This window comes from Polyodon spathula, chromosome 11, assembly GCF_017654505.1.
Source record: "Polyodon spathula isolate WHYD16114869_AA chromosome 11, ASM1765450v1, whole genome shotgun sequence".
Taxonomy (NCBI): domain Eukaryota; kingdom Metazoa; phylum Chordata; class Actinopteri; order Acipenseriformes; family Polyodontidae; genus Polyodon; species Polyodon spathula.
In genome coordinates this window covers 27,227,241-27,349,136 of record NC_054544.1, presented here as the reverse complement: position 1 = coordinate 27,349,136, position 121,896 = coordinate 27,227,241, and the positions used below count along the sequence as shown (strand labels likewise).

General features: G+C 44.5%; 5 protein-coding genes across 25 annotated transcripts in view; 3 read left to right on the top strand and 2 right to left on the bottom strand.

Moving 5' to 3' along the window:
• Positions 1-4,651: 4,651 nt before the first annotated feature.
• LOC121323423 (eukaryotic translation initiation factor 4 gamma 1-like) lies at positions 4,652-48,065 on the bottom strand. Of its 16 annotated transcripts, XM_041264496.1 has the most exons (36): positions 47,963-48,047; positions 40,145-40,222; positions 37,559-37,639; positions 36,578-36,695; positions 35,947-36,033; positions 35,406-35,438; positions 34,153-34,173; positions 32,530-32,706; positions 30,810-30,909; positions 25,843-25,970; positions 22,470-22,562; positions 22,104-22,182; positions 21,062-21,994; positions 20,122-20,213; positions 19,406-19,592; positions 19,156-19,289; positions 18,686-18,805; positions 17,922-18,107; positions 17,604-17,801; positions 16,903-17,049; positions 15,531-15,767; positions 14,859-14,963; positions 13,380-13,554; positions 12,135-12,235; positions 11,786-11,891; positions 11,157-11,280; positions 10,818-11,074; positions 10,329-10,450; positions 10,034-10,206; positions 9,581-9,706; positions 9,057-9,138; positions 7,204-7,302; positions 6,916-7,050; positions 6,536-6,617; positions 6,189-6,329; positions 4,652-5,845 (listed from the first exon to the last, which is right to left on the bottom strand). In XM_041264496.1, the coding sequence occupies exons 4-36, from the start codon at positions 36,650-36,652 to the stop codon at positions 5,667-5,669; spliced, it is 5,034 nt and encodes a 1,677-aa protein (XP_041120430.1). In that variant the 5' UTR covers positions 36,653-36,695; positions 37,559-37,639; positions 40,145-40,222; positions 47,963-48,047; the 3' UTR covers positions 4,652-5,666. The 16 variants fall into 16 exon arrangements, with proteins under 16 accessions (XP_041120430.1, XP_041120429.1, XP_041120418.1 ...); XM_041264495.1 differs by lacking the exon at positions 40,145-40,222 and having other exon boundaries at positions 47,963-48,065; XM_041264484.1 differs by lacking the exons at positions 40,145-40,222; positions 47,963-48,047 and adding an exon at positions 47,826-47,956.
• Positions 48,066-51,196: 3,131 nt separating this feature from the next.
• On the bottom strand, positions 51,197-63,555 carry LOC121323237 (26S proteasome non-ATPase regulatory subunit 2). Its single transcript, XM_041264171.1, has 21 exons — positions 63,384-63,555; positions 62,215-62,271; positions 61,639-61,803; positions 61,304-61,425; positions 60,833-61,057; positions 60,319-60,477; positions 60,040-60,184; positions 59,760-59,820; positions 59,342-59,488; positions 58,686-58,792; positions 57,611-57,738; positions 57,225-57,312; positions 56,710-56,872; positions 56,207-56,308; positions 55,758-55,903; positions 55,493-55,576; positions 54,830-54,998; positions 52,887-52,981; positions 52,422-52,548; positions 52,106-52,224; positions 51,197-51,631 (listed from the first exon to the last, which is right to left on the bottom strand). The coding sequence occupies exons 1-21, from the start codon at positions 63,504-63,506 to the stop codon at positions 51,449-51,451; spliced, it is 2,715 nt and encodes a 904-aa protein (XP_041120105.1). The 5' UTR covers positions 63,507-63,555; the 3' UTR covers positions 51,197-51,448.
• Positions 63,556-68,090: 4,535 nt separating this feature from the next.
• Positions 68,091-105,223, top strand: LOC121323334 (endothelin-converting enzyme 2-like). Of its 5 annotated transcripts, XM_041264339.1 has the most exons (20): positions 68,091-68,632; positions 71,323-71,389; positions 85,045-85,131; positions 91,108-91,252; positions 91,670-91,885; positions 94,716-94,840; positions 95,430-95,576; positions 95,696-95,761; positions 96,884-97,072; positions 99,112-99,254; positions 99,573-99,687; positions 100,289-100,399; positions 101,227-101,325; positions 101,480-101,557; positions 101,674-101,777; positions 102,125-102,235; positions 102,606-102,673; positions 102,940-103,130; positions 103,480-103,575; positions 103,931-105,223. In XM_041264339.1, exons 3-20 carry the CDS (start codon positions 85,045-85,047, stop codon positions 104,105-104,107), a joined length of 2,268 nt encoding a protein of 755 aa, XP_041120273.1. In that variant the 5' UTR covers positions 68,091-68,632; positions 71,323-71,389; the 3' UTR covers positions 104,108-105,223. The 5 variants fall into 5 exon arrangements, with proteins under 5 accessions (XP_041120273.1, XP_041120271.1, XP_041120272.1 ...); XM_041264337.1 differs by lacking the exon at positions 71,323-71,389 and having other exon boundaries at positions 68,092-68,632; positions 103,931-105,222; XM_041264338.1 differs by lacking the exons at positions 68,091-68,632; positions 71,323-71,389 and adding an exon at positions 73,240-73,388 and having other exon boundaries at positions 103,931-105,222.
• Positions 105,224-108,447: 3,224 nt separating this feature from the next.
• Positions 108,448-112,964, top strand: mul1a (mitochondrial E3 ubiquitin protein ligase 1a). Of its 2 annotated transcripts, none has more exons than XM_041264931.1 (5): positions 108,448-108,525; positions 110,182-110,329; positions 110,564-110,651; positions 111,026-111,146; positions 111,475-112,964. In XM_041264931.1, exons 2-5 carry the CDS (start codon positions 110,213-110,215, stop codon positions 112,232-112,234), a joined length of 1,086 nt encoding a protein of 361 aa, XP_041120865.1. In that variant the 5' UTR covers positions 108,448-108,525; positions 110,182-110,212; the 3' UTR covers positions 112,235-112,964. The 2 variants fall into 2 exon arrangements, with proteins under 2 accessions (XP_041120865.1, XP_041120863.1); XM_041264929.1 differs by having other exon boundaries at positions 108,476-108,822.
• Positions 112,965-119,241: 6,277 nt separating this feature from the next.
• LOC121322756 (calcium/calmodulin-dependent protein kinase II inhibitor 2-like) overlaps positions 119,242-121,896 on the top strand; it is a 3,735-nt gene continuing 1,080 nt past the window's right edge. Inside the window, exons 1-2 of the mRNA XM_041263032.1 lie at positions 119,242-119,775; positions 121,024-121,896. The exon at positions 121,024-121,896 is cut by the window's right edge and continues 1,080 nt beyond it. Coding sequence (XP_041118966.1) covers positions 119,610-119,775; positions 121,024-121,094 — 237 coding nt within the window. The 5' untranslated portion in view covers positions 119,242-119,609 and the 3' untranslated portion in view covers positions 121,095-121,896. The remainder of the gene's footprint in view (positions 119,776-121,023) is intronic.

Genomic DNA, 121,896 nt, shown 5'->3' with positions numbered 1-121,896 from the left:
CATCAGCTGTGACCAAAGGTTTTAATTTTGTTTGACATGATTTACTCAACCGAGTTTTGCATCTTTTGTAGAGAGTTGTGTTTACTGTTTTGCAAAAATGTGCTTAGCATTTGCACTGTGTGTGAAAGCAAAGAGAAATGACTTACTGTTCTGCAAAAAAGAATACTCATTAGGCTCATTAGGTTATGATGGAGATCAGGTGGACCCCAGTTTCATTAAAAGTGTCTCAGCAATCGAGAAAAACTGTAAAGAAGAATAAAATGAAGGTTCTGGAATGGTCCAGTCAAAGTCCTGATCTAAATCTGATTGAGAATCTTTGGTACGAGTTGAAGAAGACTGTGCACAAGAGAAGTCCTCGGAAATTGAATGAACTGGAACAATTTTGTGATGAGCAATGGTCAAAAATCACTAAAGAATCATGCCAAAAGCTCATTGACAAATATCCTAATTGTTGAAAAGAAGCTGTTATTGCTAAAGGTGCCTCAACTAGCTATTAATTTAATTGTCCTTGTCAGGATATGAATACTTTTGAATGAGCATTTTTGGAGTTCTGCAAAAAAAAATAAAAAATTGCTGAAATAAATAATTGTAGACATTATTTCTTGTAACTTTTTTCCTTATAAACAAAAGCAAAATTTTTGCTACAAAAGATTTTTCCTATAAATTACTTGTTTTTGAAAAATTTCTAAAAATTACACATTTCCATTGGGGTATGTAAACTTAACTACAGCTGTGTGGATGGATGGATGGATTAGATAGATAGATAGATAGAGATAGATAACAACTTGTCCTGCAAGTAGCTCTCTGAAATTCCTGTGTAAAAAGAACTGTGGCTATATTTCCTAAGTCTACAAAATTAAGATGCTTTAGTTATCTACATACACACAGTATAAGCAGTTGAATTTATCAATACAACACATATGAATATATTGATAAGAGCTTTAGGATGTCTACTTTCTGTCAGTCTGCTGCCTCTGCAATGTGCTTTTGCTCGATTCCCTGAATAAAGAAGTGGTCTGGCATGGTTCTTTATTCTGCTGCAGGATCTCTGATAGCTGCTGTGGGTACTTTGTAACACTCAGCCTTCCCTGTCACATACCCACTCGTGTTAGCAGGTGCTATCATGCTGTAGTACACGAGCAAAGGGCTAGAGGTTGTTTTTTAAATCAGCTTTCCTTGTAAAATGTAACTGTAATTAGTATTACGCTGCATTGCAAAGCGAAGGGCATTTGGGTTTAGGGTTTACAGTTCGGGGTTCTCGAGGCAGTTACTTTGTAGTTCTGTGAATTAATAAGAGTGTATCCCTCATCAAGTATGCACAGCACAGTACCAAACAAGCCTTCTCACACGAATGATCTGCTGCTGAATGCAAAGGCAGATGAAGAGATTCTAGTCATTACTATATTATCATTTCATGAGCACCGTCTCCCTTCCATCTCTCAGGATGAGGATACTGGAAGAGCCCCTTCTTGATGAGCCTCTGTACATTCTCATGCGCTGCACCACTGCGTTTGATCAGCATCGCTGCCCACCAGGAGCAGGTCAGGCTGCAAACAAGAGCTGGAGAGTCGAGAGGAGCTCCAAGTGGCCTCTCTGAAAAGAGATTACAACCAGGTGGTACCTGGTTGAATTGACTAATAGTTCTAATGAATGACTGGGGTGTAGTTTGCTCTGGTCCTGTTAGAGGCTGCCAGGGCGAGTACACTCACCGCCTCCCAGGAAGATAACGATGCTCTTGGCCATGTTGGTGTTGTGCTGCAGACTCAACGCGGTGCGAAGGGTGTCCTGGGCTGGAGTCTGCTTCATTCTCTAGAAAATGAATTTCAAATAGAAACTAAAGCTCTCCAACAGGAATGCTATGAAGATCCAGAGGGGGCCTCCAGCACACACCTCTTTACTTGGCCCAGAGAGGCAGATAGAAACATTCTCCATTGAACAACACTGTCTGGAAAACACACAGCGGGACTGCTTCTATAAGATTGCACTCAGGGGCACAACTGCAGTTACTTAATACCAGAGCATTGCAGTACCATCACTAGAAGACAAGCCTCCTTTTCATTGTTCTGCAACATGTCCATCAACACGTCAGAGCACAGCATTTACATACATTCAGCGTCAACCTGTACCGTACCCAGCAGTCACACAGGACTCTCCCACACAAACCATGAAACAAACTGATTTACATTCACGCATCCATAAGCACCTTGTTTAAATAGGGTTTACACCCATCACCATGCTTCCTGAACAACCATTAGAACAATCGAGTGGTAACTCTTCACAGTCGACGGCGGCACAGTCCCAATAGAAATGCTGTCATTGCATTGCAAAGCTGAATGAATATGCACTTCCACCTTTTCCGATGTGTCAGAGATTTCCTGGGACAGCAGCGACTCCTGCACACCACAAAGCTGCCAGCAGGTAAAGACAGAAGAACTCCATATCTGGTCAGAGTGCTGCTTGCCAGGGTGTCCTGCCCGCTCTGGTTTATATATCCACAGCTCAGCTGATTGCCAGCCTTGCTGACTTATCAGAGCCCCATAAAGACGTTTACACACCCGATAGCTGCACCAACCTTCTGCAGACTTTTCCACAAATCACTGGTCCCAGGCAGGCAGCGTAAGAGATAAAGTTGTCCTCGTTGGTGCCTTTGAAGAGGTGAGACCAGGGACCGCGGGCAAACACCAGCACATCCTCCCTGGCGTGCGTCTCCTGGGTCAGGGGCACCGCGCTCTGTAGCATGTAGTCCTTGTTGTCTGAAAACAAGCCATTAGAGAACTGCACTAATACACATCTATAAACTCTTCTTTATGAACATTGTAATGAGAGGCATTACCCAAGCGATACTGAAGTTAAACTGTTATTAAAGAAATCAGATCCTCTGCTGACCCCGGCACTCCTACAAGCAACAATGCTGTTATGTATCAGGTAGATTGCCCCTCCTGTATTTATACCCGGACACTGAAATGAAGTGAGTGCACAAAGCCCTGTGCTCATGTGTGCTGTCACTGCGTGGATCGGCTCGGCTCCCGCTGGCGTAGAGCAGAAAGGTATAACACATCCCATCCACATCACTCTAGACATGCACTGAAAACCAAATATACAGCCCATTCATACAAAATTATACTGGAATTGATGAAATAAATTACAGCTTGTTTCACAGACCCCTAATAGCAAGCTCTCACAGCCGAGTCATTCAGACTTCTATGGGTTTTAAATCTGTATTACCAAATATGGGAGATTTACAGTTGTTACAAAGTATCACATTTATCTCAACAATCAAACCATGAAACATTCGGACTGGCTTAAGGCTATATGCAATTAATAAAGAATAGAGATTTACATCTAACTCCCAGTTTACTTCGTTTCCATGGAGTACAAATCTACTTTACCAGCTTGCATGTCAACTGCACGTGTGCTTGTGTTCATAAGAGCAGGTCTTTGTCTCCACCTAGTGGCGAGTAATCTGAAACTACAGTTCACAGTACTATTCCCAGCAAGTCTAAGAGACACTGTACTCCAAAATGGAGACTCTTGGCAATGTAAAAACAAGGACTGTTGCACATTTGCACCACTAGGTGGACATGAGTTTGTTAAGACACCGTTACAGCGAGATGCTAATCTGGAACCTCTGAACTGTAAACCTAATTAATTAAATAAGAGTTCACAGGATTATTCTTTTTTGTACCTGCATAACATAGTTAGTACAACTTGGAAAGGGTACATGCAGACCACTGCACTTGGCCCTGCTTTCACTCGCCATCGCCAATGAAGAGGACCAGGTTTTTCACCATCTTGGTCGAATCCTGGTGATCGAGATTCTTCTGCAGACACTCCTTTGACAAATCGAACCTGAACTTTGGACCAGATGAAGAGACTGCCCAACGCACAAACATAACTGGTTCTGAATATAGTCACCTGCACAGAGGGCCAGGGCACCGCATGCACACTGGAAGTCTGGTCATTTGCACACATTGTTCGTTAAAGCTGAAGACGACAAATCAAAGCTATAAAACGAATAACTACAAACATAGAAAACAAAGCCAGCCCTGGACCCCGTCGCAATTTAGTGGCTGGTCTGTAGGTTACAGCTTCATTAGCAATCAAATCCTTACCATAGTAAAATGTATTCTACACTTTGTCACAGCGCATCAATTACGGGGAGCAGCAGCGTCCAGTAGACTGTTCTTGGACTAACCGCTGAAGTTCCAAACTCTTGCAGAGTCACCTTGGAGCCACGCAGACAGCACAGACGAGGAGAATACTACCAGAGAGCATGGCGTCTGCAGGCAGCGAACAGAGTGCTCTCTTATATCACCCCCCTGTGGCGTGACAATGAGAGCACCTCCAGCTCAGCCAGAGTGCAGGGACACAATGAGCTGCAAGCATGCAGAGCAGAACCAATCACTACACGCACAGTAGCAGAACTGGTGTATCCCTCCCTCTCTACTCAATTAACTCAATTAACGCACTGAAACCAGTGGCAGTGTTGCTAGTATCAATTTAGAATGTGGTTGCCATTAGTTACATTGTAACCAGAGTAACGTTTATATCAGCTTTAATTTGATTGCACAACACACTTTATTATCTCCTCAACCCAACACCCACCCCAAAGAAACACATCCAGGACAGAAGGAGGCACTGCAGCAATTGATAGTCTTTATTTGCAATTGTCTTTATTTTGTCTTTTCCAGTTTGACGTGAAAAGAGGCATTAATCTTTTAATTAAATACTTAAGAAAGCAAAAAAGTATTTACAAATTTCATTTAAATTGTAATCAATGAATTCTGGTGGATAATTACAAGCACCTTCTGGTAACTCAGGAAAGCGCTATAAATACAGGAGAATCCGACGAGTTAGTCAGGAAAACAAAAACGCAGCTCAAAAAAAAAAAAAAAAAAATGACATGGCATTACATTAGTTTTGAAAAACAAAAAAGAAAACTAAAAGAACTTCTATATTTACAGGACTGTCCGAAAACATCTTCCTACTAGCAGTAATAGAAATGGAATACGGTTTGTACTGTTCTTTGTTTTAAAGATGATTTCTATATTCTGTTCAAGTTTTTAAGAATGATTTTTAAAATCCGCTACAGGATTGTTCAAGGCTTTGATACACCTTTAAGTGTAGGAGAGAATTAAAAAAAAGCAGGGGAGTGGGTGAGGAGGGAAGGAGCAGGCTGCACAGAGAGATCCAGCCCACACCCCCAACCCTCACACAGGAAATTTCACTTCAGTTTTCAAATGGCTAGGATTCAACTGTCCCCTTTTTTTGCATTTTATGTAAAAAACAAAAAAAACAAAAAAAAACCTCCAAAATCATCCTACATCTAAAAAAAAAAAATAACAAAAAAAAAAACTACCTTTCATTTTGATTAGAGCATCACTTTAAATGTATGTTTGAAACAGCAGCCTTTAAAGTTTCATTTGTTTCTCTTCTGAATTTTATCAAACATGAACTGTAGAGGGTTAAAATAGAAAAAGATAAAACTTCGAATACTGAGGAATTGAACTCCCACAGTTTTTTTATTTCATTTTATTTGTTAGACATTTTTCGTCAGAAAACAAAAATTCAAAATCGCACACTCAAAGGGCTCCAACTCCCATTCTCCTGTGGAAGAATCGCTTCATCAATATCTAATGCAAGCCATGTATAGAAACAGTCCTTGTTTAATTGTCTGACTCGTCCTCTGCCTCCCGTAGCCAGGTGAAGAAGGCGGTGACGGATTTCAGGGCCACACCTTTGCCTTGTAGCTCAGCAGGGTCCTTGCTCAACTCCCATTTGTAAAAGGCCTCCTCTTTGATCACATCCTCATCGTACAGCGCGTCGAAGAACATCCTCAGCAAGTCTGTATACAAACACGGGGGAGTGAACAGACAGCTTGAACACTGCACGACTGGGAATAACAGCTGACCTCCTGAACACTGTGCAGGGCTGGGAATAAGAACTAACATCCTCTGACATCCTAAAAACACACTGAGCCAACAATCCCATCACCTGCCCCCCGGGCGGGGGGGTGTGTCTCGGTTTCCCACAGTGGGGGGGTGTTTGTGTGGGTCCCACAAACTGGGGAAGTGCCAACGACCCGGTGGTGTGTGTGACTAGGTACGACTCCCTTCATCCCCCCCCCCCCCCAACACACACATTGTCGATGTAAAGACCCCCCGACCCCCCACACACAAAACACTCACTTGGTGGCTGTTCTAATTTGACCAGCAAGGCCTGCAACGCGTAGAGTGCTTGCAGCTCTTTCTGTTCATCTATGAGGTACTTCTGCAGGACTTTTGATCTCGCCACGATCAGCTTGGTGTCCACGCGGCATGGGTTCTCAACTGGGCGGAGAAATAAAGAAACACACAAACCCGGTCACACCAATGGATCGGAGCCCAAACTCAAATGAGTTCCACTCAAAACCTGGGATAAGTTGAGACAAAAACTTCAACAGGTATTTCTTTTGAGGGGCGATTTTAACCTGCAGTGGTTATCAGCGAGGGTATACATTTGGCTCCAGACCTCGTTGGAAGAAATGGATACTCACAGATAATTGCAGACTGGCAGACTGAAGTCATTATTGCCCGAATTACAGTGTTGGATGTGACCTGCTGCTCATCCAGATTGGCCTGTTGAAAGAGAAGGTTGAGTTTAATACTGTATCTGTCAAGAGCAGGATGAAGCATCATCACACAGCTGCCAATACTGCAGAGGCAGGAATCCCTGCTGCTGTTCCATGATTCGAAGCACAAAAACCACATGCATACAAGAAAGAGAAACCGTGGTAATACTAAACCTACTAAAGGCAAACCTAACAGCAGTTTTGTAACAAACTTGGTGTGGTTGTTTCCAGTTCAGCTGTATGTGTGCTAACAGCCCCTCCTCACACAAGCAGAGAGGAGAGGAGGCTGAAGTGGGGCTGCTCACCTCCACCCAGTCGTAGATTCTTTGGTTGTCCGCCTTCTCCTTCAGTAGCTTGTCCAGTTGCCTGCAAAGCTCTTCTGAAGACAGCTCCTTTTTGCTTGTTTTCTCAGAGTCATCTCCCAAGGTAAATTCCACTTTCTGTAGCAACAGAGAAGAATCTGTTTGTTAGCCCTGCTCCCAAAAAATATCGCCTAGCAAACAGACCATGCAGGAAATACCGTCCTCTTTGAAGGGACAGTTAGGTAGCACCCTTCTTTTAGCCCTTAGACCACGCCCTCTGCTCTTCCTCACCTTCTCCATGACAAACTTGTTGACATCCTCATCCTCGGGGAGGAAGTCCTTCCAGCTCAGCCCCGCCTCCCTCCACAGGGCTCCTGCTTTCTTGTGGCTCTGGAACAGAACAGACAGATGAGCATGTTACACAGCGAGGGACACAGATACAGGAACACTACACTGTCAGTGCTGACCCTACAACGAGCAACGTTACAGACACAGAGATACAGGCACTACACTGTCAGTGCTGACCCTACAACGAGCAACGTTACAGACACAGAGATACAGGCACTACACTGTCAGTGCTGACCCTACAACGAGCAACGTTACAGACACAGAGATACAGGCACTACACTGTCAGTGCTGACCCTACAACGAGCAACGTTACAGACACAGAGATACAGGCACTACACTGTCAGTGCTGACCCTACAACGAGCAACGTTACAGACACAGAGATACAGGCACTACACTGTCAGTGCTGACCCTACAACGAGCAACGTTACAGACACAGAGATACAGGCACTACACTGTCAGTGCTGACCCTACAACGAGCAACGTTACAGACACAGAGATACAGGCACTACACTGTCAGTGCTGACCCTACAACGAGCAACGTTACAGACACAGAGATACAGGCACTACACTGTCAGTGCTGACCCTACAACGAGCAACGTTACAGACACAGAGATACAGGCACTACACTGTCAGTGCTGACCCTACAACGAGCAACGTTACAGACACAGAGATACAGGCACTACACTGTCAGTGCTGACCCTACAACGAGCAACGTTACAGACACAGAGATACAGGCACTACACTGTCAGTGCTGACCCTACAACGAGCAACGTTACAGACACAGAGATACAGGCACTACACTGTCAGTGCTGACCCTACAACGAGCAACGTTACAGACACAGAGATACAGGCACTACACTGTCAGTGCTGACCCTACAACGAGCAACGTTACAGACACAGAGATACAGGCACTACACTGTCAGTGCTGACCCTACAACGAGCAACGTTACAGACACAGAGATACAGGCACTACACTGTCAGTGCTGACCCTACAACGAGCAACGTTACAGACACAGAGATACAGGCACTACACTGTCAGTGCTGACCCTACAACGAGCAACGTTACAGACACAGAGATACAGGCACTACACTGTCAGTGCTGACCCTACAACGAGCAACGTTACAGACACAGAGATACAGGCACTACACTGTCAGTGCTGACCCTACAACGAGCAACGTTACAGACACAGAGATACAGGCACTACACTGTCAGTGCTGACCCTACAACGAGCAACGTTACAGACACAGAGATACAGGCACTACACTGTCAGTGCTGACCCTACAACGAGCAACGTTACAGACACAGAGATACAGGCACTACACTGTCAGTGCTGACCCTACAACGAGCAACGTTACAGACACAGAGATACAGGCACTACACTGTCAGTGCTGACCCTACAACGAGCAACGTTACAGACACAGAGATACAGGCACTACACTGTCAGTGCTGACCCTACAACGAGCAACGTTACAGACACAGAGATACAGGCACTACACTGTCAGTCCTGGCTTGATTTCTGTTCTGTGTCAATTCACCATCAATGTTAGGACTGTCGTGGTGTTCTGATTCCCATTGCCCCATCTATCCCCAATTCAGGGCAGACACAAACCACAGACTACAATGCAAGATTGACAAAACGTTTCAAACTACTGCCTGGCCCATAAACATACTGCATGAAGATTAGTCTGCATAAAATTCCATTAGAAAAGGTACCATATCCCCTTAACACCATATTATCCAGTCATGTCCTAGTCTAGATCAGAAAAATACAGTTGAAGATTGGACTGTACTCACCATTCCTTTGCACAGTATGGACAAGATTTCTACTAACAAGAGGCCAGCTTTCCCCAGTGGTACTAGTGGCTTGGACACTTCCCTGCAAGGAGAGGGGTGGAAGGAAAAGTGTCAAAGTAACTGCAGTGAACAAGAACGTGAATCACGTGAAAGGGTTTTAAAAAGACCACTTAGAAATAATTTAAAAAGTGAGCCAAATTGGAAGAGGAGACCTTCAAGTTCAATAAACAAATGCCGTGACCACTGTTTGCAGTAAACAACTCTGTTCAGCCTCGTGCAAGAAACACAAAAGCAGTTTTGCATTGTAATCGCTTGGGACTCCAACTACAGGAAGGGTTTTGGGAAATAAAACTGGGCCTGCCTTTCAAGCAGCTGCTTTAATAAATCATACTGAATGAACAAACTGTATCCTTATGAACTCCCTCAGCTCTGATTAGCTTCAGAGACTGGACAGCGCCTGCCGGTATAATGGGAGCACCTTTTCCTAGAGCTGTATACAGTGTGATGTGCCAAGTGTCACTCACTTGAACAGCTCCTCCATTGGGATGCCCCCCTCGTGAAGCATGGGGGCGATGAGCTCGGCCAGGTACAGCCAGATGTGCGGAATATCGATCTCCATGTCCTCTGCAATCTCCAGGATCTCCAGCAGACTGTGGGAGACAGGCATGAGTTCACCCTTCAAACACCTTGCTTACAAAAGAGCTCTTAAAACACTGCAGAAAAATAAGACATTTCTGCAAAAACACAGCTTTCAAATCTCAATTGTTACACAATTTCACACTACTGTAACCCATTATTAGTGCATCTAAGATATTGCACACTGGCATTCACGCTGCAGCTGAACAAAGCAGCTGCACCAAAAGCCTCTCATATCCGACTAATAGCAAGCCCCAGATTGTTAATGACTCTACTACAATACACACAATGTATTAATAGTGCTGGGCTTAATACTGCTCTCTGGAAATGGAGCTGCTTACCCCTTGTAATACTGCTCTCTGGATAGGGTGCCAGCCTTGACCAGCTGGTGGAGCAGCAGGCCCATGTGTTCCCTGGCTATCATACTCCTCTCCAGCGTCGACTCAATCCCGTTCCGCACAAACACAAAGAGCAGAGTCACCGAGTTCATCTCCTGGACACACTGCAGGGCTTCCTGTCAGACCAGGGGAGAGAGTCAGCTCTGTGTGAAACGGTGGGCATTTCTAACCCAAGTGGCAAGCATGCATTTAGTAAGTGAACACCAACTTGGATTGGCGAGAGCCCCAGGTGGCTTACCTTCATATCGTTGATGTGCAGGTACTCCTCAATAATGGCTTTAGATTTCTTGTCAAATTCGTCCTCAGTGAGGGCCGGCTTAGCGGGGGTGGGTGCCGGGGCAGCGGTTGGCTCTCGTTTAACTGAAATAAACAAACAGAAAACACACATGAACTATAAGCCGATAGAACACTTCCCCAGGGGAAGGGTTACTGAAGAGGGCTATGAAAGTGTTGGAGAGAGCTGGAGTTCTATCCAGGTGAAAGAGTAAAGAGGGGTGTGGAGAGGAAGCAGGAATGTGATGTACACCGTTTCCAGTAGATGGGAGAGATTATGTGACATTCGCAAGGCAAGTCACACCATAATAAAAGAATTAAAAAAGGCAGACATTCTGAAAGGTTTGTTTAAGAGCTCCTACATGCACCACAGGGTGCTAATTCCGTAACATTACATGCTTGATTATGAATTATGAATGCTTTGTGAGCGAGGTGTCCCTATGATAGCACTTACCCGTCTCCTTGCTGTGATCCCTCTCCCTGCTCCCCCTGCGCTCCCTGTCCTCAGTCATGCTGGCCACCTTGCGGACGGGGTCCTGGGGGCCGCGGTGTTCTCTCTCCCGGCTGCGGTCGTCCGTCTCCTTGCTGTAGCTCCTCTTGGTGACAGACGGGCGGTTCTTGTCTGCTCGGTCCTGCTGCCTCTCGAATCGGTCCCTCTCGTAGCGCTCGTAGCGCTCTCCTTTGTCGCTGCGCTCTCGGCTTGAACTGGTCCTGTGGAGAGAGACGAGTTGTCATATCAGATGGACTGGCTAGCAGGAGGCTCCCTCAGAGGGCCACCTGGCTTCGGACTCACCTCTGAACCACTCTCCTGGCGTCACTGTCTGCGACCGTGGATGTGGTGGTAGAGGAGGAGGAGGCCTGTTGTAGGGCAGAGAACCTATTCAAGGTGCTTGTTGCAGGTCTGCCAGACTCTGGAGCTGTGTGGAAACAAAGCATTCCTTTTCAGTGGGGAGCAATGGCAAGGGGGCTGTCTTTACAGTGGCTTTGATTATTCTTTCTTAGGTGGGAGGGGGGCTTGGGTAATGCAACATATTCTAGGGAAAGAACATCATGCAGTTAACTGTTACCTGGCTCTCTCTGGTGATAATGGACAGTGGGAAATCCATTGCTTAAGTGTCTGCATCGAACCGGCTTGAACCAAAACCTTAACTAGAAACACCAACTCAAACATCAGTGTCTGTCTGCAACGGTTCAGTCATCACAGTGCAGGTCCTTCTAGCTGAAACTAGTCTACCAGTGAAAGCCAAGCAAGGTAGATTGACATTAGTCCCAGAAACTGTAGACTTGCCAACCGGAATGCTGCAAAGTGAGCTTTAGCATCCAATGAAGCAACATACTGTGTGTGGTACTAGTGAGGGGATGGGCTCCAACCTGGCATATTAAACAGGCTGCTGAAGGAGGAGCTTGTGTTTGCACGCTCACCCTGTTCATTAGGTTTGGCATTGGACCCTCCACTGCTGCCTTTCCCCCAGCTCATCAGCCTGCCCCCTGGTGCCAGCAGCTGGTTATTGAAATCCAGGGCTCCGGGCTGCAGATTCAAACACAGAACAGTTAGGATCAGGTCGTAAAAACAGCCCTGCTTGAAGAGTACAGCTGGAGCAAAGACACCGCGCTGCAGCACCCCACACACATAGCACAACTGAAGACGGCATGTATTTTCCACCCTGGCACAAAGTGCTTTACTATAGGACACAAGGAGTATTGGGTTCTGATCTCAGGAGGGTCAGCTGAAAGCCTTTGATTTGATCGGACAGGAAGAGTCCGATCGTACCTTGGTGATCTTGCTGAGTCGGCTGGTGTCGATGGGTCTGTTCTTGGTGCTGATGGGCACAGTGTTCCAGCCTTCATCTTGGGGCTGGCTGGGTCGACCCGCTGCGGGAGACAATTCTACAGTCAGGTCACTTTAATCTGCATAAAACATGTAGTTTCATCAGTTGTGTGGTCTGATGTTACAAAGCAGGAAATAAGACTTGCATCTGCAAAGCAGTTTCATCTGTCGAGAATTGATTAGCAGTTTGCTACGCATGTGGACTGGCAGAGCTATACTGGTGTTCTTTTCTGAAGAGAGACTAATATTGCAGATAGCAGACTGTTTGGGTCAAATTGCATGTACTGCTAACAATTGACAGAGACCTTGTGTCTACAAGCTTCTTGCCCAGCATTAACTGCAAGCTAACAAGATAACAATGCTGTGGACCAGAAGGGGCCAGGCTGTAAGACTTTTGGAATGCAAAGCATCAATGAGCTAAAAGGCTCCCAGGGACTGAAGTTGGACCCAAAGGTTCTCAAGGAGAATAAGAGATAACGCCACTGGACTCAAACGGTCTCAAGCAAAATGGAGAGATATGAACAAGGAAAATGACAAAAACTAGATTTATGGACCTTTTGGGGCGACCAGGAGTCTGAAGAATGCACTGAGTTCAGAGGTTGTCACACAAGACTACACACACAAACACACACATACACACTTAAATATATGGTAACAGAATAATGTGTTGTACCTTTGCAATTGGTTAAATGTCAGAGAAAGAGAAGGTGGACCATCTACACAGAAGGGTATTTAATGTCACGCAAAAATTGTAAGGACGAGTATTCTGTTCGTCCTGTACCTGGGACCAGACTCCCTGCATATTTCAATAAACCTAATAACTGATTGAAGAAAAGGACTCTGTGCATTTTCTTGAATCTACTTACTCACCATCCATTTTTTTAAGTTACTTCCATTCCAGGTTTCAATACAAGCTTGATCAGCAATAAGCTTAGGCAAGTCTTATTAAACTCCTTGTAAACCCAGGAATGGATCAAACTGATATGCAATAGGAGTCTTATTCCCATCCCTGCAAACATTCCCAATTATACTTAACCGGTTTATTCTTCACGATTACATTGAAGAAAAGAAATAGAATCTACTATCGATTTGGGGATCAAATGGAATTGCATTTGCAAGCTATCTGGTGACAGTTGTCGGATTAGACAGGTAGAAAAAAAAAAAAAAAAAAAAAAAAAAAGGACTGACCTGAGGGGTGCACTCCGCCCTGCCCGCCACCGCCACCTCCTCTTCTGCTGTCCTTCTTGGACAGAAGCTGCTGCTGGACCTTGATCTGCTCACGATGCTCCTCTAACTCTGCCTCCTTGTGGATCTGGTCGATGGTCTTGGGGCCCTGATCGCCTCTCCTGGGGACCCAGGTGTTCTGTGAGGTAAGAGCAGGCTTCATGTTAATCTTGAGGGACAAGCTTAAAGAACTGAGCCAGTGAAGGAACAGGTCTCAAGCGCAGGGCTCAGCTCGTCTTTCTGTAGCTTCTCTCTGTAGGCTGACACTGTACCAACAAGGCCAGGGAAAACTAAACCAAGAAGTGAAAGGGAAGCAGTGATATCCAGTTCCTGGAATTCACTACAGGCCAGCCCAGTTTAACCCAATCTGTACCCATCACATGTGAGGTTACATGAGCTCGACCCTTGCAGTCTCTCATCAAAACTTAAACTAGAAATTAAGAGTTTTGGGGTCATCGTTGATCCTCATCTCTCATTTGAGACTAATATTAGGGAATACTAAAGTATCTTTTTAACATTTAAGAAATATAGCCAAACTTAGATCAATTATTTCTGTATCTAAATGTCAAGAGACTAATGCATGCCTTTGTTTCATCTAGAACTGATTATTGCAATGCACTTTTTTCTGGTGTCCCAGAACGTGTAATACTGATTTCAGCTTGTTCAAAATACCGCCACTAGATTTTCCAGGAAAAGTGAAATTACTACCCCTGTTTTGGCCTCTACACTGGCTTCCTGTGCAGTATTGAATTGATTTTAAGATTTTGCTGTTAACTTACAAGGCCCTGAATGGATTAGCACCTAGTTATTTGCAGGAGTTACTGGCCCTGTATCTTCCAAACTGGACTCTGAGATCACAGGATTCTGGTGTGGTAGGTTTTCTTGAAGAGCGCCAAAATTATGGATTGCTCTGCCTTCGTTTGTCAGGGAAGCTGGGACGGCTATTTTTAACTCAAGACTCAAAACGCACTTGGCTCTTAGTAGGTTTTAACGTAACTTTAAAATTGCTGCTTTTGTTTTGTGTATATTAAGTTCTCCAATGAGACAAACGTTTAGAAATCTCTCCTTGCTTGCTCCCACAACTGCCAGGAGAATCACTGGGTTATTGAGTGTTTCTCAACTGTTACCCCTTCCTATGCAGTTTTCACAAACACAAACAAAGCTGTTTTAATGTTTCAGTTACTGGCATTCCGCATTGGGAAACACTCTGCATTGGAACGCTGAAGTGGTCTCTTCACGTAGACTTGGCGCACACAAGCCAAGCGTGTAAGCTGCTATGGGATCTATCTGGCTGTGAAACTACAGGAACAAAGACATGTGGTAGGAATCCAGCCAGCATTAGAGACGGGTAATCTCTGAGCACAGCTTAAAGAGGAGCACACAGTAACCAGAAACTTCAAGCAGTAGCAGTTGTGGAGATTTCACAGACGAATGAAGGCTTACCCTCCTCAAGTCGATAACATCCTGCAACATGAAGCGGATTCTGGAAGAAGTTTTCTTCTCCTTGATGATCTTCTCCATCTGGTTGAAATACTGGTCCATTCGGGGCTGAGAGACAACAAGACACATCACAAGAGGGCTCAGTATAAACCCAGTTCACTAAACAAACAGCCCCGCCCCCCCCCCCCCAATATTCTTTCCTACAGGCTGGTTTGAGTCTTGTTACACAGACCCCAATTAGCACTCATCTTGGATCTACCTTATATATGGCAACATTATGTACTTACTAACATACAAAAAGGTACTATCAAAAGGGAGGCCATTCGGACCATCTAAGCCCATCCGGTTCCTAGTAAGACAAAACTCAAAGTTCTAAGATCAAAGGATCCAAGTGTGTCTGCCTCAACATGACTAGGTAGCCCATTTCATACACTTTGTACAAAGTAGTATCTCCTTCCCTCTGACCCAAGGCAATCACGCTTTATTTCCAACTGTCCTCTGGTCCTGTTTTCTGTACTGAAAAGTAACAGTTTGGGTTAACTAAAGGTAGTCCAAGATTAGTGCTTATCAGGGACTGTAAAACAAGCTATAGGGAAGGAAATCAAGATTTTGGTTACAAATCAGAGTCCTTGAATTTCTCCACCCACTCTCCCAGCAGCCTGCCTCCTCTCCTACCTTGGCCTTCTCAAAGTCCAGGTCCTTGCCGATGGTGGACAGCAGCCGGCACAGGCACTCCAGGGACTCCTCGTCGTGGTTCTTGAGCAGCTTGACGATGCAGTCGTGCATGATGGGCTCCGTCAGCATCTTGAGCTTGAACAGCTCCCCGATGAACTTGATGTTTCCCAGGGAGCGCCGGCGCGCCGTGTCCTTCGCCTCCTCCAGCTCCTCACGGAGCCGCTGCTTTTCATCATCCTGGAGGGGAGGGGAGGAGACGGGACAAGACCAGTGCTTGCGGTTAAGGTTCATGGGAGCAGGGGAATTTTGCACCATATTAAAACAGAGACTATTTTAAAAAAGCACATGCATTTCCAATCTCCTGCAAGAAATCCACAGTCACTTCCCCCTTTTCAGGCTCCGACTGCACTCCACCAGCAATTAGTCACAGCAAGAAGCAAACACACATCAGCTCAGCCCAACAAAGGCTCATTACCCATGGGAGCTGATTGTTTTCATAGTAAGCAATGTGAAATCTTAAGACTTCAAGCACCTTGCGCAACATCCCTGTTCACAGGTGCTTGATTTTCAGGGATCATAGCAACAAGTGGCAATACAGGAGCAATAAGTAGGGCTTGAAATCAGGACAGGAATTGTCATAAAACAAAGACACTCGAACCTCTCTCGCAAACTCAAGTCCAGATGCTCCCTGCTTGCTAATGGTTCTACTGTGCAGTACTGCTACTCATTCAGGGCTGCATTTCCACCAGGCCATGATCCAGCCATGGAAGACATTCCGCTTTCCACTGCTCCAACTCCATTATAATTCTCAAGGGTGTCTTTAGAAATGAAATGAAATGGTGGCTGAGCCTGGGAAGGATGTGGAAATTGCTTATTGCAAATGACCAGGATTGCTTGTGGTGATCATTCCATCTGCTTCTTTTGGAACATTCACTTTAAAGTGTGTTATTTGACAAACATGGTCCTGAAGATGCTATGCCACAACTAAAAACAGATTGATAACTATTCTGTTACCAGTTCAGAGAGAACCAAAAGAGACCTGCAATAAAACAGGAGTCATTCCTGCTGCGCTACCTTCTCTGTAAACGACTGTAGGATGAACACAAACTGCTGTTCTGCTAAAACACCATGGAAACTAGAGTGGAAAAAAGAGTGGATCTGGGAGACATGTCATACTATATAATGTATAATCAGTTTACTCTTTCATGGCTTCACTCAGGCAGGTAGTTGTTGCACACATTTCCAGCTGGACCTTTCTGCACAAGTGAAACTGATCCCTCGACTTTCGTCTGTGTTGTCTGGGCTCTCTCCCCCTATATTAGTCTGTCTTGTCTGATCTCTACCTGCATATTTATCCCTCCTCTCTATTTACCAATGCAGCTGCATCCAGCTCTTTCTGTTTCTTCTCAAACACCTCGTCGTCGTCCTTGTCCTTCTCAAACTCCTTCTGGCAGCGGTTCAGCAGCAGCTTGCGGAAATTCACAGTCACTCCTGGCTTGTCGGTCGTGGAGACTTTGAGCTGTGGGGCCGAAAAAACAAACATGCACTTCACAACTAGAAACTCATTTCAAGCAAACACAGCATTAACACTTTAGTTCAAAGTCATTTGAATCCTCAAGCTGCAACTGATCAACAATTTTCCTTTTTAAGTACAGTACTAAATCATGAAATTATTGAACACAGGGAAGTTAAACAGTAGCTTTGTAGACTACAGTCAGCTCCTTACAAAAATACCACAATTTCCACTGAACTGCAGCTAATTCACTCTGCCATAAGCAGCGACATCTAGTGGGCACTGGAGTACTGCAACTAAAATTGCAAGAGTGGACAATCCCAAAACGTCTTGCTAAGACTGCTGCCTCATCTCTACCCATTTTAAAAGGAAACGGAAGAACTCGAGATACAGCAACACTTCAGAAACTGGGACAAAAAAATCAACTTCAATCAGTGAGTGGAAGCCATTCCACCAGAACCGGTTCCATATTGGAATATCTATTACTAGAATCACCAGAAACATCAAAATTTTGTTTCTGATCTAGTTTAACAGCATGCTGAACAACTGGACAGACGTACCCCCATAAGGCAGCGGCACATGTTGGCATAGGCTACGGAGAAGTTTGGCTCGGAGATGGCCTTCTCAAAGATGAGGTCGATGACCCCCTTGAGCCTCTCCTCTGTGTCGATGGTCAGCTCAGTCACTTGCTTCATCAGCTGCTGGAACATCTGAGGGGTGAGCTTGTTCAGGATACCACGCACCCTGCGGAACAACTCCTGGGACAGGGAGAGGGACAGAGCAGTGCAGAGACGTTGATACAAGGCTTCCAAACGCAGGTTTTGCTAGTTTCAGTAAGATTCAGCTCTTCACAGCAGCCAGGAGCTTTTCCCACGTACCTGTGTCTTGCTGTTGTCAGAGGAGGAGTCTTCCTCTTCCTTGCTGGGTGGCCTCTTGGCACCGGGTTTCCAGGCCTTCTCCGCCTTGTTGAGCTGCACATCCTCGCCGAGCGACACCGTGGCGATGATCTTCCGTGGCTCCTTCCTCTGGCCCTGCTGGGATCGGCGGGGCCCCATTCCAGAGGGCTGGGGAGAGGCACAGAGATGGGGGAACAGTGAGCAAAGCACCCCCTATCGTAGCTGGTAAAAAAAGGATACTCTCCCTTTGGAAATCCCTTTTCACACTACCAGTCACAGCTGTTTATAACTTTAGATCATTGTTTCACAGACCTCAATTAGCACCAGACAAGCGCTTCAACAAGTCTTTTCCAATGTCGAAACGTTTGTCATTGAATAGACTATTTTGTAGTTTTAAATACAGCAGTGCTGAATGTCCCTGGATGATATTCTCAGCACACACAGCAGTGCTGAATGTCCCTGGATAATATTTTCAGCACACACAGCAGTGCTGAATGTCCCTGGATAATATTTTCAGCACACACAGCAGTGCTGAATGTCCCTGGATGATAATTTCAGCACACACAGCAGTGCTGAATGTCCCTGGATGATATTCTCAGCACACACAGCAGTGTTGAATGTCTTTGGATGATATTCTCTGCACATATAGCAGTGCTGAATGTCTTTGGATGATATTCTCTGCACACATAGCAGTACTGTTGTCCTCTTACACCCCAGTGAAGAGGAACGGCCCTCGGTGCACTTACCGGGCCCCTGCCTCCCATGGGCTGCCTGCCCAGATTGGCGTAGGAGGGAGTGAAGTCCGGTCCAGCGTTCATACTAGTTAGCCGGCTGGGGTCCAGTGCCCGCAGGGGGTTCTTGTTAGCCTGCAGGAGTCAGGGAGCGGTGTAAGAACATTAATTGAGAATAGAACTAGTGTCACTTAAACTGGAACCCTAAGGGGTAAATAGGAGACACGACTGTGTTTCTTACTTTTATAATTGAGAGGTTAAAGATTTGGCTGAAAACAACAATAATAAATGTGACCTAAATAATGTAACAGAAGAAAACTGGCCAATAATGTGCAAATACAATACAGTGCTGTCTTCACAAAGTTAAGTGTAAATATATACTATCTACAGGTCCTAACAGTGAATTATGCAAAACATTGAATCCTAAACGAGGCAGTCCAACAACAACGCAGTATTCCAGCCCTGCAGGGGGAGCTGCTGGTTACCTTGTCCAGCACCACATCACTGATGTGCGGCAGCCCCTCTGGTTTCTGCATGCTGGCGACGATGAACTGGAAGCCCAGCAGAAACTCCCGGTCGTATTGCTTCTTCTCCTCGGGGTTGATGGGTTTCCATTGTTCTGAGAAAGAGAAGCCAAGAGTCTCACAGACCTGCAGCACAGCTTCTCAAAAAAAGCCTCCACAATCAGGGGGTCCCTGAGAGGGTTTGCAGCAAGGCCTCCTCAGAGGGGCCTACCTTCTTTGTACTTGTATTTCAGGTCTCCAGGTTTCAGCTGGTCCGGCTCAATGTTCTCCGTGTCCAGCTTGTCCTCCTTCTCCTCCCAGGTCTCATCTGTCTCCTCCGGGGCCGGGGGACGCACTGCCTCTGGCTCTGCTGAGATGGGAGCAGCTGGCTGGGCTTGCTCCGGCTCCGAGACCTGTGACTGCACGGAGGACAGGGTTCAGTACACACATCCACTACCAGCAGTGATCCCCAGTGCTCAATAAGACACCTTTCCATTCCAGATACTGGGAAATTGTACTGCGCTTCATTTTGAATTGAATCACTGATTTTAAAATCACAGATTGTCAGATCTGAAATTCACTGGTTTCAACAATGCTCCAATTTAAATCTCACACCAATTTTGGGCTCTCAATTAGGATTGAAAAGTCCCTACAAGTTTTGCTCTCCTCATATTACAGGAAACAGGAACTGGCTTCTCACTGCAGAGCTCAGGCAGGAACATCCCTCCTCCACCCTCTGGGATCTCTGAAGGGACGCAAGAAGACTGCCACTGAACAGCAGTTTGATCCTTTCCTGGTTTATCTAGGAGCTCAACAAGACATGCCTGAAGCTTGGTATCTATACACTGAGGCTAATCAAGCTTGTACTAAAACCTGGAATGGGTGAAACTGCTCTGCAATGCAAGTCATATTTCCGTCCCTGGTCTGGATCATTTAAAAGGCACCTACCTCTTTGAAGGCATCCAACAGGTCTCCCACCGTCTCCTTTTTGTTGAGATCCTTCATTTTCCTCTTTTTCTTTGGTATCGACACAGCAGCAGCTGAAACACAAAGCATTCTGTGTGAGCTGCTGCCAGACTCCACGCAGCACAGCACACGGGCCTCGAACTGCAGCAGCATTCACAGAGCCCACGACAAAGCACTGCTAGCGGAAGGTGCTGTAGCACTGGTCCCTGCTTTGTAAAATGGAAATTGAGCTTTTAAAACCTCAGAATGCAGAGCCACACAGAAGTGCGGTTATGCACTGTCCGCGGAAACGAGCTGTACAACAGACATGCTGAATTAAACCGGTGGAACAGCAAAATAGCCACATGGTGTTCTATCCAAAATCCATAATCACATGTGCTGTGGGAGACAGCACTATCCCACAGACTGGTTCAGTAGTACTGATCACTATGTTCAGTTACACTGTGCTCAACTTAACAGCACCACGCCCTAAGTAAGCCTGTAGTAACACGTACTCTGCAGTGTCAGCAGGCAGGTACACGTGTCAGGGGCGTAAAACAGGCACACTCAAACTGCTACAATGAGGCAACTTCAACACAGCCAAAACATAACCTGCTTCACAAATCCTCTGAAATCACATTTTGTTGTCAGAGTGCTCAGGCTACGAACAGGCAGCCCTATATTTAGATGAGAATGTCAATCACTCGCCCTCGCTAACCTGCTGGCTGCAGCAGGGAGGCCCCATCATCAGACTAGCATTCCAGTACTCCGCTTAAGGAAGAGTACTTGTGCTCTCATTTGAAATGCACAGCCCTATTACTAACAACAACACCACCACCACCACAAACCTTCTATCAGGCATGGGAGCCTCACAAACCTCAGTTACTGAACTCTAAAAGAAGAGTGACTGAGACGGTCAGAGGCTACATTGTAAAGCCAGTACCTTGCATAGCATTCTCTCCACCCTGCACAGCGCTGGCAGCGGTTGGCTGAGGCTCGCTCTGTGTGAGGCTGGTCTCTTCCTCCTCTTCCTCCTCCTCCTCCTCCTCCTCCACAGTGGTCTGGGTAGTGGTGGTGGGTACAGGGGCCAGGCAGGGTTCTGGCACGGAGACAGGGGCTTCCTGTGTCTTGGCCACCTCTGGCTCTGTGATGGGGCTGACGTCCGATTCGGGCTGCTCTTCGGATGGCTCTGGGTCCTGTTTGCTGAGGCCTGCCAACCCGTTGGGAAGGTCGAGTTCCTCCGGCTGGGCGATGGGAGACTCCAGGGGGGCCTCGCAAGAGGCATGTGCCGGCGAGGGCTGAGGTTGCGCGGGGGGCAGGGGCTCCTGAGTTGGGGCCAGCTCAGGGGCAGGCTCCGGCTTCACGCCGTTGGTTTCAGTCGGAAGCTCTTTCGTAGGCATACCGGCCTCGACAGGCACAGAGACGACAGCCAGAACAACCTCCTGCTCAAACGGTGACACCACCACCTCCTGCTCTACCTCCTCCTCCCTCTTGGGTGCAGGCTCCTCCGTTCTTATCTCTGCTGCCACTGGCAAGGGTGCCTCCACAGCGACAGGCTGCTCCACTGCTGCAGGAGGGAGTGCGGGGACAGCAACAGCCTCCTCTGCTGCCTGCTCCCGGGGTGCAGCGTTCGTGAGCGGTGGGGTGGGGGCTGTCAGAGTCTCCACACTGTCACGGAGGATGGCCGATGGCAGGGATGTGGTAGTAGTGTTGGCTGGGGCCTCCCCTTCGGGTTCTGCACCTTTTTCAGAAGGGGTTGGCTTAGTGTCCATTTCAGTCTCAGCAGCAGGGGGAGATACTGCTGTAAGTGTGGTCTCTGTCTTATCTGGCTCCCGGGTCAGCTTAACTGTAGCAGAAGCAGGCTTCTGTCGGTCATCTAAAAAAGAGGGACAAAATAGAGTTAACTACATACTAGGGGCTTATCTACCTCTTCAGCAATTGTTTCTTCCAGTCAAGCACTCCTTGCCCTCTGGCTCAACACTGACCTGGTCTGATGACCACCGTGACAGGGTGTGGGTTTTCTCCATTTGCTTGCGCTGTGCTGCTTTCCGCTGGACCTGTAGACTGGGGTACAGAAATGAGAACTAAACAAAAAAAACACATGATAGAAATGCAATCAATTCTACTGTTGCACACAGTGAGGATTTGATTGCTCCACCAGTATGCAAGCAAAGTGTCAATCTGCAGCACAATGTTCAGAACTGTGTCTATTAGTCCTCCTCCACCAGAACTACTGAAACACATGACCTTTCCTTCTAGTCAAGGACACCCGCTTTAGGAAGCTGTGTCAGCATTACATGGGAGTATTCAATTGCAAACTGGAAACCTTGCTCAAGTGTGTGCTCTCTTACCTGTGGAGGGGTGGGAGTGGAGGCTGTCCTGCCCCCAGACATGATTTCCTCTGTGATATCTCTACCCCCTTGGTTAGGGTCTCTTATTCTAATCTGGATACAAAAGCAACACAACACATCATCAGTACCAGACTGGGATCAATGGCTTGAGTGTAGAGCAGAGCAGAGCGCACTGGGTCTGTCTCCGAGTCCAGGGAGGTATGTATATGAACAAGGGGTTTATAAAGGGGTGTTAGTAAAAAGAGCAACACACAGGGTAGGGAACACACTGCTTTCTTCACAGAAATGCACACTGTATTTGAGGTATACAGGGGAGAACCTAGAGAAATGCTGGTGATATCTGAAACAGTAAATACATAGGATGTGAAATAAATCAAGCACATTAGTAGCACTCCAGTGTTACCTGTAGCAGGACCAGAGTTAACATTATCAGTAAAGAAGGTTGCGCAAACAAAACCCTACAAGCCTGCGTTCAAGTCAGCTTCCTACAGGAGTCAAACTGCAAACAAGCATTATAAAAATTACAGAAGCCGCTTGAACCCGACACATAATGCAAGCTGCAAGAGGCGGTTCCAGAGAACCTTAGAAATGGAAGAGGAAAGGCAAGATAAAGTGAGAAATGTTTGACAGGCAAAAGGCCCAGGAGGGTCAAACCTGGGTTAAGGAGATAATACTCCACCTTACTGATAGGAAGATTAACAGAATAGTTGCAGAAATCCAACTACACTGTGGAGCTCAAGAGAAAGAGGAGCAAACTTCCCCTAACCTTCCATCTGGAAAAGCAGTCACTGGGGAGCTACACTCAAAGTCTTTATATACTGGGCCCTATCTCTGTGAAGGGTCTGGACTGACGCGTTACAAGACTATCCTCCATACGCGACACAAGCAAGCATTTTGTATGCTACCACACGCTCACTTCCAAATCACCCATCCAGTGTCACAGCAAACTACTATGCCTTACACATGTACATGGAGGAAAATGCTATTACAAATTGGATCTTAAAAAACTAGGAGCACAACTTGCACGCGTGCTTTTCATGAGCAGAAGTTTACAGATACAGTCTTGGAGTATATAAACCTCAAACTTCTGTCTCGCATTCTGTTTCAACTAAAAGGCAAGTCTTCACAACTACAATCAGCAACCACCTCTTTCAAAATGAGAGCAGGACTCTACAGTACAAATAACAGCGAAAACAGGCCCTTAACAGGAGAAGAATCTCCACTGCGACACAAGACTCAATGCTTGCAGCCTAAACTAACAAATCTACACACGACTCACTGTACACCAAGAATGAAATAAAAACCAACTCGTGAAGTGCAATCCTCCTTCCAAGGTTTCTTTGCCTGGGCAGCTGTGCAGATGCTGCCTTCTCTCTTGTACTTCCGGTACAAAAGCAGCAGTGCCGAGAGTCAGACCCACGTGGAGCCTTCAGCGGCTGTCTGTGTGTGTCTCTCTTTCTCCTTCACTCCCCAGCTCACTGGCAGTCAGCCCAGCACAAGCAAACAAAAAAAAAAAAGTCCTGCTTGCCATTAAGTGATTCATACTGCCAATAAAATGCATCAGCTCCACCAGACAAGTCTCTAAACTGTATTAGTTAACTGTGAACGGTTACACAATCCAGTACTTGTACATGTAGAACTATTTTAAAATGGAAAGACACAGTCCACCCCGGACTCTTCATTTACAGAAGGTCTGGTCTCTGAGCTATTGCACAAATTAAGAAATCTCTCCAGAAATACTCAATTGAATGAGGACATAAAACACAAAGCTTTTTCACAAAGGTTCACTTCTGCAAATGCCCCCAAGTGTAAGATGAACCAAACCCAGCGGCGTGCAAGTGTAGGGGTTTGTTGTAAAAAAAATATATATCATCCACGGGTGAAAGGGACAGAATCCTATTCTTCCAGAGCAAAGACAAACAATACACTGTACAACAACCAATTAGTTACTAGACTATAAACCCTGGAGCTGGAGGGCTAGAGTTTAGTGCATACAATACAGAACATGTTTACATGCTATAATAAATCGTGCATTCCAGATGTCTCTTAACCACCAGCCTAAAGGGCTCAAGAGAGAGAGAGAGAGAGAGAGAGAGAATGGTTAGCCACTGGAATCAGAGCTGCTGAGCTTGTGTCAGGACCCTAACAGTGAGACGGCATGCTTAGCTGAAGTGTCACAGGGGAAAGAATGAAGGACAATTAGCAAGACTGTGAAAGACAGAGCTGTTCAGAGCAGTGAAAGAGGGAGTTGAGATTGAGGGGCAGGCAGTATGGGCCCTGCTCAGGACAGACCCAGTGAAAAAAGATAAGCAAATGAAATCACCCAAAAACACCTGTGGAAGGCAGGAAAGGCAGCAGCATGCACACAAACATGTTTCCAATCTAGTGTACAGGTCGCTATCTGCAGTACATGTGGGATCAAGATTAAATCAACACATTGTCTGAATATGATACCCTCTACAGCATGCAGTTAGTATGGAATCAGTCTATTGACAGGTTTCAAGCTTCTTTTATAGAACAGGTCTATCCCACACAAGTTTAACGCTTTGCAGTCTTGTCAGATGGGATCCAACATTACAATTTTTCCTTTTCAGTCCGATGTAGGACCCTGTCCGACATCAAAAAGACATCAAGCACAGGTCTAATGGCTTTTTCTGGAGGAAAAAAAAAAAAAACTAAAGAAAACCTTTTGATGGCCAAGTGAGAACGACAGGAGCTGAGAGAAGCCAGAGGGGGGAAAAAAAGAAAAGACGTGGCGGATCTGAGCAATACAGAGGCCCTGCACCACCTACCTAACACAGACATAAACAAACAAGATAGCTGTTTCCACATCCAGCGCTCAAAGAATATCACAGACATTTGCAGAGCTTTTTGAGATGTTACAGTCATAAAAACGATCACATTATTGAGGAGGTTGGTGATAAAAAGAGTGATCAGGAGAGGATTTATCAGTATGCACTACTATGAAGAGGTATGTGAAATACAGCAAACAAGGGGTGGGGCTTGGCTAGAGATGCAGTACAGAGTGTACTGTTGATATGTAGTGCCTTTTAAACCTGTTTTACTGTGAAAAAAACACTTTTAAAACAGCGCGTGTGAAAATAAAATTACACCTGACATGCCTGACAGCCGCTGAATAAATGGACCGCTAGGGTTAAAAAAAATAAATGAAAAAAATGACTTGTCTAAAATCAATACACAAAAGGGGCAGCGCAACTAGGCCCTGAATTTAAGTGGGTTTGAGCCCCAGGCCTTGGTTGATACAACAGTCCCCAAACCCTCCCACCCGTCTCACACAAACAGCCTGGAAGTCAGGCGTGTGTGTGTATGTGAGCTGGTTAGTACAAACCCAGAAGAAACAGTGCAGCCAGACCTTTGTTTGCAGTACCTGCTTGCGCTCTCTTTTCTGAGGTATTTGCTGAGCAGGGTTCATCATAACGGTAGGAGTGGGGACGGCGGGGGGGTACTGCTGCACACCCTGCGCTGGGTAATAGGCGCCAGCTAGAGAGAGAAAGGAGGAGAGAAAAAAAACACACATGGGAGGGTTAGAAAGGGAACACTAGTTACTGACCAGGCTATTGCCAAATCCAATTTCATGAAAAGGTCCACCTAAATAATTTGTGTGTGTTACACACACTTCCATAACCAAATATTCATCATGCATATTACAAAAAGAAAAGGTCAAAGTGAATCTAAATAAAATAAATGTTTTTGCTCCGTTCCACTATACAGCAAGTGATTTTAAAATCAGACTCCGATCCACTGTGTAAGCAAGCCCTTACAGGATGCACAGATCATGATGTAGGTGTTCTATCCATAAATCAATAGTACAGTCACTAAGATACTGCCTGGACAATACTCTCAACAGCAATGGATACTGCCTGGACACTGCTCTCAAGAGCAAAGGATACTGCTCTCAACAGCAATGGACACTGCCAATTAGGATGGGACGCTCCAGGACAGGAGGCACACACAATAGTCAGGCTGCAGTACTGGGGCATCAGGTACCAGCAACTACAAATATCTGTGCATTTATACCTTCATAATTAAAAAAAACTGAAAATGTAACTAGATTATCTCAAGCAGGTACAGGAGTGTAATAATACCCTTAACCCTTTGCGGTGCTATGTGGGGCGAGGTCCGACATTACTATCTTCCCTTTCCAGTCCAATGTCGGACCCTGTCCAACATCAAAAGGACGTATAAGCACAGGTCTCTAGACATTTGTTCTCCGGAAAAAGCAGAGAATCATTCAATGGCCGAAAAAAGAGCGTTTCTCATAGCCTTGCATTACAGAGATAATACGGACATAAGAAAGGAGGTAGCTGCTTCTGCATCCAGCACTCAAAGAATATCACAGACATTTGCAGAGCTTTTGAGATGTTTAATAAAATAATGACTTGGATTGTATTATTGAGGAGTTCGGTGATAAAACGAGTGATCAGGAGAGGATTTACCAGTATTCACGTCTATAAAGAGGTATGTCAAAAATACAGCGAACAAGGGACGGGGCTTGGCTGTAGATACAGTACTGAGTTTTTTTGCGATTCAATGTCTTCCGAACCTGTTTTACTCCGAAAAAAAATATTATAAACTGTGCATGTAAAATAAACAGCGTCAGTGAAAATAAATTTGACCTGACGTGCCTGACGAGCGCTGAATAAATGGACCACTAAGGTTAAAAAGAAAGAGGTCAGCCGATCTCCACAGCAGGACCAGCCTGAGTGAGGAGCTCTGGCAGCAAGGCCTTTGAAGAGGCATCACTCAGAAAGGGGCTGAGAAAGCAAGACAACACAGATGAGTTTCAAAACAGACACACACTGCCATCTGCAAACACGTACCAGAATACAGGACCGCTAACACAACACTAACCAATCTCTCTCTCTGAAGAGGTGTTCCAAGATCACAAGGCAAGCGCTGTTCCTTTTTACATCAGTACACATTTTTTACTAGATGGTAAGAGCCTCAGATTCAACAGTTAAAAGATACCTTCTAGAAATCTCCGTCCCTCTTCAGAGCCCGTCCCTTCACATTCAGTAGCAGGTGGATTTGTGCATTTCCTGCAGATTGCGCATTTTCTCCTGAGTCGAAGCTCACTCAGCAATGGCTGCCGAGACATGCATTTCAACTGACTCACATTACTGTGTGCATTGCTGACTTGGAAGATCACAGCCTAAATACAGTCATAACTCTCAAGCATGTAATCAAGCAGCAAGCAAGAACGCCAGAAAAATTGCGTAAGAGAGAGAGACACTAAAATCAAGGCTCCTGTATTTAAACTTTCTTTACACAGATTTACAAGCCTTTCCACTAGCATCTATTATGGGAAACCTTGCCATACAGACTTTGCCATGTTAAGTCTTAACACAGTTCAGAACACTGCAAAGAATTATCTTTGTGCAAAGAATTCACACTGTCGTGAAGTAATCAAAAAATACAATGAAACCTACTGATAGTTATTGGTACAAGCAGAGAGCGCTAACTGCAGGAGGGGATGGGGGCGGGAAGGAGGTTGCTCACAACTCCAACCGGGTTAAAGTCTAGCTTGTCTAACAGCACACTGGGGTAGAGACTAATGCTGCAATAAAACCTAGTATTCCTGTTTGGACTGGACTATTACCCTATGGACAAGACTTTCATAATCTGAGGGGGAGGTAACTTGTGTAGCCCAGAAACAAAAAAGTCACCTCCTACCCAGGTCCTTGTTGCATATGTAAAAGACTGCAGCACGATGTATTTCTCTGAAAAAGACAGTGTTTCTGAGGTACTCCAGCAGCTTGTCTTGAGGGTTTAAAGAAAGAAATAACACTTGTCACTGAATTTAAGTTTTCTGGTATTTCTAAAATTCAGCATGACTGGTGTTTAATAGGATGGATGTGCTTACAGAAAGAGATGTCCATCAGCTGACCCGACTGCATTTGACCTCATGACTGCCAGAACCACACAGAAATTAAAGTTTGAGAAGATGTGTTAAATGTCAATCTAATCAAAGAACAGAGCACTTTATAATTTTCCTCAATGTATTACTGTAATGACAACCCATACCAAATAAGAAAACAGACTGCAAAACACAACCAAGGTGTCTGTACAGTACAGAGAAACATTCTTAAACTGTCACAGCAACTACACAGTGAATCGCAACACCCTCATCTAAAAACAATCAAACCTGTCAAGGCAGGACCCTTACAAAAGGATGTCCTGAATAACTCAACTATAAACTTACCCTTAACATGTGAATCACCATCAGGATTGTAACTCTGGCAGAGCTGGTATTGGATCCTGAACTGTGTGAGTGAGAGACAGACAGAGGAGGGAGGGATACAGCTTGCCCTCTGCTCCAGTCCCAGACTAGTCTCTTCAAATCCAACACAGCCTCCAGCTCAGGAATGCCAACTGTTCCAGCTCACAAGCAACGCTGTGATGCCACATCCAGCACAAACACTGAGAGAGAAAGAAACCCTTTCCATCACAATCTACACCAATCAAACTCTGGTGAACAGCTAAAGAATGAAACTTTTTGATGCAACTCCTTACCAGGTTTTGAAGTGAGACTGCTTTAACCAGCCTCTACTGCAGGTCCTGACCAAGCTCCTCAGAGCTGCTTTGCCCAGCCTGTACTGTGGGTCCTGACCAAGCTACTCAGAGCTGCTTTACCCAGCCTGTACTGTGGGTCCTGACCAAGCTACTCAGAGCTGCTTTACCCAGCCTGTACTGTGGGTCCTGACCAAGCTCCTCAGAGCTGCTTTACCCAGCCTGTACTGTGGGTCCTGACCAAGCTCCTCAGAGCTGCTTTACCCAGCCTGTACTGTGGGTCCTGACCAAGCTCCTCAGAGCTGCTTTACCCAGCCTGTACTGCGGGTCCTGATCAAGCTCCTCAGAGCTGCTTTACCCAGCCTGTACTGCAGGTCCTGATCAAACTCCTCAGAGCTGCTTTACCCAGCCTGTACTGTGGGTCCTGATCAACCTCCTCAGAGCTGCTTTAACCAGCCTGTACTGCGGGTCCTGACCAAGCTCCTCAGAGCTGCTTTACCCAGCCTGTACTGAGGGTCCTGATCAACCTCCTCAGAGCTGCTTTAACCAGCCTGTACTGCAGGTCCTGACCAAGCTCCTCAGAGCTGCTTTCACTGGCTTGTACTGCCGGTTCTGATGAAGCACCTCAGAGCTGCTTTACCCTGCCTGTACTGCGGGTCCTGATCAACCTCCTCAGAGCTGCTTTAACCAGCCTGTACTGCGGGTCCTGAGAAGCACAGCACTCTACAAGAATGTGTCACTTACTGCGCCTCTGACTTGTTTAAATTGTGTGTTCTGTGCAGTTCAGACACCTTCACATGCCTGTGCTGTCCAAGTCAGTATTCACTTTACTGTATACCACACTACACAAGTCTTGCATTTTTAATACTGTATACAGAACTGAAAAAAAAAAAAATACCTCTCCCAACACCACAAAGTAAAGCCTAGTCCCATTTGAGAACTGAAGTTATTTATCAGAGAGTTCCAACAAGAAAACTTACAACCCCTTTAAAAAAACACACACACTGTACAATCATTGAGGAAACTTCACCTGTGATTCCGGTCAAGTTAACTTTACAGTGCCATCATCCCATCTCCCCTCCAGCAATACAGTCTTTAAATGTGCACAAGGCAGCTAGACTTACACACCCTGATGCAACAGGGTTAAAAAGAGGTGTGAGCATATCACACACATGTCAAGGAAAACTGCCAGCCAGACCCCAGAAGGTGTGGAATCAGGCATATGTATTGCTTTATTACCTTCAAATAGATTCTTGAAGGCTGGATTTCAAAAGGATTTCACTTTTGCTTCTCAAGGTTAACCTTTAGACCCAGAACAGTATCGCAGGGTAATCTGTCATGTTTAAGTCAGCTGGAGTGCTTTGGGGTTCATTGTACTCTAGCCTGGTATTAACTGCAAGCCGACCGTATTGCTAGGGAGAAACCAGAGGCAGAAAAAAAAAAAAGATGACATGTTCCAATATTCCTTCCCCCCCAATCAAAGAATTGAAAGCCAGCTACATGCCTCAGCTTACTAAGACCTGCGCTAGGTAAGAGGTGAGCAGAAGCAGGATGAGGGTGTGCACTAGCAAGGAAACCTGACCACTGAAGGGGTGAGAACTGGCAAGTCCCTGGGTTACTATACAAGCCAAAAACGTGTTTGTTTTAAATACAAACACAAATATTAAAACTTGCTCTCTCTCTCTCTCATGATGTTGGGCCATGAAGAACGCAATACACAACAATACAGCGAGGCTTTACTTTCACATACACAGTCAGCTCTGAACCTTTCAACTCTAAACCTCTTTTGAGGCGTGGCGACCCTCTTACCGTAAGTACCATATTCTGCAGGGCTGGTTCCTGGGTAAAAGCTGGGGGTCCCGGTGGGAACAGGATACTGTTGGGTCGGCGCTACGTATGTATTTCGGTACTGTAGAGACAAGCAGAGAAGGAACACAGTTGCACAGGAGATCCGTTTTACAAGAATATCATCATTCCCTGAACCAGATCACCAGTAGGACATGAAGCCTTTCTAGTCTCCCTGCTGACTGGTTTAGAGGTAGCAGCGATCAGCAAGGCTTAGGGCTGTATTAGAAGGTTAATTTGCTAGCCAGGAATTCAAAGACTGTTTTAAACCTTTGCAGGTTCATCAGATGCCATTCACGCACTTTTTTTTTCCTTCCTGTTTGACAATGTGTGAATATCACATTAAAATGTCACTTGCATGCACAATTCGATCTTTTTGTCTAATGCATATTACTTAAACGAACACTAAATTTGAATTTAAAAAAAAACTGAGCACCATCCACCCCACCCCCCTCCAGCTCATGTTAACCAGTGGAAGATTTTTTCATTCACCATCGACAGGAATGCGCTGTATAGCATAAGCTGTAGTGAAAGAAATGTCTTGAATCCACCTCTGCTGTTTGGGATTTATTTTTTTTTTGTTAAAAGCCCAGACGACCAAAAAAAAAAAAAAAAAAAAGTTGAATGCAAACTGTGTAATGTGTTGAATGCATCATGGAGGTACATCCAATCCCTTGGGTCACTTTACAATCGGAAGTTCATGTTAATTATGGCTATTTTTAGCAGTAGTAAAATGTGACTACTAAAATATGAATGTTTTATTCCACTGATATGGTTTACCTGTAAAATAGGATTTTGAATCAAACATAAACAAGTAGCTATGGTGACATCACCAGTAAATTATGCAAATTAGTACCATCGAAGGTTCAAACCTTCCTTCAGTAATGTGTATCGAACCCTCGAAGGTCAAAATGTACCCTTCGTTGCAGACCTAGCAAGGCTACTCCGCTACTGTTCATCCCTTTAGTCAAAAGCCTCCAGGGCAAGGGGCACCAATGTTGGCAATGCGGTCACCTGCGCCAAGAATAAAAAAACCCAAGACCATCACCCCAGCACCCTTCACAAGCACTGGCAGATCACACCAGTGAATAACAGAAAGTTACAGTGGCACTAGTAGTGTGACTGACTGGCTGCAGTATACAGTAGTGTTTGTGTCACAGTATATGCATTCTGCTGGTTTAAATGGGTTGCATTTAAAATGAAATAGGAGAGCCAGTATAAGAATGAGAACCCGGAAGAGAAGCCCCTAGACAGGTCCGCTCTATGGCAGGCTGCATTGTGGTACAATACAAAGGGTCTACTGAAAGGAAGCTAGCATCAGCAAAATGGACAAAAGCATTGCGCTTAAGTAGCACTTTTGTAGTGCACTTAAAATCCCAACTAGGTTTGAGGAGGACTAGTCATTCCTAAAACAGGAATACATTTAACTGCCCAACCCTTACACCCACCAGTCCGACATAAGACAGGCCAGGGTTAACCAGATGGCATTTTGCATGACTTTGCCTTCACCCAGGAATAGTAAGTGATGAGCTGCGAGTGTATGGAACGGGTTCAAGCCACATTGTGAATGCTGAATCACTGGGATCTCTGAACAGTCTAGACAAAAAAAAAAAAAACAGCCCCCTCTTGTGTCTAGATTCTTGTACTGCATATATAGATTTTACCCCCCCCCCCCCAGCTTTACCTGTCCTCCTTGGATGTAATAGGGGCCCTGTGAGGCAGGGAAGGGGAGCTGCTGCGGGATCATCATCATCTGGGAGCTGGGCTGGTAGACATGTGTGGGGGCCACGGGCCGGGGCGCAGTGCTGGCCTGCACTCTGCTAGTGCTGCTCGGCGGCTGCGGCCTGTTCGCATAGTACTGCTGCGAGAGGGGGGCGAGACAAGCAGGGAGTTAGGTAGCACGAAGAGCACACACAGAGCACTGCAGAACTGAGTGCAGAGAGCAGACAGGCCACAGAGCCCAGCTGCATGGGCAAGAGGTGCAGAGTTAGCAAGCCTGACCGCGCAGCCACACAGGCTCAGTCATGGGGGCTGCTCTCCAGCGATGGTGCGCTCAGTGCCTTGTGATACTCTGCATTAATCCTGACCCTGAAGAGGCCGTGCTGCAAGACGCTTTTGTTCACCACCACTGAACTAGGCTACAATTCAGGAACCAATCAGATAAAGGGCTTGCATTTACTACTGTAGCGACTGCTTACAGTGATGTGTGTGTCAGCATTTCAGAGAGGAACAAAGAAAGACTGGAACGAGTCCATGTCTCAACAATCCCTACGGATTTTTTTTATTTTTAGAATGCATCATATTTTTACACACACTATATATATATTATATATGTGTCAGTTATTAGCAACCCTGCTAGACAACTTTAGGTTATTAACAACACTTTCCCAGGAACCAATTCCGTCCCATAGACTTTAATGTTAATGGAATTCTGATATTAGCAACTGCACGCCGCTTATTGACACTATTACTAGGTGCCCATGCTACAGAGCACACTTGCATGATTTATACGTATACTTTATGATTCACGTATTTCTGGCGGACCGAGTTATGGTTGCAGCAGGTGATCACACTGATGCACCTCTTGAGGCAGTCAGAGCTGCTAAGCACCCACAGGTTGAACAGCCACAGGATACTGCATCAGATGAAGAATCCAAACAGCCTTCACTAAAAGAACAGTAACGTGCTGTGGACATTTTCCACACAATATGTCTGAATCATGGCTTTGAAACTGGCTACGAAGCTGCACACAAAACTGAGATGGATTTACAGCAGGAGGCAGTACATCGTAAAAAGCAGACAATGTTGGACAATTTCTTATTTTTAAAATAGTGTTCTTTAGAATAGATTGCAAGTACAACACATATGTTTTAGGTTTGCTTTACTCATTGTAAGGACTACTGTAGTACATCGTTGTGTAGTACTGTTTGTACAACCCTACTCCCCTTTTTAGTTTTACACACACGTGAAAGTAACAGTTCTATATTTGGGTATTTTGTTTCTCATGTAAACTTAACACTGACATTTAAAACATATCAGTGCCATATTTGTACAACTACAGTGCATATCATTGTTCCATATAAAAATATTTAAAAACGGGAGCTTTTTGCTTATTGGCAACTTCTGCTTAATGACAACTATTTGGTGGGAACCAAGATGTTATAACACACACAGGTCCCAGCAGCACCCCTTTTCTAATGGACAGCCAGGCTGCCAGAGAAGCCTTGTCCTGTCTATAGGTACAGAAGCCGTGGCGGCTCTGTAAAAGCTACCTGTCAATCTGGTAAAGACGTAAGAGGTGATTTACCTGCAGAGATCTGAATCCTCCCTTCAGCAGTACATGCACACACAAGAGGAAGCAATGAAGGAGAGAGAGAAGAGTAAGAGAGAAAGCAGGAGAAAGAACATTACCCATCACCAATCAGAGCACATCAAAAGCAGCCCGGTGTTTTATATTAGCACATGCAACATGCAGGGAACAATGCCCCATTCTAAATGTACAGACAGACACCTAAAAAAACACTACAGCATCAAAAACTGAAGTACAGTTTAATATACAGAAAACGAAAAGGCCTACAGCCTTTTCAAAGAGGATCATAGTACCCCACTGCGAACTAATCTGAAAAACTACTGAAGCTTCTGGAAAACAAAACATGCTTCTGTTAGTGTTAGTTTAACCTCCTTCGAAGCACATGAAATCGCTACAGTTCCACTATCAGTTTGTATTTACAGTACAATAAGAAGAAGAGTAAAGAGGAAAGACATGAAAATCAGTATAAATTAACTAGTTTGGCTAATGTGCACGCCTTCACTTTATCGTAGCAAAATTGTTATTAGGACGATATACAGCCTGCCCTCATTTCGAATATCTCTTTACAGAGGAGAAAAGGGTACAGTGCGCTCTGTCCTGCAGAACTCTCCACTGGATCCAGCACCTCAGGCTTTGCTTTTCAACTCTTAACTCTTTCCATATGTTCTCTCTGATCCCTGACATGGAAGTATTTCATGTAGTCCGACAATGCAAAGCTGTTATCTACATGCATGAGAAACCTAGCATTTCTAAAAGGAAAAAACAAACTCAGGCAGACATGAAAAATGTAATAAATCTTAAAAGATCTGACCAAGCCAGAGATATTCAGCACTCACAGAAAACAGACTTGAAGCAGTTAAATAAGAGGTTACACTGCAGTCCAAGTGAACAAACAGAGAAATGTTTCTTAGAACGTCTTCATCAGTGCAGTGTGGTGATCAGTGTGTGAAAACTGTACACCTCTCATCCCTAAGATTCACTGGGCAGGTGCAACCCCCTTGAGGTGCTTTCACTGACAATCTCAGGATTTGTTGTACTGCTGGCAGGGGGCTGCAAGACTCTGAATGCATTTGTTTCCAGAGTGACCAGCAGTTTAAGTAAAACAGTTAGGGTTTGAACACGTAGCATTTTCAAAACGTTTAATAAAATAGTGATCAGAAAGTTGCCGGATAATTTTGTGAAGATGATAAGCAGGAGAAAAATTTGTTGCCCCGCCCCCCACCCCACCACCCCCGGATTAATGTTAGTACCTGCTGGTGTAAAGCACGAGGAACTGCTGCAAACTAGAGGGACAGCGAGAGAAACAGTCAGAAACAGAGAGGGTTAAACAAACCTGTTAAAACCACCAATACACAACAGCGGAAGCACAAGACAGAGAACGGAGACTGCACACCAACTGCAGTTATTCTTACAACATACACAGCTCTCCAGGGAGGATTCAGAGGACACAGTGGACCAACTGAACAAGCCACAAGCCAAAATCTGAAGCTCTTACCAGCGTGAGACACTCAGGGGTTTCCAAACTACAGGGCAAGTTACCGGATGTCAGTTTCACACAATAGATTAACAGTTTTCTCAAAGCATCTAGCTTGAATACTTGTGCATTACAAGTAAAGTTCTTAAAAAGACATTAAATAGTTGACGACAGTATACAAAACTCCAGTAGGGAAAAAGCAAGGGTGTAATCTGGCCCCATTGTAAGTACGCTGCATTTGCCTCTTACCCCCTCCCTGGAAAGTTTGTTGCTACAAAGACAAAGTGGCCCGGTAAGACCCTGGTGCTGCTCCATACCTGCCGAGGCTGTGGCGGCGTGTTCATTTGTGGCGGCTGTGGGGTGGCGAAGACTACGGGGGCTGGCTGACCAGGTGGAAACGTGGGCTACAAAGAGAAGACAACCGAATCATCAGAAACATGCACATCCCCGGAGCACATCTCACTCAACGACCAGGAAGCAAGAAATAGCAAAACCCAACATGTGAGGGAGGTGGGGGTGGGGGTTAAAACAAGTACAACGTTTCCAAATCATCACCTTCATACAGGGGCCTAGTTCAGAATGGGGCCGACATTGTGTTCGTGAAACTTTCTAGGTGGCTTCGATGATTGAAGTAAAAATCGTTGAGGGAGACGCACAGCGACAGGTGAACAGGAGCCAAGCAGAGCAGAAGAGTGATTCACAGTCCTGTAAGAACATGAGGTGTGCAGGTGTGTGTGTGGAGCAGGGGTTACCTGCGATTAGTCCAGAAGAGGCTGTTGGGGGTCCTGTTACAGGCTGTGTGTGTGTGTGTGTGTGTGTGTGTGTGTGTGTGTAGCAGCGGTTACCTGTGAGAGTCCAGGAGAAGAGGCTGTTGGGGGTCCTATTGGAGGCTGTGTGTGTGTGTGTGTGTGTGTGTGTGTGTGTGTGCGTGCGTGTAGCAGCGGTTACCTGTGAGAGTCCAGGAGATGGGGCAGGGTGAGGGGCGGTTGGGGGTCCTGTTAGAGGCTGTGGTGCTTTATTCATTTCATGTGTTGCTGCATAGGGAGCATCGGACAGTCTTGGAAACCTGAAAAAGACGACAAGACGCATTTTGATTCCATTAAACATCAATTTACTGTCTAAAAAAATAATTTTATAAAAGCACACAAAAAAAAAGCTTGTTAGCTCCTGGAAGGTCAGACATCATGTTCAGATTAGAGTCATGACTTCAGAGATGACATCAGCAAGAGTGTTTGTGTGCGGGAATCTTGACCGTTATACCAACCCCTTCCAAACAGACAAACTGTGGATTGGGAGCACAGTGTTGGCAGTTCACGGCATCCAAAATTAAACCACACAGCTGCAACACTTGAATGTGAAAGCAGTGCATCCTCACCACAGAAATTAAATTTCTTTCTATAGTGTTGCAGTATAATGGACATTGCTAAAAAAAATCCTTTTCAGGCCTCAACGCAGTCCTGAAGTCAGACAAAGCAGCCAAATGAACTGGCCATTGTGGATACAGCGACAGTCCTTTCTGCGAGCAAGAACTGAAGCGATGCCCACAGACATTGTCTGGACAGAGTCCAAGCTCAATCCCAGTCAAAACAGTGTACTGGAATTGGATGGAGAGCACTAGCTCTCCTGGCTTTTGACTATTGAAACAGACAGGAGGGTAGGTCTGGGGACCAGGGCAGATTCTAATGCCAAAAAAGTTCTAAACTACTGTTCCTACCTTGCAGCAGCAGCTGTGGAACCCTTTCGTACTTCATTAGTTATGGACAGAATGGCTCTGTTCTACAACTAGTCTAAACACCAAGACACTGTTGCTGCTTCTGGGTACAATCTAATAGGCCAAAGCCTGGGGGGGCAGGGTCTACGGATGAGCAAACAATACAAACACCCTCTGCAGAAAAGCAACACAGCAAAGACAAAGCAAAGCTTCCATACTGTTGTGAGTGCTGCTGTAACTCCCACACGGGGGGTGGCGAGGGCAGGCGTTCAGCCAGCGGGGGCTCTTCTCTCTTTACCCTGAAAGACACAAAGCCAGGAAACATACTGTCAGCCTCCACAAAGCTGCTCCTTCCACTCCTGGTCTTTCTACCAACACTGTTCTATCTAAACTGTTTAACTGAACCAATTAAATAAACTTCCATACAGGTCCCAGGTTAGTTGGTCTCATTTACCTGTTAAACCCGGCATGGAATGACTCTCCAGGACTGTGATTGGACATGCATGGGATTTTTATAATCTGGCTCACCCAGCTAGGGTCTCTTACAAAACCATATTTCTACCCCAACAGCAGACAGTGAACTACACAAATAGCAACAAGCAAAGACTTAGTTCAGTCAATAAACTCCACTGGGTAATATTACAGCATGTTCAGTCTTAAGGCAGTTTTAAAACACACATACAGATTTAACAACCACAGCCCTAAAAAGAAAGAAACCGCAAAAACACCCTCTGGCCCAAACAAACACACAAAGTACAAGGAACTAAATAAACTCAATGACAAACACTTAGACTAGAAGTCTTTCAATATCCATGAAGTCAAAACCTCTCATTTCATTTATTAAATCTTACATATACATACTGTATACCTTTCTGTCAAAGTTTCTGGCATTGTTAAGCAGGGAAGTAATTGTACCCAGAGTGCTACCTGCAACAGCTGCCATTCTTAAGCTTTCAACAAGAAAAATAAAAGGCAGCAGCCAGCTCAAGTGAAATCACTGCCCCAGCGTGGGGTTTTGAGACATTTCTTTCAATACAGCTTACGCTATACAGCGCTTTGCTGTCGAGATGGCAAATGAAGATATCTGCCTCTGGTTAACACGAGATGGAGGGGAGGGGGGAGGACAGTGCTCAGTTTTCAAAAATTAATTTAGTGTTATCATATATTTTGTATGTTTCAAACATATTTTACCATAGCACTTCTCTTACACTGTCTTGTACACAAGGTATCCAGTACATATTTTACTGAAGCACTACACCCCCAGTATCTGAGGCTCATTCATTCCCAACCTCCATCCAGCCACTGTGCAGTCAAATGGTGCCCACCACTCACCATGATTAAGCAGCTGCTCAACTGGCTCCTTCAGTATGTGTGGCAGGGAGGAGCCTGGCCAGTCAATGAGGGTGGGGTAGGTGGGCACCCCCCCATATGCTTAAACCCTGATAAGAGCACAAAGCCTGGCCTCTTGCAGAGAAAACTATACCCATCTTACTATGTCAATCCCCATTACAAAGAATCCACATCAGATAGATCCATGTTGGTCCCTGTGGTCTGCTTCAAACATGGAAAACAAACGCACGTACTAAAGGAAGCACCAAGCGGTGAGATAAAAGGGTCAAGTTCTGGTTTCTTCTCGCAGGAAGCCATAGGATAGCAAACGTACAAAGAAAGAAAAAAAAATAAATCGATCAGTAACCACTTCATGAAGGATGCACAACAGGGAGCAGATAGACAGCACATGGTCTAGTAGAGATGGGGAGAGATTACAATTTTCTTAGGTAACACACGACAGAGACCAACAGGAGGGTTTTATAAGATTAGGCAGCTCTCCGTATATTTGATATTCAATGAGAGAACAGTAATTATGCAACCGTCAGATTATTCTGCAACAAGACTTCACGGAACCAGGCAGTACGAAAGGCTTCTTCCCAGGCAGAGTCAGTGAAGCCCTCACCGCTGAATGAAATCTTCCCCAGTCTTGCAGCAGGTGATCTGAGGTCTCACACAGCGAAGCCCTCGCCCCTGAATGAAGTCTCCCCCCAGTCCTCACACAGCAAAGCCCTTGCCCCTGAATGAAATATACCCCAGTCCTGCAGCAGGTGTTCTGGGGTCTCACACACAGTGTTCCAATGCTGCTTAGTCACATCCTGACTTACACTTGCCACAGAGACACAGATCGCTGCACCTCCATATTTGCATCTAATAAAATGACTAGCTATCAAGAGTAAATATCCTCACATGACATTTAGCACTTTGGTTTCACAGGCCAGGATTTAACAGTGCTACTGAATTTTTCAAAAAAATCTAGTACAGAACTATGGAGATCCAGAAACAGTTTTCTGAAGGGAAATGGGTACAGCCTTAAAAGTACTGGCACACAGACTGATACGATACAGCACTGCAGACTGTGGAAGTGACTCCACAGGCTTAGTTCATAAGTGACATTTAGACATCCACCTAGAGGACTGAATCAAACTGCACCAGCTGGTTACTACAGCGGCAGAAAGGCACAGAGCATCATGGCTTGCAGAAACATTAGGCCCAGTTTAACAGCAGTTAGGAGTTGGCTGGGAGTGTGTGTCACAGGGAATACGGGACATTCATTTCTGTTTTATTTTAAGCTCTTAACTGGAAATGGAAAAAAAATTGTGAAGAAATATTCTATATGAAATGGATTGACTTAGACCACACACTTACTATTATACAAACACTGAGGCCAACACCTGCATTTGGTAACAGTTAAAACATTTAAGAGAACTCAAACCTTTCACCACATGGCACACCTTTAAGTCCAAGCTATTTACCTCCCTGCTGGGGCTGCAGTGGCCTTGCTGCTGGTTCATATGGCTTGATCAGCCAGGGCAGGGGGTGTGTCCAGCCAGCTGGAACAGTAAACAAACAGTCAGGGTCATCAGCTGATCTGCCAGCTGATCAGCCCAGCAGAAGAATTCCAGAGGGCCTCCACCCCCTTCCCTGTGTCAATACAGAACTCCTGCAGGGCACAGGCCAAAATGATCAATGACAGATGGGTCACTGACCCTCAGTGGGCTTGTGGCTCAATAGACACGACAATGGACATACTTCAGCCTCAGTGTGAAAAGTTTCTGGGTCTGAAGCTTATGAGCACTGCTGTTTAAATGGTTGGGAGGGATGATGGTTTGGAAAGTGGAGTCTCATTTGATGCATTATCACAGAAAGGACGCGCTGTGCTCAATGAAAACGTGCTTGTAGGAAAATGGCTGCTGTCCCTTTAACCAACCCACTCTCCTGCTGCTTGTGCAGTCGGTGCCTGTGCTGGTTCAGGAGCTCAAAGCCTCAGTGTAATTGCTGACTGATTGGGGTGGGCGCGCGCACACACGGGGGGAGGTGGGAGGCTGCATGCCATTTAACCCTGATCCACACACAACCCATTCAAGAATGGATTACAACTGAATTGAGAGGGTGGGGGGCTCTGTGAATTAAGATGCAAACTCTCCCCCATCAGCTGTCAGGTATGTCTCCCTCTCCTGATCCCTATCAATACACACTTGCATGACCAAAGACATGACAAAGGCAATTTTACAAACTCAGGCAAATCAGCAAGCCCTCAATAGAAGATGCATACAAGGCAGATCCAGGCATGCACAGCTCTCTGGTCTATACCAGAGCAAGTTAGGATGCAGCACTGTCACGCCACTGTCCATCTGGACTAATTGTTACACATTTAAGGAAACTGGAAGACACAATGAGGCTAGCTCCTTTTAGAAGGTATACTGGCTGATGGGAGCACAGGCTGCATCTACACTTTCATACAGCAAGGATATTGCTCTTCATTGTCAATCTATCACCAGACACAAATACAGCCATTAACCCTCATAGCAACACATGTAGAATTGTATGATTGCCTCAACTGAAATGGCAAGGAAAGCCAAGTCTAAATATTCAAAGGCAGTAAACAATCCCAGACAATTAAAAGCAAGTCAGTTTAAATATTGGTTCCACAACCCAAGATTTTTATTCTATTTATTTAACCCGTCAGGATCCTTAGTACACTGCTGCCACACACACACACACACAAAGACTGAAAAAACAGCCAAAACACACACAGTTGGGGTGGGTGGGGGGGGGTAATGACACAATTAATGTGCATTTCTCTTAACAGTTGGTGAATAAAGGCAGCCGGGTATAAGAAAATGATGTGAGGAAGCAGCGGGACCAAGGCACTGGCACAGAAAGCTGTCACACCACAGGCTCTGTGAACTACAGTCTACAAGATGACGCAGTCAGAGCTCAATGAAAACTCTTCATCGTTCCAGCACAGAAGGGCCACCCGCCCACAAGCAAAGCAGGAGGCAGAAAAAACTCAAGCCTGCTGTCTGTCCTTCAAAACCAGTGCCCTGGGTTACATAACTAATATCTGCACAATCCTGCTCTGAGATGCAATGGGATGGGAGATGCTTCACAAAGAATGACACAAGTAGACTGAAGAGATTAACAGGCACTGACGAGACAGTAACACCCCTCACCATTCACACTCGCTCTGTCCTAGAACAGAGCTCCACATTAACCTTCGTTTCTCTTGCCAATTCAGGGTACAGTCGCGTTTCCTCAGCACAGAATCAGCCCCCCAGAATACCAGGTGCCCCATTCCAGGATCTTGCACTGAACTGGAGCCATCGCTACAGTTTCCTATTGAAGATCAATCTCTACCCAACATGCCCAACAACGGCCAGCACTGGCTGTCCCAGAGTCACTCCTCAGCATCCAAGTGCCACCTCATTGGCACTGCAGCCTGGACGTGACGAGCCCAGCCTTCTGCACTGCAGCCCAGCTTCTCACACCTACAGGCAGGGCGAGAATGAACTCCGTCCCATTTGACCACTCCCAGTCACAGGGCAACACGGACTAACTGGCTTCACTAAGCTACTGTAATTAAACAGTTAAACTTGACAGAGGCGTTGCACCACCAAAAAAAGCCAGGACAGAGCAGCAGTTACACTTTGAAACACAAAACTGAACACAGCACATTACTATACATAACACAGCCAGAAATGAAGTACTAAAGCATCAGGTGCAGCTGACAGCAGCACTGTATGAGTGAATCTCCCCCCCAAAAAAACACACAGAAGCCGAATTTCTGCTTTCAAGATTTCTGAGACTAGGCTATGACTGTTGATCCACTCCCAGCATTACACTCTTCCTAATATTCATTTCAGTTCCAGCCCTGGTTTTACTTATTTAAAACATTCATATGTAGCACCACACACGCACACACACACACGAGGGACAAGAAAGAATTCAAATAAAAAATAAAAATACTTACTCCACCAATTACTCTAGAACCTGATGCATGCTCAGCTGTAAAGCCCGCCACGCTGCAGCTGTTGAAGAGTATTCACTATATGTGAATGGACCCTGCCCTGGAAAATGCCAGTGGAGACCTGTTTGCCCTTTCAGGCTCGGAGCATTGCCCAAACATGGCCAGGCCCTATTGTAGTATAGTAAGCAAGTGAGGGGCTGGAGGAGCAGTCCCTCCCTCCCTCCTCCCTGCCTAGCTGGCTGGCTGAGAGAAGGGTGCACACGTGGAAGGAAGGCACGGATATCAGATCGCAGGCTGCTGCACTGCAGAGGCAACAGCAGAAACCACACCCACAAGCATCAGAGAGAACAGACCCTTTCAGAGCACGCACAGACACGCGCTTGCACACAGACAGCTCTCCGGACGTTGAGTTTTCATAGACCCAGAACTGGTTTCAAAGCGCTGCACTGTACTTTTGGAGTGGGGAGATTTGGGCAGTGGTGCTGGTGCTGCACACACATTAAGGGTAAGATTGTCAGGCTGCTGGACAGAGCAGATTATAACCCTTATTATCCAGTCACACAATAGACCATTAAGTACACCACCAGGTGAATGCCCTCTTCAGCACCGATATGTTTTTCTGAAATCTGCAGTCGTCTGACGTTTTACAAGCAGTTTGCCAGGAACTGCCCAACCCGACCAACGCCTGAATTTTAGGCCAACCGCATGTTCCCAGGAGACCGCATGCAGGTGCTACACCTTCACAATGCCGGATTATCAAAGCAACACTGTCAATATTCACTTTCTGCTCTGAAAGGCTCAAATCACTCATGTGAAAACTGCACAAGAGCCTGCAATCTCACAGGACTCTGCACTAAATCTGGAAGACTACTTAATACGACTCCATACTACAGCTAGGTTAGTTACACTGTCATTCCAAAACATGACAGATTATGCAGACTGAAACACTGGGAACTTGCCATTTACTGAACGTCTTAAGCATCTGAAATCCAAGACTGTTAGGAAAGCATTCTGTTCAATTATGTTATACCTTCTATCAGCTATACTCGTGAAGGCCTAGGTCACACACAAGTGATCCAATTAGAGTATGAATGTGCAAACACCAACACTTAATTATCATCAGGTACAAACTAAGTGTATGCACAACAGTAAACAAGGTAACTAAACACTGACAGCTGTCATGTTTAAACAGTCCATCACATCTGTTCACATCTCATTCCAATACTACTACATTCTTCAGGCAGTTTAGTTACTGCTTTTAGGCACTGAAGAGTCGAGTTGTTTTAACAACTGGGAGAACACACTATAAGCTTAGCTGGCTGCTCCACATCCAGACAGGATGGGAATAAGCCTCCTATTGCAAAGCAGTTTGATCCATTCCTGCCAGCTTCATTAGGCACTGTGTATAGGTAACAAGCATGGCTGTGTTACTAAACTCACAGTAAAACCAGGAATGACTCAAAGTGCTTTGCAATGGGAGACTTATTCCCATCCCAGAGGCTCTGTACTATCAAACATGGCAGTATCCCAATATTCCCAACAGGTTGACGAGCTAGGAGTTTATCCACTGCCTCTACACAGGAATGCTTGGTCTCCACAATCCTCTGCTCTCCTGCACAAAGACAACCAAATCCAGTCAGGTACCCAAGAGGAGGGTCCTGGACTCCCCAGACACCCCAGATCACCTCCAGAAATGCTTCATCAGTTCCAAGCCTCTTACTGAATGGGTGCCACTGTTGTTTGCTCCATCTGTACTGCTGACAAAGGGTGTGGATGCAGGGGCTCCAGATCATTCAGTTGGAGACCTAAAACATTAAACAGCCTTGCATACAATCTACTCAACACCACAACGCTTCAAGGATGAGGAGTTGATGGATGTGCATTTCAGAGTCCTCTATATACACATGTAAAGGCTCCATCTGGTCTCTCTTGTCAGTAACTCATCCCAAGGTATGGGACACAAACACACACAGCTGAAAGAGGAGGAGGGGCAGACAAGTAACTCAGGGAGCACACTGTAATGCGGAAGGCACATATAAATGAAGTATAATGAATGTGTGAAAAACACCCCACATTGACATGGACAGTGTCTAAAACAATATTGCAGTTAAACGGTTATGCACTGGGCAACATCTGCAATGGACGTCGTGTAATCAAATAAAACTGTGTAAATGTTCTTCATCCAAGATCGCTATCCCATCTTCAGGTTAGAGGTGAAGGTCTCCAACACATTTAGTATTCAGGGTTTATATACCTGCAAACCTACAATCCCTACTTCCAGCAGTGCCTGGGATGAGACTGTAATCCAGGTGACAGGGGAGGCAGCAGCTTTGTAGACAGGAACAGATTCACAGAATGAGTCCTATTAAAAGTACTAAGAAATACCCAAGCCAGAACTGCTTTAAAATTACAGCAAACTAAACTAATCAAAATGCAAGGCTGCACCTCCCACCACACCAACAAATACAATACCGGTGTGCTAAACCGCGTGATCTTGTCTCAATAAAAGAACCATATCTGCCCCTTCTGCTTATTTTGCACAAAGGAAAGGAGGATGATTCCAGTAAACTGATACATCTTACTGGTCTAGGTCGTTTTTGTATTACAGTGTGATACACCGAGATGCAGAGATCTAGGGCCTGCTCACAGTATTGAGCACTGACATGCAAGGAGATCTAAGCAGCGAGCAGTATTGAGCAATCTGCGCCACGCTAGCTTCAGATCCCAGCGCTCCAGGAACACCACGTGGTTCCTGCTCCACTTGTGCGCACCCGGCTTCTGTCCCCAGCTCTCTCTCTCTCACACACACACGCGTGTCATTCAAGCCACCATTAGTCCTAACACATTAAAACAACCGCCACCAGTCAAACCTAAACCACGTTATGGCGACTGTGCAGCACGGATTTGCCAGGGTTTTTATTTTTTATTTAAATCTTCGAAATTTCTCGTCTCCTTGCGCTAGTTGAGGCCTCCTACGTACCAGTAACATACAACGTGTTGTTCTACAACAGGACTGCGTTAGGTAGAAAAGTGCCTTAAAGAATTACTTAAGTATGCCAACACGGGTTAACTGCTAGCCGGTAGATTCTGCAGTATCTACAATATGCTTTGTTTTATTTTTTAATTTTGTGGATATATAATGTATTTCCCAGCAACGGTGTATTTTATTTTACAACATGTGCTATTTTTAAACACTTGATGGCAAGTTAACATTATGGAGTTTCTGCTTAACAATAGTCACATTCGGTCCCATTACCAAGGAGGGTAATAATAATAATAATAATAATAATAATAATAATAATACTGTAAAAGGGGTTCTACGCACACGTCACTCCCGGGTACTTAACAAAACCAAGGCGTGAAGAATTTCTATTTATTTTTTTAATTCATTTCTAAAACTTCACCTATACAACGAAGCTCCACTTATGAAAGCAAGTCGTTTACTTTTTATACAACGTGTCATTACAGCAGGGGGAAGTGACGACGAGTCATGATTACGATGACTAGAGGTTTATTAGGAGTAACCGTTCACCCTTTTCGCAACTGTGACAAATCATTCTCGTAATTCACAGTCAACAGTTTAACCGTGTCAAACTATTAACAGTGTTGGAAATTAACCCGCAATAACAATCCCAAATTGTTGAAACACACACATTTATATACATATATAAGGACTCAAAACCAAAAAACACAAGCCAGAACTTTTTGTAAACAGTATTTTAAAAACGTACTTTTACTTAACATAGGTGTACAACACTAGCTTGTTTTTGACAGTTTATAATTCCCCACACACGCTGTCAGTGGATTTAGCAGTGTGTCTGTCGACCAAAGCAAAACAATGACAAACAACGGGCTGTTCACTAATGACAGACTCGGATTACTCCGTTTTAACGGCATTTTCATACAGCCGAAGCATATTAATTACATTCCCACGTCATGTGTTTGAAATATACATGTCAAAACTTAAATAGCTGACAAAAAAACGTTTACTGTTTAAAATAATAAAATTAAAATAAAAACTTGCATATGGAAACTCGGTCCTTGCTGACTTTAGTATTACGCATTGACCCTGCCAGCGCCATAGTTTCTGAACCGAATTCAACATGTTTTCCTTTCTTAAATAAAAGGGTTAACTTAATATTGAACTTAAACACCTGATAAAGCAGTCTCGCGTAGCGCATTTACTCACACAGCAACCTGTACATTAAGCCACAAGTAAACAGAAATAAACTGCAACAAGCAGCACTGTCTGCAATCCTCAACAAAGAGGGCCTGATCCTAAGGGGCCTAGCACCATCCATCTGTTTCAACCTGGCTTTGACACCGATCATGTGTTTAAAATAACAGTTAAATCACCACAACGCAGCCGAAACAATCCTTTTTTTTTTTAAACGTAAATATTTTCCCTTGGCTCCGTAAAGTTGCTACGACCTAACCCTAAGTATTTTGTTTTTGTTTTTTGTTTTTTTAAACATCGTGGGGCCTACTAAACTATGATCTCTCTCCTCACTCGCTGTGACACCGAAACCAGCTTGCGTTACAATGATACGAGTCACACGCTGACACAAGAAACTGCTTCATTACACAGCATTATCCAAAATACATAACAATTATAATATACCGGCCACGATAACAAATACCTGCGCCTGTCACTTCTTATTTCCTCAATGGGAAACACAACGCGAGTTAAAACGCAGGACCAGGGGTGTATTCCAAAAGGCAAAAAATACTTATTTTAACCGATCGCAGAAACACCTCACAGTGAAGGGTGAAAGACACGCACACTGGCTTACAAACAGAGCAGAGTTTACATCTAGCTCAATATAACATGCAATCAAATAAATATTAACCAGGAATACAAAACACAAAATCGCCAAAAACGTAATGTCACACCGTTCATGTAAAATTAATTAAGTCATTAAAACAGGAGTTCCTTACCAAAAAAAAAAAAAAAAAAAGAGAGAGCGCGGAGGGCTCGCACAGAAAGGACCGCTTTTCTTCAGTTTCTTTAAATGCACTTTTTGTGTGTTATAGTTCCTTCTCTACTCAAATCCAGGGGAGAGGGTGTCCTATCCCTGGGTGGGTGATGGTGGAGAGTAGTGTGTGTGTGTGTGATTTTTAAATCCCTAGAAACATACAAAATAGAAGAAATCAAATATAACAATACAGCGCTGGGAATCTCTTACAGACAGTGCGTTTGCCCCCCGTGCGAGCCGGCGAGCTCGATCTCCATGTTTAAAGTGCTGATGGAGACGGATTAGCAGCGAGCTTTCCACGGGGTTCAGTTTTCAGCAGAGAATGAAGAGCGGAGCCATAGCGTTACCTTTCTCTCCTTCAGTCCGCAGAGCCGGACGGAGCCTCACGCAACCCGCGCGGCGTTTCCGGGATAATCACAGTGGGATGCCTTCACCTTCGTCACGTGAAGGGGGGAGAAAACTGACGTTTCCGCGTCGATCACAATGTGAGTTAGGGGTGGGGGTTTCCTTCCCCCCGCCATGTGATGTGGGATCAAGCGAACGGGCTGGTCACAAGTTATCACACTCGGTGAAGTCAGTTGTTTACCCGAGCCCGCCCTCTGCTTTGAGGATAACGGTGACTCACCAGCTGCGTGCCCGGTGCGTGAATGGCAACCAGATAGTCACCTCATAAACGGGACGCGTGCCTCCGGCTGCACAGTGAAGTGTCATAGTTGTACGTAATTGTTGTTAGTTTGTTTTACTGTTTGTAAACGTGTCTGTTAAAATGTTAGTCTAATGAACTAAACGTTTGTCCTGAGAAAGAAAGGAACTGCTCCGGTTTATTTATTTTTTCAAATCTCAGGCAATAAAGACATTCTACCCACTGTAAACCATTATTGCTTATGAGGAACAGAGGAGGTCAAAATGATGGACCATGAAGTGGGACCAGTGTCTGTACCATCTTCCCTGATCCACCCTGCTGGAAATGCCTGCACACTGGCAGAGTGGGTCCCTGCTGGAAATGCCTGTACCTCAGCAGAGTGGGTCCCTGCTGGAAATGCCTGCACACCGGCAGAGTGGGTCCCTGCTGGAAATGCCTGTACCTCAGCAGAGTGGGTCCCTGCTGGAAATGCCTGCACACCGGCAGAGTGAGTCCCTGCTGGAAATGCCTGCACACCGGCAGAGTGGGTCCCTGCTGGCAATGCCTGCAGTGCACACACCGGCAGCAATGTGGATTGGAAGAAGTTTAATTTCGGATCCAAGGTTCTTTGGTCCAGTACTATAATGAAAATATTTTGCACTCAAGTTGCAACCTTTTTAGAAAAAATCACATTGTAAATAAAGTGATAGGGTCAGACAAGTGGAAAATATAATTTTTGCTCCCCCAGGGTAGCTTTGCCGTTCATGTCTTGTCTAGTCAGTAAAATCCCAGGCATTAGTGCCACCCATCCCTTTCATGTCAGGAACCACTGCACTGCTGCCATGGGTGTCCCAATCTAGTCTCAGGTTGGAAACACACAGGTATGCCTATCAATTTACAGGGTACCATATTCTTCATCACACTAACATTTCATTTTGAGGTGTCATTCAATAATCATCAGGCCAGGGAAAAAAACATACAGCATGCTACATTTGGAGAAAATAACTATATTCCCCTTCGGTACAAATGGCATTTTTAGAAATTTTAAAACAGTTTGTATGATTCTATAGAGTAAAAAAATGACACAGTACAATTGTGCACACAGTGACTGGATGGCATCTAAACCACACATTTTCAATATTCTTATCAATGTTATTACCTGAGACAGCTGTCTTTACTTAACATTTACTAAGATGAATGCTCTTTCCCATATTTTAAAAGCATTGTCACATGTACTGCTTAATGCTCAGTGTCATTCTTTGTAAGTGAACTGGATCTAATACTTTGATGCAACAACATAGCAGTCCAACCTTGGTACATACACAATGTGCACACTAGAACTGTATGTCAATACAAACACCACCTTGTTATTTAAAGCAATACAAACATAGTTAAGGTATCATATCAGCATCAACACTTGGGTTGAAGTTTAGGCATGAGGATTAAAGTTCAGGGTGGTTCTGTTTAGTCCCAGATTAATGTTACTTCAGGTAAGGTTAGGTACCCACATGCATTGGATTTAGGTTCAAGGATGGATTAAAAACACAAATGCATATTAGACACACTACTGACAGCAATGCCTTGACTGTCATCACTTGGTTGAGGCAACCATACATAAACCAGTCAGGTTACTGTATTCTGGCATCTCAGCTACCCTTGTCCTCAGTATTTGCATTTCTTTCCCCTTGTGGTACTTGTATGAATGTGAAGAGATATGTCTATCATTATTCCCACGCTCAGGCCATTGACACACACTTAGATGCATTTTTTGACAGCCAGGTAATTTTGCAAGCCCATGCTGCTTTTATTTAAGAAAAATACCCCAGGGTCATATTCATAAAGAATTTCTCACCCTGCTGTTTGTGAAGCAAAAATCAAACTACTAGTTTTACATAACTAGCAAGAAACTACTAAAGTGAATCCTGGAAACAGTTATTTATAAATCAACTTTTTTTCTTTATAGAAAAAAAGGCATGAATTTAACAGAGCAGTAATTGCTTCGTAAATACGCTCCTCAGACATGAACATAAATAAAAAATATTCATATTAGTAAGTGGTGTTTTCAAAATAGTGCTAATAATGCTTTGGAGTAAAAAACAATCTTGCCTATTGTGCTCAAACAAGTATTCAGGGTCTGCTGGTTTAAAACAGACATTTAATGGTACTGGTGGAAAGTTCTCATATGTGAAGGACCTGCCATCTATTTTTAAAAGCATTTAAAATCTCATTAATGTGTGTCGGGTTAAGTGTTCTTTCGGTATGAAGTATACCTTTGAAATAGAAATAGATATTGAATAAGATCTCTAGAGATGCTGGGAATAAATTCCTTTCAAATCATATAAGCATCTAGGGTGTGAAAAAGGAGGTGAGTCTGAAGTGCAGTGAGAGACCAGGCTCATGTCTAGAAACGGGTCCAGCATTAGCATGGCTGTGAAATGCAACGTAAACACTATACTGCAGGGGGGCAACCTTTGTAAACATGTACTCAAACTTTGAGACTGTATATCATAAGAATAGCACCACTCTCACCCTTAAACTGTACAGTATTAATGGTACCACCTTCTCACAAACCTCTGCCAAAAGGAAAGAGGGCTATAGCTCACAAGCAAATGTCCAGCCAAAGTTTTCTTAAAAAACAAAAAAGCAGGTTGATTTCATATATGAACTAGAATGATGTCTTCCTAATACTCACCTTTACCCAAGGCGAATACTTTGTTATACCAAATCAAGAACTGTGTGTGTTTCATACCCCACCAATTTCCAAAGCAATTCAATAAGTGGTTTGCCATATGCAAGTGTGGCAGGCTTCAGATAAATATTAAAACAAGCATCCAGCCCTACAAGAAAATGTAGAGAAAGTATGGGCACAAGCCAAAGCTCACCCCATACATACTGTACACATATACTGGGACACCGGGCAACTCCTGTGGACCAGAAATAATTTTATTTAATAACCTTGTACAGTACTGTAACAAAAACAACACTCATGTAGGTATTTCACGGCCTTATTACAAAAAACAAATAACAAACCAACCTCAGCAACGCCTGGCAGAGAGTCACATTTTTTTTGATTATTCGATTTTTTGTTTTTTTGCATGTGGTAGCACATTGCTTGTTTATTGTTGGTTACTGAGATAACGGTGTTGTTATGCCCTCCCTGAATGGGGAGGCAGAGAGTTCACACACTGTAAAAGGTGTGTTGGGGTGGGGCTCAGGCATCGTAGTTGGGGTTCTTGCGCAGAATGACAAAACCCTCCAGGATGGGCGTGACAGGCAGGTACTCCTCAGTGGCGAGCTCTGCCCGCTCTCCGTGCGCCAGCAACACTGGCGTGGTGTGGGTCTGGAATCCTGTGATGGCCTTGGGTTTACCAGCCTGGCCCACAACATCTACAGCCTACAAGGGAGGGAAGGAGGACAGGCAGTGAGTCTTCAACACACAACAATAAAGCCATACCATTTTCATTGAAGGTGTACAACTTGACAATTCTAGTACTGCAAATAAAACTAAACTATACTATATATATATATATGTGTAATATATATATATATATATATATATATATATATATATATATATATATATATATATATATATATATATATATTTTAAAGTTTGGCTTCTGGTTGGCATTTTGTAGTGATATTCACTATTTCACTTATACATTGATTTTCATACATTATTGCCGGAGTCTACAGTGCTGGATTGTTAAATAATATTACAAGAGGTGTGGCATCATGGTTCCGGGAGGTGCTATATTAAAAAAATTAATGAATGCATGATTTAATCCAGTAAAGGGTACTTGAGCAGAGTGTGGAATAACAGCTACAGAATCAATAGCTTCACTCCCCACTCCCCCCTCCCCCTCACCTGTCCCACTCTCACAGACACTGGAAGAGGCCGCAGCTCCTCGTCGAATGTGACTAGCATACGGGGCTGCATAGCTGCCACCAGCCCATACAGGACGTAGTGCGACTTTCCAAGGATTACTGAGAAAAGACAAACAGAGAGACAAGTCATCAAATCAATCCACAACCCCCCACTTACACACAACAGTACTGGGATAGATTAAAAAAAAGTTTAAAAAGGCTTTTAATGAGCAACCAATCCCACATGTGCAGTGGTACCGTATAGATGTGGTCATGTACAGGCTGGTTATGAACCCTCAATCAATGAAAGCACTCACTGTTCTTGACGTCGAGGAAGGAGACAAGGACAGTAAGCAGTCCAGCTACAGCTACCTGGCTCATCAGCTGCCTGTCGCTGTGGTAGGGGCAGAGTGTCAGCGTTCCCTTCCCCAGGTGCGTCAGACCCTGCAAACCAACACAAACACACAGAGCCTGAGCACAAAACAAAGCCTGCAAACCAACACAAACACAGAACCTGATCACAAAACAAAGCCTGCAAACCGACACAAACACACAGAGGAGGACACAAGCCAGGTTAAAACCAACTGAAGTCCTCTACTCTTAGGGGTTTATACAGACACAGGTCCATGATTGCAAGATCTCACACTTTACACCATGTTACACATTATGTGCACACCGGTGCCTTTTTATGTAATATTATCTTTAGGGTCCAGTAAACTGGGCTCTCTGCCTGCATTCCATGAGCCATCACTGATATGACAGAAGGTGATGTAGGGGCTCACCTGTGCCAGTCTAACCATGAAGAGATTATTGGGGTCCTTGGCATGATACTGTGCTAACTGTCTCAGCATGGCTGCCAGACGGGCATTATTTGTTCCTGCAAATGAAAAATACAAGAATGTTACTTATTTTTATACTTTTTTTCTATAACAATACAACTACAGTAAATCACGTTTATTATTGTTTTTAGCTGAGTAATACCTTGCATATATACAGTGGCTCTCAAAAGTATTCACCCAACCTTGGACTTTTCCACATTTTATTGTTACAACATGGAATCAAATTGGATTTAATGTACAAGTGAAAAATAAAATCTACAAATTGTTCTAAACTAATTACAAATATAAAACAGAAAATAATTGATTGCATAAGTATTCACCCCCTTTGCTATGACACAACTAAATAAGCTTTGGTGCAACCAATTGCCTTTAGAAGTCACATAATAAGTTGAGTGGCGTTCACCTGTGTGCAACTAAGGTGTTTCACATGATTTCAGGTTAAATACACCTGTCTCTGGGAGATCCCACAGTTGGTTAGTACATTTCCTAACAAAAACTACATCATGAAGATGAAGGAATATTCAAAGAAAATCCGGAATAAGGTTCTTCAAAAGCACCAATCAGGGGTAGGATATAAGAACATTTCCAAGGCACTGAATATCCCCCGGAGCACAGTAAAGTCCATTATTAAGAAATGGAGAGAATATGGCACAACTGTGAATCTGTCTAGAACAGGCCGTCCTCAAAAACTGAGTATCCGAGCGAGAAGGACACTAGTCAGGGAGGCCACTAAGAGGCCTATAGCAACTCTAAAGGAGTTACAGTCTTCCACGGCTGAGCTGGGAGACATTGTGCATACGGCAACAATAGCCTGGGTGCTTTATAAAACTGGCCTTTATGGGAGAGTGGCAAAATGAAAGCCATTGCTGAAAAAAACTCACATCAAATCTCGGCTAGTGTTTGCCAGAAGGCATGTGGGAGACTGATACCAAATGGAAGATTCTATGGTCTGATGAGACCAAAATAGAGCTTTTTGGCCTCATCACTAAGCGCTATGTTTGGCGCAAGCCTAACACCACACATCATCCTGAGAACACCATCCCTACCGTGAAGCATGGTGGAGGCAGCATCATGCTATGGGGATGCTTCTCTGCATCAGGGCCTGGAAAGCTTGTGAAGATACAGGGCAAAATGGATGCAGCAAAGTACAGAGAAATCCTGGAGGAAAACCTGATGAAGTCTGGAAGAGACCTGGGACTTGGGAGAAGATTGATCTTCCAGCAGGGCAATGACCCCAAACATACAGCCAAAGCCACAAAGCCTTAACCTCAATCCAATTGAGAATATGTTGAAAGAGTTGAAAATTGCTGTTCACCAAAGGTCCCCATCCAACTTGATGGAGCTTGAGCAATTTTGTAATTAAGAGTGGGCAAAAATTGCAGTGTCCAGATGTGCAAAGCTGGTAGAGACTCATCCAAATAGACTCATGGCTGTAATTGCTGCCAAAGGTGCCTCTACCAAATATTGACTCAAGAGGGTGAACACTTATGCAATCAATTATTTTCTGGTTTGTACTTGTAATTAATTTAGAACAATTTGTTGATTTTATTTTGCACTTTGACATTATGGACTTTTTTGTGTTGATCAGTGGCAGAAACTCCTAATTAAATCCATTTTGATTCCATGTTGTTATACAATACAATGTGGAAAAGTCCAAGGGGGTGAATACTTTTGAGAGCCACTCTATATTTACTTTGAAATTTGGGGCCTCAGCAGGAACCCATTATTCTATGCAAGTAAATGAGTGAATTCAGAGATTTTCCTGCAGCTCTGCTTAACTTCTGAGAACAAACTGCAGGAGACGCAAGTGACTTGATTCCCCCCTTTGTGCAAATAGCAGACACTGAAGCAGATCTGGTTCAGGAAGTGTTTTTTGCTGGACTCACCGCTGCCCACCATGCCCATGGCGAAGATGGAGTTGTAGGAGACTTCGGGGTCAGCATCATGGGAGAACTTGCTGAGCGTGTCCAGGATGTTGAGGCGCGGGTTCGAGACGGAGATGAGAGCGAGAGCCAGGGGGACGGCTCTGCGAAGGGTGGGCTCTCCATACCGCAGCTGAACAGACAGAGAGAGAGAGAGAGAGAGGAGAGTGAGGAACCTGGAGCAACATAACTTCCGTGTGTGTGTTTCAGGAACTGTATAGCTAAAGAGTATCAGTGTAAAAACTATGAATGTAGATGTTTATTAAAAAAACTAAAAGAAGAAAAAAACTCTTATTGAGAGATAACAGGTAGGAGGTAATTTTTCACCAGGATTCAGCCAGGACTGTCATCCTTCCAATGGTTTTTAGTGTGCAATTAAACATCAAACCAACTGATGCATTAGCATAACTTCCTGCAGAGCCCAAGGTCTCCCCCTGCAGCTCTGCTTCACTTCTGGGAACTAATTACAGTAGAAGCGAATGATTCCTCCCTTTGTTCAAATACTCAATGCACTGAAACAGACCTGGTACAGAAAGAGCTCAATACAGAGGTGCTGCAGCACAAAAAACAATTCGCACTCTACCCAAACACAAACACTAGACTTGTACGGAGTAAAGAAACACTGACCAGGTGCCCGAACGTTCGCAGAGCCATCTCCGCGCCGATTTCCTCACCCATTGCAATCAGAGCGATGCCCAACACTGCGACACCCTACAGGAGAGACAGAGGGGGCAGTCAAGGATAGCAATCATTCAGTTACCATCAATTAGACTCATTCTCTTTCCTCGCTGCAGCTGCTTCTCATCAGATTACAGTACTTAAATGGCTGCGGGTATTATTGGCAGTAGTAGTTTCACAATTAAGGGCTACAGCCTAGCAAGCCCGTCTGTACCTGGTGGGAGCCCATGTCTGCAGAGCTCTCCTTTTTCTCTTTGTCTTTCTTGTCCTTTTTGTCCTTGTCATCCTCCTTCTCCTTGGCTTCGTAGTGCTCGCTGCAGATGTGGAGCAGCTGCTGGACTTTCAGCACATTGCCTGAACCTGAGGACAGAGCATGTATACAGGGGTTAGCAGGGACTAGAGATCCCAGCATGGCCACTACCAAGGAAGTGCAGGTAATACACAGCAATTTCCATTCAAATAATTACATACACCAGCCTAAGAGACGACACAAGCCTCTTCTTCAGGTGAAAGGTGGAAATTGAAAACTAAGAACATTTCTCACCCAGACCCAGAAAAGAATTGTTAATTTATCTTGTATGCAATATTATTCACACTTTAATCTATATTGATTGAAAACCTCGTCTGCTTAGCATAGAACAGCATGCAAGTCAAGGTACCGACCTGCGTAGGCACAGATATCCACCAGTGTGTTGGCAAAGCTGCGGAAGGGTTCTGGGACCACCTGCAGTGCCGCCAGCGTGGTTTCAATCGCCTCTCCTTTACCTGAAAAAAAAAGATCCAAGAGCCACAGTCATCCACAGCACCAACTGCCACTACTGTACAGCTCCTCCTTTTAGAACAGACACGAGTGGACTTTCACTTTGCCTAAACCAGGTAGAAGACTTCAAGCCAAACACACACAACAACCGCTAGTCAACTGCTACCTGCGTTTGAGTTTGCAAGTATGTCATAAATAACACACAAAGAAGCTCGGCAGCATATAATATCACAAATGTTTTATGGGTTTTCACATTCTGATCACCCCTAATCAGGCAAACAGGAAGACGCACAGACTTGAATCGCAACAGTGCACTTGGTCATGCGTTGATGAATTGGTATGTCAGCTAGTTTTGTTTACGCTAGCGCATGCACACGGTGCCAGAGTGCATAGAGTCTCTCCTTACCCAGGTGGCTGAGCCCCAGTCCGAGAGGAAGCCACCTGGCGTAGGTGTCTTTCAGCTCCTGCTCAGACTTCTCCATGAGGGTCTGTACGATGGTGGAGGTCACGTCACCGTTACAGGAACCCACAGCAATCATACCACAGGCCAGCGCAGTCACACCAACCACCTAGACGGAGAGCAAGAGGAGGACAAGGGGAGAGACAATGTTAACCAGCCGCTGTCCAAGAGGACATGCTCCTAGAGGGAGGACAAGGGGAAAGACAATGTTAACCAGCTGGTGTCCAAGAGGACATGCGCTCCACACAACACTTGAAATTCCAAAGATGCTCAGCTGGAATGACAAATAGTTTGAAGAGGCAGAAATGTTGTAACCTGTGAGTAACAGAGAGCTTTACTGAGTTCAGATATGTAAAACCAGGAACGGATCGAACTGCTATGTAATGGGAATCTTATTTCCATCCCTGCTTAGATACATGCAAAAGCAGCTATTTGGACACTGAATGCAAGCCTGTGCTTACCTCCATGCTGGATTTGGAGTCTCCCATCACTGGCAGCAGCAGAGATAAAACGTCTTCTCTATTGGACCCTGCGTAGGCCAGTCCCAGTCTGGAGAGGGAGAGAGAGAGAACAAACCCAACAGGTTAACCCAGCTTAAAAACGACTTGAATGTGACATACTAATGGCTAAATTGTGTTAAACCAAGTGTATACATTGGTTAAATAAAAGCAAGTTAATTTAACAATACGTACTACATGTATATGTGTTCTAATATATCAATGCTAAATGCATGTTTAAGTCTTTATTTGGTACATATTTGTGTCAGTCTAAACACACATCACAGTAAGCAAACAGGAACTTCCCCAGGCTGCAGCTGCATGAAGAAAGACATAGACACTTGATATACCCAAAGATAGCACCAATCCTCATGATATTGCTGTTGTGCAGCACATAGTCTGAAAGCAGTGCCAGAGCCGGGTCGCACTCGTTCCTCACTCCGGAGTTCACAATCCCGCAGGCCAGCAGAGCACCAGACTGTAGAGAGAGGTACTGAGACTCATGAAACTGCAATAGTGAACCCTGCCAGCTGCGCTGTGCTCAGACTGCAATATATCACCCACTGCTGTGAGCCCTGCCAGCTGCCCTGTGCTGAGATTGCAATATATCACTCACTGCTGTGAGCCCTGCCAGCTGCCCTGTGCTGAGATTGCAATATATCACCCACTGCTGTGAGCCCTGCCAGCTGCCCTGTGCTGAAACTGCAATATATCACCCACTGCTGTGAACCCTGCCAGCTGCGCTGTGCTCAGACTGCAATATATCACCCACTGCTGTGATCCCTGCCAGCTGCCCTGTGCTGAGACTGCAATATATCACCCACTGCTGTGAACCCTGCCAGCTGTGCTGTGCTGAGACTGCAATATATTACCCACTGCAGTGATCCCTGCCAGCTGCCCTGTGCTGAGACTGCAATATATCACCCACTGCAGTGAACCCTGCCAGCTGCCCTGTGCTGGGACTGCAATATATTACCCACTGCCGTGATCCCTGCCAGCTGCCCTGTGCTGAGACTGCAATATATCACCCACTGCTGTGAGCCCTGCCAGCTGCCCTGTGCTGTGTGGAAACAAACACACAACAGGTGACTTTAATCAGAGGCCTTCCAGGTACCCAGAGCAGCTGAGTATTACACAATCTGCAACTTCCAAGAATATATTACAACGATGATGGAAATATTGAACCCAGTTACCTTCCAGTTAGAGGATTTTGTATTTTGTTTTCCAAAGATAATTCAATCATGTCAATTTTGTGTTGATTAAATAGACAAACAGCCTACAAATAATTTGTTTACGTTGCCATTTCACTAATCTGCATTCCTGGATGTAAACTGGTGTATGTAACAGGTAATGAAACTCAATATTTTGAGCCAGGCACCTAATTGAACTGGGCCTTCACTGTCTGCCACAGTTAACCTGGCTCACCTTGATGTAGTCCTCTGATGAATACAGGTACTTGTCTATCTGTGTCAGCCCTCCGTCAACATCCCAGAGCAGGATCATTCCCAGTGAAGCAGCAGCACTCATCATCCCTGCAATACAGGAACACAGCAGCACACCAGTTAATTAGCAGCATTCACTAGCACTGCAATACAGAAACACAGCAGCACACCAGTGAATTAGCAGCATTCACTAGCACTGAAATACAGAAACACAGTAGAACACCAGTGAATTAGCAGCATTCACTAGCACTGCAATACAGAAACACAGCAGCACACCAGTGAATTAGCAGCATTCACTAGCACAGCTGGCATCCGGACTCGCACACAAACACAAAAACATTTACATGCATGAATACTGAGAGAGGTCAGCCTTCCCAAATTCCAAAGCAGCTGACAATGAGAAAGTTTGTATTTAAAACATATTTTGCTCTGCGATTTTAAAAATAAGTGTGTGTATATAATGGAATCGATATCCTTGAAGAAGCTTTTAAAAAGTACCAAATAACAAAAACAAAAATTGACTTTTGGCATGTCTCACTAAAAGCCCTATAGACATCAGTGTCGTGATTAAACAGCCCTAGGGTTGCACAACTACACCTACAGGAAAGGCACGCCCTGGGACTCCTCTGCCTGTCTTACCGTGTTCTTTGTTCTTGTAGAGCCACTTATTCCCATCGTCTGTCAGCAGTTTGTCCTGCCCGAAGGCTGCGTTCACAAAGCCATTGACAAAGGAGGAGGCCAGGTTCATCCGGGCAGAGTCCACCTGCGATCCACTCCCCCCGAACCCTGCAGAGACAGAGACAGGGTCAGGGGACACAGCGCTACTAGCGGGGCACCAACCAACTATCCACTGGGGAGAAAACTAACTTCAGTATCACTTGTTACTTTCTAATGCAGAAGATTGTGCTCTTGGTTGTAGCTTTATTTTAGTACCAATTTAAAGTTTCTGGTTTAAATCTTTAAATTAAACTATGATGTTATACAGATTGTACAACTTAGCACAGGTAAAATAACAAGGTTTTCTTCTGAGGAACCAGAGAGCTGAAGTCTAACTTACTGTTGTTTTCTAAATGCGTTTTGTAGATGTCATCTGGCACTTTGGGCTCCATGATGTCCAACTTGAAAGAGAAGACAGATATTTCACATGACAATGCAAAGGTCACCTTTAACAAGTGACTAAATGAACACAGAATGGAGAATTATCATCAACACAAATCTGGATAATTATTTGGCATAAAAGATAAATCAGTCCTTTAGTTGCAGGGAATCGGTGTGGTCTAGTCAGGTGGTTAGTGTATCTTTTATACTTTTTGTACTCAGTAGGGCAGCAAACGGACCTCTCTGGCCAGGGCAAGGAAGTTGCTGTTCAACTGGACATTGGACATGATTTCTGTCAGGTCCTCATAGTCCTCCACGTCCTCATTGAGCTCCAGGAACACGCCGTGCCGGCCCAGCATGTACGCCATCTGCTTCTGAGTAACTCTGGAGAACACAGTGGGGGAGGAGAGATAGCAGACTTAGAATTTTTTCTTGTTTTTTCTTAACGTGCAGTCTGCAGAAATCTGACAACACAACAGACTCTGAAAATGCAACTGACAACCCTTGAGCTTACTCACATTTCTTTACAGGAGGTGAAGATGTTCTCCACCAGCTCCATGTCATTCAGCATCAACGCCAGCCGCAGCGCCTCTGGATAGCGGTTAAACTTGCGGAAGATATTCAGGGCGCATTTCAGCAGGGCAGAGTTCTCTGGCTCTGGGACATAGCTCACACAGCTAAGAGGGCGGGAGGGATGCAGGAAAACAGACAGGGTTTCAGGCATGCTTTCATTTAGAACAACTGGAATATATGCAATACAAGCAAAATAAATGTGCAATGACCTGTAAACCAGACACAGTAACTGTTATCAATATTCAATATATTTTTAATGTAGACTGGATTCAGTACTTATATACAGTTTTACAGTATGTTGTTTGTTATCAATTACAGTGGTTTACAATTCATCAAGTGTCTACAGATTTAAAAACCAATACAAGATCCTCAAGCAGCATTTATTGTTAAATGTTCAGTAAAACACTTTGCTTTTTACCCACCCCCTGCCTTGTCCCTGGATAATGAGTGCAGTTTTACCTTGTGAGGTAGAGGCAGACCTTGGAGTAGGCGTTCTCATCGATGTAGAGCTCCAGCATGTCCAGCCTCTCGATCTCCATGAGCAGGTCGCAGGCCTCGTGCTCCGCGTTGTGCCCCATGTTGTACGGGACGATTTCCTTCACCAGCTTGAGCAGAGTGTCCTGCTGGCTCTTATCACTCTCATCAACCTCCTGCCACTCCTTTGCCACCTCCCCTGCCAGGTGCCTGCAAGCACAAGCCAATTTAGAACCGGGCGTACAAACAGATTCATTGAAACCGTAAACTACACCTATTATAAAGCTCCAGAAAGCAAAAAATTGACAACTGTCCGTTCTTAAGCTAGCTGAACTTGCTGCTTTAGCAGAAGTCTCTATCAAACTCTAGAATGTATATGGCTATGTAACCTGTAACAGTGGACTGTTTGAGATGCTCAACCTTTGCCCCTACCCAAGCCCCAGACTGTGTTCCTACCTGACATATTCATGTCCCCACGAAGCTAGCTCCTCCTGGGACCCCAACAGCCTGTACTTCAGACATTCTCTGTCCCCGCTCATCGTCATGGCCAGCACAGACACAACGTCTGCACAGAAATGCTGCAGAAAGAGAAAAATAATTAATACACAACTGCCTGGAACAATTATATTCCTCTGTCTCACTGAGCTTTAACTTGAGCCTTTCAAAAACCTAGAAGTACAACAAATCCAGTTTTAAAAACATTAAAAACCTGCTTGTGCTTAGAGAGCCCTCGAAAGTCCTGCACTGCAAGGAAGACAGGCTGAAGTTCTGCATGTCCAGCAGAGCCTCACCTTGTTGTCCCCAGAGGCCATTCCCTCGTAGATCTCCTTCAGCTTGGCGTAGTGTGGCCGCAGGAACTTGAGTGGCTTGGGGACGGAGGTCATGGAGGTGGTGGAGGAGCGGATCAGCCGGCGGAGCTCCTCCAGAGCGGGGCGGTACAGAGAGCTGTCCTCCTCCTGGGGGAACACAAACAAGGGGTGAGCACCGGGACGCAGTGGCCTTCATCCTTGTGTGTAATTGGGGATGCTTCTCATCACGGGCTAAACTGACTGGTTTCAGTTTTATTTATCTCAGATAAATCTATAAGCGTGTTGCATCTCTCTATCCTGAACAAGTCAGGAAAAAGCAAGTACCACTTTAAATTTTAACAAGAGAAAATCAGAACAAATATTCAAAGTCTTAAGTGGTAAATACAGGGAAGCCATTTCTCTAAATAATAAAATCATGTCCACTCACAGTACTGAAGTCAGACCCCAAGTACTGCTATATCTTAGAGGACATGCATTGTTCGAATGCATTTCATGTGAACATAGAAATATGGAAACATGCATACTGTTACACAGGCTCCTCAATGAATCAATACTTACACTGAGTCTTTCCACCATCATCTCCAGCTCCTCCTGAAGCTGTTTATCCTCTTCAGACTGGAAGAACACAAAAACAGTTACAATACTCCTACAAGCACATAAAAATAGGGTCCCCCTTTTCACCTGGTCCATTATAATACTGGGTGTTTTCATCAGCTTACGTGGCAGATTACTCGCAGGAACAGTACATAATCCTTCACAGTGAAAGGGAGTTTTACAAGCAATAGATGTGTGGTGTGCATGCCAGGGAACTTGCTGCAAAAAGCCACAATGAGAAAAAATGTAACTAAAAAAAAAACTTTCAGTATTGCAAAACTTAAGACCCAGCATGTATATTTCCAAAACAAAATATTAAAATACAAAGAGATAAATAATAAACATCTTCAGATTTGTTCATAAACATGTTTTTGTTGTTGATTTAATAGGGTGACAAATGTAACCACACAAAATATATAAATAATATCTAACATTAAAGTGTACCAGTCAACAGCAGTCTGGTCCCCGGGCTGGCTAGTCTAAGAAAGATATCTTTGGTCTAACCATCCCTTCTGAGCCCATCACTGAAGTTCATGTAAACAACAACAAGCATGTCACTCAATTCCAGGCACTACACGGTTTCTGCCCGGTACACTACTTAGCATAATACATGCGTGTGGTCAATACTTGAGCTACCAACAGCGGTTTTCAAAAGACATGCACTTGACTTTAAATAATACGACAACATAGTAACGTCTAGTTACCGTACCAGTGTATTACTTTTACTTAACATCTTGTTTCTTTAAAAGTTTAAGCAAAAACAACAATGTTTAAAACTGGTAGCAAGTCATGACTAAGTATCTTAATATCCTTATTGTAGTTCATATTATTCCGTGTCACCCACGTATGCTTGGTTTGAATGCTCGGCCACACTACACATCGTCTGTCGTAATTCTCTTTATTTATATAACCGGCGGTATCTCTCTAGCTCCCGTGGGTCAGTGTATGTACTGTAAACACACGAACAGTTACATTGTACTGCACAGTGCTGTACCGTTTAGTTAGCCCGGCCTGCGCCTCCACCACCATGTTGTCAGCGACAGTGACTCAGGTATAATATGAAGCCTGTTCAACTCAAACTCCCCGCTCTCGCTAATAAAAACGCGTTAAAGTTAGGAAGAGCGCGTCCTCACCAGCTCCTGTTCCTCCTTCTCCTTCTCCTTCTCCTTTTTATCTTTGTCCTTGCTGGCCGGCTGCTGGCCATTCTCCTCGGTCTTTTCGGGCTGAGTTTTCTCTTTGTTTTTGCCCTCTTCCATGTTTGCAGTCTCACTGTCCCTCTCAGCGACTCGATACTGGCAGCTGGGCCGCGGAGCACTCTGGGAAACGCAAAGCACTCTGAATGGACGGAGTCGCAACAGGGACAAGCCGGCTACAGTGTGCGCGCAATAAAATCATGAGAAACTGTCAATTGTCTCAAACTCTACAACACCGCTGTTTTTTTTATAAATTACGACCGTCTTTGTTATATCAGAATCATTTATTCTTAATCATTAAAATAAATCTATTCCAAAGCACGTGGGGTTTGAATATAGTGGCGTTGTCATTCTCTCATTCCTTGAACCTGGCTGCTAAAGTTTTACATTACCGCTGCCCCCTGGCGGTTTGTTTAAACGTGTGTTTTCATTTAATACAACCACAGAAAGCTGCAGGTGGTTTTCCGGTGTAACGATAGGTTTGAGAGGAATGTTTTCCTCTGCACTGTACAGTGTAATGCCTACAGTAGTGTTTATTCTCCTTCTGTGCCTTGATGTTTCTTATGAATATATATGTCGACTTGTCAAGAACCTTCTTTAACAGAAGTTATTTGTAACGATCTGGAGGCAAATCGAGACCATCTATGTGTTTGTATGTTACACCATTTTGAAATATTGGTTAACTTGTCAAGTGCATGTATATACAAATATTAAGCCCACCACAGTATGGGGGTATATGGAGGCACCCTGTCAGGTTGTCTCTCTGAATATCGATACACAAACTGAGACAGTGAGAGACCTTCACTATAAAAAAGTTTCATCAGTGTGATATTGCAGTGCTGATGCGCCAGTCTTTTGTTGGATCTCAGATGTACTGCTAGAACAGATTGGAATATACTGGTGCAGGCACTCAGGGTGCTGTGTCTGTGTGTCTGTCTGTCTTGTGAGGCAGACAGACAGCCTCGCTGTGAGAAAGACAAGAGAGTTGTGCAACAAAGGTAGCTTCAAACCAGAGACAGGGCTTGAACAAAAAGCCCAGGGATGAAGAAAATTACTGTGCAGGCTTTCATATGAGACAAGAGACGCATTGACAAAGGCAGCTGCAGGAAGGAGGACAGGCAGGCTAGTATGCTTAATAACCCTCAGTGAAGGTTAGCTTAGAAAAGAGAAAGAGAGGCAAACAATAAGTGAGATTCACTTCATGGTCCTTTTACAGACAGAGCGAAGGAAGGGGAATACATCTAGCATGTTGTGCTGTAAAAGTATTTTAAAAGCCTCCTACTTAACCCAATGTTAAACAAATATACTGCATTAATGATGTTTTAGATCAGCCAGGCTGGGTGTGACAGTTTCCCTCTAGTGGTCAATGTGAAATACTGTAGGAATAAACACATGTGCCAGCTTCAAAGAGAATTACTGTATAAACAGTGCAGGAGCTGCACACATGTATATAGAATATAGCTTTCATTTCATATTATTATTTTACCAGCGGTCTCAAGGTGATGCAGCCAAGGTTTCTACAATGAATTTCTAATTAATAATACAACTATATAAAAGTATGAATTACTAACACTGTTGTCCTTGTGTTAATGTCGTGCATAATGCTGTAAACCCATTCTCTCTAACAGCAGCATTCTGCTTGAGGTGCCTCAGTGCATTACACAGCAAACACACTAACCAGGACTGCCAGTCTCTGGGGGCTTGTGAAGCAGTTACCTTGTCAAGACCATGAAAACCAGGATAACCAGAGGTTTTATTTTCTCATTGGTTAGAAGAAAGATCTTGTTGCCAAGGAATATGGTACTGAGTCCAAGCTGGAGTCTGAGTTCAAGTAGAAATGATAGTGAAACAATTCCTGCCTTTATAAGGGTTATATTCCTGCCAGGCTGGATCTAGCAGGCAGACTGCCCAGAACTTTAAAGGTTCCAGGTGGAAACGCAGTGACCTGGGTATTGCAGGGAATCTAGAGTTCACAGTGTGTAGGCTGGCTGGAGAATCCAGCGGCGATAAGAACAAGCAAACACACAGCCCACTCTTTGTTTTGTTTCACTGTGTACATCCTTCTTAGCTGCGCGGTAGAGGAGAAGGCAAGAGATACTGCAGAAGTGCATAAACAAAGCCCTCTGTCTGAACGGCAGCTGGCATGAAAGACACTCGACCTTGCTAATATAAAGCACTGTGAAATCACAGCGTTTGCTGGCTCGATACAAACACATGAAATAACTCATTTACCATCTTCCTCTTCTGTTTCGCCCACAGGGGCTTCTAGCTGTTCAAGTTAAAGTAACAAAGGGTTATGTATGTTTTTGTGTATTTCTATACATTTCTGTACATTGTGAAAATTATAATAGAAAAGCTGTATTGTCACCATAGGGTAGATGACTTGGTTAACCTTGCATTACAGCCCAGTTTACAAGGGTCCTAATAGCAAATAACTGCTGGCTGTGGGCTGACAGAGGGAATGAAAGCACAGACAGGCTCCTATTTGAAATGGGCTCTGGGCTCAGTGTGCTTGCCCAGTGTCCACATAATCAAAATGTATTATTATCACTTACCAGTTACTATGTGCCTGTGCTTCTGTCAGTATCACTGAGACCTGATCACACAGTCAGCAGCAGCATGGGCTATATTGAGATTTGTATATATGAGTTGTATCTATAACCCTAACCCTAACCCTAATCCTGAGATATACATCTACATCTCATTTGATTCAAACCTCGTTTCATGGTTTTATTCCTTGTTTTAATATTTGAGTGCTCCCACGATATTTCAGGATTGTACAGTATAAAGGCATTTTACTTTTTTTTGTTCAAAATATAGAATGGCTACACAGTATCAAAGTCTATTTTATTGATCTAAAATTTAGCTGATCTTATTTTTACTGCTACCCTAAAATGTATAATCCAGAGACCTGAGATTTATCAGAGACCTCATATACTGCATATAAGATATACAATACAATCAGAATATTATTCATTAAATTAGTTACATGGTATTTTTCATGCAAAGCATGAATGTCTAAAGTTGTAATTGCTGTTCATTTTAAATGGGATTATTGTGTAGCACACAGCGCCACTAGGTGGTCAGATGTTTTGTAACCGTGGCGTCATGGATCAGAGCCCTCGTCTCCGAGCGTTGGTTCTGTTCTGTTCTGTTCTTGTTATTGAAAGCATATTTATACAGTGAACTCCCTAATTCCTATATCATAGTAGAGTCCTGTTGGGAAACTTTGGATAATGTCAGGTCACAGTAGAATACAATAGATTACAATACTTTACAATTATATATTTTACAGTAACGAAACAGCTATTATCAGTGAGGTTACATTTAAAGTGCATTCAGAGTGATCTTACCCTGAACACAGAACAGCCCTTGTGTTTGATGAAGCTCCACAGTGTGATCTGACTTGACCAGCAGCAATCATGGGCACTTCAGTACATTTTCGTGACAACCTTATTTGTGTTTTGCTTTAGTTTATTTTGAGACAAGAGTTTTCAGGGGCGCTGCACTGACACGTGAAGAACAGCCGATCAAAATCACGCCTAGGCGCTTTGCCGCCAGTTTTGCTTTGCAATGCAGTTCTGATTTCCATCACAGGTGCACTTTGCTGAAAAGACTTTGTGAATACTGTCCCGATAGTCTGTATTGTTTTAATCCTGAACTAGCCAGACAGCAGCACCTAGGAATGCAGCTGTCTAGAGCCCAGATGTTATTCTCTTTACTTTTTGTACTTGTTTGAATGCATTGTGTGCAACATGTAGACACAGCACAGCACAGACCAGCACAGCACAACACAGGGCAAACCAGACCAGACCAGACCAGACCAGACCAGCACAGCACAGGACAGCACTGTGCTGTACATACACATCTGACGAATGTGTATAAATACTCAATTCAAACAAGGAATATGCACGGCTCTTAAATACTACTGCACAAAGCAGGAAGTACTAATCTCTTCCGATCTCTAGCAAACCAAGGAGAAGGCTTGTATTCCCATTGTGTGTGTATATGTATATGCATATATATATATATATATATCTATATATATATATATATATATATATATATATATATATATATATATATATATATATATATATGATATCACTGAAATAGTGACATTGGTCCACAGGTTTCTAGAGTAATATGAAATTATACTTTAAGATATTATTTATTATTAATAATATAGTAGTAGTAATTTAATGTGACGTGCACAGTCACTATTTAATATTATACTCTGTTCTCATTTGTTTTTAGTGGTACCATTCATTTTTTAAAAACCTCATTCAAGATATATATATCTATATATATATATATATATATATATATATATATATATATATATATATTATATATATATATAGATAGATAGATAGATAAATAGATAGATAGATAGATGTAGATACACAGTAGCGTTATAGACATGATGTTTCATGCATGTCTCTTGTTGAGCAATACATCCATGCTGCGGGTGGCTTGTGCTGTACAATACAAATACAAACCTGGCACGCACACAACCCCTGTTTTTAGCCGTGCCATTTCCAGTTGTACTGTATACTTCCACTAACATCCGCTTCCCCATTAACCACATGACACAATCACACTCACTGTCAGTCTCTCTCTCCATCTCCCTCGCTACCCTCATGTTAATCGCTAATGCTCCCCACAGCCACACCCGATGCTACATGCAGCCTAATGGCTCGCAGCTGCAATAGATGTTAACCAGCTCGCAGAAAGGGGAAAGAGAGTGAAAGAACAGAGAACAAAGAGAGAGAGAGAGAGAGAGAGAGAGAGAGAGAGAGAGAGAGAGAGAGCTACACAGCTACTAATGCAATAGAAACTCGTGTTAGAAAAATGTGATTTCAGTTGCTAACGTCAGCAGCGGGCTGTAATAAATAGACAGTTCTCTCTGTACATTGTAATACAATAAATAGCAGCTGGAAAATACTCTCTTTTCTGTAGCCAGTGAGTAGTGCGTACTGGCCCGTCGCTACGCATTGAGGCAGCAGCCACTCTTTCTGATGGCGATTCTGATGACCCGCTGCAGCTGAGACATGGCAAGCAATCGCAGCGGCGAATCTTATCTGCTTTCATCGCAGCATTTAAAGAGGTAGAGACCACCATCACTCTCTGCCAATGCCGCTTTCCACTCCACGATGAGCGTAGCTTTGCAAGACCTCAGGAACAATGTAAGTGCCGATCAGCCAGTTTGTTTTCAGTAGATATTGAATAATACTATTATCAGTAACATACGGTATGTTAGCTGCTGCTGCAGCGTACTTGAGCCGATGACACTGTGTCTCGGATACAGTCAGAGTTTTATTATAAGAGGATGCTATTATATTATGATAAGTCACAAATCCAGCGGTTTTGTTTGCCCTTTCGCATGATAATGTATTACACAGTGTTGTTTAATTGATTATTATTTTTAAATGAATATATTCAAATGATTGAACTGAGAAGGAACACATAGGCACCACAATATATCAAAGTGTTGTACCTATCTATGCACAGGCTGGTCTTGGTCGGTGTTCGGGTGAGAATGAATGATTCTGCATTCGACGGGATTAACTGTTGCAGAATTAATTTGTGTTTAATAACGTTTAGCGCATTATATAATAAACACGTTCTTTACGGTTTTAAATGTGTTTTCTTATAACTAGGTGAAAGAGCGTCAAAAAAGAAAATTGATTTATAGCTTTGTTTTTACATTTGAACAGATATCATGCCAAAGCGTTTTAAATTATTCGATAGTGGTGCGGTTGATAATAATTAATCGATTTTAGTATCGATTTTAAAACCCGAGGCGCTGGGTACGAGTCGAATTGCGGACCTGACTACAAGTGGTTGTCACTGAGCAAACTCTGCTCCCTGTCCACATAGTATTATTGCCCGGTGTAACAGCGGCAGGGTTTTCTGTTCTTGGACCATCTCATACTGAACCTGTCAAAACTGTTACAGTAAACATGGGCTACCATGCGCAACCCACTCCCTTCTAGAATCTCTATAGTACAAATAACCTGCAGCACACGCCGCGTTTATGTGTTTTAATGTGGATGCTACTGTACCTCTATAGGATTAAATACGAAGGCTGTGTTATGCTTGATAAGACCTTCCCCACGGTCATTCAGTGTCTGCAAAGCCCTTACAGTATCTTCCCTTTGACTTTGTATGTATTCATTGAAGCGTCTGTTAAAAAGCGCAGTGGTTTTGTTGCCAGTATTACAGCAAGCGCTCCACGTTACTTTCCCACAAAGTGCATGTGATTATCAATAGCCAGGACTGAAAATCGTTTTAAAAGATCCTCAGAAATCTGTAGAGTATGTTATTCTTGTTAAGTGTCCTATTTATTTACTTATTTATTTAATGACAAACAAAGAAACTGCACAGAAAAACACCACAAACCCATTAAGGGTTCCCCTATGAAAGTTTGCCATGGTGAATTTATCATGGTGTTTTCGCATGGTTTTCTACTGTTGTAACATGTTTTAACTGTGCTTTACTATTCTGAACCATAGGAATACCATGATATACCATAACAGATGTGTTTACTATATGTTTACTATAGTACAACATGGTATTCCAATGGTCCAGTAAAGCACAATGAAAGCATGTTACTATAGAAACTCATGACCTCCAGAATATGCAACAGGGTAATCATTTAAATTATGTTACCCAGTAAGACACAGGCTGCATCAGGAGGGAAACAGGCTTCCTTTCTAATCCTCAGTGATACTTTGCATCATGCTTCCTCAACCCTGATTACATTCAACGTGTTAACAAAGTCATTGAAAAGCCTTCAAGAAAGAAAGAAAAAAACTTTCACCGAATTGCTCCAAAGTGATAGCAAAGTCTGACAAAGTGCATGAACATCCCACTGTTTCTGCAGTGTGCTTGTCACCGGCCCTGCAGTGCTTAAGTAGGCACATTTGCTGCTGTTTGCTGAGAGTTCTTCACAGATGAAGCACTCTTACATTTATTTTTGTATCTGAAAGCAAGGATTTGGCATAACGGTTGGTGGGCGGGTGTGTTTAAGCACCTGGTGCTAATTCAATAAAACATTTTTTATAAGCCCTGAATATCAGGAGAGCCATAAGTGACCCCTTGCTCCCTGACTGAGCTGCTTGTGGGGGAACATCAGACCACTCAATCACATTCACACTCCATCACACTCACATTCGACCACACACTCAAACACACACTCTTACACTCAATTACACACTCACACTCAACCACACACTCAAACACGCACTCACACTCAAACACACACTCAAACACACACACTCACACTAAATCACACACACACTCACACTCAGTTACACACTCACACTCAATTTCACACTCAAAAACACACTCACACTCAATCACACACTCATACTCAATCACACTCACACTTAATCATACACACACACACACACACACACACACACACACACACACACACACACTTACATAGACAGGGCAATGTATCCAAAGTGACTTACAGAGACTTGGGGGTGAACTATGCATCAGCTTACAATAGGACCTCTGTTTTACATCTCATCTGAATGCAAATTTGAAAAGGAATAAAATAATCATGATGGAATTAACTTGAACAATAAGGTAACTGCTGCCTACTTACTAGTTATATTTGTATTCCTCTCTGAAAATGTGACTTTGCCTTTTCGCTGGCTTTGAAATAGGACCCTGAGTTTGTCCATGTTACAGCAAAGCTCAAATTCAGAATGCTAGGCTAGCCCAATGCTCTTAGGAGATGCTCAGACCTTCTTGAAAATCTGTCAAATCTTTGGCAATGCCTTTTGGGTTTTGTCCGAAACATTAGCACTGATGAAGCTTACTGAAAGAGACTTTCACTGTTACTTTCTCCAAAAATCCTCAGTTGTGGACTAGAGTGACAGCCTTTACTCACCTCCGTGTTAGATTGGAAGGCGTCTTTTCCCACGCAGGTCAGTGCACTCTGTGAAGCTATTCCCCTTTAGTTATTAATGTTAATGTCTCAGAGTTAGCATAACCTCCAACCACCAGCCCCGGGGAATCACTTTCGCTTTTATTAACAATCTAATTTACAGCAGAGTTTCTCAGTACAGGCTTTACCCTAAATCCCATCATCACAATGAACAGCACATATCTGGAGAGTAATTCAAGCAATATGTAATGCCAGAGGACAGCTCCTCACATTTACATTGTAGGACACAAATCAAATCAATTCACAACACTTGTTCTCGTCTGTGGCAGCACTGTCTCTAACTTTTTGATTAGCCTTGGCCATCTGAGTCCTGATATAGACTTTTGAATTGGATAATTGTCTAGACCCCCTCGCCACGGGCACCAAATGGCACCACAGGGCAGTCTCTTTAAGATGCCAGATTGGCTGGGCGTGCTTCTGAGATCAAGTCAATAGAGGATATCGATCAGGGAAGGTGTTGATTGATGACTGCAGTTGGTCAGCAGTGACTTCCAGCTGCACAAGGGTCTGTAAAGTTATAGGAGCGAATTCCAGAAGCGAGGGCGAATCAATCTCAGCACTAACACTCCTTCATTATCCTCAGTAAAAGGGCTGCAGCTGAAAGGAAGCACGTATGAATGATAAGCGTGTGATTGATAAGCGGGGGTAGGGTTTGGGGTCAGTGCTTAATGATGTATTGTCTGCCAGCACAGAGACACATTCACCACTCATTAGAATCTATTTGAAATCAGCTGTGCCAGTGGGCACCATGTGACAGCCCCTGCCCCCCTCTAGAGGTTGGTAAGAATAATGACAGGAGGAATCATGGCCGGAAAACAAATTGAATGTGTTATTTTTTGTATGGATATTGTAGCGTCTGGACAGGACTGCAAAGTGACACCATTGTGCACTGCTTTAGTGTCAGACTGGCAACCGAGATGTGACGAGCAATGATTTACTATGACTTAAAACAACCAGAAGGAGAGTGAGGGTGAGAGAGAATACAAGAGAGAGAGAAGGAGAGGGAGATAGAGATATATTTAAAGAGACAGAGAGAGCTGCCTCTGGGTAGTTAGTCATGTGTGTTTGTGTGTTCAAGAGGAAAAAAGCTAATTAAAATGTAAAGCGCGTTGCCCTCAATACTCCGCTAACAAGAGTACGATTCAATACCGGGAAGCTCTGAAATCCCATGACTGCTATCCTGGCTCTCCCCACTCCTATTGCCCCCGGGGTGTGGCTCTGTACATGACTGCTATACTGGCTCTTACCACTCCACTGCCCTCGGGGTGTAGCTCTGTACATGCTTGCCTGTGTGCTTTGTGCTTTTATTACAGCACCCCTTATCCCCCACCTGTGGTAACTCTAGGATTTGTTTTTTCCTGTTGCTACATAACATGAATTCTTTAGATACTACAGCTAATTCAATCACCCTGTATCTAAAGTATCTAAAGGCACCTATTTATTTATTGATTGATTAATTTATTTCTTCTCTCCGGTTTCCCAGTGCAGAATGTTAAGGCTGTCTTGTTCAGAGAGTTAATCACAAACAGACAGCGGTTCTGATATCCTATGCGGTGCACAGTGTGAGTTCAGTGTGCTAGCTGGACACAGTCCGCTGCTCCATTCTGTACCCACGCACTCCACTGATTCAGAGGCGCTCAGGAACTGGGAAAGGGATGAGCATTTCCTCTTTCTTTCAGAACTTTATGTTTATTAAAGTGAGAAAAAAAAGAGTTCTGCCAACAAAAAAACAGCTTACCCTCTTCTCTCTGCCCTGTCCCCCCCTCCCTCTCCTTCCTCCCCGCCTCCTTTCTGAGACCCGCAGAGCTGTTTATCTGAGAGCACACTCTGCAGCAGTCTGTGTGTGTGTCTGTGGTCTTGGAGTCTTGAAGGCTGTGTGTGTGTTTGTATGTTTTTATATTATTAAATAGACAGACCTGAGAGCAGGACAGAGCCTTTTCTTTCCGCTGGATTTACCACAGCTCAAGACGGTAGTGAAGGTAGGTGCTTTCACTTTCTTTCAGGTTTCTTCAAGTTTCTTTCGGGAAGGATACAGTTACCAAGGTACCGCTACTTGTAAAGTTGTTCAAGCTGGGGGTTTGTGGTTATGAGACCAGCACAGGCAGCATTACCAGCCAGAGCCTGGAGAGCTCCACAAGAGGGAAGATGTGACTCGGATACACCTGGACACTGTACTGTCTTAGTGAGGACACTGCATTGACACACCTGGACACTGTACTGTCTTAGTGAGGACACTGTACTGTCTTAGTGAGGACATTGCTTTTGACACCCATTAGTTTCCTAACTGCAAATATTTTCTAACTTATGTTTCCCAAAAGTCAGGGCAAGAGTAAAGGGGGAACTCTTTTGCACATGTTTTTTGCCCTCACTTTGTATATACTTCTCTACCAGAGTGAGATGGACAGCGTTTTCACATTTCACTCTATGTGTGTTTGTGGGGAGAGAGCAGCACAGTAACATTTCATCTAACTTCCTTTGTAACATTGTTGCAACACAGATGACTTTTCTTGTCTATTTTTGTAGCTTTGTTTTACAGAAGCTGTGTTGCGGCATGACTAGCTTGTTTTGCACTGGTCTTTGATTCTCTCAGATAGCAGCATGTTTCTTGAACAAGGCACATCCTGTGAGTGTTTTCAATACTCCACTCACTTCTTTCTGTGTGCAGCCTATGAAAGTGTGTCTTGTACCCTGGTTTCCTGTGTTTCCCTTGTGATTTCAGAGAAGTTGTGAATGACATCAGCAGGTTCTGGGGGTGGGGGACTGAGTGGGGGAGCATGCAGCTCCTCAGTGCTGGGGGAGTGAGTGGGGGTGCATGCAGCTCCTGTGTGCTGGGGGAGTGAGTGGGGGAGCATGCAGCTCCTGTGTACAGGGGGAGTGAGTGGGGGTGCACGCAGCTCCTGTGTGCTGGGGGAGTGAGTGGGGGTGCATGCAGCTCCTGTGTGCTGGGGGAGTGAGTGGGGGAGCATGCAGCTCCTCAGTGCTGGGGGAGTGAGTGGGGGTGCACGCAGCTCCTGTGTGCTGGGGGAGTGAGTGGGGGTACATGTAGCTCCTGTGTGCTGGGGGAGTGAGTGGGGGTACACACAGCTCCTGTGTGATGGGAGAGTGAGTTGGGGTGCATGCAGCTCCTGAGTGCTGGGGTTGGGGGAGTGAGTGGGGGTACACACAGCTCCTGTGTGATGGGGGAGTGAGTGGGGGTACACACAGCTCCTGTGTGTTGGGGGCGTGGGAGTGTGTGGGTACACCAAGCTCCTGTGTGCTGGGAGTGAGGGAGTGAGTGGGGGTGCATGCAGCTCCTGTGTGCTGGGGGAGTGAGTGGGGGTACACACAGCTGCTGTGTGTTGGGGGCGTGGGAGTGTGTGGGTATACCAAGCTCCTGTGTGCTGGGAGTGGGGGAGTGAGTGGGGGTGCATACAGCTCCTGTGTGCTGGGGGAGTGAGTGGGGGTAAATGCAGCTCCTGTCTTTAACAAAAGAAACAATTGAAGATATTTAAAACATAGAAAAAAACAAAACAGTTGCAGATATTTCTGAGAAGTTTGAAAGGATTCTCATACTGCGTGCTGTTAGGCGTCTCATTGCCTTTTGAAGCTGACACACATCTCTCTCTCCTTGAGCTGACCAGATGGTTTCTATTCTGTAAGCTTGCTGTTTAATCAGCCTTCTGCGCAAAGCCTGTACACACTTTCTGTCAATGCCCAGCATGTTCGCTCTCCATGAATACCTAGATTCCTGTGAAATAATAAGCAGTTCTCCCCTCAGCCGAACCTTATCTGTCCCTCCACAGCGCTTTATTGTTTGCTGAAGAAACTCCACTGGCGCTGTCCTGTAAATAGGATTGTTCATTACAAACAGTGTTCTTTGCAAAGTAAAACAGGCAATCACGATTTCCTTGCTTAGTGTGCTTGTAATTGTTGAGGGGATGTGATTACATTAGAAAACAGGCCGGAATATCCACAACTTTTCTTTTCTAATTCTAGCACTACGGGAGAGATTGGCTTGTCCTTGCTACTGTGTTAGTTTAATTGAGGAGCTGTTTTAGAGTCGCTATTTATCCCCCTTCTGAAGAGGCTGGCTATTTAGTACATCAAACATGGTGAGCAATATCCAGGCTGCTTCTTTAGTGTTACAGTTGTTTTATTACCTTTGCTTCACAATTGAGCTCTTACGGTGTCTTTGCGATCTGAGCCAGGACTCTGTTGAACAAAATCATGTCCAATTCCCTTCATCTTCCCCAAAACAAGTTTGGCAGCTACAGGGTTAAGGGATTGCAGTTTTCTGACTTTTTATCTGAGCCACAAACATCCTTATTTTGAGTACCAGACTGTTAAGCCAGAGTGAATCCCAGTTCCCTGGTTGGGGTGACCACAGATACTGGGCTAGCTGCAGGCTTCCAGCTAGCCAGACGGAACGCTTTGTAAAACAGTATGGCAGCTGGGATTGTTTCCATTCGAGTCTAGAATCATATTTCTGTTAATCTCAACTAACGTGATAACAAAAAAAAAATTCTGAATGTTTTTTAAATAGTTCACATTTCTGTTTTATTGTTTTAGTGCTATTTAAAAGTTCTGGAATCTGAAATATGGTATCCAGTTTAACCCTAGATAAGTTACAGCAAGCGAAGCAGTAAATCAAACCTTCCCACACTGTCTGAGATGGCCTTCAAAGTCCTGCATGTGTTTGATTTGGGCAGTTGCACTCTGCAACGTGGAGAGATCTGTCCCTGCCCTCCCCTCCCCCAACCCAATGTGGAGAAATCCCTTCCTGCCCTCCCCCTCCCCCAACATGGAGAGATCTGTCCCTGCCTTCCCCCTCCCCCAACATGGAGAGATCTGTCCCTGTCTTCCCCCTCCCTCAACATGGAGAGATCTGTCCCTATCTTCCCCCTCCCCCAACATGGAGAGATCTATCCCTCTCTTCCCCTTCCCCCAACATGGAGAGATCTGTCCCTGCCTTCTCCCACCCCTGATGTGGAGAGATCTATCCCTCTCTTCCCCCTCCCCCAACATGGAGAGATCTATCCCTATCTTCCCCCTCCCCCAACATGGAGAGATCTATCCCTCTCTTCCCCTTCCCCCAACATGGAGAGATCTGTCCCTGCCTTCTCCCACCCCTGATGTGGAGAGATCTATCCCTCTCTTCCCCCTCCCCCAACATGGAGAGATCTGTCCCTGTCTTCCCCCTCCCCCAACATGGAGAAATCTGTCCTTGCCTTCCCCCTACCCCAAAATGGAGAGACCTGTCCCTGCCTGCCCTTCTACCCCAACGTGGGGAGATCTGTCCCTGCCCTCCCCCTACACCAAAATGGAGAGATCTGTCCCTGCCTTCCCCTTCCTTTACCCCAATGTGGAAAGTTCTGTCCCTGCCTTCCCCCTACCTCAACGTGGAGAGATCTGTCCCTGCCTTCCCCCTACCTCAACATGGAGAGATCTGTCCCTGCCCTCCCCCTACCACAACGTGGAGAGATCTGTCCCTGCCCTCCACTCCCTTTACCCCAGTGTGGAGAGATCTGTCCCTGCCCTCCCCTCCCCCAACCCAATGTGGAGAAATCCCTCCCTGCCGTCCCCCTCCCCCAACATGGAGAGATCTGTCCCTGTCTTCCCCCTCCCCCAACATGGAGAGATCTGTCCCTCTCTTCCCCCTCCCCCAAAATGGAGAGATCTGTCCCTCTCTTCCCCCTCCCCCAACATGGAAAGATCTGTCCCTGCCTTCCCCCTACCCCAACGTGGAGAGATCTGTCCCTGCCCTCCCTCCCTCTACCCCAACATGGAGAGATCTGTCCCTGTCTTCCCCCTCCCCCAACATGGAGAGATCTGTCCTTGCCTTCCCCCTACCCCAAAATGGAGAGACCTGTCCCTGCCCGCCCTTTTACCCCAACGTGGGGAGATCTGTCCCTGCCCTCCCCCTACACCAAAATGGAGCGCTCTGTCCCTGCCTTCCCCTCCCTTTACCCCAGCGTGGAGAGATCTGTCCCTGCCTTCCCCTTACCTCAACGTGGAGAGATCTGTCCATGTCCTCCCCTTCCCCCAACGTGGAGCGCTCTGTCCCTGCCCTCCACTCCCTCTACCCCAACATGGAAAGATCTGTCCCTGCCCTCCCGTCCCTATACCCCAACATGGAGAGATCTGTCCCTGCCCTCCACTCCCTCTACCCCAACATGGAGAGATCTGTCCCTGCCATCCCCCTACCCCAATGTGGAGAGATCTGTCCTTGAAACATTTCATATTCTGTTTTGCAATCATTTTTTTTTCTTTTTGTTCAAATGCCATCCATGAAATTTTAAAACTGCGTGTGTTTTTCGGCTTTTTATTTTGGCAGAGTTAGCGCTACTGTACTTTAAAACAAAGGCATCCTCTAAACCAGGGCTTCTCAAACTCAGTCCTGGGGAGCCCCTGTGGCTGGTGGTTTTCATTCCAACTGAGCTCTCCATTACTGAACTAGACCCTTAATTGAACTGATAATTTGCTTAATTATACCGTTGTACTTGTTTTCAGCTCTTAAACAGCTGCATATTTCAAGGTATAATAAGCTATAACGGTTGATAAGTAACTTGAACTGCAACTGTTTAAGAGCTAAAAACAAGTAAAAAGATCTAATTAAGCAAATGATCAGTTCAATTCAGTGTCTAGTTCAGTAATTGAGAGCTCAGTTGGAATGAAAACCACCAGTCACAGGGCTCCCCAGGACCGAGTTTGAGAAGCCCAGCTTTAAACAGCACTGTGGCAATGTTCCCCCGCCCCTGTGTGTATTTCTGTGTTGTATGTTGCGTGTTGTTAATGTTGGTGTATAGTCATTGGTACACGGGATGTAATATGGGTTACGAGCACAAGTGTTTAAAATGTATATTTCTATTTAGGCACGAGGATTGCACAGCACTTCATGTGCAGGTAAAATGTAATAATATGTGAGCACAGGGAATTGCACTTTATTAATTCACATGCAGTTGTACTGAGACTCCAATTGAATGATTGATTAGCAATTGAGTCTCGGTACAGCTGCATAAAAAACTGTTGACCTAAGCCCTCCCTACCCATGCAGTGCTTTGCTAATTGTGTGCTGCCACCTAGGAATTCCTGGTTATGGTCAGCTATGAGCCTGGATTTGAACTTGCAATCTCCAGGCTATAGGGCACATCCTGCACTCCGTGTGGCATGCCTTTACTGGATACACCACTTGGGAGCCCCTCTTTTGGTATCTTCAACACCATTTGTTTTTCTTTTATATGTGGTTTTATATCACGAACTCATTTTAATTTGCCAAAACAAGCATTTACTTTCTGACTTACAATTTTACTAAAACGAGATCTAGTTTCAATTCTGCTTATTGTTTGACTCCGTCTTACATTGCCGTCTACTGTTTGTTAGCTTGCTTTAACCTGTACTGCTGCAGGGAAAAAAAAAAGTTATTTAGGAACTAGCTGACGGGTTAACAATAAAGGCTGGTCGTCCTAGAATCTACCAAAGGTGATAGCCTTACATGAAACAAATGCTGAGTGCATGGAGTAGTCATGCATTGGCACATGCAGGCGCTGGCTATTGCATACACTTGTTACCCACAAGGCAAGCTTCATTCACTGATGCACATTTTAAACACACAGGTTCAGCCCAGAAACACACTGTACAAAATGATCCCAGTCCCCGTGCTTACACAGGAACTTCACACATGATGCTGCTCTTCTCTGAGTCACGTCAAGTCAGATCCCCAACAGCTGCTGTTTTTGGGGCTGAGAAAGTTAGTCTCTTTCCACATACCCAGAACAAGCTTCTGCACACTTTGTCACCACAGCAAGAACACACAGTTCTGCTCTGCTGTAGAGTGGATTCCTGTTTCAAGTGGCTTTGTTATGATGTGAATGTGAATGTAAAAGCTCAGAACAACATATCAGCTTGGCTTGTGGATGTGCAAAATAAAAGAAACTCTGCAGGGGTCTTTTGCATCCACGTGGAAGAGAAAGCAAGGAGCAGTATAGCTTGATTATTTCTGAAGCTGGGGCACTTGGTTCACTGTTGTGTAAGCATCCCATGTAGCAATTCCTAAGAGTGTAAAACCTGACTGTTGGTTTATGACGAGCCTCTTGAGGCACATCAAATTGTCAAGAATGTTCATGAAGAACGTGTCTGCGCTCTGAATCCAAAGTCTTTGTAATCATCTCAGAGAGGGTTAAATTGCACTTTTGTACACGTTTGAGTTGCACACACTGGCGCTGACAACTAGTCACTGCACCCTATTAATAAGTATAAAGGACACATTATACATACAGTGCACAGTCTGTCAACACCAACTTCAAGTTCATAGTGTCAGTGTTCCATCATTCAAACCACACATAGCACAATTGTAGTTTTTTTTGTAGTTTTCTTTTGACCACTGTAGTTTTTCATCATCTCCACCCCCTGCCAACATTAGCCTGCATGTCAGTTTGCAGTAAGAGCGGCTTTTATAGTTCTCCAATGGAATACACAAGCAAACTGGTCAATAGCTGTGGCAGAGATCATTGAAAGCACTTTGGGAGAGATGATGAATAGAATGCTGCTACAGTGAGTTTGGGAGGGGAGGGGAGCAGACACCTGAGGAGGGACAGACAGGTAGTTTATAGCCTTTAACGGACATTGGCATGCAAGCTTTCTCTGTTAAAACAGGATGGGATATTAGTACAATGGGTGCGGGGGAAACAAACACAAAAGCAAATGAAAAAGCTGCCTCCTATGTTAATAATAACCACATGCTGGGCATGGTTCACTTGTGTACTCGCATTCTATAAAAACCATTCCTGCTGACAACTAGTCACTACACCCTGTTAATATACTTTCTGCTCCACTGCACACTCACCTGTGTGATCACAGGCCTGTAGTATGTGATATACCATCCTTCAAAACACACACAGCACAATGCCTTTTGTTTTTCTCATACCACTGTTTAGGGAGAGGTGATTGGTTGTCTGTGTTCTGGAATCATCCCCAAACCCCATACTCCATGTATGTGTTGCCGTTAGAGTTGTTTCAAGAGTCCAGTGCATTCATATTTGTGTTTACTCAGGGCTAAGGATCACTCAGCGCATGATCGCTTTATCATCTTTATCATCATCAGGGTTCATTGTTCCATTTTGAACTTGTTTTCCTATGGTGTGTTTTTAGAAGTGGCATGCGAGTGCTGAACTGGCACTGGTTTTGTTTTGGTGTTGCTAGCACGAACCTCTGGTTTAGAGGTGTTAGGATTGGGTTAGGGCTGGGTTAGGACCTCTGGTTTAGAGGTGTTATGGTTGGGTTAGGGTTAGGATTGGGTTAGGGCTGGGTTAGGACCTCTGGTTTAGAGGTATTAGGGTTGGGTTAGGGTTGGGTTAGGACCTCTGGTTTAGGGATGTATGGTTCAGCAGCTAGTTCACACCTCCACACAGGTCAGTAGTTTGGCAAAACAGAGTTTATTTCTCCTCCTCCAGCAGTGACAGTGAATGACAGTAACTGTGACCTGATTCTCCCCTAAAAATAAACCTTTGCCTTTTTCCAGTTCATGTTGTTTCTTTGCCTTAGAATGAGACTGATGAGCTTTAAAAATAACAAAATTAATCTTTCTGTGAAGAGACACTGCCATGTAATACAAAAACATGCCAACTTTCCTGCCTGACAAAACTGTTACTAACATATACGGTAACAAAAATATGTTTTCTATTTCTGTAACTTTATTATGAATGCAGTGGTTTTCTGTATTTTTGCCCCACTGAGCTGCCCTCCTCTGCAGTTAAACCACAGCTGTGTGTCTCACACTGTTGTGTGTGATGAAAACAGTGGAAACAGGTGCTGATAAATGAGGCAGTTTTAAAGGCAAGGTGTCATTCTCTAATGCTTCTTTACAGCATCTGCTAATCAATTCTGAGCTTTATGAGAAGCAGACCGGGTTGGATTTCATGCTCTCTTATTCAGTTCCAGAGCTGCTGTTCCAAGTGGGATGTGGTAATATGAAATATTCCCAGCAGAGGTTGAATTCGCATCAACAAAGCAGTTTTATTAACTCTGCAAAGACAAACGTGTTCCAATTAGAACTGCAATGTGTTGAAGAACAACACAGCTGGTGTTAAATGTAACACAACATGTGTTGTTCCGTAACAAAAGAAACTGTGTGTTTTCTGAAATCAAAACCATTTTTTTTCCCCCAGTGTACCAGGGGCAAATAAATAACAGCTCTCTAAAATCAATGGCATATAACGCTGGAGGGTGGCCTCTAAACTGAACTGCTGACAAAAAATAAAAGTAGATGGATCCTGGTACCAAAACGATTTCCATTTAGAGTAGTTTGAATACGGGGGTATTTACAGATACTGTATGCAAAGGCTGAAGTTCACAAACCCGTGGCTGTTCCCTGTGTGCACCCCCACTAATCTTCCTGGATCAATCTGGCAGCTCCTGGGTTCTCTTTATCGGCAACCCAATCTGGGTTAAACTATCCCCTGCACAGGGGGCCTGCTCCAATCTTGTGGCCCTGTGCTGTTTGAACAAAAGACTTCCTGTTCACCTTCTAACAGCTCGGGTCTCAGTTCAGGTCTCAGCTGTGTAACATGAGCTAATTCCTATTGACAATTACCAGGAAAGCAAAGCCTTCCTGTGCCGTTCATGTGGTTCAGTTGATGCTGTTAATGTGAGTGCTGTAAATAACTTTGTGGCTTCACATTGCAGATGTGGTTATCAATTAAGCTGACAGTTAGTGGTAAGCACTTATAACTGGGGCAGCGGCATTACAGCGAGATTATTGACTGCAGAGAGGAGTTAAGTGCTCTTGGATAAAAGGCAACTCCACCATATGAAAAACAAGGTCAATTATTTGACAAGTGATGAAGCCTGAACAGTGTAGTATAGCTTTTAAAAACCTTCCCTTCCCAGCCTTGCAGCATGCTCAGGGTTCAAGGTTCAATGCAGGGTCTTCAGATGGTTGCTTGTCTCTATAGTGACATGTTCTCACATACATGCTTGAAGTTCCAGGCTGGTTAGATTGCTCTCCCTCATCAGCACATGAATGCCAAGGACTAGAGCCAGCAGGAGTTGAATGTTTCAAGCAGCAAACTGTCACGGCTCCTAAAACAACATCTTTGAATATTTGTTCAATTCCATTGGTGTCCTGCTCCTGAACTTAGTAACTGATTACTTTCGTTTCAGTTCCATATGTGCATGAGGGCTTGGCTCAGCCGACTCCAAACAGCACACAGCCCAGAGCCCAGGGTCTGTTTTTACAGAACCAGGATCTCAGAAAATGATCTTTGCGTGTTTGTGTTAGCCAGATTGTACTGTGCTTCATGTGAATCAGTTTAAATGATAATCAGAGTAGTTTGTGCAATTATCTGTTATCTCGCTTTTACTACATTTATGTGCTGTATATATCAATTTCTTATTCATTTGCATGAAATCGTCTGCTCATCAGTAATTTGCACATTCAGTATAGTATTTGCATATAGATATATATATATATATATATATATATATATATCTATATATATATATATGCATATATCTAACACATATGTGTAAGAATTGGGAGACGTTTCAGGTGGACATAGTCATGTTTGGGATCTCAGATGTTTTGGACTCCTGTAAGTGGATCGTTTGTGCACTGGGCTTGCACCGTATCCAGATGACTTTTAATAATCAAGAAGCTCACAGAGACTCAATCAATTTGAAGTTTTAACAAATCAGAGCAGTGTCAGTAGTCCTTCAGTTTAGTAAATTGATTGAGAAGTTACAGACTAAGTTGAATCCCAACTGACAGGCTATCTGGGAGGTCCAGTGCCTTAACAGGTATAATAGCATTAATACTTCAATATGTTTATGGTTATAACATGTTTTGCCCTTAAGCTATGCATGCGTAAAGCTAAAAAACACCCACCGCTAAATCCTAAAGCATCCAACAGCATGCATGTCACTACAGTAGAAGGATATGGAAAATACATAGAAAGATGTGTTTTTATATATATGGCGCTGCAAAATGCTGTGGTAGCCATTTTGGTTCAGGGTGCTATATATTCTTGAAAACACATTACAGTTATCATAACATTTTAACACACATGCAGTTTCACAAATGTTCAATTTGTATTCCAAAGATCAGTCTGCTTCCAGTAGCTGTCACAGTCTTGGGTCAGTTTCTGCTCTCAGTGAGTCTATCAAAGCCACCACAGATGTGTCTTTAAAAGCCTGATTCCTGTAAAAACTTAAATCTTGTTAGCAGAGCTTCCATATCTACATTCCCATTCCCATCATCAGCGGGAAGACTGCAAATAAAGTAAATTGTTTATATCAAAGAGACATCTATCCTTGCCGCCTACACCTTTCACTCAAAAAAGGTGATTGTACATTGTACAGGGGAAGACAGGTTTAAGTGACATTTTTGGCCAAGATAATCTGTCTCTTTAAAAAATTAATTGGAGAAATAGTTCCCAGAACAACCAACATTGTTTTAAGTCTTTTATTTGGCCAGTGTGTCAGTTATACTGATTTTGAGGGGAAGTATTATTGTGCTCAACACATTTTTACAGCTGATCTTCGTCCTTATAAAAGTCTACCAGTGTAAGTGGGCACAATATTCTTGCAGTTTTTCCATGCTTTTACTTTATTTTACCATGGTTTGAAATGTTTTTTTAGTATGTTTTACTATACGTCTCTTACCATTCCAAGAGGGTGATGGTCAGGATTTGAAAATGGACTCCCTGGCCTTCAGTGGAGAAGCCTTTGATGTGAGCGTCTGTGGAGATGTGATGGTGGGAATCCTTCTGGATTACTGGTAGGAAGGCAAGGCTGAGGCACACTGAGAGTCAGTTTCCTTTATTGACATCACTGGAGCCGCCTGCTGGACACTGAGAACATTACATGTGAATTAACACAAGCGCCACCAGCAGGACAATAGAAACACACATTGGCCCATATTTTATTATTGTTACATTGTTTTATCATTGGACCATATTTCATTATTGTTACATTGTTTTATGCATTTGCCTTTGATATCAACAATAAAATCTGCATACTCCTTGTTAAGCGTTGCACACACAGCACATTGTGGTGGCTCGTGTAATGATGCGCTATCTGTCGTGGTCAGGGTTCTGTCCGTTGTGCTACCAGTGCTTGCAAAGTGAAGTTTCGTGCACATGAGTAATACAGTACGGTACCATATTGTGTGCTTTCCCTAAGTCAGGAGCTGCTAATACTGTTGACTTTGTTTCATTTATAGCTCGCTACTTGCTAGCACACGACACCTACTGCACCCTCATGTTCCACACTCTTCTAAGAACTATACTGTCTGAAAAATTCACAGCATTGCCAATGTGAATGCAAGTAAAAACATAGATTGGCATATGTCTTGGTGATCCATTTAAAATGTATTACAGTCTGAATTCGGACCCGAGTCCATCTATTGAGTTTGTGTAAAGCTGTTTCTTGCTGTTTCTTTTTTTTTCCAATGAGAATTCCTGTGCCAGTGCCAGTGCACCTCAGCCTGTGAGGTTTGTGTGTCGAGGACACTCTAGAAGGTTAACATGAGAGTGGCCAGCTGTGTGCTTGTTTCTCTTCCCACCCTCCCCGTGTCTCAGCCTCTCTCCCTCTCTCTGAAATGCATTCCTCTCTCGCACCATGGAAACCCTAAGAGACTCTCTGTTGCTCCTCACTTTGCAGATGTCGAACTACAAGCACACAACTTTTGAGGACGATGACGTCCTGGACATCCCCACTGATGGTGCAGCTTCCCCGGACTGCTTGGAGGTGAACGGGGGGGGGGGGGGGGGGGGGGGGGGTAGTTTTACAGATTCATGTTTTACAGCTATCCAGTTTAATAACTTTGTAAAATTTGATTTGAATGGAATATTTAACTCTTTGGACTGAGGTTGTAGATCGGGGGTGTTTCAAAGGATTTGATCAGTCATGTATCTTTTCACAAGGTATACTGAGGAGGGCACAATTCTGCCTTCAAATGTGCCAATAGTGCCCTCTACGGTAATGGCTGCCTTTTCTCAGCGGTTGATTGATTCTCAATCGTAAGTTATGCATCAAGACTTTAAGCAGCAAAGTCCAATAAATGGTTCTGACTGTGCCTTCCGTTAGTGTTGACTATATACTCACCTGTGTAGCCATGTGGTATTAATAATCTGAATCTAGATGATATTGGATTGGATTGCACTAGCTCCTGTGTGAAGCCTTTTCTCAGCAATGTTCTGTTCCTTGACAATCAAGTCTAGGAATCTGGCTTCCTCTCACTGTCCCCAGTGAACGACGGCTCTGTGCCAGAGACTGCTGCTGCTGGGCAGGCCTTCTTGAGCTGATCTAATCGCTCTGCTGGAATACAAGCAACAAAACCACAACCACCCCCCGGCCCGGCATTGCTAACTGCTCCCTGTCTGCTCCATGTTTGTTTAAATTGTCAACAGGAGAAGTGAGCACTATTTAGAGTCTCAGTCACCAACATTCCTCAGGGCCATTGTGGAGTAGGAGAACGGAGGTCATGTGTTGCAATAACAAACATTCTTACTCTTTTTAGCAGCCATTGATTCTTGTACTGCAGGGCTCAGTGTTTTTCTTTTCATTGGCTGTCAGAGCAGTTAACTCTCTCCAGAACTGTCATGACTGATGAGTTGGCTACAGTTGCTGCTGAAAGTTGACTGGACAGCACTGATGCAGCACTTAGACAGGCTCCTCTACAGTTCAGTATTATTCAGTTACAGACTTGCATGTAGGGTTACTGCTCAGAGCACCTCACTAAGTATGCAAACAAATCCAGTAGTAATTACTTGTTTTGTGTCTACAATACTAAATTGATGAAACTGCTAATCCATTTTTTAATCAACTATATTAAGTATATGACGTTTTAATAAAGGAGCTGATAGCGATCAAATCTCCTGTCTGTAATGACTCTTGGGCTGCAGTGTACAGCTGCTCCTCTCTGCCTTAGCTATAGGTTATACAAGACTGGTGGGTGGCAGGGAGGCAGAAAAGTTCAGCGGTGCCAGTAACAACAGGAGGAGAGAAGTAAACATGTACTTAAGCACATAATCTGTTGGGATTGGCCTCCCCTTCCCACTCTACATCGATTAAATAAATCACCTCTGGCTACCCTGGGAGGATGTTGAAGATTGTCAATAGCTCTGTAGCTTTACTCATGAGGACAAAAAAATACAAAAGCCACAAAAAGCATTGAGGGCTCTTCTGTGGATTTGAGCAGGGTGCTCTGCAGATTACTGCCCCTTCATCTTTGATGCACTGTGGGAGGCCTTGGTGTGATTAGGGCTCTGAAGATACATTTTAACCTGCTGGTTAGCTGTCAAAGCCATTGCAATATAGTGGAGGAGACATTAGACTCTAAAAGACTGTATTGAGTCACACATTGACCAATTCACTTCATAAGGGGATTAGTGCTTCAGCTTTTAGAACTTTTTGTTAGAAATTTTTATCTCGCTTTGGTGTTTGATACAATAGCGGCTGACGTGCCATTAGTCATTTGGAAGTGATCAGTGAGTTTGCAGATGAGACCTGACAGTCGAGGCAGGGTACACTTGTCAAAAAAGCTGGTTTCAAAGCAGACTTGAGTGTGACAGAGATGTGCCCCTGTGATGAAGTGCCCGCCCCTGTGTGTATTTTCTGTTATATGTTGCGTGTGGTGTGTTAAATGTTGGTGTATAGTCATTGGTACACGGGATATAAACGGGTCTGTGTAACACGAGTGTTTAAAATGTATATTTGTAAAATGTAATATGTGAGCACGGGGAATTGCACTTTATTAATTCACGTGCAGTTGTACCGCGACTCCAATTGAATGATTGATTAGCAGTCGAGTCTCGGTATAAAAGCAGCATGTTTGGACATACTCTGGGTTGTGTGTTCGGTGAGTGGAGAAGGGGATAGGAGACAGAGGTAATAATTGTGATAATTGTAATAGTATTAAGTTAAATATCTGCTCACCGTGTTTGTCTGTATAGTCCATTTTGTTTGTCTCTTTTGTTTTGGCGAATGTGCGTGTCCTGTATTTTTGTTTGTTACAACCTTTTTATTTTCTGTTTATTTATTAAATGCTGACCGAAAGCATTCCCCCAGCTCCACCAAACTCCGCTCCTGGCTCTGGTCTGACGCCGCCCACTCCGGCCGTCTTTGTGACACGTGGTGTCAGAACCGGGACAACAGCGCCTCCAAGCGTCAGACCAGGGTTGGAAAATTCATTTAAAAAAAAAAAAAAATAATAATAAATAAATGGGATGGAAGGAAGAAAGGCAGCCATGGCGTAATCACCAGGAGGAGTTGAAGGAAGGACGGGCTCCATGGTGTGCCTCCTGCATGGAGTATGGGCACCTCTGGGAAGTTTGCCCCTATGAAGACCCTCTCTTTTTGAAGGCCCACGATCAGGGAAAGGTGGAGGAGTGGCTTCGCCTAAAGGCCACGAGACCAGTCCACCGCCAGGAGCTGCCTCTGCCTCGTCCGACCACAGTTTCTGGTTTAAAAACCAAAAAAACAACAAAAGAAATGGGAGGCTGGAGCTGGAGATATGGCTGCCAGGATCTGGAGGACCACCTCTGTGGTCTAGAGGACCAAGGCTGGTGCTTTGCCTGTGGGGAGGTCGGGCACCCGGTGGTGCACTGCCCCTACCAAGAGGGAGAGGAGGAACTGGCCAAGAAGAGGAAGGTGAGGAGAAGGCAGAAGGGGAACGAGGAAGGCAGAGCATCCACTGCACAAGTCTCCACCAGCAGAGGAAGAATGCCTGCTGGGTTTGCCTCCAGAGCCAGAGGGAAAGGAGGCGTCTCCAGCGCCAGAGGGAGCGGTCCCACTGCTGTCTCCAGAACAGGAGGGAGAGCCGCACCAGTCCCCTGTAACAAGGGTAGACTACACGCTGCTCCCACTTCCGCCACCAGGAGAATACATGCCTCCGCCACCTACACCAGCAGGAGCTGCCTCTGCCTCCACCAGCAGAGGGTGAATGCCTGCTGGGTTCCCATCCACCAGCAGAGGTTGAATACCTGCTGGTATCACTTCCCCCGACCATCACAAGGAGAGGAGCTGGAGCTGCCTCTGCCTCCATCACCGTTGGGGGGATAGCAGCAGGTGCTGCCTCTCCCTTCACCAGAAGGACCAGGACTAGATGCTGGCAGTCCTCAGCAGCCCTTGCATAGGCTGCTGAGGGAAGCACGGGGAAGAACCGCCCAGCCGCAGTGGCCGAGAAGAGGGCCAACACTTCGCCCAAGGATGCCTGTCTCGCTCCGTATCGCCGGGGATTGCCTGTCTCTCCGCATCACCTGGGGTCACTGGAACTGCTTCGCCAGGGGTTGCAGTTAGCACTGCTTGGCTGCAGGGGTCAGTGTGGCTGGAGCCCCACCAGATGGAGCTGCTGGCTATAAATGGGGGAGAGGTCAGGAGACCACCTTTCCCTGCAGCAGTTTTGCAGCCAGAGATCTTGGGGGAGGTCTGGAGACCACCAACCCCAGCAGCTTTTCCACTGCTGGACTTGCCCCAGCTGAAGGAGTCAGTCTGGGAGCTGTCAGCACGTTTGATAGCCGCACCATTGGCAGCACGTCTGTTTACAGCATGGCCAGTGGCAACCTGGCTACTGGCAACATTGCCGCTCATCAACCCCTTAAAGTCCCTGTTCTTGGCCCAGGACTTTGAGCGAGACTTTTGGGATTTTAAGGGTGGAGGTGGCCATTGAGGCCCAGGGGGGGAGGGGGGGGGATATATGTGATGGAAGTGCCCGCACCTGTGTGTATTTTCTGTTATGTTGCGTGTGTTGTGTTAAATGTTGGTGTATAGTCATTGGTACACAGGAATATAAAGGGGTCTGTGTAACACAAGTGTTTAAAATGTGTATTTGTATTAGGCACGAGGATTGCACAGCACTTCACGTGCAAGTAAAATGTAATATGTGAGCATGGGGAATTGCACTTTATTAATTCATGTGCAGTTGTACCTCGACTCCAATTGAATGATTGATTAGCAGTCGAGTCTCCGTATAAAAGCAGCATGTTTGCACATACTCTGGGTTGTGTGTTCGGTGAGTGGAGAAGGGGATAGGAGATGGATGTAATAATTGTAATAGTATTAAGTTAAATATCTGCTCACAGTGTTTGTCTGTATAGTCAATTTTGTTTGTCTCTCTTGTTTTGGTGAATGTGCGTGTTCTGTATTTTTGTTACAACCTTTTTATTTTCTGTTTATTTATTAAATGCTGAGTGAAAGCCTTCACTCAGCTCCACCACACTCCACCTTTCTCATTGTTTATTTCCTGGCTCTGGTCTGACGCAACCCACTCCGGCTGTCTTTGTGACAGCCCCCCAGACAGCCATACTGACATGCTCCTCCTCAGGTTCTGAATAAATGGAACTCAAACAGAACAAAATCCAAACTAAACATCCAGGAAAGCACTTCCCACACTCCAGGCTCTTAAACTACGGGCAAAATAACATCATTTGTTTCAGAGAAGGGCTGCATCTCACGCAGTCAAACTGCAATTCAGGAGATCACAGGGTCGAGCAGTTTCTTGTTCATCAGTTCGGTTCCAGGCAGGGACCAGGGTAATGGGACTGACAAATACAAACATTCACTCTGTTGTACGGTGTCTGCTGAACATTGGACTAGGTGCTCTAATTGATGTACAGTTTACAGGGTGTTCATGTGTTTGCTTTTGTTTTCATTTTCATCATCCCATTGTGTTTCTTCTTCTGCTCTGGGAAGGCAGACTGGCTCTCGCTGTATTAACACATCTTGCTGTCCAGGACGCTTTCGGGCAAATCACTGTTTCAGATTCTAATTTTTGCTGGTTTTGCTTGGTAGCACAGGGTTAAACCAGTGTACTCACTTATGTCAGTTTCAATATATTCTAGTCCTGGACCATGTCCCAACCACGTCCTTTAATTGAACAGTCCAGAGACTGCTTGAATTACATTTTCCACTTAAGTTTCTTGTTAATGGTATTTCAGAAAGCATCTCAACATATTTAAGTCAATGAAGGTGATCGATAAAGAAATACAATATTACTTAGGGGTTCAATCAACTAATACAATATTTGGTTAGAACAATGCTCTGGTTTGGAAGGAATTGAAAGAGCCAGGACAACCAAGTTCAACGATAAGTATTAATTGCCCTTTATTTTAATATATTTTGTCAACTATGTGATTTTTAAAAAAAAAAAAAAAAAAAAACTTGGGGCTCCCGAGAGGCGCATCTAGTAAAGGCACTCCGCGCGGAGTGCAGGATGTGCCCTATAGCCTGGAGATCGCATGTTCTAATCCAGGCTATGTCACAGCTGACTGTGACTGAGAGTTTCTTGGGGGCAGTTTACAATTGGTCGAGCTCTGCCTGGGTAGGGAGGGCTTAAGTCGACAGGGGAATCCACGGTTCGCCGTGCATCAGCGACCCCTGTGGCCGATAGGGCGTCTGTGGTTCTGCAGTGGAGCCACCAGATCTGTATTGTCCTCCAGCACTATAGGTCTGGTGGCATCGCTGTGGTCCCGCAGTGCAAAAAATGAAGGCTTGACAGGAGAGCGTTTCGGGGGACGCATGCTCCAGCCACCATTTCCCAAGTCTGCGGGAGGGTTGCGAGTGGTGAGCAGAAGATACATATAATAATTGGGCATACCAAATTGGGGAGAAAACCAGGTTAAATTGACTAAGACTAATTGGGGGAAAAAAAAAAAAAAAACTTCTGACAATTTAATTGCAAAAGTAACACAAAATAATAATGTATTCCCTCCTCCCCAATCCTAGGTCAGCTTCAGGAAGGGAGGTATCCACTCTTTGGATGCAATGGGTAGGAGGACCCAGCTGGAGGTGATCCTGACTGGCCTGCTCCTGGTGACGGTCCTAGCCTTGTTCGGGTGTGCCGTATCCCTGGGGATCCGCTACAGCACAGGTGAGAGTGCTGGGGGCCCTGGGGATCTGCTACAGCACAGGGGAGAGAGCTGGGGGCTCTGGGGATCTGCTACAGCACAGGTGAGAGAGCTGGGGGCTCTGGGGATCTGCTACAGCACAGGTGAGAGAGCTGGGGGATCTGGGGATCTGCTACAGCACAGGTGAGAGAGCTGGGGGATCTGGGGATCCGCTACAGCACAGGTGAGAGAGCTGGGGGCCCTGGGGAACTGCTACAGCACAGGTGAGAGAGGTGGGGGTCCTGGGGATCTGCTATAGCACAGGTGACAAAATACTTTCTTTGGCTTTTGCTCTGCAGATTCTGTTTGTTGTTCAGAACTTCAGGGTAGTACTCTACACAGATCTAAATACCAGTGTGTTGTTCCTGAGCTGTAGTGAAGTGTAATGTTGCTGGTTCCAGACCCAGCCCGCACCATGTGCCTGACGGAGGCCTGCATCACAGTGTCCTCTAAGATCATCGAGGCCCTGGACCGCAGCGTGGATCCCTGCGAGGATTTCTACCAGTACGCTTGCGGGGGCTGGATGAAGAAGAACCCACTCCCTGACGGGCGCTCTCGCTGGAGTACCTTCAACAGCATCTGGGACCAGAACCAGGCTATCCTCAAACACCTGCTGGGTGAGTCATCAGAACCAGACTCCTCAAACACCTGCTGGGTGAGTCATCAGAACCAGACTCCTCAAACACCTGCTGGGTGAGTCATCAGAACAAGACTCCTCAGATGCATGATTTGTTGATTTGTGAGTTATAAGTTATAATTGGGCCTCAAGTGACCACTTGAATGTGCCTTGTTTCAGTGGGTGCTGTTTCATTGTAAGGTAGGGACTACACAAGCTAGCATCATCATAAAGCACCAGTACCAAGTTCTCACCCAGAAATTACATTTTTAGAACAATAAGCACTCTGGGTGCTTTATTGACTCTAGGTTTGTAATAATTTTGTGTGGTTATCTCACCCTTCTCCTAATATTTACTTCTGTGCATCACCTTTCTCATATGTCTTTCTTTCTTACCAATAATTTATATACAGGCTAACTTCACCATAACAAACCCACCTGGGACCTGGAGAAATGTTTGTTATATTAGGATGTTCACTATAATAGGGTTTGGCATTTTTCTGTATCAAATTTGAATTGAACATCAATACATAGTACTTTTTATGAAGATTCCTTCACACTGATCAGCATTTAAATGGTATTGTGACAAGGTACTCATGTCACATGTGTGGGTAACCGCATTGCAAGACAGAGACATGGGAGTTGGAGTTGAAATGCCGGCACAGGTGTGCAGGATAAACACAAAACAGAAAGTAAACAAACTAGTCATGTGATGCTACTAACAATAGTAATGCACAGAGAACATGTACAAAAGACTGTACAAAAACTACAAATAAAAGGTGCCACACAGGGTGAGCGCTAGCCTTACTGAATGAGGTGTCCCGTTCCAGGAACCTGCTACACTAAGTAATCCTCACTCTACATTACTTGGGATCACTGTCCCCTAAGCTAACCTACTTATGAGCTGGTATTCTTACGATGACTCCTGCTGCTTCATACGGCCTTGGCTGGGCATTGCCTTCACAAGCACCGTGTTGCAGTTTAATGGCTGCATAGCTGTCGTTGCTGCAGAGCGGATGCTCTCCTCTTGAGTGTACGCAGTGCCCCTCTGTGTAGCATGGCGTTGTACTCGCCCAGAACCATCCCCACCAGATGTTTTTATGCTGACAGACACTGTCGAGACCTGTCCACCTGCTAATTAAGGACCGGCAAAGCCAATCGCTTGCCCTTCCTCTAAACCAAACCTAGCAGGCAACAAGTCTCAATCAAATGACTATCTGTAAACAATAATTTTGATCAAACATAACAAGTCCAAAAAGTAGGCAAAACCAACCTGTTTCCACATAAATTACACCAACACTAATTTTCCCCTGATGCAGGGCAAACTCCCTGCTACAGGTATGTTTAAAAGAAAACAGTAAAAGGATAAAGGAACAGATTGGTATGGGTGAGAAGTCAGCCAGCACTGCAGTGAGGTTTTGGGTACTGCTCTTACAATCTGCTTTTATTCTGAGAGAAACACTGAAACACATTGCAGTAATAAAGCAAGTGCACAGAGTCAGCTTTATCCCAGGCTGATTCAGTGGAACAATTACCTTTTAATTAAACTTCAGAGAAGTCTGCTGTAGACTTTCATGAAATATTCAGTGGTCTTCAAGAATATATTATGCACAATTTATAAAGTCATTTGTTTTGCCAAGAAGATAAATGCTTTTTTTTGCACTTGAGGCAAAAAGTGTCTGCTGTGTCTGGGCCAATCTTTAGCTATTTCATAGATCAGAAACCAAGCAGATGGTTTTGTAGCTGAGAAAAAAGGAACGTAAGAATAAGGCTCTGTTCACACTTATGTCACACTTGTGATCTCTTGGTTTTTATTTACTGTACTATACAGGAAAGATAAATAACATGTTTATAACAGAAGACCTTTTTTAATTTTTTTTATTCTGTCTAAATGTTTTAATCTCTGTGTAGTCAAGAATTATTGAAGCGTGGTGTATTGACTGCACAGCTGTGTGGTACCCAGAGTAACAAGATGCAACATTCAGGCTCAGTCTGATGCTGTTCTGCAGGAACTATGTGTTCTCCTGTGTTCATTCCCCTTGCAATCCTAAATCTTGTACAAGTCTGCACCACTACATAGCTGTAACACCTCCTGCACGTATACATGATCCCATAAAGAAACTAAGGCTGTACGCTCCACTGAACATGAAAATCCTTAACCCTTGTCTCCATGGTAGTTAATACCTCTAATATTCCATTAGGGCGTTGCTTGCTGACAGCACCTCTGTATGTAAAGCCCCATACAACTCCAAGCACAGTTTGTCGGTCACTCCCAGTGCTCTGCTGTGGGGTTGGGGTGGAGAAAATAGCGGTGAAACTTAACACAGCTAATTATAAGACATGAAACTGTGACATCAACAACAGAGTAAGAAATGGCCCTGCAATTTGTCAATTTCTAATTGATTGGTCTTGACTGCTGAAAATTAATTTGATAAGTCAAAACTGACTTAAAGAACAACCCATGACCCTGTCTCCTCCTGTGATAAGAGTCTTCATGGATCCAACTGGTTAAGTGAGATAACAGCCAAGAGCAAGCAAGATGCAGTTCCCAAAGGCAGAAGATCTGCAAAGTAACTTTTCATTAAAGAAAGAATAGAAACAAAGTGACCTTTCATTAAAGAAGGAACAGAAGAGCAGGACTTTTTTTTTTTTACATTTCCCTGGAATGTCTTGAATTTTGCATCTGTGTTTTGGTTGTCTTGGTTTACCGTGATCATCTCTTTATAGGTGTATCGTTTGCTGTTGCGGACTGTGGTCTGTCTGAGTTCCTTGTTTGTGCCAGGTCCTCTCCCACAGTATGATCTAGCTGACAGCACTGTGCTTCCTCTGCAGAGAACACCACATTTAACTCGAGCAGCGAGGCGGAGAAGAAAACGCAGCACTACTACCTGTCCTGCCTGAACGAGCAGAGCATCGAAGAGCTGGGAGCCCAGCCGCTCATAGATCTCATCAACAAGGTAGGTCTTCAAACATACTGCTACAAACTTTCAAATAACACCAGGGTCACAGCAAATACTCCACAGCAAAACAAAACAACCCATTCCTTCCATTCCAGAGTGAGGTTACCCACCTTACTTACCTGCTTCCCACGGCTCAACTAAAGAGAAAAATAGGGGGTTAAGCCCAAATCAGCAACAAGTTTGAAAATTAAAAACTACATTAATAGGTGGAAAAGGAGTATGGTACCAACACAAAGCTGCTTTACTGCAGAACAGCTTGTAGCATTGCTGATTGTTGCTGACCTTTTTTCAAATAATCCAGAAGGAATTACCAGAACCTCCAGAGGCAAATTCTCTAGCATACAAACCAGAATATGAACTGATCTGAAGGAGACATGAAATGTATATTTTTATGAATGATGTGAAAAACATCTTCTTACCCTTTTACAATGCTGAGGTTCACTCTGTAAAGTTTTTGGTCCACTTCTAAATGGATTTATTTAGTTGATATTCTACTTTAATGTTCTCAAACCCTAGTTTCTATGAATCTACATCTGTGTGTCTGTCAGTTTAATGAAGAGAATGCTCTTCTGTTCTGTATCTGTAGATCGGTGGTTGGAACATCACCGGCCCCTGGGATAAAGACAACTTCATGGAGGTGCTGAAGACCGTCTCGGGACCCTACAGAGCTATGCCCTTCTTCACCATCTATGTGAGCGTTGACCCCAAGAACTCCAACAGCAATGTCATCCAGGTGAGAGGGGAGATTAGTGCTGGCAGATTGGAGGGTTCCTCTCTTGAGGGTGTGAGCACAGGTATCTCCTTACTGCTGGCAGATTTGGGGGTTCATCTCCCTGTTTTCCTCCATTCCAGGTCGACCAGTCGGGACTGTTCCTTCCCTCTCGGGATTATTACCTCAACAAGACAGCCAATGAAAAGGTGAGTGTCTGTTTCCCCCAGAGGCACTTGAAGATGGGTGGCATACTGTTGACAGGAGCGCTGACATTAACACAATATAGAGTGAGCGACTGAGGACTGTCCAACACTCAGTTTGTCTGTCTTTGTGGGCTCCATTATCCCTAAAGGTGCTATAAACTATTTCTCATTTTGACACTCTCACAATGTCTTACACATCACGTAGATATTGGTTGTAAAAAAGTTATTCCAAATACAGAAGATTGTCTCGTGAAGCAAGTTTGATGAAGCTATCCGTGACTGATCAGAGCATTGTCTACGCACACTCTGACCTACTTTCCAGCAATACAGACACATGCAATGCATTATTTGTATCCTTGGCGGGGGATATATATGCTGCTGACATGCCTTATTAAAGGAGAACGAGTCCCCCTCCCTCTAATACCAGTCTCCAAACCCTGCTGCTTAGAGGGCTAGAAGTCTTCTGCTCAGGATAATCAACCCCAGCTGCAAAAACGAAAAGGTATTTCAAAATAAAGCCAATATTTCTGATGTATTTTTTTTGTTCTGAAATTTCAGCAGGAATGTTCCTAGTCTGTGTGCATGTGCAGAGATATGTCCCTCATAAACGTTTACCACAGTAAAAGCATAGCAATGTATAATAGAGCATAGTGTAAGCACGATAAAGCCCAGGCATGTAAGGTAAAGCAGATTAAAAACCATGCTAAACAATGATAAATTCATAGGAAAAGCATAGGGAAGCTAAGAAATGACACTGCAAACTTGTGGTGAACTGTTATAGGGGGTGTTACAAACAGTGTCTGATTATTATATGCAGCTTTACCAAAGAGCCGAATGCATTTTATATCAACAGCAAGCCTACATTCACAAACTAAACAAGTTGGTTTTGACAAACTACAAAAAAGGCTGTTGCTAAACAGTCTAGAAAAGTGAAAAGAATAGAAAAAGCGGTTTGAGTAGAGTTGCATGTAAAGGCATCATCACACCAGCGTTACAGCAGGATAAAGCTGGTCACACACGTTTGGTAGTGAGCTGTGGAGATGACCCAGAGTCTGCAGACTGTATTCCATTCACTGAGCAGGTGCTGCTCCTGGTGTTCCTCTCATCAATACTCCTCGTTTGCAGGTGTTGACAGCGTACCTGGAGTACATGGCTGAGCTGGGCATGCTCCTGGGCGGCGATCACAACACCACGCGGGCGCAGATGCAGCAGATCCTGGACTTCGAGACCATGCTGGCCAACATCACGGTGCCACAGGATGAGCGGAGAGACGAGGAGAAGATCTACCACAAGATGACCATCGCAGACCTGCAGGTACTGAACTCGCTGTGCGTCTGTGAGTCTCTCCATCTATCCACCCTTGTGCCGCTCAGCTGCAGGGCTCCAAGCTGTTTGTAATAATCTGCCCCCCCCCCCCCTTCCCCCCAGGTGCACTACCTCCCTGCTCCTCCAGGCGGAAGCTCCAAGCTGTTTGTAATTCCAGGGAAGAGGCTCAAGGTGTGTTCTTTCTTTTTAACATTATTTACACCGGAGACCCTGGGGGACAGGAGATGTGACTCGAATACCAAGCAGCTTAGACTATTTGAAGAAGGGGCTGCAGCAAGTAAACACACTGGATACACTAAATACAAAAAAACAAGTTCAGAAACTGTATGCTGCACAATACTGCAAAATACTACTTCTGCAGGATAGGTGACTTTTGTTTCAAGCTATGAAAAATATGTAGGTCTCCTAAACCAATGTAATTGGTTAAAAGTATTACAGCAGTAATAATTGGCAAAGTATTGTCTCTTCCAGTGTGAAATGTCGTCTTCACCAGTGTTTGAGTCGTATATATTCCATTGCAATTGGATATTTAGGGCCAGCATTCTTATTTTGAAACAAGCGCAAATAGAGGCAATTAGCAGAAAGAGAGTCAAGTACCCTTCCAAGGCTGGCATGGTTGGTGTTAGATTAACAAGATCAATGAGATGAATGGGCTTGATTTAGACTGAAAGCAGGTGATGAAATTCTATTGGTTTTGGTAACCATCCCTGGAATTCGAGCTGGCAAGGCGATTAACACTGTGAATAAAACCACCAGCCGAACTGTATTTTAATCACACACTGTGATCAGGAGGTGCGTTCCTGCAGAAACTGGTCAATTAGACACGGGCTGCTTGTGGCTTACTAATAGACTGAGGGACGGGGAGGAACAGGGAGGTGGACAGACAGGCAAAGAGTAGGTTTGAATTCCGAGATCCATGCCTCTAACACACAGTCTGCCTAGTAGAAGATCTGACATTTAGCCACAGAGAGGCACTGGGTGTTATTGAACATGCCATTTGAAGTTATGTTACAAAAAGGGGAAGTTATTTAAAGAGTAAGTAGCAGGGTTCTAAATGACAGCGTCATCCTTCCCCACATGTTGTTACAACTGTTTAAATAACTTCCCTTCAATTTTACTTTTCATTGTTAACATCCTGACAACAGAACAGAAAAGCCAGACATTGTTGCATTTTTTTATCTATATATATATATATATATATATATATATATATATATATATATATATATATATATATATATATATATATATATTAAAAAAATCTCTCTTCCTGCAGTGATTTAGATGACAGATCTCAAACCCCAGTGCACTAAAGCGTACATTTAGAAAAGAGCTTGGAGACAGATTTTAAAGTTAAGTGTAAAAAGTTGTCAGGATGTTAACAATGAATTGCAGGCATGTTATTTAAACAGTTGTAGCAAAACCTTTTTTTTTTAAATTTTATTTAGGCTTGTTAAATCCAAGGCCTCTTTCTGTGGCGGTTCTGTAGTTGCTAAGCAACAACAAGCATTGCAAATTTTCAAATCTTGCAAAGCCACAGTAAGGTTTTTTGAAGTCTGAAGATGCGCTCATTAGCTGTGTTTAAATGTGGACAATCTGGCAATTTGAGATTTGGCAGGGGCTCCATTCCAAACCTGGGGGCAGGGGGCACTGGGGCTCAGTGTTCTCCTCCAGGGTTCCATTCCAAGCCTGGGGGCAGGGGGCACTGGGGCTCAGTGTTCTTCTCCAGGGTTCCATTCCAAACCTGGGGGCAGGGGGCGCTGGGGCTCAGTGTTCTCCTTAGGGTTCCATTCCAAGCATGGGGGCAGGGGGCGCTGGGGCTCAGTGGATAGCTCACTACACTGCAGTGTGTAGCTCTGTGCAGTGTGTAGCTCACTACACTGCAGTGTGTAGCTCTGTGCAGTGTGTAGCTCTCTACACTGCAGTGTGTAGCTTTGTGCAGTGGATAGCTCTCTACACTGCAGTATAACTATAGTTTGCTCTGTGTAGATTGCTGTTTGACTCTCTTGCCCCACAAATTGTTGCAGACTCTGGCTCCAGTGATTGATTGGCTGGATTACCTGTCCACGGCCTTATCTCCACTGGACCTGAACGACACAGAGCTGGTGGTGGTGTACGCCAGGGACTACCTGCAGCACGTATCGGAGCTCATCAACAAGACTGACAAGAGGTGAGGTGCCCCCCTCTCCCACACCTGACACTAGCAGGGGCATAGAGTGGGACACACTGAGCATAGCCAGGTATTCAAAAGAGCTGCTTCAGAGCATTGCTCACCATGTTCTGTTCAAGTGTCTGTTTGTGCAACACACATGCTCCTGGAGCGGAACTAAAGGGGGTCCCTTGCAGTATATTGCATGCATTGTGGATGATGCTTAGCCAGCCACTGGTACAGCTCTTTAAAGGAATGCTAGCCAAGAGCTTACAGCCTTACTGTTATCACTGCCACCTTTTTTACAACCTCCTCTCCATGTTTGCTTGCCCGTTTTAGCCTGTTGAACAACTACATGATGTGGAACCTCGTGCAGAAAACAGCTTCCAGCCTGGACCAGCGCTTCGAGAACGCCCAGGACAAGCTGCTGGAGAGTCTGTATGGTACCAAGAAGGTGAGGGAATGGGGGAGCAGGGCTTTGTTAGTCTGTTTTACTTCATTTTGTACATCAGGAAAGAGACTCACTGGCTTGGTTAAGAGGGCCTGTTGGGCAGCATTGGCAGCAGGGGGTGTTAATGATTAATGTTAATGCAGATGCTTGTGTTTAAAAGCAGAGCTGAGGAAGCGAGGTGAGGTGGAGGTACTATGAAATGTTCTCATTAAGTGGATGGTGTCTCTGCTTACAGCCTGACAGCCCGGGAACAGCCTGAACCTTTCTGTGAGTGCCTGACATCTAGCAGCCTTGATTGAAATCTCCAGTGGCTGCCATGGCAACAGAACATGGCTTTTAAGAGGCTACCAAGCTGTCAATCACTGAGCGAGCACACCGAACAGCTGCAGCCTGCACTTCAGTCAGCCTCGCTGGCTCAGTACACCGAATATAAAAATGCATGTTCTTCATATAAATGCCATAGAATGATCTGTTGTATAAAACACACGGAATTAGTCTGTCTCCTCTAAATACCCAGTCTGTAATACTGCAGGTGTAAAGAATTCTCTCTATTCCCCCTTCCTGTCTCTCTTTCTCTCTCACTGCTTCTCCTCTTTCTCTTCAGTCCTGCACGCCTCGCTGGCAGACATGCATCGGAAACACGGACGACACTCTGGGCTTTGCTCTGGGGGCACTGTTCGTTAAGGCTACATTTGACAAGCACAGCAAAGAGATTGTGAGTGCCAGGCCTTCCCCTATCCGTTGACTTGTACCCTTAGTACTAATTACAAACAAACCCTCAATAATGAAACCAGTCTCATCAGCACACCACTCCCACTAATGTCACCTGTTTGCTTAATGTTCAAACCATTTCCAAAATCCAACTTGTAGCAAACCTCACTAATTTCTAAACTTCTCAGTAAGATTCTACAGTGCAGCCAGCCAAAACCTCAATTCCAATATCCACGCGTTCCCTGAAATAGTAACACAATGTTAACAGCTTGGGTTTGGTCTAAATTGTTCTGAGATGGCACTCTGCTCAACAATGAGGAAATCGGGAGAGCTGTGAGTTTATGAAATTACATGTGCTTGACTATTAATATAATTACTGTTACTGTAAATATTATTTCCTTTACCATTTAAATTACCATGAACATATTATTGCAATAGTTATTTATTTTATTCTATTTTAATCTACACTGTGCAAAACTTTAGCAATACTGATAATATGTTTGTTTTTTTTGTTTGTTTTTTGTACGTTGTTACATGCTTTGTACTGTAATTGCTTTGGAAATACTGCTGATGTTAGTCATGCCAATAAGGCACCTTTGACTGCCACCTTGTGGAATGAATGGGCTCTGCAGTTAAAAGTTCAGTTCAACGGTACCATAGTGCTGGTGCACCTCAGTTAAACCACTGAGCTGTATTTAAAGTCCTGAATTTATAAATGGGCCACGCGTGGTGCTGGAATAAATGGATTTCAGCGTTTCAGTCCGCTGTCGTGCTGTACTGTCTACCCTGGACTGTCTCACTGCAGTGTTATTTTTTCTGTTTATCCTGCAGGCAGAGGGAATGATCAATGAAATCAGATCCGCTTTTAAGGAGGGTCTAGATGAGCTCACCTGGATGGATAGCCAGACCCGACAAGCAGCTAAAGAAAAAGTAAGGAATGCCTGTAATCCATGCATGTATTGCATACAGCTAGGAGACAGGTGGCATGCTGTGTGCTGGCATTTCTCTGTGCTTTAGGCATGACAACAGCAACTACTGCAGTTCTTTTTCTACAGCAAATGATTCAAAACCTCTCCTGTTCCAGGCTGATGCCATCTACGATATGATCGGGTTTCCTGATTTCATTCTGGATAACAAAGATCTGGACGATATTTATGATGGAGTGAGTACTAATCTGGGGCACAGATGTTAAATCATTTCAATGACTGATAGAGAACTCCATGTTGGATTCTGTTGTGTTGATGATGGGTGATGGATGGTCTTGTTCTCTTTCCTCAGTACGACGTTTCCGAAGACTCCTTCTTCCAGAACATGCTGAACTTTTACAACTTCTCAGCCAAAGTGATGGCAGACCAGCTCCGGAAAGCACCCAACAAGGACCAGTGAGTTTACCTGACAAGCAAAATAACCTTCTCTATTAGTCATGTCCCCGTGCTTCTCTTTATTAAAGTCATGTCCCCGTGCAGATACTGCCATTGTACTGTGGGATACTGCACTTAATCTAATTTCATGTCAAAGCAGCAGGAATGTGGAAGCTCTGGCCTCCCAGGTCATTCAAGTCTGGAAGCAGCCTCAGTCTCTCAGTCTCTAGCATGATGCTATGGTCTATTGTGAAACCTGTAGGGTTCTCCAAGTGGAGTATGTCGAGTAGCTTACACATTGTCCTGTGTGTGGAGTACCTTACACATTGTCCTCTCTCTCTCTCTGTCTCTCTCTCTCACCTGTCCAGATGGAGTATGACGCCCCCTACAGTCAATGCTTATTACATGCCGACAAAGAACGGGATAGTCTTCCCAGCGGGCATCCTGCAGGCCCCCTTCTATGCCAGGGACCACCCCAAGTAAGACCAACTCTATTCTGCCATAGAGCTGCAGATGCAAGCAGTCTGGCGTTTCAGGTCAAGCCCTGGTTATTCAATACAGGACATGAAAGCATAAAAACTGAATCTCTAAACTAATCTAAATATAGAGCACAATCCAGTGCAAACACCAGGCAGGGGATGCTTTATCATGGACCACATGCACAGCAGAGTAGCCACTAAATACAGAAGACGCTTCGCTACCAATGGTCTTAAACACACACTTGTCTAAACAGTTTTCAGGAATGATGCGAGGGCTTTCATACTGCATTGACATTTCACACCTTGGAATTTGAGCAAGAAAGCAGTTTTGTTTTGGAAAATCTTATTTTTTGGCATGTTTTCTTTCTAGGGCTCTGAACTTTGGTGGAATCGGAGTGGTGATGGGTCACGAGTTAACGCATGCCTTCGATGACCAAGGTCTGTCACTTTCAGCATCTATTGTGATTCCACTGAAAACTTCAACTAGCACATTCAACGCAGTATCTGTCTGAAGATGCTGGGATGTGTTCTATAACGTGCGGATAGAGCGATCACGTTGTCACTTCAGGGTTGTTTCTTGCCACTGTAACTCTGTCATGAGTAGTAGCCGGCACACTGTGCATTACACAGGAATAAATGCACTGAAACTTTGCAGTGGTTTCATATTCTCATTTCACTCGGCTGTGCTTCCTTCTTCCTGGCAGGAAGGGAATACAATAAGGATGGGAACCTTCGACCCTGGTGGCAGAATTCCTCGCTGGAGGCCTTTAAGAACCGCACAGAGTGCATGGAGGAGCAGTATACCAACTACAGCATCAATGCAGAGCACATCAATGGCAAGCAAACCCTGGGGGAGAACATTGCCGACAACGGGGGGCTCAAAGCTGCCTATCACGTAGGTGCACTGGGCAAGGAAAGACTTGCGAGACAATACACCCTCTGAGCTTCTCCTCATAGACTTAACGCTACAGTCTTTGTAAACTGCTTTATAACATGACGGTTATTCAAATGTAATGTACAAAGCAATGCATAGTGCCATACCTACGTACTACAGCTACAGTAATACATTGTTCTGTATACAAATATATTAGCTTCAATAATGTACAAGTCATGCCTTTTCAATGTAGTTGAAAATATGGCCAGTTGTTGGCTGGTGATGTGCACTTTCAGCACAGTCCTGTCCTGTGTGAGTGTGTGCATCTCACTCACTGCTCTAATTCACAATCTGCTTTATCCCCTCGGAGGCATACCGAGCGTGGGTCCAGAAGAACGGTGAGGAGAAGCTGCTCCCGGCCGTGGGGCTCAACAACCACCAGCTCTTCTTCGTGGGGTTTGCACAGGTGAGGCAGCAGGAGCAGCAAAGAGTCGACTATCAAACAAGAACATCAGCAACAGGCTGTTTCAAGATAAGCCATTTATGAAGCTTGCAAACTCCACTGTGTACAATTTAGAAAGAAGAGATGACCCACTTCTGGCTACTCCACATCAGCAGGATTTCTTAGTGTCGTGGTGCTAATAAACAGGCGTAATTGAAAAGGTTGATATGTTCCTATATATCTTTAATGGTATGTGGATCTAAATATTAATAGAAATGTGATGCTAATATTACTATTGGTTTGTGACCCTGTAGCAGGGTAGGATGCCGCCACCTCTTTGCTGGGTCCCCATGCAGTTTCTCTGTTTAATTCTCTCCAGGTGTGGTGCTCGGTCCGGACCCCTGAGAGTGCCCACGAGGGGCTGATGACCGACCCCCACAGCCCCCCCAAGTTCCGGGTCATCGGCACGCTCTCCAACTCCAAAGACTTTGCGGAACACTTCAACTGTCCCATGGGCTCTCCGATGAACTCGGGCCAGCGCTGCGTGGTGTGGTAGAGGAGCTGAAGCCAGGCATCGGACTTTGCTTTGTGTAAAAGACAAAATAATGCTGGAATTCAAGAGAAAAACCTGAGTGAGAAAGAGAGCTAAAATACGGGCTGTCTTTATATTTATGTCCTTCATTATGACAGCGCACTGCCATTCCTTGTCTGTTCTTTGTTCTTGTCTGTTAAATCTAAGTTGTTCTTCTTCCGATCAAATATTTATAATAGCAACTGTGTTCTGCAAAGGATGCATATTGGTTTGTTGTTGGGTAAAGATATTAAAGCTGAAAAAAAGACTGGTAAAGTCTTGACCCTGTCTCGTGAGAGTGGACTGTGCAGTGGTGTGCGACTCCCATAGCTGTTGTCTGGAAGGCATTGTCTGGTGTTTCTGTGTCGGTTCAATCAGCACACACGGAGCACACTGACACAATGGATGCTGAAATATTGTTTAAATTTCATTTCCACAGCATCAATCCATTCACTCAGTTTACTGCACAGTTATAGTTCTGTCAAACAAAAAATAAACTATAGGCAGACCAAAATAGTGCTAGCATCCCATTCAAATAGAATACATAATCTTCAGATTCTTTCAGCCAGGTCTATCACCAACAATAACATGGCTAAATTACAACGAAGGAACGATTCACATGTCCAGTTGAGAATGCATCATCCTAGTTTGAGAACTCTCTGCTCTGGTGAAAATGACAACGTGGTCTCAACACTGATCCGCAACGTTCTATAAACAGCTTTAATAACAGCCGTGTCACGTATTTGTAAAGAAGTTTTCTTTTCAGTGTCGAATACATTGTGATTCACACCTCAGGAAAGCTGGGTGCCTGTGTTTTACAAGAATGTGTCTTTAAAAATGCCATTGAAATTTTTTTTTTTCAATCTTCAGCTTTAATTTGACATGGCACTATAGTGACTCCCATTGGCTAGAACGGTGGGCACATTGGTACATACTATATAATAGCAGCTTAGTGCCCAGTCTGAGGTCCCTGGTCTTGTGCATTTGTAAAGTTTCTAATGTTCAGAGGTTTTGCAGTAGAGACTTTAGGTTCCTCAGCAAGTCTGAGAGTTTGACGAAAACACTGTTAAAGAGACACCCAGAAGGGCTCAAACACACTGTATTTGACCTGAGGATTGATTAAATCCCTTTGCACTCAGCTGTTGTACAAGATTATTGGGGGGGGGGGGGGAAAGTACAATGCAAGAGGTTTGTTATGAATGTTTCCCAAAGTAAAAGCAGAGCAGTGTGTAATAAAGCACAGTGAAAGGACGATACTGAATCAATGTAAATCATAGTTTAAAAATTAACCATGTTAATGGGAAAATTGCAAACTGACTGTGGTGAACTTTTATAAGGGTTGGGATGTCATGAACATGACATCATGAGTAAAGCAGTCTCTAACTGACTGAAGCAGCCCTGAGCAGGGTTCAAAGCATCCCAGCAGTCTCTAACTGACTGAAGCAGCCCTGAACAGGGTTCACAGGGTTCACAGCATCCCCGCAGTCTCTAACTGATTGAAGCATCCCTGCAGTCTCTAACTGATTGAAGCAGCCCTGAACAGGGTTCACAGCATCCCTGCAGTCTCTAACTGACTGAACCTGCCCTGGGACAGGGTTCACAGCATCCCCGCAGTCTCTAACTGACTGAAGCAGCCCTGGGACTGGGTTCAGACCCACATCCCCACATGACTGAAGCAGCCCTGCAGTCTCCAACCGACTGAAGCAGCCCTGGGACTGGGATCAGACCCACATCCCCACACGACTGAAGCAGCCCTGAACAGGGTTCGCAGCATCCCTGCAGTCTCTAACTGACTGGACCTGCCCTGGAACATCCCCAGCACCTGTTGTAGTTAACCTCATATGTCCTTCTTCAGCACAGGCTTGCCCTGGAAAGAATGGCAGAGGAATGGAGCAACTTCAGACAGACCCAGTGTCTGGTAAGTTTGCTAATATGTGCAGAGTTACGGAACATACAAATATAAACTAGTGGATTCATCGTCAGAGGCCAGGACAGTAGGGGTCAGGTTCTTCCTTGCAGCTAATCTGCAACTGAAGTCCTTTTCCAATCCTATCACATGGATCTGGCGAAGAGTGTCTTGGTGCTCGTGACACACTGCTAGAGCTCAGTCTGCTTTGAGTGCTCCCTGAACTGATTAGTTATAAAGCAGCCAGGGTAAGCTGGTGTAGGGCCAGAAAGTGGTACATCATCAGAATGTGGTAAGTGTATCAAACATGACTTATGTAGTGTCAGAAAATGGTACGCTGAACTGTTATGACTGACTACTGCACAAAATCACTACCAACAAGACAAACTGGAGCTCACCCACAAAACTGTAAATATTCACAATTGTGCATAACCCAATTTGTTGCTCATCAGTTAAAGTCACATATATTTGCTAAATATTATTATAAAGAACTTTGAGGGCCAAGCTCAATACATCACTCCCCTTTCACATGGATGTGTCACTGTTTTCTGAGCTGAAATCGTTTTCGCAGTAGACGGTGTACCATTTTTAACACGTGCCACAAAATAACACAACACCAATGTGGTTTTAACTTGCGGTACGGGCTAAACATGGTACAGCGTGTCCGAGCATGCGCAAATGATTTTAGCTCAAAAAACAAGGAAACGCCCACCTGAAAGGATACTGTTGTAGGCTACATTTATAAATGTTAATTATAACTGTATAATTATATCTGTTTTGGGCGACACATGTAGGAATATTTTCTTACACCCGTCACTTAATCATGGAAGTTAATCGTCACTCATGGAAACTATAATAAGATCCAAAATGGAAAATTACCTATATGGTAACAGGGTACTGGGAGACAGTCAACATGGTTTTAGGAAAGGGAGATCGTGCCTAACTAACTTGCTTGATTTTTTTGAGGATGCAACATCGATAATGGATAATTGCAAAGCATATGACATGGTTTATTTAGATTTCCAGAAAGCTTTTGACAAAGTCCCGCACAAAAGATTAATTCTCAAACTGAAGGCAGTTGGGATTCAAGGAAACACATGTACATGGATTAGGGAGTGGTTAACATGTAGAAAACAGAAAGTACTGATTAGAGGAAAAACCTCAGAATGGAGTGTGGTAACCAGCGGTGTACCACAGGGATCAGTATTAGGTCCTCTGCTATTCCTAATCTACATTAATGATTTAGATTCTGGTATAGTAAGCAAACTTGTTAAATTTGCAGACGACACAAAAGTAGGAGGAGTGGCAAACACTGTTGCAGCAGCAAAGGTCATTCAAAATGATCTAGACAAGATTCAGAACTGGGCAGACACATGGCAAATGACATTTAATAGAGAAAAGTGTAAGGTACTGCACGCAGGAAATAAAAATGTACATTATAAATATCATATGGGAGATATTGAAATTGGAGAAGGAATCTATGAAAAAGACCTAGGAGTTTTTGTTGACTCAGAAATGTCTTCATCTAGACAATGTGGGGAAGCTATAAAAAAGGCTAACAAGATGCTCGGATACATTGTGAAAAGTGTTGAATTTAAATCAAGGGAAGTAATGTTAAAACTGTACAATGCACTAGTAAGACCTGTTCAGTTCTGGTCACCTCGCTATGAAAAAGATATTGCTGCTCTAGAAAGAGTGCAAAGAAGAGCGACCAGAATTATTCCGGGCTTAAAAGGCATGTCATATGCAGACAGGCTAAAAGAATTGAATCTGTTCAGTCTTGAACAAAGAAGACTACGTGGCGACCTAATTCAAGCATTCTAAATTCTAAAAGGTATTGACAGTGTCGACCCAAGGGACTTTTTCAGCCTGAAAAAAGAAACAAGGACCAGGGGTCACAAATGGAGATTAGAAAAAGGGGCATTCAGAACAGAAAATAGGAGACACTTTTTTACACAGAGAATTGTGAGGGTCTGGAATCAACTCCCCAGTAATGTTGTTGAAGCTGACACCCTGGGATCCTTCAAGAAGCTGCTTGATGAGATTCTGGGATCAATAAGCTACTAACAACCATACGAGCAAGATGGGCCGAATGGCCTCCTCTCGTTTGTAAACTTTCTTATGTTCTTATGTTCTTATGACGCAACAAGCGACTCAAATTCAGGCAAGGTCATTTCTTTTTTTATAAGGCCCAGAACTTCTGGTTCACTATCGACAGGATTACAACCATATGTATATTAGAACTTCAGACTTGTAGTGATATAATAATGGCAATATTATTTACAGGACGGAGGGAACAACTCGTGACCTCTTTCTGCTTTTTTCGACGTGCCAGCAGTAATCGGACTACAGTTCCCGTCGAGCACTGCACAGGAAGGCGGCAATTACGTCTGGAGCTTGTTGTCTGGACTGAATGAACTACAACTCCCACATTGCAATATGTTGTGACTAAGAGGAAGGATCTTATTTACTGATTCAGTGGAAGCTGTCGGGAAAGGTACAAGCTGACTTTTGTGATGAATTCCACTTATGCAGTTTTGGTGTATAATTAATATAAATTATTATTTAACCCAGTAAAACAAAAGAGGGAAAGAGAACGTGTCGGGTGCCGGTATGACACAGCACAAGGACAAGAGAGCCGTGACCAGGGCTTGTACGGATTTTCCCGTGTATTTAAATAAAGCGAAAGAAAAGCTGCTTGGCATTCATTTCAGAAACTAATAATAATAATAAAGCAGAAACACACTCAGCGCTGTGCATACACAATCCGTAGAAGCTGCAATATATTCTTTAGGTGAGTATAGACTATAAATGTGCCACTGGTAGCACTATATAAACTTCAACGTATTCAGGCAACGCTTTCGGTCTTTGCAAAACGAGAGGATTCTGGATTTCAGTTCGTTTGTAATAGCTTTTTAATAAGCTAAGATCTGTATCCTCGTACTTCCGTGCTTGCTTATCGATATCGGAATAACGACTCCCATTGCAGTGCAGTTATTATTTCAAGCATACTGTGTTTAAGGAGCAGTCCCGTCAGTCCGCTTTTATACTGAGGGCATTTAACTGAGGCCAAATTCATCAGGTACCTTCTGACCCCAAGCATGGACGTGTATGTGTTCTACTGGCACCGCACGGTCCTTGGTTTGGTCTATGACAAGATCTCTGCTTGAAAACCCAGATTGGACACTGACTCACTGTGACCTTGTGTGAGAGAGTGTCTTTCACAGCGGTGACTTGCACGGGCCCTGATGTTTGTCTGTGCGAGGTTACTGTACACACCGAGAACAAAGCTATTCAAAATCAAAACACTGCAGAGCTTCTCTTTTATGTGAATGAGTGACCGATTGCATCAAACAAATGAAGGTACATTGCGGAATCAAGGGTGTTGCGGAAATCAGCTTCACATATTTGCTAAGCTAATACCTTAGGTATTCCACCCGTAACTATAAAACACTTCATAATGCTGAATTTAAAACGACAAACATTGCTGCAGTGTTTCTAAAGTGATACCTTAGGGGAGGATGTTTCCAAACCGTGATTAGCGCTAGTCTGAGGTAACATTAGTGATGGTTCTAGACCCTGATTAGCGCTAGTCTGAGGTAACATTAGTGATGCTTCCATACCCTGATTAGCGCTAGTCTGAGGCAACATTAGTGATGTTTCTAGACCCTGATTAGCGCTAGTCTGAGGCAACATTAGTGATGTTTCGCTGATTAGCGCTAGTCTGAGGTAACATTAGTGATGCTTCCATACCCTGATTAGCGCTAGTCTGAGGTAACATTAGTGATGCTTCCATACCCTGATTAGCGCTAGTCTGAGGCAACATTAGTGATGTTTCTAGACCCTGATTAGCGCTAGTCTGAGGCAACATTAGTGATGCTTCCATACCCTGATTAGCGCTAGTCTGAGGTAACATTAGTGATGCTTCCATACCCTGATTAGCGCTAGTCTGAGGTAACATTAGTGATGCTTCCATACCCTGATTAGTGCTTAAAGGACCCCGTGTAATCGATCAGGTCATTCGTCAAGTAGACCAGACACTTCCCTGAGGCAACATTAGCTAGTCCAGTAGCGTTGCCAATCCGGGTCTGTGAAGCCAGTCTTGTGTGTTCTAATTCAATGTCATTCCTTTTTTTTTCTTTCTTTTCTGCAGAGATAACATATTAAGCTGCAGATTTTGGAAGATGGACAGCATCCCCATTAGCTCGTTGGAGCTCATCTGTCTGGGCTCCAGCGTCGCGTTATCAGGACTCTTTTTCTACATTTACAGGAAGAAAAGCAAAACTGTGGGCAAGCTAAAGGTAAGGAAGCACTGTGGAGATGCCAAGGGCTAGCAAGCACAGTACAGGGGGAAAGACTTCCATCTTGGTCTTTACAAGCAGCCAGCACAGTAGACTGAGCCACACAGCACTTAAAGAAGGGGAATCTGGGCGCTCTTGGATTCAGCCCGTTCTCTGTGGGTGTGGGCTGATTTTGGGGTATATTCCAGTAACCACGCGGTTGTTCACATTCTGTTTTCGGTTTGTGTTATCCAGGATGCCCCAAAGTTGCCCCTTGACGAGCAGCTGGTTGCCATCCTGAACGCCACACCAGGGAAGTGTCTGCGGTACGTTATTATTGAAGGTAAATACTAGCCTCCTGCTTTATATAGTTTGGTGCTGTGTCTGCACTGTGGGTGGACTGTCTAGAGAGCCAGACAGACCCCCCCCCCCCCCCCCCCCCCCCCCCCCCCCCCCCCCCCCCCCCCCCCACCCCACCACCACACACACACACACACACACACACACACATACACCTGTATGTATATTTACTCCAGATTGCTCCTTGATTTACCATCTCTGGAAAGCCCATCCTGAGCCAGACTGGACTGTGTGGCCCTGCTCCATGAGGCAGGGTGCAGGCTGGGGGCAGGGTTCAGAGAGGCTGGGGGCAGGGTTCAAAGAGGCTGAGGGCAGGGATCAGTGAGGTTACTCACTCAGGTGTGCTTTTGTTCCCAGGGGCAGTGAAGCCGCTTGGGGAGCCACTCAGGAGCCAGTACCAGGAGAACTGCTTCGGAGTCATCCAGAGACTCATTCTGAAGGAACACAAGCTGGTGTGGAACAACATCGCCCGCAGCTGGTAGGAGACAGGGAGGGAGGGAGTCCCCTCAGCTGGTAGGAGACAGGGAGGGAGGGGTTCCCCTCAGCTGGTAGGAGACAGGGAGGGAGGGCATCCCCTCAGCCTCACCTAGCACTTATTCTGTGATTGATTGAAGATAAGGAGCCAGGTTGCTTTATATAAGACTGTTATTAAATAAAAGGTTTTAAGCAGAGACATATCTGTCTGTGCAGAAGACTTCTTTTAAGAAGCTCACATTTTCTATCTAATCTCCCACACAGAAACACAGTGTACCTCTATCTAATTCAGCAAAGGGGTTGACCTCACTCTCTCCTCTCCACCCCCACAGGACGGACAGTGAGAAGACCCTGCACCAGCGGGTGTACACGGTGCCCTTTGACCTGGTGATGGCCCATGCTGGTGGATTGGTGGGGGGGTCCTCAGTCCGGGTCCTCAGCCCCCTGGAGGCGTCCAGCCTGCACCTGGAGGTTGTGCACGAGAAGTTTCACCAGGCGATGCACGGCTTTAGCGAGATCATTGGGCACTACCTGAGTGGGGAGAAGCCCAAGGGGGTGCTGGAGACTGAGGAAATGGTGAAGGTGGGGACTGCGCTGACCGGCGTGGGAGAGCTCATCCTGGACACAGACGGCGTGGTCAAGCTGCGGCCGCCCAGCGATGGCTCTGAGTACTTCCTGAGCCCCTCGGACTTCGAGAGCCTGCTGGAGGAGCAGAAGAGCCACGCTGGGGTCTGGCGGCTTCTGGCAGCGCTGTGCGGGCTGGCTGGGGCTACGCTTCTTCTGGTGGTGGCCTGGAGGCACTACAAGAGACTGCAGGAGAAGCGAGAGAGAGAGGAGAGGCGCAGGGAGTTCGAGAGAATGAGTCTGGGAGGGCTGGAGGTCAGGCAGTCAGCAGGAGAGGAGGAAGAGGAGGGGGATGGAGAGATCATGGAGAATGCCTGTGTGATTTGCCTGTCCCGGCCCCGCGACTGCGTGCTCCTCAACTGCGGACATGTCTGCTGCTGCTTCATGTGCTACCAGGCACTGCCCTCCCCAAACTGCCCCATCTGCCGGAGCGCTGTGTCCAGGGTGGTGCCTCTCTACCAGGCCTGACCCCGGTCTATGTACACACAGTGTATTTTATTAATTAATATTATTCGTGAAGTGCCTTTTTTGTCAATGAAGTGTGAGTTGTGTGGCCGAGGTGACTGGCAGTGGGGTTGGGTACTGTAAGAAGCTGCATCTTCATCGTAAGTGTGAAACATCAATTCCGTGGCTTAGGGGCTCAGCACACTATGGTTTTGCCTTCCCTCGGGCAGAGACTCTGCTCTGGAGCCACTGCTCCTCCCATTGGGCTGTGAGATCAGAACTCTGCTCACAGCTCTGAAGTACGCTTGGGCATGACGGTGGTCATTCCATTAGCTTTAATGGGAGCATTGTCTGTCACAGTATGCAGTACAGAGTAGGATTAAAGTAGCTGACATGCTTTTTCATGGCAGAGAGCATTAATAATAAAACTGAAAGTGCCTTTTGACTTGGTGGAGCTGAAAGCCCGGCATCGGCCACAAGACCCCTCAGCTCTGCAGTTTGGACAGCCCCACAGTGACATGCTGTGTGCACGGAGGAGAGCAGGAGTGACATTGTAACAGTTGATCCTGACATCTCAGCTCCAACCCAATGCCATACTGCGCAGTAAACTTTTGCCCACCAGATGTCACTGTGTGCCTCTACCAGGCCCTCTGTGTTCAGGGGTTTCACTTCATGTCTTTACGAATAATTCAAACACGGGGGAGTGGTTACTTCAATCTGGTGTATTCTGCTGTAAAATAAAAGGTATCTTGAATGCGAGAGTTCTGCAATGTGGTTACCCTTCACAATAACACTCCGTTGCTGTGGATTTGTAGCAGTACTGTTTGCACGCTCTGTGGTTAGATTTTAGGAATCCTCTGAACTGTCCACAGGGTGGCACTTGGGGATAGCTTCCAAACCATCTGGTCTATTGAGCGGCACCTCAAGCCTGGCTGAGCACTGCATGGATATGTCACATGATCACAAAGCCCAGCCTTGGTCTCATTTCAAATGTATGTCGTTTTTTTTGCAAGTTTGTTTATTTTTTTCTTTTGCTTTTAAATGCACATACAACCAGGTGGTACACAAGAAGTAGAAGTCAAGAGACCAGAAGTCCCACTTTATCTTGGAGTCTGGGAGGAAGGTCAGTCACGCAGAGGTGTTAATAAGAGTTCAGTTCAAAACGCATTACTTACTGTTGCTGTCTGCTGTGTTGTACATGTGTGTATGTAGTGCTAAAAAATCTTTTTCAACATCGTTGCGATGTTGCTTGCTGCTATAGATGTGTCTGATTAAAGTTTGGATCATTCATGTACAAGTGGTCAACACTGAGTTGTGACCAAGGATTTGCAAATACAAAATTAAAACCACTGTGATGTTGATAACAAAGCAATGTGTTTTGATATAGCATGTTCAGTGTCGCTTTAGTATTTCATTTGCAGCCTGTGTTGAAGCTCGATCTGCTCATGTGCACAGTGAGTCAGGATCACTAGGTGCGCACGGCCCTCCTGAATGGTGTGTCATTGTGCTGTGCAGCCGCTCAGCAGTGAGAAGGTCAGGGCTCTGAGGCACATTGCTGTCTGTCATTGAGCTGTGCAGAGCCTCAGCAGTGAGAAGGTCAGGGCTCTGAGGCACGTTGCTGTCTGTCATTGTACTCTGAGCCTCTGCAGAGCACAAGGTCAGGGCTCTAGGCATGTTGCTGTCTGTCATTGTGTTGTGCAGCAGCTCAGCAGTGAGAAGGTCAGGGCTCTAGGACACGTTGGTGTCTCATTGTTCTGTGCAGCCGCTCAGCAGTGAGAAGGTCAAGGCTCTGAGGCACGTTGCTGTCTATCATTGTGCTCTGCTGAGCCTCTGCAGTGAGAAGGTCAGGGCTCTGAGGCACGTTGCTGTCTATCATTGTTCTGTGCAGAGGCTCAGCAGTGAGAAGGTCAGGGCTCTGAGGCACGTTGCTGTCTGTCATTGTACTCTGCTGAGCCTCTGCAGAGCACAAGGTCAGGGCTCTAGGCACGTTGCTGTCTGTCATTGTGTTGTGCAGCAGCTCAGCAGTGAGAAGGTCAGGGCTCTAGGACACGTTGCTGTCTCATTGTTCTGTGCAGCCGCTCAGCAGTGAGAAGGTCCAGGGCTCTAAGGCACGTTGCTGCTCACATTTCACATCTTGGCAATACAGTAATATGTTTTGACGAGTGAAAGTGTTTTGCACATGTTTTTTTTTTCCATTAGCATATTGTTTACCAGTTGAGGCCGTTAGCGGAGAGGACGCGGTGACAGCACTCTCGCTAGTTTGAGAGGCACGCCAGCATTTCAAAGATACAGTCTGACTCGTTGCTGAGTTTTTTTTTTTTTAATTATTATTCAAAATGAATTGACAGTAGTGCTGTTCTTGGAAGTGGAGCATATGCAGAATTCCGAGAAGCCTTTTGAAAACAGAACATGCAAAGATCTCAGCGAGTGACTGCCAATTAGTGTAGACACCCAGCTGACATCTGAACCCTGTTCCAGCGACCGAGCTAGAGAATCTAAATCAATGCCCAGGACTGCCTTACCAGCACCTGTAGTTTATCAGCAGTACAGGACACATTTCCACTATTCCTCTGCTACAGTGCAGTCTATAGGAAGCAGACTGCTCATTTGCGTGACCTTTTTTTAAAAAAAAATTAGTAAAGGGCAATTTTCAGAAAGCAATGAAGTCACTAATAAGGACTTTCAATGCCATTATAATGATGTTCCACCCATCATTATTCTAATAGTAATAGTGTATGTAAGGAATGACTGGCAGTCAGTTGTTGGGCTGATCACAATACAACATGCACAAAACAACAGGGACCCAAAAGAACAATAAAAACGAGGCCATAACACATCATAAAGCCATTTAACTGAGTGCAACTTGACACAGCTTAGATTGCAATGAAAAGATTGCAATGACTCGGGGAGTGTTGGTAATCACAATGCCTTTCAGAGGTTTTTGTTAAGCCTTCAGTGCCAGCGGTGAGTCGGCCGTGGGGCAGATCATCTGGTAATTAGAAGCTGAGTGCAGGGAGCAGGGTGTACTCATCGGAGGGTGAAATCGATCCAGTCAGCTGGCTAGCAGGCCTGGCAGAGCACGCCAAAACAGGAGAGCCATGGAATACAACACAGGTCCTCACTCCGCTACAAGCTTACTGCTTCGTTTGAATTCGAGTTGTGACTGCATTTGCAGAGTTGTACTGTTCTCACTACAATGTCCATTTAGTTTTTTTTAAAGTTTTGTTTCATGGCTGAGTTCTAATTTTGTAATAACATTGCAGCTGTTTTTTTTTTTCTTTTCCCTCACTGCACTGTAAAGAAAGCCATATGAGGGGCTTTGTGAAGTCAGTGTCACGTAACATGTGCCCGTATGCAGCCCTGAAGTATTGCAACATTAACAGGGTTTCGTCATAATAAACCAAGCACTTTGAATACTTGTCCTACAGACTCTCAGATTCTCAATTAAGGAGTTCTGTCTCCCAGGGTGACCCCTGACTCTCGGAATAGCAGACCGAGCCCCAGTTGCGTGTCCTAACACCAGATACGTGTCCAGTGGAAAATAGTGACTGCGAGATCAGTTGTTAATTGTTTATAGTTGAAGGTGCACATCCAGGTCAAGAGAATGGCCTAATGCTTGTCATGTCGTCCAGTAGGACACCTTAATAAATATATGCCACATTCCAGTTCGTCAAACTGGCTGAGTGCTCTGCAAAGTGCCTATCAAAGTCTTGCAGTATAAAGTGACCGGGTCCACCTGGCAACCAGGCTATTCTCAGTGTAGAACATTAGTTAAAAACAGATCTTTTTATTAGTTTATGAAGAAGTTGCGCCACCTAACCATGAACAAAAATGAGTCAAGTAGACAAATGTTTTGGCCAGTGTCTTTCTCTGAGTTTAAAAGCATACATGTCATGGTAATATTGAGTGGAAGAATAACATTATTGAGCTCTTTAAACTAAAACCAAAAACTTTGTTGTGTCTATCAGTGTGTGTGTGTGTCCCCGTGTCCGTCCCTCTTTCTTCTGGCTTCAGTGACAGATGTTGAGTGGATTATCGGTATTTTGCCACATGTCACCGTATACTGTATGTTCTTCATTCTGTTTATTGACGATTTAAAGATGGATACTCCTGCAATAGCTTTCTGATTGATGCCGTACAAATGTCCGCTTGTCCCTGTCCTCACTTCTGTTTTTTATATTTTATTATACTGGTACGAGAGATATTAGAATACTATATAATGCTTCTGTAAGCAGGCTGTGTCTCAGTTATTATAATCCCAGAGGTCATCAAGCAATCACTGTATTCCAGATGGGAGCGCAATGGGGAATAGATCAATATGAGATAAACTGTCACTAAGGTCAAAGCATGCTACATTCGATCCAGTGCAGCTAGGGGTGTGGTCTGGGGGGTCGGCAGGTCACTGCACTGTATAAATTAGAACTGGACCCGCTTCTCCAGGTCACTGCACTGTATAAATTAGAACTGGACCCGCTTCTCCAGGTCACTGCACTGTATAAATTAGAACTGGACCCGCTTCTCCAGGTCACTGCACTGTATAAATTAGAACTGGACCCGCTTCTTCAGGTCACTGCACTGTATAAATTAGAACTGGACCCGCTTCTCCAGGTCACTGAGGATGTGTACCGCTATATTTTTCGGAACCCCGTTGCTTACTATAAGTGAAGTCAATACAATCCAAGGCCACACAAGCAGCAGTGTAGTTAATCACTAGCGATCTGATATACTCGCAAGTGTTTGTGAGCTAATGTCGCTCCTTCTTACATATCCCTGGCTCAGCTCTTCTGTATGTGTCAACCACGTCAGGCTATATTTCAACGCGCTGAGCGGCATTGTGTTACGTTTCTTAGGGATGACGTGTATACGGTGACACGCACTAATCACTCGATTAGACGAAGTTTCGAGTGTTACATTAGTTCCAGACTCAAACTGGAGAGTTGAAGAATAATACAAAAACCAGACGCTGCGTGTGTTTGTTTATGGAGTTCGTACAGTTAAAAACTCATTAAAAACACGCAGTATATATATATAACGGCTTTTGTTTTGGCTTCTGTCTCTCTCTCTCTCTCTCTCTCTCTCTCTCTCTCTCTCGGTGAGTAGACATATTTACAGTTATGATAAGGAGATTACAGGCAGAGTACCACAAGCCTACACCAACGCCACGGCCAGAGGGGGCATGTCGAAAAAGCAGGGCGGCGTGCCCGGGGAAAGTGTTTTGAAGCGCTGTCCGTGGTCCTGAATAATCATTCAGTTAATTGGCGCAGAGGGCCAGGAGTAGGAGGACACGGTCAGGTGGAGGAGGATTAAGATTGTAATGCGAAACCATCTTTCCTCGTTCTCCCCGACATTCACTGGATTTAAAGCAGCATACACAGAACTAGATGCTCCCCAGTTCTTTCTCCGGAACCCTTGTCTGTTTTAGGTTCTATAAAGAACCATTGTTATTTAAACGTAGTTATATAGTATTCATTCCAATGTAATTGATTCCGTTTAGAAGAAACCATATCGATGTGGTGTACCGCCTACAGATCACCAAGGAATGTATAAATGAAAAGCTCTTCAGGTAGTTTATAAATTAAAGGGTGATATAAGACACTACACCATTCTTTCTAGTGCTTATTTGGTGTTAAGTGCAAATGGACATAACGAATGTATACAATAATCTAAATTCCAACTATCCTTTGTTCTCTTACAGTATTTCAGAAACACAAAGAAGCACTGTTTTTTGTGTGTGTTTGAAATACCTACAGTATTTCGGCAAAGCCAAGCGTCGCATTCTTTATGTCAGCGTTTTTCCTTCGCATTCTGACAACTGATTGCTGGAACATTATAACATTTTTCAGCAGGAAGTATCAATGTTAACGTGCCCGTCCAATGAATGTTTGGCAGTGATTGCATACAGCAGTGCATTATAAGGAGCATCCTAGGCTTAGCCCATGCATTTGTAATGTTGGCTAAATTGTCCATAATTAATTACCTGCAGATATAGTTTAATTACTCATTAATCAAGCAATCGGCTGCAGAGGCGGCGCTGCTCTGATCGCACAATCGGTAAGCGGGCGCTGCGGGGGCAGCCGTCAGAACCGAACACAATACTGTGTGAGATCATTAAGAGTGTATTGACGTGCAGCGCCAGCGTCTTCCCACACAGAACCACCCTGCGGAGACAAATCATACCTACTGGAAAGTCCTCCCAATACAAAACACGCTGCACTTTCCATGAGTGTGTACTTTCTCCCTCCCTCCCTCCCTCCGTCTCTCTATTTACATGGAAGCATGTTTGTGTTATTGTCCATGGATTTGCATCGCATGCTGATAAAGAGATAGATATACAGGTGACGTACATAGATTAAGAGAACGCTTTGGAAACACCTTCCATAACAGTGTTAGTGGGTGCGAGGTCTTCAGGCAGCCAGGACAGACACCCGGCTTCTCATGGAACACCAGTACCTACCCAGGACCCAGAAACATCTATTAGTCGAGCGCCTATTACACGATTCGGTCGGACCACTTGGTGGTGACAAAGTTCCTCGCGGCAGGACAGGCACTGCATGTTTCATGCGCACCTAATACCCATCTGTTATCACAGACTGCTAATCCCACTCGCACGCGTGTGGTGAAAGTTATTATCGCATCCTGAACTCTGCAATGTGAAGAAACACAAAGAATATACAGAATGCAGCCCAATGTTTGATGTAAGGCATCAGCGCTTAATAATTGTAAAGAAAATAAACAATAAGCTGCACCTGTTTGTAATAGATCTATAGTTCCCATTAAAAAGTAAAATAACCATGACATTACGACGGATAATAATATAATAATAATAATAATAATAATAATAATAATAATAATAATAATAATAATAATAATAATAATACAGCTTCGTTCGCTTGCAGGAATTGGAGTGTGAATCTGAGTGTGAATTGCTTCTTGTTATTTTGCTGCAGTTCTCATTACTATTCATATCTCGCCTGTTGATGTCACTCGATTAATTTCTTTCCTAGCCTACATACTCCCCGCCCCCCTCCGCTACCTTTCGCTGTAACCCGGATGGATGACTTCACTGTTCCGCCCGGGTTTCCTTTATGATCCCGGGGTCTCCCACTTTTCTCATCAGACCTCTCCGAGAAGATAACTCGAGCGCACACACGAACACTCCACTCTGTCTTTGCAAGAAATTCACAGCAGCAGCAGCAACAGCGGCGGCGGTGACAGTAACCTGAGAGGCACTGCAGCTGTACATCCCACACTGTAACTGAACACTCAGTCACAGAAGAGCTTTATATTTCACATAAGTTTTGGAGGACAGCAGAAGAAAGTACAATTTATCGTCGCTCATCTGCCTCACAAAGCAAGATTTGTATTTCTCTGTCCGGCTGTCCAAACTTGTAGTGCCATAATGTCTGAGATCATGCCATACAGCGAGGGAAAGATGGCTGGCTACGGAACTGACAGTGAAAGTCAGATTTCCTTCAGCTGTCGACTGCAAGACACCAATACTTTCTTCGGGGGGTCGCAGCCCAAGAGACCACCTAAGCTGGGACAGATCGGCAGAGCCAAGCGAGGTATGCGATTAGCCATAATAGGATCATTTTAAATGGATGGTGTCGATCAAATATTGATACTGTGGGCACCCGTTTAATAATAATAATAATAATAATAATAATAATAATAATAATAATAATAATAATAAATAAATATTATTATTATATTTGATCAGGGTGCATGCTATCACATTATTTATGTATGTGTTTCTTTTCTAACTACGAACCAACAAAAAAGAAAAGTCCAATAAAATGAATCGATGATGGATAGAATCATATCTTTGCGAGTCAGCTTGCCATGCAGGCGACATGTTTCTGCAAGAATACCGTGTCGCTCCGGGAACGCAGCCTACAGTAGCTACCTATTGCATTTAAAACACCAGCAGGCTGCCCTGAAAAAAATAGGCGAAATGCAAACTGAATCACCCAGATGAATTATGTCGGGTATATTCTGGATAATTTCACTGCGGGGGGTTCGCTTGTTTATTAGTTGGGCAAAGGCAGTCTCATCAGTAGAGTCTTGCTTAAGCCGTAACGTATGAAAGCGAATCAATTCATAGCTCTCCTATTGGTACAGTGCAATAAAGATGCGTGTTTGTATTAGTAAGTCGATTTGCAAGAAAATATTTTATATTTAAGCACGCTAAAAGCACTTTTAAAAAGTTGCTACAATTTACCCGAATCTTACATAGGTGCATTAATTACCGCGCGTAATTCCTGTTGGTTTGTTATTCTAAATGATTAATAAATACAACGCGTTTAATTTCACTTGAGGTGGGTTTGATGATTGATGAACAGACCTAGTCAATGACAACATGAAGCTATCCCGTAGTTGTCCGGTCTTCAAAGCAACAGCCTGTCGCCAAAGCAAAGCACGGCACTGACTTACCTGGGGGTTTGAGTGCACTTATTTCAACACGCAATTCCTTATTATTTAATATTAATAATAATAATAATAATAATAATAATAATAATAATAATAATAATAATAATAATAATAATATTTTAAAAACCGTTGCCTGGTGAAATCGCCACCTTTTCAACACTGCTGGCATGTAATCAAGTCCAACGCTTTGGGCTCTTAATGTCATCAAACCCCCCCCCCCCCCCCCCCCCCCGGCGGGCACACATAAATAAGGATTCATGTGATAATCGCGGTAGTTGCAATGCTGTTATTCATTATGAAATGCAATGACGAGCCCTATGTAAAGTTGCATAACCGAATGGAAATCATTGTGATTGTTTTCTTGTCTCCGCTCCTCTCTGCAGTGGTTATTGAAGATGACAGAATAGACGACGTGCTGAAGGGAATGACAGACAAGTCCTCGCCCGGCGTGTAAACGACACAAACTGACAACGCGTTAATTTTTTTCCTAACCGATTTGAAAGCAGTTTTGGCTGTGCATGTGTTCGTGGATTGTAAACAGAAAGAGAGACAATACAAAAAAAGGCGGATGAAAGAGGAAAACAAAGAGGAAAGAAGAGCGAAAGCGAAAGAGGGATTGTTGGGGTTGCTGGCAAATCTCCAAACCAACACAGATTTCTTCAAACCAGCACTGCGCAGAAACAGTGATCGGGGTGTCTGACCGGAGCGGCTCTGTCTTTTTGCCTCAGCCGATGTGTTGCGATGGATGGACTTGCCATTTCAGAACCACTGTCTTTTTCTTCCGAGATGAGCTGTACAAAAAAAAATGAATAAACTGGAAGCTGAAACCATTGTAACAACCATTCCATCGCTGTACAGTTAATGAGCTTCAAGTTCATTTCGATACATGCATAACTAAGTAAGATTCATCAAAATGCAAAGCCGCTTTCAAAGAGAGCTGTGCATTTCAGCACCACCCGACTCATGCATTCCAGAGAGCGGCATTTTTAACATGTGTTGAAACTTCAGACAAGTTAGACGCCCGTCCAGTTCAGATCTGTATGTACCCTTTGAAAAAAACATGCCGAGACTGTATATTACTACTTGGAGCTGTCCCGTTGAGTAAATAATAACTATATTGAAAAATTATTGATTAAATGAGTCTAATGTATACGCCATGTATTTGTTTATTTAGCAGCCGTCTTTCCAGCAACATATTTTATTGAACGCCAATAAGGACTGCTGTCGTTTTTGTTACAAGATGAAATCCGATGTAC

Excerpts from the sequence above, each read along its gene's own strand:
- LOC121323237 (XM_041264171.1), bottom strand. The coding sequence starts at position 63,506 with ATGGAAGAGGGCAAAAACAAAGAGAAAACTCAGCCCGAAAAGACCGAG. Across the intron at positions 55,577-55,757 it reads CAGACATGGGCTCCCACCAG|GGTGTCGCAGTGTTGGGCAT; the intron begins GTACAGACGGGC and ends TCTCTCCTGTAG. Across the intron at positions 51,632-52,105 it reads TGTCTGTGAGAGTGGGACAG|GCTGTAGATGTTGTGGGCCA; the intron begins GTGAGGGGGAGG and ends CCTCCCTTGTAG.
- mul1a (XM_041264931.1), top strand. The coding sequence starts at position 110,213 with ATGGACAGCATCCCCATTAGCTCGTTGGAGCTCATCTGTCTGGGCTCC. Across the intron at positions 110,330-110,563 it reads AAACTGTGGGCAAGCTAAAG|GATGCCCCAAAGTTGCCCCT; the intron begins GTAAGGAAGCAC and ends TGTGTTATCCAG. Across the intron at positions 110,652-111,025 it reads GCGGTACGTTATTATTGAAG|GGGCAGTGAAGCCGCTTGGG; the intron begins GTAAATACTAGC and ends TTTTGTTCCCAG.
- LOC121323334 (XM_041264336.1), top strand. The coding sequence starts at position 85,003 with ATGGAAACCCTAAGAGACTCTCTGTTGCTCCTCACTTTGCAGATGTCG. Across the intron at positions 95,577-95,695 it reads CCAACAGCAATGTCATCCAG|GTCGACCAGTCGGGACTGTT; the intron begins GTGAGAGGGGAG and ends CCTCCATTCCAG. Across the intron at positions 99,688-100,288 it reads GTCTGTATGGTACCAAGAAG|TCCTGCACGCCTCGCTGGCA; the intron begins GTGAGGGAATGG and ends CTTTCTCTTCAG.
- LOC121323423 (XM_041264484.1), bottom strand. The coding sequence starts at position 47,872 with ATGGAGATCGAGCTCGCCGGCTCGCACGGGGGGCAAACGCACTGTCT. Across the intron at positions 37,640-47,825 it reads GGGGGGCAAACGCACTGTCT|GGTAAAGAGAGAAGAGCCCC; the intron begins GTAAGAGATTCC and ends TGTGTCTTTCAG. Across the intron at positions 21,995-22,103 it reads CACGGTGGTCATCAGACCAG|ATGACCGACAGAAGCCTGCT; the intron begins GTCAGTGTTGAG and ends CCTCTTTTTTAG.